Here is a 118,318-nt window from a genome sequence, read left to right as displayed (position 1 = left end):
CATTCAGACTTTCCAAATCCTTGCCGGTCCCCGTAATTCTATGGGCCTATATTAAATCTGCGTTCATACTGCTTACACCTAACAAGTGCTGAAATGGGACATAACCAGAGGTAGAAAGGTCTCGGAAGCACTTGGGAAGAGGCTTCCCAAGACCTATCCAGTTCTGAACGGAGAGACCTAAGTAGAATTTGTCAGGTCCAATTATTCGACTCGGGTGAAGGGTTGGCATCTACTTACGCCTGAAGTAGGTGCCAACTAGTCAATTAAGAGACTATTAAATAATACGTAAATCGAAGTAAAAATCGAGATCCGTCAATTCTTGTGTTGATAGTCTCGATAATTTATTCAAATAGTTTAGCAGTATAGATAATGATTTTTCTAATTTCTTTTCGATTAACACACTCAACGACTCAAGCTGTCGGGCTGGAGTTACTTTAATTGAGTGTGTGGATACCGCAAGGATTCGCAGTAGTATCGATTTAAGGTGTAATAAAATCCAGGAGTCCGGCGTCTTGTGGAATTGGATTCAGATTCTTCAGTAATTGGGGACAATTGATGAGTATAAATCGAATTATTCGAGAAATTTAATTGAAAAAATTATATTAGTGTATTTATTTGCTATGTCATATTCATGAAGATCAATTTGATAATACGAAAATAATACCATTTTCTTGGATTGATAAATAATTGGAACAATTCTCCTTTATCCCCGTAAAATGTATTTCTCAATTCTTCAGAAGTTACTCTCACATAATGTGTCAATACCATAAAAATTCGTCGTATTATCTGCTTGAGGTGAATAATGAAATTCATTTGAAATCGGCCATAGACGCTTTGCTACATTGGACTCAGATTCTTTTATGATTGGGGACAATGAAAGTGTAATGAGTGTGAATCAAATTATTCAAGAAGCTTCAACCTTTTTGGCCTCACGTTTTTTCTTATATCGCGACTGAAATTATAGGAAAATTACATGAATGGAGTTTTCATTTGCTGTTCAACATTCTTGAGGATCAATTTGATATATTAAAATCGTTATGATCTCGAATAGATGAACAATTTAAACTGAATGAACATTATACAATTTCCGAAAAATGTCTTCGGGAATTTTAAATTAGGTCAGTTCCTGAATAGACTAATTGATTACCTTTACGATACGAATATTAAAGTTAAGATTTTAACTCGTGAGAGAAATTCTTTAGAGAAAATTGCCAGCGGCTGTATCTTCGGTAATTGGATACGTCCATGGTTTTTCCTTCTTTCTCGAATTTCCAAGAAACTCCTTGAATTCCTTCGAATTTTCTAGAAACTCCCTGAATTTCCTCGAAATTTCTAGAAACTTCTCGAATTACCCCGAAAAGTCTAGAATTTTCCAGAATTCCGATAGATGGCGCTGCACATAAGGACCGTTTCCTAAAATGACTCCCCATATTGAAATCACAGACGTATCCACGTCAAAAATTATAGGGCTGTAAAATTCCTAAGGATTTTTGATAAAATTGCCAGGGATTTCTGTGAAAATTTCATATAATAACGGGAAAAATTCAGGTGGCCGTCACTTTGCGCCCTTTTTCCTGTGTCAGCACTAGAATTTTTATACAGGATTTATCTCCGCGCCACTGAAATCACGATAAAAAACACTACTCGCGGTTCTATTAATTTTCCACACAGTTGGAAATAATTTTGATAGAGTGAAATGGAATAAAAAGAAATAGCAAGTCCATATGCAGCCGAGGGGTTGCTGGTGAGTCGGCGCCGTGCCGCGTGTCAGGGTTGTCTGCGTTGGCAGTTCAGAGGCGCCGACTCGTTGTTCCACGCGTTCCATCGGTATTTCATTAACACCTCCGCTAATTATTTTCATTTTCATTTTTTATTCCTATTTATTTATCCCCCTGAATCTATCGATACGTAAAACGGCGAAACACGTCTTTGGAGAAAGAAGTCAAGTAAGCGAATTCCTAATTTTAATTTTTTTTCTTTTCATCATTTACCGGTTTATTGACTCCAAGAAGATGTTCATGTGGCCCTCCCACTGCGATCAAGATGCGGACAGTATCGCGACACGATCAGGTGATGGGGCCCAATGGCAACGACTACCGTTGATTCCCAAGATTAAAATCAAAATTTCTTAAATTAACTTCGCATCCTAATTTGTCAAATTGAGATGAATTATTCAAGTCTCTTATTTATTCAGTTATTGTCTTCTTCGATACAATAATGTCTTCAAAACAAATTGAAATTCATTATTTATTACAATTAATTATCACCAATTCGGTGTTTCGATTGAATTAATGGGACAAATTGAGGGCAATTCCAATATTTGAGGTAAATGTTTTCCAAAATTAATTCTCCTCAAAGGAAGAAGTTCCAATTACAACTTTTCGTGATTAGGGGAGGTTGTGGTAAAATGAACATTTTTGACTTTTTTAAAAATATTAGTGACGGGTTGAAATGTTGATGAAATTTAATAATTTTTTTTTCAATACAAAGAACAATTCTTTCCCTTTGTGATGAGCCTAAACTGAGTTCTATTGTTACATTTGTCTCTGAGTTATGAATAATTTACCCTACCCTCCCCTACACTGATAGAACGGTTTAGTCGAACCAAACGGGACTTTTCAACCATTACCACGATTCGTTAACTATTAACGAATTGCGGTAACAGTTAAGAAGCCTCGTTTGGTGCAACTGAATCGTACCACCATTTCTATCAGTGTATGCACCATTTTTTCCCTAACAATCTCAAATACCTTCGACACAACGAATTTCAAAGTTCAAAAATCATCCCATAAACGTTGGGAAATAATCTATTCCTGCCTCCTAGGACCTAATCGACTCTCGTCGAAGAATAAAAAACGGCCTCATAGATAATGCCAGTGGACGAATCCGAGGGAGATTAAGAAAAAAACCAGAGGAAAATGTTTAAAGATTAAAGTCCCAGGGGCCAAACGAGGGCCTCATGTTCGAAAAAAAGAGTATATAACGCCCGGGAGAGGGGGGAGTGTTTCGAAAACTGCTTCGAAAAACTGACTCACGAATTAGAACCTGCTCTTTGGCGACGTCGGGGCGCCAGTTTCGACGCACAGGAATGCCGGCGTGCTGATAAAAGCCACCATCCAACACCTACATAAATTTTGTCCTCCAGAGGGATAACAGACGGATGAGGGAAAAGGAGGAGTTCATTTGGTCGCTCCTCTTCGTGATACACGTCCTAAACTTAGACATTCGGAGCTACTCTTTATTCATCATTTATTTTTGAAATCGGAGTTCGTCAGGGATTTCAATCACGCGTGTTATCGAGTGAGTCGACGAGTCGAGGGATAATTCGATGATATATCATCCCAACGGGCGAATAAACGACATCGTAAATGTTTTTTTTGCTCGTTTCATTGTAGTTTCGGCAACTTTTTTGCAAACACCGGAAACTTTATTTTTGAGTTAAAAAGGGCGACTTGAGTGCATTTTTTCTTCATTTTTGGGCTAAATTACTGTAATGTTTTTGGTAATTTGAATAGAGCTCTCGCTTTTAAGTAGTGTAAACATAACTTAAATTTTGAGGATTAAAATTTGAAAGAAATTCTAAACGAGAGTTAAGATGAATAGAAACATTCTGGTTTAGTATTCTTGATAATAATTAATCTTAAAGCGCCAAAATAACACATGAGAAGATTAAAATTTAGAACAAATCTTGAGATATCAGAGAAAATAAATGAAAATTCTATGCCTAATATGAAAATTATCGTGAGCGTTAAACGTTTCCAATAAATAATGTATGTTTATTCGAAATACCCTAATCACACGAACGTGTTTAAAAAAAAATTGAAGAATTTGATAGATTAATTTCTTGCACTCATCAAAGTTACAATTCACGGAGAAAATTAGCAATCGTAATTTTTTTAGGCTTTTTGAATGAATTTTTCCTCTGGAAATGATGTTGCGTTGAATGAATTTTCAAGACATTCAATAAAGCCTTTTCCTCTCTCATCAAGCCCCCAAGGAGAACAACAGACCCTAAAGCTGTCCCATTGCCAGAATCCCAAAGATCCCGTGCGCAACCAGACTGACCCAAACAGTCAATGAGTTCACCGCAGTAGAAAAAGAAAGATATCCCCCGGTTTATTGGGTCTCCATCAAAACGTAAGCCCAGAAATGTTGACGGAGGCCCCGTTCATCTGCATCCTTCCCTCGCCCCACTATTTCCTCCCGGAAAAAGTCCAGAAGGCGCCGAACCGGCTGTACCTCAGCTCGTAACACTCCGATTGTAAAACCCTAAGTATCTCGTGTCCTCGGAGGCCACTGGCGCCAGTCTTATTTCGACCATAGAAGTATCGACAAGACCAATGGGCCCACCCTCACCATATCTATAATCATTAGTGTCCATGTCCCGTTTGGATAAAAAAAGAGCCCTTCAAAAGGTATATGATACCTTAGATATTACTGATCGAGTCAGCTCGGGGGACATCGTAAAACGTTAAACAATAAATCTTCCGTTGGGTTTACCCAAGGAATTGCCATAAATAATTTTCCGCTTCCAAGTACTCACAACTGACACTGATTTCCGAGCAATTATAACATGCACCATGTGCATGGGTTTTTAACGCATGAATATTCATTCCGCATAATGTGATAGATTTTCATCTCATTATTTACTGCATGTGCCAAATGGAATGATGACAATTTATTCATGCGGGGAGAAATATTCAGCAAAAATTGCGGAACAATTCACGTAATTCGCAGTGGGGGATCGTTTTCCGGAAATTTTTATAGGAAGGGAAGAGAAAAAATCTGAAACGTTCAGTGAACTCTCAAGTTCATGACCGAACAAAGTACGAAATTGTCACGTAATTTCTCCTGAAGAAGTAAAATCTTACAGAAACTTTCCGACTTCTTGTGCCTTCAAAATCAAACATTCTTGAACGGTCAACAATTTTTATGCAGCTGCTGAGTTGATTCTACACTGATAGAAAAGATTTGTTGTTGTTAATGAATGGATTTGGTTGGAAGCTAGAGTCTATTTGGCCTCACCAAATGTTCATTCGTTAATAGTTAACAAATACATATTTGAGGAGCCTTGTTTGACTCGACTTTCATCTTTCAAGTGAACCATTCGTTAACTATTAACGAATATTTATTTGGTCATATTCAACTCTGCCATTCGTTAATAGTTAACGAATCTCGTTTGGAATAAATGAATCATTCTATCAGTGTACGTTCCGTTCCGTAAACTTTCTCAATCGTTGGGGAAAAATTACGCAACTATTAGTGAGTCATCAGGCGGGTGGTTAATTTTTGCGGGACAAATCGTATAATTTACGTGGCGATTCGTACAATTTCAGTTGCAACTCACAATTTTACACGGAGAGGAATATTCAATAAAAATTACCTATCTTTTCTTAGGGATGTTCGACCCCTTTTAGCCAAAATTGACGTTGTTTTCATTTTTCTGGCAAATTATCGATGGGAGTGACGTGAAAAAATATAACGATTTTGTGGTTTGTCATTCTTTAATGGCTCACGAAGTTGCGTAGTGGTGCGATAATTTTCATGCGTTTTTTCTACAGTTTTGTGATTCTTTTTAAAAGTTTAGAGAAAACACAGGAAAATGTTCGCACCACCTTAAAATTTCGTCAGTCATTAAATAATAACAAAACGCAAAAACGTTATATTTTTTCACGTCAATTCCATCATAAGTTTGCCAGAAAAATTAAAAAAACGTAAATTTTGGCAGAAAGGGTGTAGAACATCCTTAATTCCGGAGCGAAATGTGGTTGTAGGAAATTTTACGGAACTGTCACGAAATTTTTTCGGAGCGTTCCGTAATTTTCATCTGAATCTCCTGTGAAAAATTACAATACCGTCACTTAAATTTTCTGAGTCAATTCCGTAATCGGTGAGTGAATTGTGAGTTCCGTAATTTTCATCTGAATCTCCTGTGAAAAATTACAATACCGTCACTTAAATTTTCAGAGTCAATTCCGTAATCGGTGAGTGAATTGTGAGTTCCGTAATTTTTACTCAACATTTCTCTCCGTGTATTGAATTTTACTTCGCTCGCGGATTACGTTTTGAAACGTAATGTTTCCGTTTTTTTCTGGTAATTTTTATTGAATTTTGCTCTCCGTGTGCGAAAAATTTTTTTTAGTATCATTGACTGTTGTCTTTCGTGCAATAATGACCTCACGAAATGACGTTAACATCCCCGTGGACCTGGAAAACCGTAAGAAAATTGTATTTCGAGTCGGATGAAATTTAAGAGTATTTTCGGGGTGGGGGAAGATAACTTGTCTCCAGTGATGCGGATCTGGGGATGGGAAAAAGGAATGGCAGAAGCCGGAGTAGGCCTAATTCAATTGCAGGCCGCCGCTCCGCAAACACTCATGATAATTCAATCGAGGCTGTGCACCCCAACGTCCACACGGGGGGGAGTCTTTTTTCCTCGTCTACTGGCAGCCGCGCCGCCACTACATCCCCCCCCCGTCGCCCTTTCTCTCTCACTCTTTTTCATACATTATACGCTTGGATCATTGCCGACGGGTTTCAATGATGTTTGTGTGTGTATTTTGTGTGCCACAGTGAGGCATAAAGGGAAAGGGGGGATGCGTTAAAGTATCTCGTAATCCAGCGATGAGAACATCTGCAGTAATCGGGTAATGATGAGGATGGTACATCGGGGAAATAATGAAAAAATTGAGGATGATGATGTTTAATTTATTGAGCGTGAAGGGAAATTGGAGTTGATTATTTTTTTCTGCAGGGAAATCAGTGATTGATTGCTACGACCGATCAGTGGATCGATCGGTGGCTGGAACTTGTTCATTACTTTTCTTTCTTTGGTGGTAGCTGGTGGGAGATTAACTTCTTTAACCCTTTTGTTGTTTGGAGTTTTTTCTTTTTAATGTGGAGAAATTCCAATCTTTGCAAGTGGGTAAATGACGAAAAAATTGGGGATCATGATGTTTTCTTTAGTGAGCGTGAAGAGAAATTACAAATGATTCATTTTTTTTTGGTAATCAAATGTGTTGATTGAAACGAGGATAAAAATTCAATAAATTAAGCATTCATTCTGTTTTTTACATTTAATCAATTGATTAAATTATTGAAATAAATTTAAAAAATTAAGTGATAAGGGGATCAATCGCTACAATTTTTTCGTTTTCATGGTATCTGATGTGAGTTTAACCCTTTCAACCCTTCTCTTATTTGCATTTTTTCTACGTCTCATGTGGAGAAATTCTAATCGAGTCCAAGTGGGTAACGAATGGAGAAATGGATTTTTTTTAATGTGAAGAAATTCCAATCTTTGCAAATGTGTAAATCACGAAAAAATTGGGGATGATGATGTTTTCTTTAGTGAGCGTGAAGAGAAATTACAATTGATCCATTTTTTTTTGGTAATCAAATGTGTTAATTGAAACGAGGATAAAAATTAAATAAATTAAGCATTCATTCTATTTTTTACATTTAATCAATTGATCAAATTAGTTAAATAAATTTAAAAAATTAAGTAATCAGGGGGGCAATCGCTCCAATTTTTGCGTTTATTAGTATCTGATGTGAGTCTAACCCTTTTAACCCTTTTCTTATTTGCATTTTTTCTACGTTTCATGTGGAGAAATTCTAATCGAGTCGAAGTGGGTAACTAATGGAGAAATGCATTTTTTTTTTGTGAAGAAATTCCAATCTTTGCAAATGTGTAAATCACGAAAAAATTGGGGATGATGCTGTTTTCTTTAGTGAGCGTGAAGAGAAATTACAATTGATCCATTTTTTTTGGTAATCAAATGTGTTAATTGAAACGAGGATAAAAATTAAATAAATTAAGCATTCATTCTATTTTTTACATTTAATCAATTGATTAAATTATTTAAATAAATTTAAAAAATTAAGTAATCAGGGGGGCAATCGCTCCAATTTTTGCGTTTATTAGTATCTGATGTGAGTTTAACCCTTTCAACCCTTTTCTTATTTGCATTTTTTCTACGTCTCTTATGTGGAGAAATTCTAATCGAGTCCAAATGGGTGACTAATGGAGAAATGTAGGTGATGGTGTTATTCATTGAGTATGAACGGAAATTAATGATTATCAATTTCTTGTTGGAAATAAATGAATCATTGACTCGAACGATCAATTAGGAACTTGTTCATGATTATTTTCGTTCGAAGTTGACCGTGTCAGATCGTCTCCTGCAACCCTTCTCTTTTTTTCTCATCTTCAGTCGGAAATTTATGAATTCTCTTTCTTTGTTGATCGCGTGAGATTGTCTTTTCAACCCTTGACACTAAAAACGATAAGGGCAAATCAACCCCTACGTCATGTATTTCACCTTTTCTTGAGTATATTGCGGTCTTATCCGTCTAGGGGATGAAATGACTCAAAGATAGGGGTAATCCATCATTCTTTCGGTGTGAATACCTTTCGGTGATACCAAAAGGGGAAATTTTTTCCCTGTCTACGGGTGATTTATTATTTGTAAATCACCAAGAAAGAAAGGGGTGAAAGATCCTCAAGAAGGGGTAAAATGCCATAAACGCGGGTTAATTCACCCTTACCATTTTCTGTGTTTTGTTATTTTCGATTTCCTCATGTAACAGTTGCTCTCATAAATTTTTAGGCAATGAGAATGCTACATCGATGAAAAATTCAACGATGTTTAATTCGTAAACGTGAAAGGGAATTAAAATTGATAATTTTTTACGGGGAATTAATTATCGATTAAAATTATCAATCAGCGGATTAGGATCTCGATGGAACTTGTTCATGATCTGTTTTCTTTCTTTGCTCCAAGCAGTTGCTGCGTAAGATTAATTCCTACCGCTTTCGTGATTAGAAATTTGGTGATTATCACCAAAAGGGGAAATTTTTTCCCCTCCTACGGGTGATTTATCATTTATAAATCACCAAGAAAGAAAGGGTGAAATAGCCTCAAGGGGTAAAATGCCATAAACACGGGTTAATTCACCCTTACCATTTTCTGTTTTGTTACTTCAGATTTCCTCATGTTTCTATGCGAAGAAATTTCAATTCAGTCTTTGTCCCACTCTCTGCAGCTCTCTATAACAGTTGCTCTCATAAATTTTTGGGCAATGAGAATGCTACATCGATGAAAAAGTCAACGATGTTTAATTCGTAAACGTGAAAGGGAATTAAAATTGATATTTTTTTACGGGGAATTAATTATCGATTAAAATTATCAATCAACGGATTAGGATCTCGATGGAGCTTGTTCATGATTTGTTTTTTTTTTTCCTCCAAGCAGTTGCTGCGTAAGATTAATTCCCACCGCTTTCGTGATTAGAAATTTGCTTATCTCGTTCATTTCTATCGCGTACTTTCAGTGATTTGCAGAGTTGCCGCGATTTTTTAAATGATCGAACAGTAAGAGAAATTGGTGCGAGATATCTTCAACCACTCCAATTCTTCATGAGCTGTCAAAAAATATTATTTACGAATAGAACATTGGAGCACTCTTAATATGTCATAATTTACGGCTTTTAACAGCTCCATGAATAAATCACAGCAGATAACGTGATCTCTACTTCAATATTAGCCGTTAATTTATGTTACCTGTCCGAGAACAATTGTTCTCGTATCATATCAAGAAAGTGTGTCAGAAAATTTGAACGATTGACAATTACTCAATCTCCCCTGTCACATTTCACCAATTTCCATCACTGAACAATCATGAGATATCGACGCGAACGACATGTTATAAATTTTGACTTATGTATCAATTGCACAATTCGATTTCGACTTGCATTTCACTTCCAAATCAGATGACGGACTCGATAAACTGATAATCGGCTGAATTAAAGTTTTTCCTATGAGCAACAATCAGTCGATTAATTACACCGATGTACTTACTCTGTGAAATTGGGTCAACAGGTTCATCCTGCACCTTAATCGGTGATATTTTGACACTCCTGGGTGGGCCTTGAAGGCCAATGTGTCCGGGCCCTCCGATCGGACCCGCTCTCTGCATTACGCTGGAGCCCCCTATTTTGGGTTGTTGCAACGACGCAAAGCGTCGATCCCTCTTTCGTCTTATCGTCCGAGTGCTTGAATCCTCAGTGGCAAATATCACTTCATTTGAACTTGAAATGAAAGTGCCAGTTTCCCTCTCATTTCTTCATTTTAACCTCACAAATTCCGCGGTGAATATCTATGTACAGATTTTTAAAATCGAACCTCGTTCGATACGTTGTTCGTTATCGCAATGCGTCAAGCTTGCGCTCGATAAAATCATCGTTGGGTGAAATCATCCTCGTTGGATCGATCAATTATTCATCGATTTCGGCTTCCAGCTGTCATCCCCGGGCCATCATAATCCATCGAATCCTCATTGTTCACCGCCACATGATTTTCCACTTCAAGAGACACAACAACAATTTTTTTATTTCCAGTGACGAATCCTTAAGCGTCCGTTTTAATCCGTTTGTTTTGATCCAGTTGGATTCGTATTGCTTAGAGCAGCGAAGGGACAAGGGAGAGGTTTAAAAAGCCCACGGAACTCGGATTTTTTTAATGAAAATAAATAGACAACAATTGAAGGAGAATTTAGGGGTTGAAATAATATTGAAACCAGTGGTTGTGTATTATTTTATTGAGCAACCCCGACGATGTTGACGACGCGGGGCCCGGAGAGGCACTGACTATTGCTTGGTTTCTCCCCTCGAACAAGTCTCGTCTCTCTCACTCATGCGTTTTCCCCTCCACCTACGGCCGCCGCCGTGGGTCTCGTGCTTCTCTACCCTTCATAGTTATAACATTTAAGCCCCTCTCTCTCCGGGGGGAAGAAGAGATTTGGGTTTCCCCTCGACAGCCGACTACCTCCACGCCTCCTCTGTATCCCATTGGATCCTACGCCAGATACGCCAACAAAATGGCCGACACCCTAATCGATTCCCACCACCACCTTCACCCACCTCCACAGTTCACCTACAACTCTGTACGTTGGTAACGCACGGTTTTTTGCTCTCGTTACTTCAGTATCAATTTTTACCATTTTTTTTTTCACCGCGGAGATCGATTTCCGGATTTTCCTGGGGACCGTGTAGTTGGGGGGATGGTGCAGGAATTTTCGTGGGTTATCGGCGATCTCGGAAGGGGTTTAATAATTTGGTCAGACGAGGTTTCTCGTTCAGTGATGTTACACTTGGTTTTTCGGGATTTATTGTTCAGCGTGGGTTCTTTCGGTTTGAGATCATATTCGTTGATGTGGCTTCATTTAGTTATTCGAGGCAGACAAAATCGCGCCCGTTTGCTTACAATTATCAATTCTGGAAGAAAGGGAAGACAATAGACGCTTCTTTTCGTTTGGTAGAATATCTCTTCACCGGTCGATTTACGGGTTTTGGCAACTCCAGTAATTACTCCAGATTACTGGCCTGTTAAGAAATTATTGATAATTTGGGCAGAAAATTTTTTTAGATTATTGATACTCCAGCAGCTTTTTTGGGATTTATTATTGCGGTTTTCATTGCGTGATTTTTTTGGTTTCGACATCATATCGAGTGACATGTCTGACATATCAGAGGCAGACAAAATCAGACCCGTTTGCTTACAATTATCAATTCTGGAAGAAAGCGAAGACAACAGACGCTTCTTTTCGTTTGGTAAAATATCTCTCCACCGGTCAATTGACGGGTTTTAGTAACTCCAGTAATTACTCCAGATTACTGGCCTGTTAAGAAATTATTGATAATTTGGGGAGAAAATTTTTTTAGATTATTGATATTCCAGCAGCTTTTTTGGTATTTATTATTGCGTGATTTTTTTCGTTTCGAGATCATATCGATTGACATGTCTGACATATCAGAGGCAGACAAAATCAGACCCGTTTGCTTAAAATGATCAATTCTGCAAGAAAGCGAAGACAACAGCCGCTTCTTTTCGTTTGGTAAAATATCTCTTCACGGGTGGATTTACGAGTTTTAGTAACTCCAGTAAAAATTACTAGACTATTAATAAATTATTGATAATTTGGGCAGATAATTTTTTTTGAATATTCATATTCCAGTAGCCCGTTCGGTATTTATTATTGCGGTTTTCATTGCGTGATTTTTTTGGTTTCGAGATCATATCGATTGACATGTCTGACATATCAGAGGCAGACAAAATCAGACCCGTTTGCTTAAAATTATCAATTCTGCAAGAAAGCGAAGACAACAGACGCTTCTTTTCGTTTGGTAAAATATCTCTTCACGGGTGGATTTACGAGTTTTAGTAACTCCAGTAAAAATTACTAGACTATTAATAAATTATTGATAATTTGGGCAGATAATTTTTTTTGAATATTCATATTCCAGTAGCCCGTTCGGTATTTATTATTGCGGTTTTCATTGCGTGATTTTTTTGGTTTCGAGATCATATCGATTGACATGTCTGACATATCAGAGGCAGACAAAATCAGACCCGTTTGCTTAAAATTATCAATTCTGCAAGAAAGTGAAGACAACAGACGCTTCTTTTCGTTTGGTAAAATATCTCTTCACGGGTCGCTTTACGAGTTCTAGTAACTCCAGTAAAAATTACTAGACTATTAATAAATTATTGATAATTTGGGCAGATAATTTTTTTTGATTACTGATATTCCAGTAGCCTGTTCGGTATTTATTATTGCAGTTTTCATTGCGTGATTTTTTTGGCTTCGAGATCATATCGATTGACATGTCTGACGTATCAGAGGCAGACAAAATCAGACCCATTTGCTTTAAAAATTGTTCATTCTGCAAGAAAGCGAAGACAACAGACGTTCTTTTCATTTGACAAAATCTCTTCTCACAGATCGATTTACGAATTTTAGTAACTCGAATAGAAATAACAATATTTAGGCGAAGAATTTCGATATTCTTGGGTACTTTATGCTTGAAACATTGGACTTTTTACCAGATTTAAAAAACCATTCGTGTTTACAAGTCTTCAATTTTTATCCATTTTTTATCATATGTCAACACTAAATTTTTCTGTGCAGCTGCATCCAATTTTGAGATAAAATCGACTGACAGATTTAAAACGTTCGCAGAGGTAAGAAGAATCATGCACGGTTGACTAAAAAGTCCCTAATCCTGCGAGAAAGCGCACACCTTTTTTCACTAAACGTAATCGCTAACTAAAACGTGCCTCGACCAAACCGAGCGCACTAAAACCCCAGACTGCTCTTTTTTTCCCAAAATATTCACGCCTCAACTACACTACACTATTTTCTTGTCCTTTCCCAAATACAGTCCAGTCGTGTGACACTCCTCAGTGATTTTCAATGGGGATGCAAGGAATCTCGAAGTATTTAGGAACAAAAAAAAATTGGTGCAAGAAGTGAAGATGCTACCGGAGAAAGGCTCTCATGGGGAGAAAAACTCAGCCGACAAAGATATCAGGGGCTTCCAGATGCTCTCGATGAAGTGCCTCCGGATCCTAGTACTTGAGCTGCAGCGGAAAGAATCAATGACTGAAATTTCTGTCACAGTGAGAGGATTTTCATAGGGGAAAAAATTCGTGTTCCAAGTAAATTCAGGAAATGTAGCTGATTTTGGGGTTTTACGTGTGGATAATGATCCTGCAGGTTTTCTGTATACTTTGAAAGACGCCGGATTGGTGGGTTTTCGTCCTAATCCTAGGGGAATTTCCCAAACCCCGATTTTTCGCCCAATCCCCGCAAACAAGAAATTTTTGAATGGGGAAATTTGTTTTTTATTTGCGGATCCTAATCCCAAAAATCTACGAATTTGCATTTTGCCAAATACATGAGGGATTTTTCTTTCAAAAACGGTCGGTAAATTCTAGTGATTATGTAGCTCTCCGCGCGACTTTTACCGAACCCATTGAGAAATTGCAATATTTTTATGGAATTTTTACATAAAATACTGTTAAATATTGTTTTGTATGATGAAAATTAGTGATGCCGCGAGAGACTTTACGAGACATGACGAGACAATACTTTGAGGAGATTGTCTCGGTCTCAGTGAACGTGGAAATTTTTGGTCTAGTCTCAGTCTCGAAATACGCAGTATCGACTTCTGTCGTGATGACTCCGAATCAATTTACCTCACCTCGGTTTCCAGTTTTTCGTGTTTTTTATATGTAAAAAATTGAGACGACACAAAGCGCGACAAAAACCGAGATTTTACATTAAAAATACGAAAAACTTGCGACTGAGATGAGATAAATTGACTCGGAGATTTTGAGACAAGGACGAGATTAAAGATTTCCATGTTCATTGACATCGAGACCATCTCGCCAAAGTATTGTCTTTTGTTTATTTGTATAAACTCCTCAGTCACGAGTAAAACAGTAATGAGAAATTTTAAATATACCTGTTCTTTTAATTTTTAGAAAAACTATCATTTGGACATAAAAATACACTGATAGAACGGTTTAATCGAACCAAACGAGACTTTAACTATTGCTATGATTCGTTAACAATTAACGGATCGCGGTAACAGTTAAGCACCCTCGTTTGGTGCAACTGAATCGTTCCACCTTTTCTATCAGTGCATCGAGAGAAATTTTTGATACAAATTACGCTATCGTTCTATAAAAGAGTATCATGAGTCATTCTTTCCTCATTTCTATCTCGAAATTTAGTAAAAATTAATATATGATGATCAAATTTTATTCTACGTTAGAGAAATTTTATCCTGACGCATAATAAATTTTACCCTTCTAGTCCAATAATTTTTATATAGATAACAACGAAAATTCTAGAACAGTTGGTAAATTTTACCCTACCGGTACAGTAATTTATACTCTACCGGCACGGTAATTTTTATTTTTATGTCATAGGTGCCCAGAATCACGCGATTCTAACCTCGCTTCGCTCGGTAGAATCGCGGATTCTGGGCCCTATGACATAAAATAGTATACGAAACTCGTGCGTAATTGAGTTTTTTGACTCGTGGGATTGTAAAACTCGCCTTCGGCTCGTTTTACAACTTCCCACGAGCCAAAAAACCCATTACGCACTTGTTGCGTAATATAGGGGAGGGTGGGGCAAAACGGCCCCCCTTCAATTGTCAATAACTTGTGAATGACATTGTGAAAATTCCCAGTTTCAACTTCATTTTGAAGATAATTTTTCATTCTTCAAAACGAGCTCTAACTCATCCCAATCGGATTATTGAATCGGAAAATATTGACGATTGAAGGGGGGCCGTTTTGCCCCATCCTCCCTTACTATTATCAGGATAAAATTTCTCTAACGTAGAATAAAATTTGATCATCACATATCAATTTTTACTAAATTTCGGGATAGAAATGAGGAAACGATGACTCATGATACACTTTTACAGAACGGTAGGATAATTTTTATCAAAAATTTCTCTCCGTGTGTATAAATGTATACGACGTAGCCATATACGTCTTCTGTCAGATCGAAACCTCTCAAATCTCCCCCGTTATCTTGAATACCCATTGAACCATATTGAAAACTGCACGTACCTCGAAAAATATCAGCGGTTGATTCCAGGTAGACTTACCTCACCCCCCATCACCAAAGGTGAAACACAGGAGATAATCTCCAGAATATTACGTCAAGGTAGAGCGAAACGTCAAGGTATTCTCCCACTTCCCCTGTTTGTCAAGTTTTCTAGTGCCAGAAATGAGGTCGAAGGTAGGACTGAAGGATAATCCGTACACCTGTGTTATCCTAATCCAACAAGGCGTCTTCGACTTAGGCTTCCGCTCCGATTCGCCCACGAAGAAAATGATACGGATCTTCGAGGCGTTGGGTATGCACATATCTCAACGATAAGAATGACCTTCTCATTCCACACGGAGGGATCGAGGTCTACAACACTGATAACTTCCCCCTAATGATCCGTTTCTCCAATTTTTTTCGCTCCACCTTCCTCCCTCAGCTGACAATGTGACGGCCATTTCACGGTTTATACATGCGATTGAGGCAGGTAAGCCCATAAATTACCCATCCACCGCCAAAGGGACAACCGAACCCGCAATGTTTTGATCTGTCCAATCATCATTCAAAACTATCAAACATTGCAACAAAGATCGCGACTCAAAGAGCCTTTCAGCAAAAATTTTCGTTTTTTTGTTCACCCAAATATATGAGTTCCGTTTGAAGATGAAAAAGATGTAATGGATACTATGAGTTTTGATGGCGCCAGTCTTTACGATCTCAGAGTGTGGGTATCCGTCGGGGACAGTTCCTACCTAAGTACCTTCAAAAGAATTTTTACAGCGTTTCAACTTTTTCCTCTGGTGCATCACCATTTACGTAACGCGCAAGCTGACATTTTCCTAGCATTACTCATCAACCGGGCGAGGAGGGTCGTAAATAAAAGCTAAATATCATAGTGTCTTATATCAGAGAATCCTTCTGATTTCTCGCGTATCTGTTTCTGTTCACTCCGCGAGATTAAGGATGTACACGGATTCTGCTCGCATATGAGCCGATTCAGATATGATTATCGCCGGGGGAGACACGTTTCAGGGATCGAACAAATTGAACTTCAAAATCATCTCCATTGATTATTCCGGAGTGTCTATTATCCTGTGCTAAAGCCAAACAAGTAAATATATGATTTTTTCGGTGTCTGTCTGCGTCTTACTCCAACGAGGTATGGAGCCTCTGGGTGATGGTAACATTGGGTACGTGTGTGGAATACTAAAAGGGATATTCTCACGAAGGCATCCTTTGTGAGTCTGTTGAAAATCGGTCCAATGTGTATTAAAAGCGACCAAAGCGTGCGCGGCGTTGGCGGCGCACTCTGCACTCCGGTTGCGCCGTTATCTCGGCACCATCTCGCTGGGCTAAAAGCTTCTCCCCATCAACCTCCTCACAACGTTCTTCTCTCTTCCCCCCAGCCCTCTCCTCCTCCTTCTTGTCTCTCTTCCATTGCCCATTCTCTTCGGCTCTGTCTCGCGTTGTATTAGCGTCTCTCTCGGTCTCTTTGAGTTTCGTTTTTTCTACTTTTTTGTCTGTTCACGACCAAACGACACACCAACCTCTTTTACACTCATTTCTGGACGTTCTCGATATGAAATCCCTCGCCAACCCCCGGACACTCCATCTCGGGATATTCCAATTGTCTTTCCAGGGAAAAAGAACTGGTTTTGTGCGTCTGCAATGACAACGCTTAACATGATGTTTAGGTTGTTATTGATTCGGTTTAGTTTTTTTGTGATTTTTTACTACTCGGGGCTGAGTCTGATGGAGAGTGCAACGTTTGGGAATTTTATATTTGCGTTTTATTGAGATTTTTATTTTTTTGTTCAATTTAAAGCTTTGAGTTTGGTGATTGTCATGATTTTGGAACCCCTGCGCCTACATGAAATTTTAGAATTGTGTTTTCTTCAACAATTATCAATTTTTATCTACGAAACTAGTTGATCGATTCGATCATTGCATTCTTGAATCCATGACGTAGTTTCGTAAATAAAAAGTAGTAATTGCTGGAGAAAACACAATTCTAAAAGTTCATATAAACACAGGGGTTGCGTTTCACTTTGAACTCATTTCTGGAAGTTCTCGATATGAAATTCCTGCGATTTCACCTTGAGATATTCCAATTATCTGTTCAGTGAAAAAGAACTGGTTTTGTGCGTCTGCAATGACAACGCTTAACATGATGTTTAGGTTGTTACTGATTCGGTTTAGTTTTTTTGTGATTTTTTACTACTCGGGGCTGAGTCTGATAGAGAGTGCAACGTTTGGGAATTTTATATTTGCGTTTTATTGAGATTTTTATTTTTTTGATCAATTTAAAGTTTTGAGTTTGGTGATTGAGATATTCCAATTGTCTTTTCAGGGATAAAGAACTGGTGCAATGATAACACTTAACATGATGTTTAGGGTGTTACTGATTCGGTTATGTTTTTTAATGATTTTTTATTGCTGGGGGTTGAGTCCGATAGAGAGTGCAACGTTTTGGGAATTTTTTATTTGTTTTTTATTGAGATTTTCATTTTTACGCTTTATTTTAGTGAAGAAGAGATTTTATTGAGATTTTCATTTTTACGCTTCATTTTTTTAGGGAAGATTGTGGATGGAGAATTGGTTGGGATGATCATCATGATTTTTTCTGTCATATTTATTTTCAAGGGGTGTCAGCCAAGCCCGGGAAAGGCCCCGAGGATCGATACCGCACGTCCGCGCAAGTCTACGAGACAGGCATTGGTCTCCATTTCCACGTGTTCTGGAAAATAAAAAAAGAATTTCATTATGTTTCTCTTTTGTTGAAGAAAAATGGAATTATCGGTGAAAGTGCGAGTAGAAGGGAGGGTAATTCTATCTCCGAAGAGGGGAAGGTGAATTTTCGCTTCTGCCTGATGCAGTTAAACTTTTTTAGACAGCGATAAAATTATTGTTGCCATAAAAGCTTTGACTTTGTTGACAGGTGGTGTGTTCAACAGGATTGCTACAATTCAGTAGCGAAGCGGTAAACCGGGCTAAGTCGATTTTGACTATTGGCCAGTTTTTGACGAATATCTGGGAATCTAAAAGAGATAGAAAAATTTTTGTCATGACCTTTTTTGTAGAGCCAACTGAGGGTTATAAAAAAGGTAATGAGCAAAATTTTGCTATCTCTCTTAGATTCCGAGATATTTGTCAAATAATGGCCAAAAGTCAAAATCGACTTAACCCGGTTTACCGCTTCACTACTGAATTATTCATAATTAATAATTCTTTCATAATTGATTATTTTAATGATTGACAGGTAATCAAGTGCTGAAATTCTCCAATAATAACTGACTCTGAATGCAAAATCCGTCACAATATCTTTCATTTTTCTCACTCCCGAGAATACCGATGAACAAATATAAAAAGTCGGCGATCTTTTGATCCTTGAGGAGGTGGCTCTGGACCCACGAGCCACAAGACACACCTGCATTCTCAGGCATCCGCCAGAGGGATGTGTCAGGAGTTACAACGTGTCTATTTACAATGGGCCTGGGGTGGGCTCTCCTTCAAAAGATGTATCAAACTGCCCCGTGAATGAATTCTTCAGTCAAAGATGTACAGATTATAACCTGCGGAATTTCTTTTCATCCACAGTCTTAACGTGACGTTTTCCGTTTGATATTCCGAGTAATCCCTTCACTGATATCAACTTAAATTTTTTCCTTTGTGATGGAGGAGATAATAGAATTGCATAGATTAAATTGTGACAATGGGGCAAATTCTAATTTCATTGAGAGCATTAATAATGCCAGTCGGAAATAATTTTCATGAATTTAGAATGAAACCTCCATTATCCTAGACTAATGGAAACTTGAAGTTTGATAATGGCTCATTCTAGCAATTTCCGTTCGTTTGATTTCCGATGGAGATATTTTAGGGGTTTCAATTGAAATATCCGATCGCTGAAAATTTTATGCGATAAATGAGAATAAAGTCTAAGCTTGTGGATTATCATCATTGATTGAGAGTTTTAAATGCACGAGGGGAAATACCAGTTGAAATAGTAATAAAAAGTTTATTGAAGTGCATTTCACATTTGAAAAAATCAATTTTTCTTACCAAGAACAGTCGTGGAATTTCTCGTTTTTAATTTTTTTATTTTTTGGTCTCAATGTTTTATTGATCTCGAAGTGTAAAAAATTCCTCGCGTCATTGGAGTGCCAGGTTGAGAATGGAAAACAAAAGGTAAAAGAGTGGTCTCCTTTAGATCCGGTAGCTGATTTGGACACGCATTGAGTCGCTCAACCCAGCAGGCCCTGTCATTATGAGAAAGCCGATTGAGGCCATTTAAGTAACTATCCAGCGTGGTGTGTCATCGCTGCAGGGCCAGGATTTGATTGGGTGCTATTAAATAATATGACGGGTTAATAGTTTCACTGTTTTATATGGCGGAGAGAAGAAATTATTGAATTAAGACAGCTGCTTTCGAGTTTCAACAGAATGGCTTTCTTTCTGTGAATAATTATTTCAACCGTTCCCTTTTAGGAGCGGGGTGAACGATACAAATCGTACTTTCTTAATTTAACATTAAATCTCGGCCTTGTCAATGACGCCACTCAGACCTTTCAATCGTACAAGATTCTAGAATCAAAAAAATTATTTTATACCGAATCTAGAACGCTGGTTCCAATTTAAGAGTTCAATTGGAATCCGAAAGATTTTTTTAATGCAGGAAATAAATGAATAAAATTTCGCAGAGAATCAATTCATATATTTCCTAATTCAAAAAATATAATAATAAAGAAAGAAAAATTAAAGAACATTTATGAAAAGAAAAGGAAAAAAGTAAAGAAAAAGGTAATTGCATGTTGAAGAAATAATTTTTTTAATACAGCGAGAACTCAAAATATTGCGCACCCCCAGTGAACGTCTCCCAACACCCTCGCACTAAAAAAATAACGCACGGATGTGTCGGTTAATTTAAATAAACGGGGAAATGAATGGATTCGCAGGGAGAATCAATTCATATATTTTCTAATTTCAAAACAAAATAAAAAAGGAAACAGCGAAGGAACATTCTGAACAATTCATTGGCATTTTGAGAGCAATATTCATAACCAAAAAAATCATTGCATGATGAAGACATGAATTTTTAATTACGGAAGAGCCCAAAATATTGCGCACCCCCAGTAAATGTCTCCCAACACCCTCAGCCTAAAAAAATAACGCACGGATGCGTCGGATAATTTAAATAAACGGAGAAATGAATGGGTGAAAACTTCATATATTTTCTAATTAACACTTCATATATTTTCTAATTTTCAAACAAAATAAAAAAGGAAACAGAGAAGCAACATTCTAAACAATTCATTGGCATTTTGAGAGTAATATTCATAACCAAAAAAATCATTGCATGATGATGAAATAAATTTTTAATTCCGGAAGAGCCCAAAATATTGCGCACCCCCAGTAAATGTCTCCCAACACCCTCAGCCTAAAAAAATAACGCACGGATCCGTCGGATAATTTAAATAAACGGAGAAATGAATGGATGAAAACTTCATATATTTTCTAATTTCCAAACAAAATAAAAAATGAAACAGAGAAGCAACATTCTAAACAATTCATTGGCATTTTGAGAGTAATATCCATAACCAAAAAATCATTGCATGAGGAAGAAATAAATTTTTAATTCCGGAAGAACCCAAAATATTTCGCACCCCCCTGTAAACGTCCCCCACACCCTCGCACTAAAAAAAATAACGCACGGATGCGTCGGATAATTTAAATAAATGGGTAAAAGTGGCGTGGCTGAAGTCAATGCGTACATCGCGTGCAACAGTGACTAATTGACCGCAGAGCTATAGCAGACGATATAACGTAACGTAGAAAATAAGGGAGAGAGAGGATGACCAGTGGGCACGGAAAGGGGATGGCCTAGTTGATGGCCGATATATCTGGAACGTGCCAGGGACACGCGAATCCCAGTAATCACCCAAATCGCTCTGAATTTTTACCTTTTTACCTCTCACTCTGCTCTCTCATTATTCCCTGATTATTTACGAATAAATTTGCATTACCCATATCTCTGTTTTTCTTGCCTTATTAGTTATGGGATGGGGAGCAAGTTTATTATCAGTAGCGTTACTGTTTTTATTTTTAAAACGGCACGTGCCAGCAGTAGTTTATCTCGTATCGCTGTACCAACTGTTAATATTTATGGACTACACTGTTTGTTGTGTATTAGCGAATGAGTGGAGGAAAGGGAGATAAGTAGGCTCACGATATTCTCGTCATAGTATATCAAACACTTCATGAATGGCCACTAGAAGTGTAACACAAAAATCATTAGAATAGAATTCTAATGAAAATAAAAAATAATAATTTAATACATTTCATTTTTTTTTTTCTTAAAAATAACTTGCATTCAGGAATACTTATTGATAGATTCTCACAACTAGTGAGAATATATTTCATTCCGAATTTCAATTCAATTGAAATGTGAAACAATTTTTTTAATACAGTGGATAAACGAATGGAAATTCAGTGTAAATCGATTCATATATTTCTTAATTTCAAAACAAAATAAAAAAGGAAAGGGATATAAATATGTTCACAATATTCTCGTCGTAATATATCAAACACTCCAATAGATTTTTAAAAAAATGTTACATTCGATTTTTTTAAATAAAAAAAAATAATTTCAGGAAAACTTGTTGATAGATTCCCACCACAAGTTTGTTGTTATTTCGGGTAACTCTGTTACTCATAAAGCTATCAATGGAGCATCTCCATAACCCCAGACCCAGAGTAGAAACATCGTAAAAGTGTGACGGGCACATAAAAAACAAGAGAAAAAATAATTTAGTGGCACAGAGGGCACGTGAGTTGTTCAACAGCTGGCCACCTCGACCATATGGCCCTCGGGCTCAGTCTCCTCGGGCTCTTTCACCCCCTGCGCCTCTCGCAAACCACCCCCGCGTGTGTGCATCCGATAAGAGATTGTGACAGCGATAAGTGTGAGTCTCCTCATTCCAGTTTCTATTCACAAATTTCCCCAGTGTTTGGGTGCTTCCTGGTCTCTGTCAATACTCACCAAACAAATCTTCGGCCTTTTTTTTCCCCTTTCAATGAATTCAGACAACTAATTTCACAGTACAAATGAGGTGGTGGTACCTATTTGAAAGTTATCAGGCGGAATCGCTGATTTTCTTATCGAGGCAATACTATTCTTCTAGAATATTTGTTTTCGTGTTAGTTTTTCGGCTAAAATTTCTAAATTGAAAATTTTCATTTGTCTCTTTGCGAAGACAGTGGAAAAACTCTCATGGAACAACTATATCAATAGTTTCACCTCGGAAAAGTGTTGCAATTATCAAATATCAGCGAAATGTCAAAAAGAAGTATTAAAAAAATCATTTACCCAGGAAATAATTCAGTAGTGAAGTGGTAACCCGGTTTAAGTCGATTCTGACTATTGACCAGTTTTTAGTGAATATCACGGAATCGAAGGGAGATGGCTAGATTTTTGTTAAAACCTTTTTTGTAGCACTCAATTTGCTCTAGAAAAACGGTTATTACGAAAATTTCATTATCTCTCTTAAATTCGGAGATATTCTTCAAAAACTCAACTAAGAGGTAAGTCGACTTAAACCGTTTTACCACTTCACTGCTGAATTCATCATAAAATTTCAAATTTCACCGGTTTTTCGTTGCAAGGGTTAACTTGCCAACGCGGCCATCGCCCGAGGGCCTTCAGCCAGGGAATGTTGAATGTGGAGTGGGTTTTTTTCACTTGAGAAATCTGTGGAATATTCGGCTTGAAAATTGTGTTAAATTTTCAGATCATTATTTTTCCAACCCAAATATCGGGCAAAATAATTGGCCCATTCGACATCACGTGGTACAAGCTACAGGGTTTTCAACTGATAATTTTTTGATAATTTTCTCTGGTGGTTGCTATATAAAAAACAAAACATCATGCAGTCGAATTAACCCCTCATCAAACTGACAGATTGAGTTCAATTGTGGTAATCCGAGGATTTTTATTCGAAAGAAGTGTTAATTATACAATTTTCTTTTATCAATTGTGAGTTTCATCTCATGGTCCAATTATATTGACCGACATTTGGATTGGAAAAATAATCCCCCGGATACCACACGAACTTCAAAATTAATCGGGCATTTTCCTCAAGGTTCCCTGCATACAAACGAAGTCGTCAAGTACTTCAGGAAAAATCACTCGTGCTTTGCACTCGTGATTTTTTAGCCTGAAAAACTTGACTCCTTCGTTTGTTTGCAACGAACCTATCGGAAAATACCCGATAATTTTGAAGCTCTTGTGGTATTACAAGTGAATATTATGTGAAAATTTGTGATGAAAAATTGGTGTGGAATTTTGGCCCGGCCGGGGCTCAATAATTTATCATTAATCACAAATTTTCATAATTTAAATGTACAAAATGAACAAATTCCCTCATGTGCATTCGATTAAAATTGACGGCTCTGATAAATGGAAGTAATAAATAACGGAATGAACTGGCCGATGAGTTTTAATCACAATCGGAAGGTCCACTTGAATTTACAGATACGGCTTTTGTATGTTCGGGGAACATAAATATTTTCCAGTACAATGGTTAAAATAGACTTGAGATCTCTCCCCTTTGCTCTTTTCGCCGAGTGGTCACGTGAGACCCCAAGTGACCGCTCTTTTCTTCTTCGGTACACACGGCAGAACAGTTCCGGAAGCTGATTTTAGTCTTTTCCGGGCACGCGGCGTAGTACGGCAATTAATTCACTTATGGGAATTCCCCCGTTTCGTCTCATTTTCGGCGAAAAAAATAAGTTGCAGCCTTTTATCGAGTGAAGGTGGTTGTGATCACTTGTTTGGAGGAGTTTGGAGCCCGAATAGCCCCCGTGGGGGTCTCAGTGCACCGTACATCAAACGCGGCACTGAAGAAATGGGGGGTTTTGACGTACTAGAGGGGGCCGGACAAAACAACGCACTCTTATATTTCGCGGAGACGCCGCGGTCACGTGACCCCCTACGCACCGTAGAAATTCATTGTCACTGGCACGTGACATCCAATCAACTCGACATTGTTGGGCTACTGACTTTGTGCGGATTCCGTGTAGAGTGTCAAGCGAATATAAATGGCTGAACAATTTTAAAACTGCAATCAAGTGTTTTTCATGCGCCTTATTCCACGAGTTATGGAAAAGAAATTCATATTCATTCTTATGAATGCAAGTAATTAGAGTTCAATTAGTGTTGCTACGTATCATGGTATCGTGCGGAGGGCAATGTAACCGAAATTCAATCGATTACAACTGTATAAGAACCAAAGAAATGATTCTGGATAATACGATATTCAGTAAATGACCTACACTGTTGGAAATTTTTTGAAATTTCATGGAACATATGATAGTAATTCTCATGAGAGTGACATTGAATCGCATTTAAGGGAAAAATGATCGCGAAATTTCAAGTTTTAGGGAGAATTGAAAGAAATTCATGAGTTTTCAGTAGGAGTGAGATGGAAATTTCACAATTTCATTGAATTTTCAATGGAACATGAATATTCAGAAACAAGTTGACATACATTTTCAATTTTTCCCTGCATTTTTCTGATTTTTCGGAATTTTCACGGAATAATTTAACTGAAAAATCAAGTATTTTATTGATTTTCAGATCATTTGAACCAAAAATGAATGGACTATTTGATTTTTCGATGTCAATATTTCCTGAAATTTTAGTGGAAATTAAACACGATAAAAATTTCCGGGATTTAGCACGGAAAATTCAGACAAAAATTTTTAATAGTGTAGAGAGAAAAGTTTGATAAAAATTAGATAGAAAATCGTGGCGAATTTTACTGTATGACAGGTAATCGTGGAGCGAAATGTAACACTTATTCATCAACAACCCAATCGAAAGAATAATCGCGTATTCATCTCTGCTCTGCGTCGTCCTCAGGAAAAAAAACGTTAGAAAGATTTGAAAAACAATTCAACAATTTTTTTCTCACTCGGCCGATCCGCGGTTGAGTAACTCCCGAGATAGGGAGGTAACTGTCAAATGACGCGTGGCGATTACAGTGCAAGCCACGCGTTGTCTAATTGACGGTACCATGACGTCACGTGTCGCCACACGGATACGGATGTAACCCCGTCGATAAAGCCCCGATGGAAGCCTAGGCAAGTTCCTCAATCCAGCCTATAAACACATCCCACTTTTTCCACACTCTTGTACTAACATATTTTCGTGGTCGCACAATGTTTTTCAATAGAATAACTTATCGCACACACACAATCTGCGCTTGCCTTTTTTTTGTTCATTTTTTTTCTCCGTCATATTTGGGTAGATGTTACGGGGCTATTTCCGGCGGCGCGCGTGCATTGTGAATAATTAGGCGATTGTTCCCTTTTACCGCGAAAACCGGAACTCTAGTATCAATATTTTTATCCAACGCCCATCCCCCCTGGTGCGCGTGCGGTGGTTTTTTTATGCGTTTTTCCTTCCGGTTTTCTGATTTTCGGTCTGCTGGGATTCATGACAGACTCATTTGTCCATTTCGTCAATATCGTTGAGGAAAATGAAGTGAAAATAATTGATGAAATGATTCTAATCATTTTCAGTTCTTTATTATTTTTTATATTTTTCTGCTAGAAAAACAATTGTCGTCAATTTAGAACATACAAACATTTTATGTGTGTTGATTATTTTTCAAGTCATTATATAATTATTTTTAATTGTTAAAATTTTTAGCTGAAATTGCAAAGATTTTCATCAGGAAAACTTTTTTTCAAAAACAGGAATTTAATTCAGCATGAAATTAAATTAATTGAAAATTCGAAAATATATTTACCCGAATTTTCTTGATTTCTGTCAATTCTCACAGCATAATTGAGCTTAAATTGACAGTCTCGATTGATTTTCCACAAAATTATGAATTTTATGCCACTCATGCCTGAAACCGGCTGAATTAGACACGAGACGCGAAGCGTCGAGTCAGGCTTCGTGACCTAAAATTTTGTTCAGTACTTGTGGGGAAATTTCGTCCTTAACGTGTGTGGTTACATCACTCGTCTTCGGCTCATGCTGTAAACCCCACACACGTTAAAGACGAAGTTGCCCCACACGTGCTGAAATATACTATTTAAATTGAGAAATTTCAAAATTTTCTGGAAAATCAAAGGAAATTGTAAATTTCAGTTCAATTATCTCATTGAATTCCAGAAGTGATTTCTATTTTTTTCTAACACTGTAATTCATCGAACATGTAGTAAAATCTCCCCAACAATCATGATCTTCGGTTGTTCATCTGTTTATTCACATTCTATTATATCTGGAATCTCCGAGGAAAAAATCCCACGCTATTATCCCGAAAACTTTTCACCCACGGAAATTGATACATCTTACCCATAACCGTTGCGCCACTATTATTAAACGTGCACTCATGACGCAGCCACCCCCGCACTCACTTTTCCCATCGGGTTCACCGCAACCCCCCACGAAAATTGAGACTATTGTCATTGATATCTATACCGGACCACTGCGGGGTGATTCGTCGGGAGATATTGGGAAAAACAACACGGAGAGAAATTTTTTAGAAAAATTCTAGTGCTAGCACGGGAAAAGAGGCGCAAAGTGACGGCCGGGAAAAAATTCCAGTGCTGGCACTAGAAATTTTATTGGGGAAAACGTGAAATTTTCTCCGTATTTCTGTGAAAATTTCACAGAAATCCCCCGAAATTTTATCAGAAATACCAAGAAATTTGACCTTAACAGTACTAGAATTTTTCACAGCCGGTGGATTGTGATTTTTTCCAGTACTCGTACTAGAATTTTTCTCGAAAATTTCTCTCCGCGTGCACATGATGTTTCCGTTATTTTCTTGCATTCCCGGGAAAATCATTCAATGAGTGAATATGCGTCCGCGTCAATCACTCGTCACAACAACACGCAATTCCGAAACTATTTCTGTCCTTCTTTATCTCTCATCCCCCTCCGGGAGGGTCTCCCGAATTAGTAGCCGCGGCGTGTTCGAAAGTGATGCAAGATAATGAAGAAAACGGTGTGTAGCTGACGCTAGATGGCCAGATTGGCCCCTTCGGAAAGTGAATCGAAGGAGTGCAGGAAAAAAATAAAAACTATTGGATGACTAAGCAGACTTCCAGCATCGTCGATTCACAGACAAAAATAAATCTCGCATCGGGAGATTGTTCTCAATGCAGCAATTTTTATTTTGTCATTTGAAAAGTGGATAATCGACATTGAGAACATTGAAAAACATTCGATTTTATGCACTGATAAAAAGTGGGAGAGGCAAGGCAGACGAATGGGAAGCCCATAAGTGCCCGGCGCGTAACTGGGAGACCCGGGTTCGAATCCTGGCTGGGGCGATTGGGAATTTTTTCTCTCGAAATTTTAATTCTATTTGAATTTATTAGTTGCCTAATGGAGGTAGGCGGTGTTTGAGAGAGGAATTTCCGTGGTTCCCGGTAGCTTAGTTGGTAGAGTGCCCGGCGCGTAACTGGGAGACACGGGTTCGAATCCTGGCTGGGGCGATTGGGAATTTTTTCTCTCGAAATTCTAATTCTATTTGAATTTAAACCGTAATGGTAGTAGAAAAGAAATATGAATAAAAAAAAAAATCTAAAATCAACGCAACATGTCAAATCCCTCGTTCAACAAAAATCGTCAACTCTCCAGAATGAAATTAATATTTCAAAAGTCCTTTCTGTGGGAGCCAAAGTGCCTCCAGTCAGCTTTGATTAACGTCGAAAAGTGAATTCAGTTATTTCCCCGAAAGCTCTCACTCTCACTGTGTCCGAAGAGAGAATACGTACGTCACAGAGAGGGAGATATCAAAGTAAGGGTAAAGCCGAAGTGAGTAGCGCCCGATGAAAGTGAGAGAGGAAAGGGGAGACTGCTCGTGGTAATGAATTCGATTTGGGCGTTTCGCAAAAGCGCAACGAGATGCATCGCGGCGTTCACAGAACCCCAGCCCGATGGGCAGGGGCGGAGGGGGGGGGGATGGAGAGGAATAAAGGTGATGTTGAGGGTGGACCTCTGGTACACAGTGATACCGTAATGCCAAGCACTTAGTTGAGAGCAGCGGAGGAGTGGGTGAGACGGTGGTGCGCGCAGAGTCCCCTTTCATTATTATTCTTGGGCCTACATACGTAATGTAATAATCGGTCGTGTATACAGGCCATATGGCTCCTTGGATTCAATGTAACAAGTGTGTATAGAGGACTAAACTCAATGGGGGGGAGTTGGCTCATGGATTCTGATTAAATCAGCATTAGAGGTGAAAAGGGACACTGAGCACGTTTTCACGACAATGACACCAAATGTCGAGTTGAGAAAACTCGAGTGGATTTAATCATTCTAACTGGGACCTGATGCCAATGAATAGTACAAACAGAACGGAACAAGTGCTAGATCACTTGGCAGTTCTTTTTTGAGTTAATTCTTTCGATATAACACTGATGAAATTTTTTTTTGTCAATTTCATCGGTTTTGTTTTTTTCTAATTTAATTATTTTATTCGTATTATTATGATTTCGCATGGGACGGTGCGATGTATCGTGTTATTCCTGCTGACTAGTTTTGTGCATTTGCTCTTTCATCAATTCGTGGAACAGACATTGATGTGCAATTGCTTAGATGTAATCTATTTCATGTTGTTGGTCAAATTAACAACATTTTTGTGGGTTTTCCTTTGTTAGCTTCTGCTTAGACTCATTGAATGCAATATTTAATAGTTTCATTTATTATTCATGGTATTTGTTGGAATAGTTGAGGGTGGGGCAAAATGAACACTTTGAACTTTTTTTAATGTTCATAACTCAAAAATCAGTGGATCAATCGTGCTCAATCTGGATCCATCGCGAAGAGGAGGGTTTGTCCTTCACAAGGAAACAAATATATCCCGTTCAATGTATCATTAACATTTCGAGGGAGAAGGGAATAGAGCTAAATTTCCAGAGCTAAATTTCCCTCTAAATCTCCATTTGTTGAATCTTTTTAAATGAAACAGTCTGACGGCCTCGAATACAGCACTGATATACGAAAAAATAAATATTTAGGGGCAAATACGGATGAAAAGCCCTTCGCCATTGGGGCAAAACAAGTCGTTTTTAAAAATTCAGAATATTTGTGGACATGAAAAGGGACCACTTTGTCGATTCTAGTTTCCGAGATATTCACGTTTTTGTCTCAGCAACTCCCATTTACACTAATGTTAAAGTGTTTTTTTCATCTGCTCCGGCGACGTCATTTTTCACCCTATGAGGATCATTTTGGGCTCAAAATGTGCGGAATGTTATAAATATTATCAGAGTATACCTAACTCCATATCGACAAAGTGGTCCCTTTTCATGCGGACGTCCATATTTACAGTTTAAGGGAATTTTTCCCTCTGATTTGCATGTGTGGCTCCACTCTTGAAAAAATAAACTCACCCGTAAATGCTAATCAGGCAAATATTTGTTCTAAACTCCGTGTACCAATGCAACAACCCACCAATTTTCGAGACAGTTATCTCTCTAACCCCCCCCCCCCTTCCTCCCCTTCTCGATTAAATCATAAATATTGATTGAGATTCCCAGCGCGTTTATTCGAACGTCAAGGAGAAGCCAGAGTTGAGTGAGTGTAATGCGCCGCGTGCCAAGCGGATCGCCGTTCTCGTCCCGTGGGAGTGTCTGGCCACCCCACAGCTAACCCAACTGGGCTAGGACTCACGCGCGGGTTCGTGTATTTGCCCACGATGATTGCGGTTAATTACGACGCCCAAACGTGGAAGAGGAAACAAACGCATAAATCCTCGGGGATATCATGTCGGATATGTAAATATAAAAATTTTAAACTGACAATCTATTGAAAAATCGTCCCCTTGAGCAATGATTTTCTCAATGGAAAAAAATCCGACGACTCCAAATACAAGATTTGGTTCCTGCTTGTTGCGGCCATAATCATCGTGCATTATCACTATTGTTCAAGTATTATATTTCATTTCAATTTTCTTTTCAACTCCATAGAGTGAGTTTTATCGGTGCCCTTTCATTTTCCAAATTTAATTATTGATAACGACTTGACCCTTTAATTGATCGAAGCTATTGCTCTCCTGTAACTAAAATGAATACAAACCGAGGGGCTGGTCACTTACACGGAGAGAAATTTTTGATAAAAATTACCCTACCGTTCTATAAAAGTGTATCATAAGTCATCGTTTCCTCATTTCTATCCCGAAATTTAGTAAAAATTAATATATGATGATCAAATTTTATTCTAGGTTCGAGAAATTTTATCCTGACGCATAATAAATTTTACCCTTCCAGTCCAGTAATTTTTATGTAGATAACAACAAAAATTCTAGAACGGTTGGTAAATTTTACCGTAGCGGTACAGTAATTTTTACTCTACCGGCACGGTAATTTTTATTTTTATGAGGATAAAATTTCTCTAACGTAGAATAAAATTTGATCATCACACATTAATTTTTACTAAATTTCGGGATAGAAATGTGGAAACGATGACTCATAATACACTTTTACGGAACGGTAGGATAATTTTTATCAAAAATTTGTCTCCGTGTAGGAAATCACTGGACCACTCGACTGAAAATCAAGGAAGAAATCACCAGAAATCAATGGAAATCAAGTGATTTTCATTTTCGAGAGTGATTTCTAAAGATTTCTGGAAATCATCGGAGATCAATAGAAATCCTAAAGAAATGAGGTGATTTCCGAAATCATTAGAAATCATCGATAAGTGTCAAATCGAAATTGATTTTGCAGTTTCAACTCTACAATTTTTGTCATGGTATCGGTGCGTTCGAAATCACCCAATCCCGAAATGTGACGCTATGAAGTTTTTAACATCTTTACGTATTGTAACGTCATCTAGAAAACTACGATTATCGAGATGCCCCAATCTGGTCACGAAATCATTGGAATCTACTAGAAATCATGGAAATCACAAGAAATCGAAAGAAATTATGATTTCCAATGCTGATTGAGAAATCACAAAAATCATTCGAGAAATCGCAGAAATCAACAGGAAATCACAGGAAATCATCTGATTCTGGAAATCACTGAGTCACTCGGTTAAGGAGTGCCCAGCCCCTCGCTAAAAACACGAGAAGAGGCTTGGGGCGGAGGAAAGGGGCGAGACGGCAGTTTTTTACTTTTGCAATTGTTTGATAAAACGACGTGTGCCAATGCCAATGATGCCTCTAAATAGACGACCCCCCGCAGAAGAGACAATCAGTCAGCTGATCACTGGGCCCTGACTGTGTCCACATTGCACGCTCGGGTGGGGCGGAGGGGCCAAGGGGATGAGTGAAACGTATATAATACACTAACTTACGAATCGTCCTTGCTGTCAGAAGACCACCACACATATTCCCATCCTTTGTTTTTTTTGCTCTGTTCTGGGGGGCTCTGAGGGCGCGAGAGCTATGAAATAAAATAACAAGTACTCCTATGTGCACAGCCCCCCTTTTTCCACCAGTGTCCATCGAGCGCAACGCTATACATCTGTTGAGTCTCTGCCCATAAGGATTATTTTCCCTCAATTTTCGGATGCTCACTTATTCTCTTTTGATTTAAAAAATTCAGGATGAAAAAAAAATGGGGAAAATCAGATCATATTTTTTGCACGGCTTTTTATTTTTCTCTCGAGGTGACGTGGATGTATTCCCTTTTGGCTGTACGATGAGTGTATGTACGATTGAGGGAAAAAATGGGAATAAAGGAAGGAGAGTAGCGAGAGCGAGAGGATGATATTTCTCTCCCCCTCAGCGTTGGTGAAACCCTCCTCCCGTGACCGGCGCGACACAGATATGCTTTTAGTGGCGTAAGGTGGGGATCTATTGCGAAAATGGGGGATGGAAAGTAGAAATATATTCGGAGAGAGGGAGAGAACGGAATTTTCCCGCGTGTCCGTAAATGCTTGTGTGGAGCACTCACCATCTTTTAGGGGAGGGAAGAGGATATTTTTTATCCTCCACATATCCCCTTTGAAGAACTAAGAAGAAAGTATTCGGAGATTTCTCATCCTGATCTGAGGAGTACTTACCTCACACTGTCTCCTGCAATTTCATTCACACTGTTGGGAGTTGTATGAAAATTAAGTAATAGCTGCGTTGGAATTCTAGTGTTGGGAATTTCAAGTCAATTTGAGATGGAATTGTTCGTGAAATCTCTTCAGCAAAATCGGATTTTCAATGTCAGTCGATCATTCATTTTTCAATCACAGCGAGAATTTTTAAACTCATTGTGAAAATTAAACATTTCATTCAATTATTTGTCATTTCATTGAACACCTCTAAATTTAACTGATTTCCAGTAACAAAATATGAGCAAATTTCTAGTAAATGAGTCATTGTTAACTCTATTCTGTTCAACATACACGATTTGCCACCTCCGCAGAGATTCGCCGCCGCGTTATTTCGGCTCCAGCGTTGCCGAATTCACTCTACACTGTCCGGGCGCGTCTAGCGAGTTTCTGGCAACATCGCGTAACGGGCGATTTCATTGAAAGTGAGAAAACATAATTCATCTGCTGGAAATAACTTCTTTTCTTCATGAATTTCGGGAATTATGTTGTTTTCAAAGCTACAAGAATTTTTTTAAAAATTTTCTGGTTAGCCAATCAATGGCAATTAAGGATGTTTACACCCTTTTCGCCAAAATTCATGTTTTTTAAATTTTTCTGGTAAATTATTGATCGGATTGATGCGAAATAATATACCGTTTTTGCGTTTTATCATTACTTAATGACTCTCGAAATTGCATGACCGTGCAATCATTTTCCTGCGTTTTTTCTACAACTTTTCGGAAATTTACAAAACTTTAGAAAAAATTCAGGACGATGATTGCACTGTCGTAAAACTTCGTGAGTCAGTCAATAATGATAAAAAGTAGAAACGGTATATTATTTCGCGTCAATCCGATCAATAATTTGCCAGAAAAATGAAAAAAGCGTGAATTTTGGGCGAAAAGCTGTACATCCTTAAAGAAAAACTACTCGCTGCGGCGTTTCCCTCATATGGTGACCATTTAGGGCTGAAAATTTCAACTTGTTCTACTTGAAATTACCCAACGATGCACATCATTCTGAAATTGTGAAATATATTTCCTTAAATACTTCCGAGTTGTTTCTGAACGACAAAGGGCACTCGCGTGACCATCAAAATCTGTAATCGATGTCATTTCAAATGATAAGGAGAAAAATTGAGTAGACTTCCTCCTGAATCGGGGAGGGAAATCGCTCAAGTTTAAACCCAAACCGCCGGATATGTATTCCGAAGACCCCCACGATAATGGTGATGGGTCGTCTGGGTGAAAAAGGGAGAAACAGGAGAGGGAATGAGAGGGACTCCCTTCGACAAATTAACACGACACGGGGTGGCTCTAGCATCTATTGTCCCGTGCACTCATGTTCCTTTTCCATTTCGCTTCTTCACGATTTAGAGAATAAAAAAAAATAAGGGGTGGAGGGAAATTCTTCGATGTAAAAATTGTCATTTGCCTGCGTTGCGATTCATCGATTTGGAAAAAACGGTTCCGGTTTGCATAGGGGGAGCTGGTATTTAGCCTCTAGACAATCCGAACTATCTCTTGCTCACATTGTGATGCATGAGACATGTTTAAAGACGAAAGATGGAGCTCCATTCGGTCGTAGATAAATTTTTTTGACCAAAGTTACTAGTAAAATCAATTATAAAGTGCATTTAAAAAATATTTTTTTGTCAAATCGCTGTCACAAATTGTTGGGAAGCGATTTAGCCAAAAAAAAGCATTGTCGCTACAATTTGGGGGTAAGTTTCAATAGAACTTTCTCTCCATGCAGATATGAAAAGCAAAAAAAACCTGCGACTAAAACTCAATGTTACCGGTTCAGGAAACAGTGTGGGGGGATGGTAGAATCCAACCGGAAGCTTTTATTGTTTTACAAGTTTACTGCAAGGAGGACAGCGAAGAGGAGATGGGAGAAAAACGACCTCCCGGGCCTCTCTCCGTCGGTGATTCGATTGCGTTCGCCGTTGGCCAACCGCACCAATGTGACTCCTCTCCTTTCCCGTCTTTACGAGGTCGACCCTCGTTACTCGCCGGCAGATGCCTTCCGGAAGCCCGCGGAATACTTGGTCACGTTTTTTTCTAACGTGACATTTCCTGATGGAGAGCATTCGGAATTTAGGATAGATAAGGATGACTTCAGCGCCGAGGAATTTGGGACCACATACCGAAAAATAAATCGGAGAGGTAGAAATCGGGATGGAGAATGTAATTCGGAAATTTTTATGGTTTTATTCCAGTGGAAAAAAATGATGTCCAAAAAATTAATGTCGAGTTGTCAGCGGTCACAGGAAGAATCTGTGGGAGTCAATTGATTTCTGAAAATGAAAAAACGGAGGAGAATAATGTGTCGGTGGGATTTTTCTCGTAAAAAAGTAATTCAAGAGTAGGGGGCGTATTTAATATTTTCTCTCTTTATCATTGTCAATGGACGCTTGACCCTTTGTCTCTGGCATTTAATTTCACTCGTAGAGTATTCCCCGTCCTCCCCGGGTACCTCCCACGTAATTCACGGGTGCAGAGACGCTCTCTATTGCCATCGAGTCTTTTCATAAGCCTCCTTCTTTCTTCAATGGTGACAATGCTTAGACATTGGAATAGAGTTCAAGAGAGAGAGAGAGAGAGAGAGAGAGAGAGAGAGCGTGTTGGCGCAGAGAAAACCATGGATGCCCAACAATGCGACAGCAATCATGCGCCGCGCCCCTGTCAGCGGGACACGCACTGTGTTTTCTTTTTTTCACCCATGTATACGTGAACGCTTTCTTCCACCTCTTGACTCCATTTTTTTCCTTCTTCATTATTACTTTCTATTCAGTAGATTTTTTTCCCGGGATTGGGAGATATTACGTTGGTATTGAAATGTTACGGGTGGGAGAAATGGGATGATAAAATTTTTTGGCGCAATCAGTTTTCGTTGGAATGGAACTACAATGGGATATGAAACACTACATCAGTAGCGAAGTGGTCAAACGGTTTTTAAGGTACTTCCTCAGTGAGTTATACTTGGTGAAAATTTCGCAATGAACTGAAGACCTAAAATTTGGATCATATGTTGTTGAGGACGTGTAAAAACGACTCCCAAAATTTCAAGTATTTTTGCCACGCGAATTTTTGAGATATCCATCGTCAAACATTTAATTTTTGGCTTTTTAAGCTTTTGTCGATGCATATCTCAAAAATTCGCGTGGAAAAAATTCTTGAAATTTTGGGAATCGTTTGCACATGTGATCAACAACATATGATCCAAATTTTAGGTCTTCAGTTCATTGCGAAATTTTCATCAAGTATAACTCACTGAGGAAGTACCTTAAGTCGATTTTGGCTGTTGGCCGGTTTTCAATGAATATCTCGAAAGCTAAGGGAGATAGTGAAATTTTCCTCATAACCTTTTTACTAGCACTCAATTCGTTCTACAAAAAAGGTTATTATGAAAATTTCGCTATCTCCCTTCAATTCGGAATTTTTTTTTGAAAACTCACCTAAAGACTAAATTGACTTAAACCGTTTGACCACTTCGCTACTGATATAATAATTATTGGTTAAATATTTTCAATTTTAGTAATTTGTTTGTACCTTCCTCTGTTCTTTCATCAACGATGTCCAAGTACTTGATTCTTTTTTTATTGTTATCTTTTTGAAGGAAGAATGGGAAAGTTCACAAAATTTTGGTAAAATGTTTGCAATATTTTTAAAAATCTACGCATTGATAATGTGGAAAATGTATGAAACGCTTGGATATCCTCAGGGGGGCAAAATGGAATAACTTTTCATTTATCCCTGAGATATGAACGTTGACAAACAGTCAAAAGTGTCTACTTTGCCCCAGCCTCCCCTAATTCTCAACTTTCGGCTCCAAAATTTATTTTATTTTTGGAGAATCATAATAAAAACAAAAAAGGGCGAGGGTCACAAGTCTCCAACTCCCATGAGACACGATCTCAGCAATTAACTCACGAATATTATTCAACTCAACGCAAGAAAAAGTCAAAATGAGATGTAAACATTGTGCATCTGCACAAAATGACATATCCAAGAGTTGATGCATTCTCCCATTAATTCACAAGGGACCTTCAGCGTGGGGGGGAGATGAGGAGGGAATGATGTTTGCCTGAGGATAGATGCTTCGGTTACGCGGGGGATGAACTGCAAACAACGATCGGGTTTCGGTGGCTGGCGCGGGGGCCTCGAGTGTGTTCTCGGAGGCCCTTTAGCCCCAGCGGTCTGGGTATACGCCAAATGGCGTAGATGTGTTTTGAGTAAGAGGAGTCACGAGGAGAGAAACCATCGGGGCCCTTTTTGAGGATACTCCCGACGGGGTAAAGGGTACAGAGAGTTGAAGAAACAGATCCTATTTCACGTTCATGAAAGTACACCCCATGTTTCACAGTCGTCGGTTGAATTTTAAAAAACTATTGATAAGACAAAGTTGGATATATTTCGGGTTGGAAATTGCGGATTTTCCCCATTAAGGGGAGACTACTGTGGGTTTTAAAAGTCGTGGGTTATTGGAGTGAGACTTTTCATACGTTGAAGATCGATTATAGAGATCTGAAAACGAATAATTAGTGCAAAAAAATTTTTTTTTATTGTTCGATTGCCCGAAAACGCTTAAAATCCCAAAAACAGTCCAGGGCCTCCAATTTTTGAGCTACGAATGATTTTTTTAAATCAAAATTTTCGGAAAAATATGTGGAATAACAATTACGAGCTTGTTTTTTTTAATTCACCTCTTTCATGACTAAATTTGTTTTTTTTGTACTTTTTTACACAAATAGTGATTTTTTTTATATGAAAAAAACCGAAATCAGCTGTGTAGGAGTCGAATTCCAAAAAACTGGCTCGTAATTGTTGTTCTAGACATTTTTCAGAAAATTTTGAAAAAAAAAAAAATCTTTTTTAGCTCAAAAATTGGAGGCCCTGGACTCTTGTTAGCATTTTAAGCGTTTTCGGGCAAACGAACAATAAAAAAATTTTTTTTTGCACTAATTACTCGTTTTCAGATCTATATAATCGATCTTCAACGTATGAAAAGTCTCATTCCAATAACTCACGACTTTTAAAACTCACAGTAGTCTCCCCTTAAATCGATTATTCCCTGTCATTATTCTTGCAAAAAATTGCACAAAACACTTCTCGCCAGGTGCATTTATTCAGATCTATAATCGAAACAAAATTATGATAAAATATTTTTCATCACGCTGTGACGAAAAGTGAACTTTTCGGCACGCTCCGCGTGCCTACAAGTCCAATTTCCGCCACATTGTGATGAAAAATATTGTTCATAACTCGTGAAAAAATGTTTTTTAGCTCGTGGGATTATATCACTCGCCTTCGGCTCGTGACATAAACCTCCCACTCGCCAAAAAACACTTTTTTGCACTCGTTACGAAATATACTATTATGATTACAGTCGATTGCAACAGAAAATATTTGACAATAGATACCTCATCGATTTTTTCCCACATTTCACATATTTTCAAAAATAACGAAAGTTTCTAAAATTCGTCTCTCCAATTTTATTAGTAATTGCATTAATTCCTATCTTTCTTATTTGTCTTCTGCAAAAAAATGGTAATTCCATTTCAGCAGTTTCTCATTTGTCACCTCGCATAATAAACATTTTTCATACTCCCGTGATTGATATGAATACGATAATTGGCCAATGAAAGATTGACAAAAAATCTCAAAACATAAATTCATCCAAAACTAATCGACTAAATGAACGCGCTGACGTGTGGACGGCTCCTCTCCGTAACTGAGTAGTCGAGTGAGAAGATGTACCCCCAAAAAAAAAAGATGAGAGAAAAGACAAACGTGAATGTACATACACGCGCCGCAAACATTTCGGATGACGTACGAGGCACAACGGAGATATTTTTTTTATATTCTCTGAACGTTTTAGCCAGTCCTCGCGCACACTTTTCCAGGGTATGTTATCTATGGACGCACTTAATACAGCTGCTCCACAGTCTCTCTCTCTCTGTCTTTAGTACCTAAAGCTCCTTCCCTTTCCTCGAAAATGCCACTTAGAGTGACTGCATAATATATGTCACGAGCTCACCTAACGTATCCATATACCTACCGACCTCTCGTCTTATACTCCCTCAGGCTTGTTCGACTGTTAAACTCAACGAAGATTCATTTTTGTCAGGCCATTGCCACTTAGAGTATATCTTCATAAATTCTTATTTTCTCAACAGATGAAAGGAATTATGTGAAGCTTTGTTTTTGTTCTGAGGGCAATACATAATGACGTAAAATTGGGAACAAAAGAAATAACGATTTTTTTTTTAATTTAAAAATAAGGCACAGAAATGTTCAATTCCCTCAACTGCTGGATATTTTTCCCCCCAATTGCAGCAGTAAATTGTGACAGTTAAAGTTCTAGTATTTTTTTATCATTCACAGAAAATAATAATCATTCTTTCAAACAAAGTGTTCCGATTTTGATAGCATCAAATCAGTAATAGGCATATTAATCAATCATAATTACCGTAAAATTGTGAAGTTGTCAATTTTTAACATAAATCTTAAAATTTTAAATATTAAAGTAACCATCAATCTGTACATTTAATATTCAAAATATTCTATCAACCAATAATTTAGGTAGGAAGATTGACGATTATTTGGATAATCGAAAATCAAGTACCTAAATTTAGAATTAGCTTGTTAACTAAAAAATTACATTTCAATATCATCAAATATTTTATTCACCATCAGTAGAAAAATTTTGCTAATAAATTCTATAATATTTAAACATTGTTAAATATAGTTAAACTTTGAACAATATAAGGAGATAATCCTTGTTTAATATTTTCAAAATCTAATATATTGCCCATCCCTGCATCAAAATATATTTTACTCAACGAGTGTAATAAAAACAACGCTCCGACTCCGAATTCCCTTAATCCATCATTGAGTAAATTCATTAATTATGCAGTTGAACATCATGAAATTTTGTTGTGTATCCAATGTCCAATGACAGAAAGAATAATTACTCAGTTCTCCCACTCAAAAACCAATCCCAACTCTTCCATTCTCTCAAGAATAAGAGATGTTTAATTTTCCTTCATTTCCCTCTATTTTCTCGACTCATTACAGCTGTAAATTGTGACGATTGAAGTAGCGATATAAAACTCATCGTGACGACTCGACTTGCAAAGTCTTTTTTTATGTCAGTAGGCATGCCAATGGGGGTGCCATATCCATTACGCTTATTACAGAGCACGCCGACTGGTTATCCCTCCCATTCCCTCTNATGTGCAAGCCCCCCCCCCCCCCGCGTTCTCCGCGCGTTCAACTCTCCACCCACCCTTTTACGTGGATGAACATCGATCGACGGACTCCAGTGGACTGCCGATAATGCCCACTGTTCTCCCAATTTTTTTTTTCGCCAGGTAACCCAATATCGGATTTTTAGCAAACAAAAATTGCGCAAATTGAGGCAAACTTTTTTTTTCGTCATTCGGGACTCATATTTCTCTGAATCGAGGAAATATAATTTGCAAAAAGCTCTGGAATAATATGTGTGGACGTTAGTCTAATGGAAGGGTAAAATAATACGTCAGTTTTAGCGAAAAAGCACATTTATTTGTTTTCCTCGCTGACTAGTCTCTCCAATTTCCCTGAAAACCCCTGTGTTTACAGAAAAAGAGGGATAAACAGTATTTATTAATGTTTCTATCTTGTATACATTATTGTTAAGTCACCGTTGCGACAGAGAATTTTATTCTGATAAGAATCCTGAATAGAGTACGTTTTAGCTGCTGTGGAGGAAAATTACAACTTCCAGAGGAAATTGAATTCTTTATAAAGCTGTGAAGTACTTAGACGAAAACAAAATATCTTTCGTATACAAATCACCACCGTTGAGAAGTAACACCAATCATTCCAAAAATATATAAAATTAAATGCGTGAATTCCAAGAAATCACTGATTACCTAATTAATTGATTACTTATTCATACAAAAATATGATTTTATGATTGAAATGGACATTCAATGGACTCGACAAGATTTGTCATTTATAGAATGGGATATTTCTAATTTCTTATTCCGGACTATTCGTTCAATTTCCCAAAGTGCATCCACAAACGGACAAATATCTAACAATGAGCAGATCGATGATTTCTAATACCTAAATGACATTATTTCATCAGAAAAGAGCAGGTCAACTAATAACCTCAGAGTTATCAAAATGAAAACGACGAATAATTGGGCCAAGTAAGACATTTATGACTCCCACCGTGGCCTCACGTCGTTATTATTATCATGAGTTTTATTGAGTGTATGTATGATTAAATAATACCACGAGTACAAATTGCATTGGCAGGACATTGCACTATTTGCAGCAACTCTTGTTGCACCCAAAATTATTAATGCTATCAACTGCATTAAATTCTTAATAAATTATGATATGATAAACCTTCGCAATTCTGCGAGTTCACCGAGGTAATTGCGATTTTAAAAATCGTCTCGTATCTCAAACAAAGAAAAAACAAAATGTAAAACAGAACAGAACAGAAAATAAGTTAAATATAAATCACATTCAGACGGTAACTCATATCAATTACAAGAAACAATGATGAAGAAATATCTTGAGAAATTACATGTGCATTATTTGGCAAGCTCGCTCCTGGTCTGGAGACGCATTGGAATTTATTTACACGATGAGTCCTTCAGAAGACGGATTAGAGGATGCTGCTGGCCTTCTTCTGACTTTTTGTATTCTTCCAGAAGCTGAATATATTTTTAATAAAACACATTAAACAAACAATGGGCGTGGGAATGTCTCCACTGGGCCATTCAAACATGATGTCACACGTTCTTTGGAATTTTTAGACACAAAATTTCTTCACAGCATTGAATTTGAAAAAAATAATAATAAAAGGGGACAATGATTGGGTGAACAATGAACCATTTGCTCCAGCCAAAAGACTGAGAACGAAATTCCATTTACGATTTCGTCGATTAAAAATGGAAAAAAATATGGAGTGACATCACAAACGTGTGACATAAGATTTGAATGCCCTATACTAAACTATTGCTCTCTGTACTCACTTGATACGACATTTCGCATGACAAAACAGCAGTGGCATCGGGATTTTCGTGCGTAGCAGCAAGAAGTGTTGGAAGGGTAAACGGTGCTAGTTTCGGATCACCATAAAAAGGAAATGGCAATGTACAGAGATGCTGAAGTACACTTGGGCCAGCGCCCGCAGTTTGTAGAACCAACTGCAACGAATAGCATAAAGAGAATTACCATATACCTCAATAAGATCGTGGGAATTGCTCATGGACCCAGGTGTCACGGAAATGTTCTCGATGCATAATACACGGCCACAAAGTCACATCACCTGCTGTGAACAAGTGTTTCGAACGAAGTTACTGACTATTTTTTCCCTTGCTATCCACCTGCACCTCGATGCCCGTATAGTCTGGCGCCATTGACTGATGATAATGGGAATAAACGAACAAGATTCCCTGACAACTACAAACAAACACCCGAAAATATAAAAGAATGAAGCCTCTCTTTTTCACGCTGAAAAGTTTTTCAACTCCTTCTGTATAAAAAAGGGGAGTACCAACCGAGAACAGTGTTGACTTCAGCCCAGATCTTTGTTTATCCAATCCACAAAAACTCGTCTGTATGCTAATGCCAATCGGATTTGCGAAAACTACACGTGTATAATTTATCAAAACAATTCTCAATGGTTTAACATCTGGGAAAGAATAATCGTAACCGAGAAAATAATGGACTGTTCACGTGAGCTCAAAAAAATCCCGTGGATCTCTATTTATCTCGCACGACATGAAAAAGTTTGAAGTGAAGGAGGACGACGATGAGGCGCCAAAAGGAGCCCTTCAGAGATCTCTCAAACTCACTGGTGTGGGCAAACGGACAAAATTGAGAGAGAAAATAAAAAAAAAATCCAAGTGAGCATAAAGGAGAAGAGAATGAACAAGCTGTTAGACACAACACACTCAGACACTTGGACCTCCCATCAATATGCTTTCCAGCGGCCGAAAAACTACCGTTAAGATATATATTTCATTCATTTCCAGCGTGCTTTTCCATCCACGCCACTTACCGAGATCTCTCTCATACTCCTAGCCCTCTTTCTCTCACCAATACTCTTCTGTGAGAAGTCCAATGGTGGCACGCGCCGAAATATACACGCTGAGTGCATCACATGACGTCCAACACATTCGTCACTTCTCGTTTGAACCTACCCGAGATACCGCACTTTATATCCCAGTATTTCAACTTTTTCTTCTCTCAGTTATTTACGACCTGATTGCTTCATGAATTTGTCTCAATTCCTAAATGGAACTATTGGTATTCGTCACGTTAAAAACCTCTCGTCAACCCCAATGCATTACCTACATTTTTCCACCACCATAATGCCCGGTTTTATTTTCGAGAGCTGATAATAACGAGTGAAAAATATTCTACAACCATTAGCTAAGTTTTTTCGTGACATTCCAGCGATATCAAGACGACTCAAGGGGGGGAGAGAGACTTTTAAAATAATCTGGAGAACTCTCTGGTATGAGCATACCTGATTGTCGATGTTATTGACGGCGAAGTAGCCAAGGACACTGAAGAGCTCGGAGAGTATCGTAATAGCTGTTGGTGATGTCTGGGTGGATTGACTGTCCGTGGAATCGGCTAGAGGCTCTCTTTGGAATCTTGTGATCAAATGACTTGCTATTAATCTCCACTGTAGATTGGTGCCTTCTGCGCCTAATAAATTCTGGATGGAGGAAAATCAAGAGAGAAGTTGTTAAGATTGAATATCCAAGTGATTCCATTCTTGGAAGAGGGTGTTTGCACGACTTGTTCAATATTTTTCCACTTCGAGGTCATGAACTCGGGGAGATTTTTGTCATTGTACATTCACTGATAAATTCTGATGAAGAATGCCTTAAATCGTTAGATAATGGCATTAGTTATAATAACTATTGCTAGCTGATGTTAAAAATTTGCAAGTGTCGTGCCATCTCTAAAGTGTTCTTTTGACATGATTCGGGCCTTAGGTACGCTGTTAAGAATTTTTGTTTGAATTTTCCGGTACACTTGTTGGAAATTTTTATTGAATTTAATTATCACTGACATTTCAAGGGATTTCATAATTGAAAATTCAGAATTTTGTGGAAAAATCAAAGAGAACTGTAAATTTTTTGTTCCATTTTTCCCTGAAAATGAATGGAAAACCAGAAAATTCCGGTAAATATATTCTTGAATTTTCAGGACGGTGATACTGAATGCGATTTAGGGGGAAAGAATCATGAATATTCATATTAGATTGGAAATTCAAATAAATTAAGGAATTCTCGTCTTTATGCTGCTTAAAATTCTGGAATTTTACTGAAATTTCATAATTTTTTCCTCTAACTCGCATTTACAGTCACTGTTCTGAAAATTCATCATTTTCCAACAATGAATGAGTCATTTCACGCATTTTATTATAAAAATTACGCAAAAATCGATTACTCAGCTCTTTGAAACGAAAAGTAAATGAAATCGAACGAAAAAATCGTGACATCTCCGTGGAAAGATCACACAAATCAATTGCTGTGAAATATAATGTTCTCCACATGCCGCAATATGTGAGTTCTCCAGCAAAGAGAATAGCTAATGAATTCCTCGGTCTCCATCGCAAAAATATTTCGGGTGTCTTTTATCCTGCGGATATATCTCCGAGTACCTCAACGAGGGATAATCGAGTGATCTCCCGCGGGATTCTCCATGGGAGGCAGTTTGGATCCCGTCGGGAAACATGGGGGCCCGCAAAATCCACTCCCCCGGTTCACTTATGTTACTTTGGGCTACCGTGGATACGCTGAAGGTGCCGGTTTCGATTCAATTCGTGGTCTGATCGCCGCAACCGCCTGTCAGATCTCACTCCCTTTTCCCTGCCCCCCCCCCAAGCCCTTCTCTCTTTACATCTCCAGCTGGGTTTATGTCTCTATCGAGTGCTCAAAAAACCCCCGTGGGTTAATGGATAAAAAAAAATTCGAGGAGGCGCGTCCCAATATGGTGGAGACGATTATATTGATAGATGATTTCTTCTTTATCGTTGAAAACAATCTGTTTGTTTTTGCTTCCGAATGGAAGCCTTGTTTTCAACCGATTTTTCGACTTTCTAATTTTGATTCCAAATGGTCCAGAATGTTATGAAACGTGAAGAAATTATGTTTTTACACAGCAAAAATGAATGTCTGAATTTCACACAACTTTTGTAGACATTTTTCAGACACTAACAAATGTATGAATAAAATGAAAATTTGCCTGAATTTCAAACATAAATTAAGATGTTGGGCACCTGTTCGTCTGAATTTCAGACACATTTTCATTTTATTCAAACGTTTTTGACGATGATACGTCTATGGTTTCAATATGGGGGGTAATTTTGGGAAACGGTCCTTATGGGCAGCGCCATCTATCGGAATTCTAGAAAATTCTAGACATTTCGAGGTAATTTGAGAAGTTTTTTGAAATTGCGAGGAAATTCAGGGAGTTTTTAGGAAATTCGAGAGAATTCAAGGAGTTTCTAGAAAATTCGAGAGAATTCAAAGAGTTTCCAGAAAATTCGAGGGAATGCAAGGAGTTTCTAGGAAATTCAAGAAAAAAGGAAAGGAAATCTTCGATACAGCTGCCTGCAATTTTTAGTGTTTAAAAAATGTCGACAAAAGGTGCGTGAAATTCAGACATTGTTTTTTGCTGTGTAGGGTCATGTCATCTCAATGAGAGTTTTTCCACTCTGTTTTCCCTCATGCAATGATTCTGGAGGAAGTCGTACGGAGAAACGAAAATGAGAGACTCGATGAAACAAGAAGTCAATTAGACTGCCCCGATAGAAAAAAGGGTTGATTTTCTTCATCACTCCAATTGAGTTATCCCTTTCCGCCCGTAATTCAATCGAAAGTCTGTCGAACGCAATTATTACCTGCAGTGTTTGTAGATCAACTTGGCCTACAGTTCTCAGCAGTTTGAGTCCCCGCAAAGCGAGTAGTCTCCCATAAGATGTAAAGTGACTCTGCCCCGGGGTGGGTGAAGAGCACTTCTGATGCGCCAGTGCAAATGTTGCATAGAGACAGCCAACGCTACCAGCAGCTTCGCTCGACTGCAGACAGCCCAGTAAGTGGGAATCTACTGTTATCTGCTCGGTATCATGAGTGGAATTGGAATTCTCGTGGGTACGTTTGGAATGGATACACAGGCGGTGCAAAAGGTCATAGGATGCTAGGAGAAGTTGAGACTCGTGGTCCTGGTCTAGGAAGAAATCTGTCTCGATGAGGGCACGATTGTGACGGGATATTCGGTCGATTAATCCTCCAGTCACTAGAAATCTGCAAACAAAAATTGTATTCCAGTCTAATAATTTCTATCAAGAAATTTTGACGGAAATTTCCGGTACAGTTCTTGGGAAGTTTATGACGTTATAATTCCACTGAAATTTCGTCATTGAAAATTCACAATTTGATCAAAAAATTCATGAAAGCTGTAAATTTCAGTTCAATTATTCCACGAAAGTTTACAGAAATCAGGGAAATTCAGGTAAAGATATTGTTTAATGGTTGTTTAATTGTAATTTCATGAAATTAAAATTTGTCCTTGAAAATGTAAATCACTAGATTAATTTATACTGTTTTATTTTATTTTCACTCCATTTCCGTCTTCACAATCCGACGAATTTAATTTTATCCTCTTTTCTGATCCTTATTATTTATATTTTTCCCTTCACAAGTTACAACATTGAATGAAGAGCAATCATTTTAAAGATCAATAAAAAGTGTTTTTTTATGATAAAAACAATCACAAAACAAGAGGCATTCGAAATCTCACTCAATGCAATAAACCGTAGACGGTAAAAAATTGTTAAAAAAAATTTTCAATGTCTCCGGAAAGTCTTAAAATCGATATATTTTTTCAAATAATAGAAGACAACCCATAAATTCGATTTCTATCCTTGTATTTTGATAGAATGAATGTAATAAATGACAGAAATTGAGAATTGGAGACTGAAAATTTTATCGGATAATTATTATGTAATATTACCTATTATCCCACCAGAATATTAAACTCTGGAGATAGCTTGTAACTTATTTCATCGTATTAACCCCTCCGCCACGCATTCCCATTAAAAACTAAAAACAATTGCTGATGAAATATCAATCAATATCGTGGGATAGTTTACGCTGGTCCTCGTCTGGGAGATGATTAGACGCGACAGTTGGTCGCGTCATTGCACTTGCGTTGTCCCCGATAGGGTGTATTATATATTCCTCNTTGTTAATAGTTGACACAAGATGTGTATAAAAGACAGCCCCCCCCCCCGCCCCACAAACAGAAAAGGAAGGCGAGACAGTATATACAGTATAAACCGAGAGAGCGTTGATGTCACAGTTGAAAGAGGGAGACGAGAATCGAAAGAGAGAGATGAGGGGGTGCTGCGATAATACGCACTGACAGTGCGCCCATCGTTCCCCTCGGGGGTTCTCCAGTGGGGTCGCTCGACCCTGGACCTCTCTTGAGCCGATGCCCCGAGTCACTGGATACCAGTTGCTGTTGGTTGAACTGAGATGGCAAATGTCCTGGGCCGAGTGAAATAAGGGGGTAAAGCAGGAGAGAAGGGGAGTTGGAAAAAGAAAACATATACAATCCAGTGGAATGAGCATCCAAGGGTGGAGGATCTACTGCTGCTGAGGGGGGTTGGAAGCTCTCTACACAGAATTACCCACTGATGTTATAATCCTCTCGTGTTACGCCGTCACACATGCTCTGTTGTAAGCAATAGGTCTTTTTTCTTTCTCTTTTGTCTCGTCAATACTTGACAACTACTCCTTTACCTATCGCATGTTGGCGGAGTCGACGACACTGGCCCGTTTCACTTTCAATCAGCCTCCGGGGGGTTCGTAACCCTTTTAATTTCAATTTGGGCGGGGGTTGACATTAACGATGATTAACTGAATTAGGGAATGATTTTGAGGCGGGGGGAGAGGAATGAGGTTGATAGCGAAGATTGAGAAAATAGTTGAACATTGGTTTAAAGGAGCTCTACCCGTACGGTAAATTCAAAGATTATTGAAAACTGCAAAGAAATTGCAGAAAACTCGATTAGATTCGGAATTCTAATTTTTTTCTCAATTTAATTATCGTTTTGGTTTTTCAAAGAAGAAATGTTTAAAAATCGGGATTTATCCCTGTGTCTTATGTGAAAATCAACATTTCCATTGTAATCAAAGATTAAAATCTGATTTTTTTTTCATTAGATGTGAAAAAATCAAGAATTTTTTTGACACCTCATAAAAAATAATCCACTGTTTTGCAAACAAGTTTTATTATTTATTTATAAGAGGGAAATGTTTGAAAGAATATCAATATTTTGCGAAATTTAATTTATATAATGCTGACTGGGTACAAATTTTTTCACATTTTTTACATGTAATTTAGTTGAAAAATTAAAAAACTAAAAATATTCAAAAGTACAGCATAGCCCGGCCGACGGGTAGAGCTAGTTTAAATAGAATTCATTCCGTTAGTAGTAATTGGGTTTTTAGTTTCCGCGTGACAGTAATTAGCACAAGTTATAGGCGAATTTCGACATTTCTGTGAATTCGTCTCGGGAACTTTTGGCTTTCGAAGATAATGGCAATGATTTTTTTTGCAGGATAAGTTTCGAAACGAGAAATGTCTGTCAAAAACACTTATAGAGAGATCGAATATTCATAATAATCAACGTCTCTCACGTTTACTGTCTCATCACGGAATTATTATTCTCAGGTTCATCTCTGGAAAAAATGAATTAATCCATCCTGAGTTTATCAATCGTATAGATTTTCCAATTCTATCCGCCAACCTCGTCAATTATTCAGAGAACCAAAATTTCTCCTCCGAAATTGATACCATAAATCCACCCAGAGAGAAAAAAGTTTTGATTTCCAGGGATATGTCGCTGTTTTTTTTAAGGAATCACTGGATTGTAGTAACAGATTACTAAAAATTAGAGATGGGTCCCTGAAAATCAGTGGCATTTTCCTAAAAATCAAAACTTTTTGACGAAAGAGTTGCGATTAGTTCAGCTCAGAATAAGAAATATTGAAAGAAATCACTGATGGAATTATTTACCATGCGAGTGGGGGTCACTTGATGACCCCACCCCAACTGAAACGAATCGGTTCGACCGGCTGGAATATTACAACGTACGACATGACACGCACATATACATCCGCATCCCAACCCCAATATATTTCTGAATATTATTCATGTTATTGTACGACTCAAAGAAGGGAAAAACAGCTAATCTCGTACTCTAGGTTTTTCGGTCTGTACGTGTACCCAGAGTTTATTGGCAAGGGTGAGGCTAAAAATGAATGATAATCCGGCTGAATTCACCGAGGTGCATTTTATTAGAGAATTTGCTCGGGAGGAGAAGCAATTGTCGTGAGTAGTGTCAATGGTAATCTTATTCTGGGGGATTAGGTGGAATTATGACGATTAAATCTTGGTACACTCTGTCTCGTAAAAAAATTTCAATAATTATGATGGATGGGACAACTGCGGAAGACAAACGAGAATTTCTAAATCTAAAAATTCCCGGGAACTTCAACCCGATTGTCTCGGGTCTGATAGAATGATTTGTGTACGTCCACGTGAAAAGGGCCCACTTTGTCGCATCTAGTTTCCGAGATATTCACGTTTTTCTCTCCACATCTCCCATTTAAACCTGTTGGAGTTCACATTCCATGATTACAAAAATTAATTCTATATTTCATAGTATGTTTATATTATTATAAGAGAACATTTTTCTGATCTGAAATTGTGAGAAGAGCGTGGACGAATGTTTGGGCATTTGGTTTTTCAGTCTAAACATCTGTAAATGAATAGAGACCTTTGTGGGTCTATGTCGCCAGGGTTTCAGACCTCTGGGATCTTTGTTTCTTTAGTTAGTCCATCTGAGGAGCTCAAAGCGTGTGGATGTGTCTTCCTCGTATATAATTGTAAATAAAGAAAAGTTTCAACTCAACCGGATTGATTTTTATTCAAAATCACCCATTTCCAATAAAACCAATGTTAAATTATTTTTTTGATCGTCCATACTGACGTCAGTTTTCATTCTATCGGGTTGATTTGGGCTCAGAATGTGAAAAATCTGATCAAGATTATTGGAACATACATAACTCCAATGCTGTCAAAGTGGGCCCTTTTCATGTGGACGCCCACATTTATCTATTGCTAGGTAAGGTGTGTCAACTATTAACAAATAGTAGAGTTGATTGCGACCAAAAAATATTTCTTGATAGTTAACAAATGATTTAGTTGACAGAAAGAAGTTGAAACAAATACAAAATGTTTGAATTAACGAATTACAAAAAAAACGTTTCTTCAATGTTCGTTTCTTTAAAACGGCCATGAACTATTCTATTTTAATACAAATGGACTCCGACATACTGAAGGGAATCGATTTGTTAGCCACAAATGAATCCTTCTATGTCTGCAGACTATCTCTTTTGCATGAGAAATTTTGGATCTAAAATTTCACTATTTTCAACAATTTTAAAAATTATTTTCCAACTGGCCACATGAGGCATGCGCTTCATCGATCGGCTAGTTGGCACGCTTCGCGTGCCTAAAACGTCTCTTTTCCACACATTGTGATGAAAAATATCGTTCGATACTCGTGGGAAAAGTGTTTTTCGCACTCGTAACGGAATATACTATTATGATAAGTAAAAGTCAATGAAGAAAAAGTTGAAATTTCTCGAGTTTCCCAAAAAACTTGAGAAGTTTTTTGAATTCACTTGAAAACTCAACAACTTTCTTGGACTCTTTAAAAAAAACTTGAAAATTTTCTCGAATTTTCTAGAAAACTCGAGAAATTTCTCGATTTTTCTAGAAAATGTGAGATGACGCCTTGAAAACTGCCTGACAACGAGTCAGGCATTTTCTATTTCAATTCTGTTTTCAAAGGAAAAGTGCCAAACCTAAACATTAGCAATTTTTTATTGACTTTTCATCACGCTGTGACTAAAAGTCGAATTTCCGCCACATTGTGATGAAAAATATTGTTTGTAACTCGTGAAAAAATGTTTTTTAGCTCGTGGGATTATATCACTCGCCTTCGGCTCGTGATATAAACCTCCCACTCGCCAAAAAACACTTTTTTGCACTCGTTACGAAATATACTATTATGAGTCCACGTTGTTCCTCCACTCCTACGACATTCATTGGCCACAAAAAAAATCTAAACCACCCCAGATATTCATCTTACACTCAATCCACTAATGAAAGGTTTTTTATTAGTTTTTCATCAATCAGAACGTCGGAAATCCGTGACGGTAGTGACAGGTTCTCCCACACCCGTCGTTTGTCCTACGATACCCCTGCCTAAGTTTTGCCCGAATCATTCTGGTGGAAGGCCAGAGTCACCGTTGAGAATGAATAAAAAGAGGGAGAAAAAAAGAGAATTATTGGAGACGGAAAAGTGGAAGAGAGAGAGCGAGTGATTTCGGCCCGTGAAGCGAAAAGATATGCACCCCAGCTCTCTGCTGGGACCGTAGGGGCGCTATGAAATAATCATATGGTTAGCTAATGGCGAAGTATGATGGGGGGGAGGATTGCTAGACCGGGCGTGTACACCCTTCGATCAGATGTAATAAATAAATCCAATGTATTTGGGGAACCCCACAAAACATTCAATGATCGATCGTAATCTTCGTGAAGATAAGAAGAAAGTTCCACGAGTAGTGATGGCGCGAGAGAGCGCCTAGTCGGGAGATGAGAGGAAAAAATAGATCTCTCATATTGTTTAGAATATTCCTCTTGATATTTGTTCATCTTGAATATTTCTCTTGATATTTCACAACAATTGATTAATTAGCTTTGTCAAGCTTCCGGAATACCGTTTGAAATTCTCGAAAAAAATACTGACTTTTTTTTTCTGTGAAATTCCGCTGGAAAATTGCACGAAAATCCATTGACTATCCTACATTCAAACCGACTGTGACAGCCACTCAAGCTTTAGAAGCCGACCGAGGGCCCAATTAATTCAGTAGCGAAGTGTTCAAACGGTTTAAGTCAATTTAGACTTTAGGTGAGTTTTCCAAAAATATTTCCGAATTGAAGGGAGATAGCGAAATTTTCATAACAACCTTTTTTTTAGAGCGTATTGAGTGCTACTAAAAAGGTTATGAGAAAAATTTTGCTATTTCCTTTAGATTTCGAGGTATTCATTGAAAACTGGTCAATAGCCACAATCGACTTAAACCGTTTGACCACTTCGCTACTAAATTCTATTCTTTTCAGTCGGTGAGCCAAATAATTATGGAAATGACGGTTGAAGCTCATCAGTACCAAAATGGGCGTTTTAGTTAGCTCTAGCCGATATCGATTGTTCCAAGGGAAATACGAGAGTTCTCGCAGTGCCATGGCTCTCCTCCCCAATCCATGACACACTTGTTACAATATTTACAGAGTCTCCTCTTACTGTCTTCCTCCACCTCTCATCCCTTCGCTCCAACCCCAGTGACAAGTGTCCTTTCCCCGGCGTCATCCGCAGACTTTTTTTTATTCATTTTCTTTCCACTCGAAGGAAAACAATTTTTTTTCGTCCAATTCAGCATCAATATTGTTCCGAATTCATTGATCGAATCGTTGCCTCATTTCGCCGATGAATATCCGATTTTCTAACGCACTGTTAGAAAATTACTCTTGAAATTTCAAGTGAAAAAGCTTGAAATTTTTAACAACGACAAAGTTACATGAAATTTATGTATATTTGTGGACGTCCGCATGAGAAGCGACCACTTTGTCGATTCTAGTTTTCAAGATATTCACGTTTTTGTCTCAGCAATTCCCATTTACACTCATGTTAAAGTGTTTTTTTCATCTGCTCCGGCGACGACATTTTTGACCCTATGAGGATCATTTTGGGCTCAAAATGTGCGGAATGTTATAAATATTATCAGAGTATACATAACTCCATATCGACAAAGTGGTCCCTTTTCATGCGGACGTCCACATTTATTCATTGATGAATTAATCAATTTCTTGAATATTCAAGTTATTCTCGATTCTCAGGTCCATATGGCACTGAAAAACCTTGAAAATTTTGAAAATTCAGACAATAACTTGTATTGAAAATTGAATTGTAAGTGATGTTCAATTTTCACGATGATTTTGGAAATTCAAGCTTTCATTGAAAAATCAATGATTCTTTGACATGAAAAACCTGATTTTCTTGAATTTTCAAGATGAATGAGAAATTTAGTAAACGTTTTCATTTGAAGTTGCATTCAAACTCACAACATTGAAAATTCAGATAACATTATGACTGAAATTTCAAGAAATTTCTAACAGTGCGATTCCCTCGAGGAATACAAATAAAACCTGAATGAGAGACTGAACAGGACAAAAAAACCTCCTAAAACAGCCTAACGGATATTCGAAAGGTGTCTGGGTAGCTCGTCGAATTGGTAATGTATTATAATCCCTTCGGTACTCGTTCACTCTCTCTCTCCAATCGCACTTCATCCAGCATTGGAGATTCAACCGGGGGCACGAGCAGCGACGACGCTCCAGGATATTGCTACTCCGCACTCGTTGACGCGTAATGCATTTGCGCCGGGATTTTCGTAGGAGTGGTGAGGGGGCATGGCATTGCCCCCCCCCCCCCCAAGACATATTCACATACACATACACATAGGGCTTCGGATTTGCAGAGGGTGAGGAGGGGGTGATGACTATATACCATAAACGCGAGTTTGCACTCTCGGATTGTAAATAACAGCGAATCGATTAACTCCAGATGAATGAATCAAGCTTTTGTGGGCCTATAGGTTTATTCGTTATGATTTTACACCAGATTTTTGCTTATCACAATTTTTTTACGTTGAATTCAGCAGGAAATTATTTTTTTCGAAGACTTTCATCTCATGAATAAATGATTTAATTTAATTTAATAAAGATTTATTGATAAATTTATATATAGAAGATATATTTTTAACAAAATATAACAACAGCTTATGATACCTTAGTAACTACGTCCTCAGCCTTTGGCTTTTAACTTTTTTTAATCTGAATTGGTGTCGCGAGAAAAATTAACTGACATAATGAGCTCACGTTACCTCTTTCATACATTTAATAGAGTAAGGTGTGTCTAGAGAAAAATTTCAACTTCTAAAAAAACCCTAAGTCTTTCAGGGGTTGCTTAGGTCGGAGAAGGGGGGGGGGAGGAAATGAATAAATAATGAAAGTTGGCTAAATCGATTAAATGGACTTCCGGTAAAATCATGAGAACAAATGCATTTATTGCGATGCATAAAATTATTGCAAACTATTGTTAAAAATTAATCTTAAAATTGTCCGGTAACCCAGACTGAAATGCAACCCCTGATACTCAACTACAACTGTTGGAGATTTCAAAAAAAAATCCAAAGTACTTGAATATCCTTAAATAGTGTAGAGAGTGTCAAATGCAGGGTTTGATTCCCGTGTGGGTGAGGAATACTGGGAACTTTTGCAGCCCGATTGTATTCTTCGTATCCCCGTTTTCAATGAGCAACGCCTGATCAAACACTCGGCAGTGGTGCACAGCTTTACTTGCCGGAGAAATTTCTCAACAAAAGTTGTAGGAAAGGGGAAGGTCTTGGTTGAACGGATTTGTTGTGCGAAGAAGAACAAATATGTTCTGAATTATCTCTATTACTGAAAATATTCCGAAGGCTATTGTTTTTTTTGGCTATTGAAATATCAAATCCCGTGATTCTTTGATAATTTTTTTTTTATGTACGGAGAGAAATTTTTGATAAAAATTATCTTACCGTTATAAAAGTGTATCATGAGTCATCGTTTCCTCATTTCTATCCCGAAATTTAGTAAAAACTATTGTAATATATGATGATCAAATTTGAGAGAAATTTAATCCTGATAAAAATAAAAATTACCGTGCCAGTAGAGTAAAAATTACGGTACCGCTACGGTAAAATTTACCAATCGTTCTAGAATTTTCGTTGTTATCTACATAAAAATTATTGGACTGGAAGCATAAAATTTATTATGCGTCAGGATAAAATTTCTCCAACGTAGAATAAAATTTGATCATCATATATTAATGTTTACTATATGTAAAAGGCCGAGAGGTCATACATGCCTGAATAAAAAAATATAAAAAAAATTATTAATGTTTACTAAATTTCTGGATAGAAATGACGAAACGATGACTCATGACACACTTTTATAGAACGGTAGGATAATTTTTATCAAAAATTTCTCTCCGTGTAGCAATATGAAAACTAAAAAAAGTCATCAACTAAAACAATACTTTCGCGACAATTCAATGAAAAACAACTGCACTTCGTAACTGGAATCATTCTAAACTTAATTAAACATCACGAGAAATAGTATATTTCAGGGCGAGTGCCGTGGGGTTTTTTACTCGCGTGGAGTTGGCGTTCGAGCCGAAGGCGGGGACTGACAAACCACGCGTTTAAAAAAACCCCATGGCGCTAGGCGTGAACGATATTATTCCGTAGTGATTTTCAGTTTTACGAGTTTGGGGAAGGGTCAATACCACTCCCCGGACGAGTTAAGTGAAGATCAGTACGGAAAAATGATTCACAGTCTTCACCATCATCACCTCCACCAAACAAAGACGCCGATTAATACCGGATCAACTAGGCTCTCCATCTCATTACTCTTCCCTCCATCAAGTAAGAAATGCGACACGCAAATATCGCGACTCCCCCGGATCCTCAACATTTTAATTTCCGAAATTTACGACGAACTTAATGACACGTGTTTCCCCGGAGTTTCCAAATCCCGAGCAGAAATAAATAAAAGCAAAAGGTAGAGAAACCCGAAGACGCGCGTGGAAGAAAGGGGGCGACTAAAAAAAAACACACACATCTCGACGGGGGTGAATGAGCGAGGCGGGTTGGGTACGTAATCTGCTAATGGACTCTCGCTCCATCCCGAATTCACCCTCACTTCGGAACTACTCTCCCCTGACCCTCCTCCATATCGTCCAATAACTTCCTTCTCTCTTCGTACTCTACCATCGTCGCATTTTCTAAACAAAAACTCTCGATCCACTAGTGACGCCGCGAAACATTTCACGAGGCATCACGAGACAAAACTCTGGAGAGACGATTTCGATCTCAATGAACATGGAAATCTTTGCTCTCGTTTCACTCTCAAAATACGCAATATCGATTCCTTTCGTGATGACTCCGAGTCAATTTATTTCATCTCGGTTTCCAGTCTTTCACACTTTTTATATGTAGAAACCGGAGACGAGCCAAGCCGAGACAAAGTCAGAGATTTTATATTAAAAAACACAAAAAACTTGAGACCGAGATGAGATAATTTGCCTCAGAGTCATCACGAGAGGAGTGTGACTCTACGTATTTCGAGACTGAGACGAGAGCAATGATTTCCGTGTTCATTGAGCGTGAGATCATCTCTCCAAAGTTTTGTCTCGTAAAGTGTCTCGCGGCATCACTACAATCCACGGATTAAAATGTAATCGTCAAACTGTAATAGGAAGGAATGCACAGAAAAAAGGTGACGACATGTGCATATAAGTAATTAGTTATGGTTGTTGTATTTTTTTTTCTCATTAAATTCTCATCATCAGTGACGCATCATACAGCGGCTGTAATTTGCCCCGTAATGCTTGTCTAACCCACGATCACGTCATAGAGACCTCGGGGGTCTACTCAATGAGGGCAGATGCTCTTTGAACATCAGCTGGCCCCTTTTAATGTCTAACTGGTGCTGTTCGGGTGTCGGAACAGTGATTCAGTCCTTCAAGTGTATTTTTTGTCTATTAGGAGGACAAAGGGTGGAGGAGAAAAATCAATCATTCATGTATGAAGTAAAAATGAAACTAATCCGCAATTGAGGATACTTCTTATAGAACTTCACGAGGATACTTGAGGTTTAAAAAAAGCGCTGTCTAGTAAACGTAAGATTGTCTAGAGGGGAGTGTGATTGCATAAGAGAGCCCCGTTGATCCGATATTAATCGAAATCTTCGTCCCTTGATGAAGAAAACGTACTGTAAGACACAGTTGACATGAATAATCAGTTGATACTTTCCACCCCAAGCGCGAAAGATGTATTCGATGGTGGATTAAGGGCCGGCACGTTTTCATCAAGCTTTTTTAAATACTGGAAAATTACTCTTTGTCAGAGTTACACGGAGAGAAAAATTCAATAACAATTACCAGAAAACAACGTATAAATTACGTTTCAAAACGTAATCCGCGAGCGATGTAAAAATTCAATAAAAAGTGTGAGTCGGAACTGAAATTGTACGAATCGCCACGTAAATTCTACGATTTGTTCCGTAAAAATTAACCAGCCGTCTGATGACTCACCGCTGTGGGGACAACAAGTCGTTCCGTAATTTTTCCCCAACGATTGAGAAATTTTACGGAACGGAACGTAAAAATAACTCATCAGCTTTTGGAGGCATAATAAGTCGGCAAGTTTTTGTAAGATTTTACTTCATCGGGAAAAATTACGTGACAATTTCGTACTCTGTTCGGTGATGAGCCTGAAAATTCACTGAACGTTTCAGATTTCTTCTCTTCCGTTCCTATAAAAATTGCCGGAAAACGATTCCCCATTGCGGATTACGTGAATTATTCCGCAATTTTTACTGAATATTTCTCTCCGTGTATCACAGAATTGAGAGGGAAAAATAATCACGCGGTTGGAGAGTTAGTCCTTAAATTTCAAATGGAATATCTCGAAATTGTCAAACCGTTTAAATTCCCAAGCAGCTATTAATTCTTCAAATCAGTTAATTTCCGGAATATTCAATCAACTTTCTATTTCCAGATTGATGTGATGATGAAAGTTATTGAAAATTTTGTAAACTCGTGCGAGTATTGTTCTGCATTCTCGATCTATTGAAAATTCAATTGAATGTGATCTTTAATTTCCACAATGAGCTTCGGAGTTCAATCTAACATTGAAATATCAATGATCGCATAACATAAAAAACCCACTTTTGTTCATATTTCGAGATTGATAAGTAATTTCGAATTGAATTCAAATTCATCCCATTAAAATTGTAATGCAACAGTTTCCTAAATCCTTAACGCGTCCATTTCCTTTGTGAAATCAATCAAGAAATCACACCACTGCTTAATCGAAACCACCCTCTCGAGTGTGTTCACTCGAGCAGTTGACTTCGATGCGTTCATTATCTTTCCTTATCGCCTTCACCAACGCATATGGTATTTTATGAACTGAATAGAGTGCCACTCTACGCCAAATGCACTCCAATGGTCTGTCGTTGTCCAGATTATCTTTGTGGCAGTGTAAAATCAAGTAAAAATTGCATCGAATAGAAACTTCAAATGTTCTCTCGTTTCCCCCGATATTTTTTCGAGCTGGTACACAACGTTACGAAGCGTAACGCAATCGATGCTAAGTAAAAGCCGTGACTGGTCGCTTTGCATCGATCAGGAAATTAATCATAATACATCAGCCCCTGGACGTGATATCGTCAGCAGAATAAAAAAGAATGAATGAAAATGGGAATGGGGGACGAAAAAATGGAGTGAGACTGCAGGAAATGACGAGAAAAACTGAGAAATGTATAAAATAGAACCCGGAAAATCTCGCAAGGGTTTCAACGACTGGTAGATCTTGGGAGGAAGTTGACCCAGGTGTATCTCGTTCTGATGGAAGAATCAACTTCTGCCAGTTACAAGCAGATTGGGACGCGTCAAAATTTGGGACACGACCAGTCAGAGTATTATGTTACTGACGGGTCACCTCTTGGTGGTCTTTCAGCCACCTTGGTGGTCCTCAGACAGCTCTGAGTGACGGTTTCGCGTCAAAATAATTGGACGAAAATAGAATTCTAATTGAAGGTGGCGAAAGTCTGGGATCGCTCGCTGGAAAAAAATTACAATTTCAATTTTGCACACTTACCCTATGATGTCGTTGATACGGGACTGCAGAGCAGCTTTATCGAAAGGCACTTCTGGGATTAGACTGCAGAGCAATTGCAGCACTGCTGTGGTTACGCTACCATTACCGTTTGTTGTGGCTGATGTCTCTTGGGCTTGGGATGAGTCTTCCAAAATTGCTACCGCCTGGAAGAAAAAACGTGGAGGTTTTTTCTCTGGCAATCCAAGTTATCTACCAAGGGGGGAACACCGAGGTAGTACAGTCGAGTACTAAAGTTCATGAACAAAACACATAGGATGCAAGTGCAGGCTGTTCACGAACTTAAGTCCGCGACTGTACACTGAGAGGAAAATCAACGAAAAGGTTTTAAATATGCGAAAATTCGATGGCATTGTCCGCAGTACAATCAGCGGAGAACTAAATTTGAAGAAAAACTTGGAGTAAAAAATTATTCCCCCCCCCCTCCCCCCCACGATACAAAAAAAATTGCAGAGGCAACTGACTTTAAATATGCAGAACAGATTCGTAATTTCCTGAAAGAATGTAATGTTAAAATTTAGAACTAAAAAAAAGTAATAATAATTATAAAAAATAATGAAACTGTTAACATACTGTATGTCGACAAATCAAAATGAAAAAAATCTTAACCGGTAATTCAATTGTGCGAGGTTAAATGCCAAATATTGTTGGGACTAACGACAGTGTAAATAATTCAAATTCAGAATGGAGTATTTTAAACAATAAAAAAAAATATGCGAAAGAATCCGCATTATGAAGATATTGAATCTTTCCAAGCGTGACGATTCTTCATCGGGAATCATCAACTGATTCACTCGGCAAGAATGAAATGAAACTGGAATCAATCAATCGTAAAAACCCCAAAGAAAACTGTACTTTACGTAAAATCAGAAATAACCGAAGGGTCAGAGCTGAAGAATGGAAGCCCTTCGCAGTATAATCGTAGCCAATGGCCCATAAAAATTCATTGCAATCTCAACTCTACGGCGCCTAAATCTTTTTCCAGATGGACAAAAAAATTCAATGACAAAATTGACTCAGTAAATTGTCACCGTATAGTGCGACGCAACAATGCCTGACGGATAATAGAACGAGTCACATGCTTCGAACAGGCACCGCGTAGTCTCCATTTGTCTCAACTCTTCAAGTACTAGTGCATGAGGAGTGTGATCACGTAGTTAGCGAGTTGGAGTGCGCGAATAGGTTTCGGTGAGAGCCGCGAGACAAAAGATCAGGTCGATAGTTGTGGTGGTACTCGTAGTTGAAAGACCAATGGGAAAAGAAATCTATATGCGACGAACAGAACAGAACAGAACAGAACGAGGAAGAAAAAATATGAAAGTACATCGACGAGACTTTGAGTCTCTATTCCCCGTATCCGAGTACTATCCGAGGAGTGAAATGCCTGTGTGCGTTTCGATGCCAGCTAAAAGCTCCTCTCTTGTCGCTAATGCATTTGCGGGGTGGGGTACCGAGGGAGGGAAAGGGAAAAAAAAATTTGGGGACAGAGTGTGGAGAAAGGAGAGAAAAAAGCACCCCCCCCCCCACGAATGAGTAATTGTTGTCTCGCTTTTTGTCACGATCTGACTGATTTGTGAATGTACTTGGAGATTAATTGTTCGATTGAGTACGAGGAAACAATAAATAGGAAATGGATCGCGGAGTGGAGAGGGGGAGGACATCCGAGGTACATCATAAATAGATTTTTTTTAGCGATAAAATCAAGTTTGTCCGCTTAGAGCTCTTAATCCGTATTTTGACAGAGTGACACGAATGTCAGACGTCGCGTCTTATGCAGATGGGGATTGGAAATGAACGACAGGGTAATCTCTTTGTCTATCTTGGGTATTAGCCCGGCGAGATATACTTCGCTACTTTTCTCTGCATTTTTTTTTGGCTTTATTATGTGGAGTTGATCCTGGAGGGGTGATTACACCTCGAGGAAGCCCGGGGTTTCCCTCTAATGGGCTACTGGCGCCATCTAGACGGCGATTGAGGGGTTCCAAGGTGTTCAGTGGATAAATCATTCACTGGTGATAATCCTCGCTGATAACCGGGGATAAACTTTTTCACATTCGAAATTTTTCAAGCAACGAGAGCCTTTTTCAAGTCGTCCTCGGATTTTAAAATAATAACAGCAGTGATTAATTAATTGTATTTGTCATAAAAGTCATGTTTCGCTAACTATACTAGCTTCTTCAGTAAATTCTACCCTCATTAAATAGAAATACATAACTTGCAGTTAAGTAGAAATGAATAACGAAAAAGAGGTCGTGGAAATCTCTGACGTTTGAGGCGGACTTGTAATCCTAAGTGATAAAGTCCTCAAAGAACACTTATCTGATCTAATTATCTCTGATAGACAACCATTTGCCTCATTCTTCAGCTCTTCAACTTCAGAGAAATGTCTCGGAAATGAAACTCGGGATTACTATTCACTATTTCAATACCGATGATCCTATCGCTCTCCCTTTCGCCCTCATTAATTTCCATTTCCAATTTTGGAATATCAAGGGCAATGGCCCCATCAATGTGATCCCTATCATGTTGAAAATAAAAAAAAAACATCGACTCACCTCAAACCTCTGCAGAAGGAGATCAAGTATCTCCAGAATTTTATTGCTAAGTACAACGGCCTCGATACTTTCCACATGATCACTAATAGCAATTTTGTAGACTCTACAAATCGAGACAATGCTCCTGGAACAAAAAAACCATGAATCACCTCGTAAACAAAAAAAATCCGTAATTAATAATTCAAATAGCTCACTTATTGGGCAAACCCTGGGAATTGCTCTGCACACTGACCCCCAGTTGCAGTAGATTCGTTAAAGTCTCAAAACCCCCAAGTGACTTAAAAACCTCGGGATCCTGAGGGCAGGCCTTATTGAAGGCCCTCCCAATTTCCCCGAGACAGCGTTCAAGCCCCGCCACCGCAACATTAGCCCAACTGTTCTTCGAGTGACTGCAGGACAGCCTGTCCAACTCCTTCAAGTTCCTCCTGAACTTGGCTTTATTGCTCGACTCAACTTGGCCGCAATCTCCCTGCGAATTCTCCCACTCCTGTCCCCTAGCCGTCATCTTCTGCTTGAGTTTCCTGGAGCGTCTCTTGAGAGCCTTCTGCTTCTCCTTAGTAGCTTTGTCATCCCCTCCAGAGACTCCCACAGCCACATCCCTGATCTGAGTGATATTAAATCTCTGCAGGTCGTCCCTGGAAGCCTCCCTCCCATCATGCATCTTCCTCACCAGCTCCAGATGACCCTTTCCCTTCAAATGGCTCAGAAGACTCAGTTCATTCGGTATCTGGGTCCCACAAAGCGAGCACTGCTTGGGTGCAGGGTAGGATTTCAATGTTGGAGGGATCTCCTCATTCCTCAGAATCGAGGACTCCACAGCCCTCTGCCTAATGTGCTCGATATTCTCGACATGCCTCCTAGCGGATTCCTGCTGCTTCTGAGCGATCTTCTTCTGCAATTCCTCTTGATTAGCCAGCTGGGCAGCATGAAGAGCACTCAGCCTCTCCTCCCTGTCCCTCGCCTTCTCCCTCGCCAACTCCTGACGCTCCTTCTCCCTCTCCAGCTGCATCTTCCCCACCCTCTCCTCCCTTTCCCTCCTCGCTTGTCTCATCTTCTGAATCCTCAGCTGTCTTTCGGCCTCCAACGCCCTCCTCCGCTCCTCAGCTGCAGCTTCCTTCGCCGCCTTCTCCTCCTGCCGCCTCTGACGCTCCTCCTGTATCCCCTGAAGACGCTCCTCCTGCTCCTGACACAGAGCCATGAAATCGTGACGCTTGTTCTGGGCTTCTAGCTCATTTATGAAAGCTATCTCCTTCAATTTGGAATCCTCATCGTGAGCCTTCCTCACCACTTCCAATAAATGCTGACTTCTGTTCTCCTCAGCTCGCTTTAGTTTCATCTCCATTCGAACTCGTTTATCCTCTGTTAACTGGTTCTTCGCTCTCTTCACATCCTCAACCTTGTTTAAAAGTTCTCGAAGCCGTTGCGATTTCTCCAGCAGTAACTTCTGTCGCTTGTGCTCAGCACACGCCTGCTTCGCTTGGTATCTTCTCAATGCCTCTGGCAACGATCGTTTCCGGGAGGGTGACGACAATTTTTGGTGGAGTTCCAGGGCTCTCCCAGGATGTCGAGCGACCAGAGCCTTCAATTGCGCAAGGGTATCCACGCGTTCTGCCCAGGACATACCCTCCAGCATGTTCTCGTAACGATCCTCAAGGCTGATGTCATCGATGGCTTCGTCCTGGAGGATTTCCTCCCGCTCCTCAATCTCAAGTACCATTTCACCGTCCGTCTCGTCAGTCTCTGTATCGATGTCGATTTCAGTCGATTCCAGCTCCTGTATTTGACGCTGTAACGAGGCTTCCTCGTCCGAAAGCTGTTGAGATCTCTGTGAGTCCGCTTCCTCTGTCTTGCGCTCCTCCTCGAGGATTATTCTCTCCCTCTCTGCCTGCGCTGCCATGAACAGCTGGATTTTCTTCTCCAGGAGATCAGCTTCGTTCTTGAATACTGCTGCAATCATCGACGTGGAGTTTGTATCGCAGACGATTGGAGCTAGATTCTCCTTCCTCAATTCATCCTCCTGGGGATTTGTCTGGCTCTTGCACTTGTTCTCTGATTTTTCCACTTGGATATTCATTGTCACAGTGTCTCCATGCTCTGACTTATTATCGGGTGTGATTTCACATGAATTCTTCTTGTGTCCATCGCTGGAACTCTCGATGGACAGGGCAGGGAGGGAAGTGGCTGTCGTTGGCCGATGAAACCTCGTGGACATGTTTAAACTGTGGGAACTGCCTCGTCGACACCTGGACCGCACCGTCTGCCAGCCGTCGGGGTCTTCGGAGGGCCTCCTCGACTTTGCTGAGCCCTTGGTGAGTACCTCAACGGACCCTCTGATGTCACTGGGCTCTTGAGGTTGCACATTCGTCCTGAATTCTGGCTGGCGTCTTCTCACCATCACCGATGAGCCAGGACGTGCCTTGTTGACACTCGAGACCTCCCTGGCGCTCAGGGTCGTTTTACTACGGACCATCCTGGGAGTCTCTGACGTTTGCGATGGATTCGTGGCCCTTGGGGTTCTAGTCAGGGTCGAATAACTGGGACGAGCTGACGACGATGGGGTCCTCGATGCTCTCGACGCAGTCTTCGAGGGATACTTATTCGATTGCTCGTTATTGTCTGGTCTAAGTATCTCGGATAAAGTGCCATTCGCCTTGTTCTTCAGCCTTTCCATCTCAGAGATGTTGGAGGAACGTCTCAGGTCCATATTACTGTTCTTCATTTCTGCACTCTCCCTGTTCTCCTTGTTAATACTACTATTTTTGGCATCACGCTGATTAATCTCACTCAAACTCTTTCGAGTTATCGAGACACTGGTGTTTGCTCTGGGGGTAGAGGCCTTCGCTGGAGGCCTCCCCGATATTTTCGAGAGTGTTGATTTCTCTCTGGCGGTTAATTTTTCAGGTTCTTTGCTCGAGTTGCCGGTTTTATCTTTCATGTGCTTGTTGGGGTCCTTCTTCGAGACGTTTCTATTGTCCTTCATTCGTTTGTGCTCCGAAGGATTCAACACTTCTCTCTTCGGCTCCATTCCAGTCATTCTATTCTCGATTATCGTGTCGTCTGGGCTTCTGCATGTAGGGCTCATCCACTGGGATGGACTCGAGCACTTGGGGTTCCACATTCTGCAGGGGGAGGTTTTACGCACCTCCCAGGCTAGGGGGGTTCTCCTCAAGGGGGGAGGGGAATTCTCGTATGCCCATTTTACTTTGAACCATTCTATGAGGTTGTGGAAGTCTCTCGTGTAGTTTTCGAGGACCAAAATCACTTCTTTGCATTCTGAGATGTTCTCGTCTTCCTCGCATGTCTGGTAAATACCGTCGACTGCGCGCTGGAGGTTGCCGAAGAGGAAGGCCCAGTAGCGGGCCTGGAGCTCGGATTTTTTGTCACGTCCTGTGGAGGCTGATCGAACTCGAGTCGTACTCTTTATGTTCCTTTTTATTGAGGAACTTGGCACGCGGGGGATGCTCGGGGGCTTTCGAGTCACTCTCTCGGGGGTTGTCGTGCCCATTGGAACGTTGAAGGCTACCAAGTTTCGTGCTGCTCTACCCTCTTCCTGGATTAGTAGTCGAACGTCAGCCATTGTTTATTTATTCCTGGAAATTATGGAGATTATTGTGATGTTGAAATTTTTATATCAATGGAAGTTAGAGAAATTCAGACAGACCCTAAAGGGGAGATTAAGAATGTTCGACACCCTTTTAGCCAAAATTGACGTTGTTTTCATTTTTCTGGCAAATTATCGATGGGAGTGACGTGAAAAAATATAACGATTTTGTGGTTTGTCATTCTTTAATGGCTCACGAAGTTGCGTAGTGGTGCGATAATTTTCATGCGTTTTTTCTACAGTTTTGTGATTCTTTTTAAAAGTTTAGAGAAAACGCAGGAAAATGTTCGCACCACCTTAAAATTTCGTCAGTCATTAAATAATGACAAAACGCAAAAACGTTATATTTTTTCACGTCAATTCCATCATAAGTTTGCCAGAACAATTAAAAAAACGTGAATTTTGGTAGAAAGGGTGTAGAACATCCTTAAGTAGAGATCTCTGTAGGTACGTCAAAGAATTCGAAAGATTGGCAAATAGCGATCCAGCACCGAAATAGCCCGAGTGGCAATGAGTGTGAAAAGAAAGTTATGAGCGGAAGATGTATAGGATATTAAAAATAATAAAAATGCATAGATAGCTATTGAAGTAGGCATGACTGGAACTAAGAGTGTGAGCGGAAGAAGAAGAATAATAAGAACAGAATATTGATATGATGAGTATGATTTTGAAGATGAATATAAGTCTCAATGTGATAATAAGAACGGGTAGATTGTTAGAATCTAAGTTTAGTTTTAATCACTCTGTAACCGGTGGGAATGTAAAAGGCTATACAGTTTATGAAATAAAAAAATCTATCTATCAATGGAAATTAACACAAAGAATAACAAAATGAATTAAATTAGCTCTACGGGGCTACACTGAGACAAAAAATCTCTAATATCTGAAAAATATTTTCTTGAGACAAGTAATTTTTCTTCAATTGTTAGATTTTCTCAGACATCTCAAGGGGCCAGAGAAAGGTCTCATGCTTTAAAATATTCTTGTACTCAAGTATGATTTTGTCGCAAATGAACTCACTCAAATCGCGTAGATGAATCGTCAGTCTTCATAATTTTTTTGTTATGCAGTTCCAATATTTCGATATCTAATATATTCATGATATTATGCGCAACGATAGTGATAAATGAGAATTCCTTCGAGTTCCGTGAGCCAAACATTCTGAGAAACATTCTGAGATTTAAACTATTGAAAACAATTTTCTTCTCTCAAGTAAATATGGTCTACGTATTAACAAATTTTTCTCTCAGTGTAGTGCACTGCGGTGGTGGGTAGGCTTAGCTTTGGGAAGCTAAGCAGCGCAGAGCGTGATCACTAGATGGATGGGTGGCCGGACGGGAACACTTCAGGAAAGAAACATTGTTCGGAAAAACTGGAAATAGCATTGGGAAAAACAAATATGCGGCAAAAGCGCAATGAAGAAATGAGAATCCGTAAGAACCGACAGGTATACGGTGAAATGGAATAGAAAAACAAAATGAATTAAATTAATGTGAGTTTAGAAACAAAAATGACAAAGAAAAATTAAAACTCCATTAACTTTATGTCCACATTTTGACCAGTGGCAAGTGGCATTGACAGCCCACGCAAAATCACGAATAAATTTGCGCACAAAAATCAACATTTCTCATTAACTGCAGAATCTTTTCCAAGGGTTACGTACGTGAAGCATAATTCGATGTTGAGTCACGTGGATCGAATAAATAACTCCACTGGGACGACAACAATCTCGTTGCACGCCTGTTGTGATCGATCGCGTGACATCTCAAACAGAACAGAACAAGAGAAGAACAAAACTCAACCTGACATTTCTCCTCAGCTTCTTTATTTCGGGGAGTGGAAATGAGGAGATGGAAAAACAATTATTCCCGGTTGTTGGCAGCACTGGGAATCTCTCCCTCTCGCTCTCTCCACACTTCTTCACACAAAAAAATAGGGAATAAAAAAAATACGCAAAGGTGTTGGTAAAACCGAGAGTTAAAGGAGCGAAGATCTTGCCCATCGGCTCTCAAAATCAACAGAATGATCATTAATCGAGAAAATGAATTAAAATTGTCAGCCAGAGAGAGACAGATGATTTCGCAGCGCCACCCAGAGGATGAGTCGTGCGGCGATTCGGTTTCGACGTTCACATTTCTCACATCAAAATTAGATTATACGATTTATCGAAAAAATATTTCTCCAACTGCTGTAAGGCTGCCCTACAGAGAGAAAAATCAATTGCATTTTCTGGGTCTCGAGGTAGTCCCAGTGGCCGCAACATCGTGGTTGAAGAATTATTTATTTTTATTTGTGGTAATCAATCGTTCGTTGGGGACGCATCAGAGCCCTGAAAACCGTCGACTTGGAGGTTTCTAGAAGTGAGAGGGAAGACGAGCAACGACACAATACTCTCGGAGTACGCGATAGTGCCGTGCCAAGACGTTACCCGGGTTCCCTCGACGCGGGGCATTTATTTGTCGGTTATATAGACACGTACGTACAGCATTTAACCACTTTATAATTTTAATCATCAACACTTGTGTGGTAACTGCAATTGAATTGCACAAAATTTTCTTCAACTAATTATTTTCCCGGCTACGAACGAGGGACTTTTGGGTGCACAACTGTTCGGCGTTCTCGATCATCCCAGTAATAGTCTTTTTTTTTCCTCTTTGTTTGTCAAAGATTGGAGAAATACGACAAATAATGTTGTTTCGCTGTTTTTTTTCGAAGTGTGATGGTATGTTGGGCATTCGGGGGCTTCACGAGGGCATAAGTTTTTATTGATTGATTTAATTTTTAAAAAACACGTACGAGAAATTAGAGCTTATTTTTCTCCTTCTTTCCTGGTAAGGTCATGCCCCCACTTCATTGTTCCTTGGATGATTTATTTTTCTCGAGTTGAATTTTCACTTTTTTTTCATCGGTTGCTCACGTTTTTTGCCCCATTTTTTTTTTCTCTTTGTTCTGCTCGGCCTGTCAATGTCAGTGGTTGAATGAACGGCGAAGTGGCCGTCAGGATAGTGGTTAAGTTTTCGGGTTGGGATTATTCGCATACTGCAGCAATCAGTTGAAACATTTGCAGTGTAATTGGGTTTTCTACGCTTGCTGAATGGTTTTTGGTGAATTCATCTGGGCCATTTCGTTTTGTAGAATATTCAATGAAATAATGGCTGCGTTGCCAAGGCGGATTATCAAAGAAACACAGAGACTGATGCAAGAGCCTGTACCTGGTATCAGTGCTGTGCCAGATGACACGAATGCTAGATATTTTCACGTTATTGTGACTGGACCCGAGGACTCGCCATTCGAGGGTGGATTGTTTAAGCTCGAATTGTTCCTACCTGAAGATTATCCAATGTCAGCACCAAAAGTTAGATTTATCACCAAGATCTATCATCCTAATATTGACAGGTAATTCATGTACATGGAGAAGAGATGACTCTTCATTTGTAATTCCATCTGTGATTTTGGTCTCAGTGATGAAGTTGTCGAATGGTTTGAGTTAATTCTATTTTCGAGCTGGCTTTTGACACTTCACTGCTGCATTGCCTTGTTAATTAATTAACGGAGGGGGAAAACGGCTTGAATAATTTACACTTCATCATCAGTATCTGCGGGATATCTCGTCAACTGAAAGAAAGCTAAATTATTCTCAAGACATTTTTGGAGGAAAGAACGAGAACTTCGAAAAAGACTTTTACAAAAATCAGCATTTCCTATTAAATTCACAAATATTCTCTGAGACGTAGGGGAGGGTGGGGTAAAATGGACAGACTAGACTTTTTTTTAATTATTCATAACTCAGAAACAAATTTATCAATTGAGCTCAATTTAGGCTCGTCTCAAAGGGAAATAGTTGTTCTGTGTATTGAAATTCATCAACATTTCATCCCCTCATTAACATTTTAAAAAAAGTCAAAAGTGTCCGTTTTACCCCAACCTCCCCTAATAATATAAGCCAAGACGACTTGAGAATGTTGGAGTGATTCTCATAGTTTTATTTAAATTCCATTCCGCAAAGAGAAACTCTCTGAAAATGGCTATTTTCCCAAATGTTTTCTCAAAATTGAAACAAGATAATGGCAAAAGGCTCAGTAACCTAGTGTTAAATAAACACTTAATTAAAATCCCCAATGTTTAAATAAACCTGTTGAAATGGGTTGAAAAAAAAATGGCCAAAACATCTCGGTATTCTCAAACCATTTTACCTCTTCACAGGAGACTTACTCCATTTTCCTTTCACCTTGCTGATGCATAAATATTATTCAATGTTTAGACTCGGAAGAATCTGTCTGGACATTCTTAAAGATAAATGGAGTCCAGCACTTCAAATAAGAACGGTATTGCTATCAATACAGGCACTCCTGAGTGCCCCAAATCCGGACGATCCATTGGCGAACGATGTCGCTGAATTATGGAAAGTCAATGAGAGCGAGGCGATACGTAATGCCAAAGAATGGACTCGCAGATACGCTATGGACAACTGATCTCAGCCGAGTTTCATAAGTCAGCTAATGCGTTGCCCAGTCCACTCAGACACTTCGAATTATAATCCTCCTGGCACACTGGCGACGTTTCGTACACCCGTGTCCACAATTTTGCTATGCAAATAATAAAAATAACAAGAATAATAATGAAACACCGTTTTTTGTAAAGAATTTAAAGAGAAAAAAAACAAAAATTGATAATATTTGGGTCTGTATTTTTTACGTGTGCCTGGGAGTTTAAAAATATTTCGCACCGTTTAAAAATGGAAGATAAATGCTAAAAAAATTAATCTGTTCAGTAAAATCATAGTCTTGGTAATGAGACTGCTGATTATCTTGTGGATAAAATTTAAGAGTGAAAATTCATTGAATTTATTTACCTAGTTCCATTGAAAATACGTGTCTATCGAAGACACGTGCAGTTGACTCGAAGTGATTTCATGGAATGAATTTAGATTTATGAGACGAAGGTAATTCGGAGAATTTAACTGAAATAATTTCGTTCAATTTTGTTCTCTCCCATTGAATTCTGAAAAATGTAGATAATTAATCAGGTGGTGATGAGCGAATTGACCCTAATGTGCTGTGCAATGAGGTGTCTATTTCGCCCCACGAATAACTGAAACATCGTACGAACAAAATTTCGGATTATTGTCATAACTCAACGCATTTGGTCCATTGGAAACTGATTCCATGTGGTGTACAGTATTAAGGATATTAAGTGAAACAGAAAACATTCAAATGTGCTTATCAATGTACCCAAAAAATTACAAAGAAAAAAAAACAAAAGCGGAATTCAATACTAATGTGACTGTCTGTTTAATTTCCTTTTTATTCTTCTCATTGATTTTCCTTCAGTTCAATTGGGATTTGCCCTCCAAAGCCCAACACTCAATTCATCTTCATTTACTCTTTGGATTGTACATAGATGATAAATATAGCCTAGCAGCTTTTGATAGATATATATATTTTTTAATTATTATTTTAAAAGTAAAGTTCAAATATCTCAGATCGATGGTGAAGTATCAATTCGATAGTTACCGCAATGGATTGTAATTCAAAGGATGAGGTTTTTTTTGAGACTAGCACTTATGAAAACGCCCGACACGACGTTGTATTTATACAGATATGAAAAAAATTGAAAAACTATAAAAAAAAATAAATGTCATTTGTACTAGATAAATTTGTATTAGAGTAAATTATGGTGGCTTTTCCTTCGCAAATACCGTACGAACCATCTCAGATGGATGATCCTTCCGTTTACTCAATCTAATATCAACAAAACGAGGAAAAAAATAAAAAATACCGTTGACTGAAGAAAAAAGTGGGATTTTTTGAATTCAAAATTACAGTTTATTGTTATCTTTGTGTGGACTAGTATAATAGTTATTACCATATACACATTCAATAGCTCACTGATAATTTAACTTACATTATATACCACTCACAAACATTGATAAAGATAGTCGTGATGATTTTTTTAAATATATTTTTTTTGTCAATTATATTTCACTTTTTTTTCAGCGTGCCTCTTCACGACTCCCAAGCTACAGCGCGCAAGCTCTAGCATCATAATAGGATTAATTTCTTAATTTATATCGTCTTTTGTCCCTTTCAATTATTTATAACGTTCAATTTATTTCAAGTCACTCCTCGAGTCACCGCCAGACATCCTTTACTCGCAATTCCCATTAGCTTTTTGGAAAAAGAAAAATTTCAACAAAACATGTTGCCTCTAAACACATTTTACATATAATTAGTTCAAATACAATACAAGTTCAGTTTCTTGTCAGTTATTTCTTCCATATTACATCCCCCATGTCTTAATCTCTGTCCCTAGCAATTATTAACAGCCGACAATTATTTATTTATTTTTCTTCTCCTAAGATGGAGTGATGAATATCAGGGCAGACCATTGGCTCAGAACTCCGATATTCATCCGCCACCATATCAACATGCTGTCGTAAAAAAATGATTTACTCTTTCTTCTAGACATATATATTCGCTTCATTATTATTTTCTCATCTTAATCATTATTTCAAAAAAGAGAAGAATTATTCCGAAACAAATTGAAAAAGAGAAGGTACTCGTTATCTACATGTTTAATTTTTCTGACATTGAAGACGAAAATAGGATGATAGTGACTTGGCTCTCACAATTTTAGGGATTCGAGAGGATGATTTAAGCGATGAAATCATAATATCGTGACATTGAGGAGAGTGAATATCATAGATCGGCTAAGGTTTAATTGTTCAAGCAGGTCTCGATGCACTCAATAATACAGCGAAGCATCATCATTTATCATTTCTACTCCCTCTCATGGCATCGTGGATTCAATGTTAACAACAAAAGCTCATAAATCATTCTCAGAAGTTCAGTCGGGGTGGCTAAAGCAGTCGAGTATTCTCATTTTTCCATTTCCCCTCATCTCTTACTTTAAACTGAAAACTATAATATACTTTTCTCTTACGCTTTAATGACTAGATAAGTTTTTTGAACTTGTTAGCCACCCACCTACATAACATCTTGTTTGATCCCATATTACATAATCTGATCTATTCCAATTCTCATCGAGGATATGAATTAAAAATGGCTACATTATTCCCCCCATTATTCCTCTCAACCAACAATCCTTGCTATATTTGCTGAGAATAATTTGTTGAAATGAAGATTTGATATTCCCTTTTCAAATTCCATGATCGATTTCATTCTACATGAGCGTTATTTATCGAAATGAGCACCACCAGACGCAGAGGAATACTATTATCCCATCGAATCCAATTTGAATGACTCTGCTCGATATTTCAGTCTGTCGAGTACTAATCAGATGCAAAGAAAAAAAAATGCATTTTGCCAATTTATGACTCTCCCTACAGTTGATAAGTATTCCGTGATGATTAAATGTTACGAGCTTTCGAGTGAAATGGAAGCTCAATGGCAATAAAATGAAGAGAAGGAAAGAACACATTCGTAGGATAGAGATGTACGTCTTCGTCTTAATATTCTTGTGGTTTATCATCATTTATGGCATGCTCCTCTAAATATCACGTTATTTGTCATGAGGCATACAAATTCAAAATTACATATTAGATACACAATATGTCTTTTAATACGAATTCATCTGTTTTTTCAGTAAAAATCAACAGACTTGGGCACCACAATTTTCTCCTTTTTATCTTCAAGCAAACTTTCTTAGCTTATGTAGAAGGTAAAGGAATGTATAGATTCATCTTGTTTTTTTTATCGAGTTTTCGAGGACTGGGAATAGAGTCATTTTGTTTAGAAATACTTGGACTACATAATTTGTCATTAAATACGTAATATACAAGATTTCATTTGTTATATTATCTTTTAGCCCTGCTCAAGAACTTGAAATGAGCTTTTTTGTGCTATTTATAATAGTGTGCATTGAATTTATCTATCATCTTCCTTGGCGTATTGATTTTTTATCCATCAATGTGAATTCCTACAGCAGTTTTAGTGTTTCAAATCTTTCAATCGGACTCTCCTTTGCAGTTTAATAATAAATATCTTTGCAAAGCATTCTTTCTTAATTGATGAATTGAGCCAAACTGAGCATTAACCCTAATTTACATTTAAAAACTAGCGTCACAAGCCTATCGATCCAACACAAAAAATGTTCATTCTCCAGATATTCCAAAAAACTGCCATAGAAAATCCCATTTACGTCCTGATAAAATGTATTTATATTTTATTTATATTTCATATTTATATATTTATAGATAGACTTTTTCTATGATAATCATTATATAAATTATGCTTCAGATTAAATACTTAGTTAACGTCATTTCATCGTCATCTCTTTTTGTATTATTTCGTACGTTTTAGGGTCTTAGGATCACGCGAATATCTATCATTTGGAACAAACCTTTCTTCCTTGGGGAGAGGAGTGGATATAGTAGTGGATGGCGGATTGTATTGTCTGTTCACTACGTTTAAATCGCCCGGTTACTGACTATTTACTCCGTTAACACGTTTGTTTTGGTTTTTATTCTATTTTTCCTCCTTTTCTTTGTTTTATATGTACACTGGGGATTCTTGTCCTGTCAGTAACCTGAACATTGACGTGGGCATTGTCTTCATGAGGATCTGAAATCAGAATATCACCAAAATATTATGAATCATCACATTGAAATGGGGTTGAAATTTTCATTTTAATTTCGTGCAAATTATTTTCTCCAAAACATTCGCAAAATTTTCACTTAAAACTTGAAGTGAAGCCCTCGTAATAATCCCTTCCCCTCCATAATGACCGAAATTATCGATTTCTCACCTCGCCAACTGACGTAGCCAAAAGATTAACAATCTTCTCATGGGGCACCGCCACGACACTCTGATTGTTGATCTCGATAATCCTATGACCAACTCGTACACCACCCCTCTCAGCAATTCCTCCCCTCAACAAACTACATATAACACCATTCTGTACACTAAAACCAAGCTGATACTTGGTGTCGGGCCTCTTTATTTTGACCTCAACCACTGGTGCACACGGTACAACAGTGAGTTTAACAACTGTCTGATTCTTAGAGTTTTTGATATAAGTTTGACACGTGGACAGTGGAAGGCCAACCAGTGATACACCATTAATAGCTATTATCTGATCACCAATGTTCAATTGTCCGCATCGTGCAGCAGCTCCAGCAGGTGCCAAATTGGCGATAACAACTGTTGGTAGCATTGAACCCCAGCCAGACTCGACAATGACAACTCCCAGTATTTCTCCCTTGGCTTTGGGCACCACAACTTCCTTCTGCATCTCCTTCTTGGCGAACATCTGCAGCTCATCGCCAAATATCTCCTGCGAGTTGAGCACCTCCTGGTAGTCCATTTCCTTCACAAAACTGTGATCCTCTATTCCGTTGGCTTTGAGAAACTCCATATAGGCTACTTGAAATGCCTGGCCAATGCTCTGCGCAATAAACTGTGCCTCTTCACTCTCAAATACATGGCATATCATCTTTGGTGTTCGATTTATCTTGGGTGCTTCTTCCATTTCATGGGGGACAAATCGTCTGCGCGCCATGAGAACAACGAGATCACCTATATCAGCTATGTATGATATTGTTCTCAATGCATGGTCCATCATAATTTCCTTGAGATCGGTGTTCAGGACCATAATTTTTTCAGTTGATATGAAGAGATCCACCTCGGTGCTGGGCTGGGTCTCACCGTCTGGTGCCTGCAATTTTATTTTCCGTCAAGAAAATTCATTTTTTTTCACGCCACAGGGCACGCGATAAAGTTAATCAATTTACTCACCAATGCCTAAATCAATAGAAGCAGCATGTAAGCGAGTTATGAGTTAGTACGGAGCTTCAATGAGTTTATTAGATGTACCTTTTTATCAACTAGTTAACTTATCAGATCAGAGGAATTATGAGTTAATGGTGAAATCATTCGTAAATTAATCAACTAAATGATAATTAACGTAACTAAACTTATGAATAGTGCGTGGTGGTGACTGATGATCGTCGAGGAAAAATTATGATCATTTTTTTCATAATTTTTGAAATGGTCATTTGTACCTCCAATTGGTCAATCTTCGTTCGTAATTCCATTAAACGAGTATAATTTTTTCTCCGCGCTGCAAACCGTTTTCTATCGGTGTATACAGATCCTCGATGTTTGTCGGTGTTGGAAAAAATATATGTAACAACTCAACAATTCACGTGGCGGCTTGACTGAAGCAGCTCTATCATAAATTCATAATAATCCGTAATGCAGAAACCTTTGGTCAATCGAATTAATTATGGAACAGCATTCAGTTACAACACCAAAGCGTAACGAGGGTGCAGTCATAAAAATTCATCATCAAACCGGGGTAAATAATCAGATAACTCTAAATATATCAATGTAAAATCAGCACAGGGGTCATTGTATAGCGATTGAATTCGGTTTGCAGCATAATAAAACATAACGAAATGGGCATAAAACGATAAATCATCGATAGAATAATTGAAATGCATGCTAAAACCAAAGAATAACGATTCAAACAAGCAGTTGGGGGGGGGGGGAGAAGGAGAGAAAAAGACGAGACTCGAAGCCACGACAGTGTAAAATAAATATCAATTATTGGAAGGTAATTGAAAAATTTTCCTGTCTTTGAAAAAATTCATCAATTCTCTCAAACATTCTGATTTTTTTTTTGTTTTTAAAAGGGGAGTGAGGGGCGGACCTTGATTTTAGTGACAGCCTCCTCGACCATGTGCTTCTTAAGGCGTTTACGCCGTTTTCTTCCCCCTTCCTCTTCCACCTCGACCGAACCGAGAAAATGTAGCCTGAAAACGGTGGTAGGACCAAGCTGTTGGCCGCCGATTGGGACAGCCAGTTTATTTCTCTCCTTTTGGTTGTCCAACGTATGTTGTTGTTCTGGCTGTACCCCACCGGCGACACTTCCTATGAGCTCCTCACTCGAGTCACAATCTTCATCTTCAATGCTTCCTTGTGATGCAACACTGCAGCGTCCATAGCCATGCTGGCCTGGACCATAGTTTAATAGAGTTGACTGCATTTGAACTGGCTCATCCTTCATCGGTTATTGTCAATCGTCAATTGTTGATGTATGGGTCGTTGATATCACGCGAAGGGCCAAACAGAACAAACAAACAGAAAGGCTCGGCTAGTTGTCAACAATGCCAATAGCAAACCACCAAAGGGAGCCAATTAGCTAATGCTCTTGTCATCATTTCCCATGGATTTTTCATTTACTTTGGGAATCTGAGTCACTCTTTCATGAAGTGAATTTATAAATTATTCATTCCGAATTCTTTTCGGACTCAACTACTGGATGAGGGAAATAAATTCAAGCAAGCTGCCATTGTTACTCAGATTTCCTGATTTAATTTCCAAACGTTATTCAAAGGGGATGAAAAAAAGTCTTTGATTGCCACTGGAGCTCAACGAGAAGCAATCAAAGACACATTCACGGACAACTGGGTTTTTTTTTCAGGGAGGTGACACACATTTCGAGATTTACAAACTTTCATGGTACGGGGTACGGGGAGGGCAGAGTGCAAGCTTGGACGTTATATTCTCACAATCGAAACTTTTCCAATTATTGATTTTAGTCAGAAGTTAAAAGAAGAAAAGGGAGCAAAAAAGTTCTCAATTTGTTTAGCTCACATTCATCGTTATGATTTTAAAAATAAGTTGAATGAGATTTTTTTTCCTCGCAATTATTTCCGTTACTCCACGTTCGCATTACATTTGAAAATTGTGGTTTTCTCAAACAATATTTGATGATTAATATTAAACAGCTCCTGGCATAATGCAAATCAAATTGAAATCCGAAATTCAACGATAATGCTGTTGCACAAAAGCTATCAATCACTTTTCAAATTTACTGCATCATCCAAAGCAAGATAAAAAATCAATGTCAACATTCAGACTTGGCTTCTGTCTCTCATGCCTATCTAATTTCTCTCAAATTCAAAATAACAAAGTCACAAAAAAAGTGTATGTGTGCGTATTCGAATGCTTGGTGGTAACTTTCAATGATGTCAAATAAACTACGAGAAGAAGCCCAACTTATAAACTGACAAGCAGACGATTTTTCAACAGCAATTAACAGTTATCAAGTCAAACGAGCGAAACATCCAACAGACACATAACTCAAATGACATTAAAATGATTAAATAACAAAGTTACACTGAGAAGATGACAGTGTTCGGTGGTCGGGTGGTGTTTTTAATATATATTTTTTTTCGTGATGTGAGGAAGGGGGTCGCTACACTGAAACATTCAGGCCTTTTTGCATAACGGCCATCGCACAATTAATTATCATATATCCGTTGACGAAATAACTCCATAATAGTCACAAATGAGCCAGCGATTTAGACTTCAAATCTGTTAATTATTCACTCAGCGTGGCTCCGCATTGTCTCATTGTTCATAAACTTCAGCTAATGCACTAATTAACGAAACTAATCGAGTCAATCTTAATCTAAGAAAAATTATCAAGGAGCTTTCAATTAATGAACTATAACACTGAGATGATGCATCTCCTCTAAACACTGTCCAAATCACTTTAATTTCAATTAAAAAGTTCTTCCCATCTGGGCGCAATGCCCTCCCCCCACCGAAGAACTTTATAATTGCTACAGTAAAAATAAATATCGATGAGATTCATTTTCGAAAACATTATTCACTTCATATGATCTTCCATCAACAAACCTCTATAATCTCAAACTAGTAAATACTTCATCATGATTAAAACATAAATATGTAAATAGTTATAGAAGCATTCGTAGCATGCCACGGTTTATGCTCTCTCCCGCAATACCAATTTCACCCCATTGTAAATAATCATTCGCGAAAACAAAAATAATATTCATAATATGTACATCAATAATTGTTTAATATTCAGCGAGTTTATCCTGACTGAATGTGTTATCCATGAAATGAACATAAAATTAATAATACGGAGATACAAACTACATTTTTATCCATCGACTGTGAATTTTGCCTCTTGATTCATATCAACTACAGATATCCCACTGAGAGTCATTAGAAATGATTAAAAATGATTATACATTTTCCCCATCGAGATTGAATACATTATTCTGTCATAAAGTTGATGTTCAGGGTCATACCTTTATCCTGGAGACAGCCTCCTCTGCCTGGCACATCCTGGTGGATTTGGTGGGCTGTCCTTCGCAGACGAGTTGCGTTGACCCGAGGTACCTCGCACGAAAGAGAACACCCTCGATCAGCACTGACGGATCATCCAGGAGTCCTGCAAGTGGCACGGACACACGTGTTTTACTCTCAATCTCACTGACATTTTTAATAAGTGTTCCAAATGTTATAACGTAGTCAGTGGATGCGCGAAAGAGTTTAATCGCGCTTTCCGAATCTTGAATAGCAATGGGACACTCCACGTCATTCATTACGAAATGCTTCCAATAGACTCGAGAAACACATTGAATGGAAAATTCGGCTTATCGATGGTATGTGGAAGATACTATTTATTAACTATCTCAACTTTCATATCTGTGTCGAAACTAATCGCTTTATGATGAGTTGATAAAATTGTCAATTCGTCGCTTCACGGCTATTGAGACTGTTGACATAACACAGCGAAAGAGCTATTGTAATCAATTCATCGAGTTAGAAGCCAAATAAAAGCAGGAATTACGTTGCTCGAGTGGGAGACGAGTTTTCAGCGCATTCCGGCTTAACGAGTTGTATTAATTTAGGCATGAATGTGGTATCATGTCAGTGGGATTTTTTTCTTCTACAACGCGTGATTTGTGACGTCAGGAATGAGGATAAGTGAACGTTATTACACAGGGAAAAATTGGTGTCTGCCTTCCCTAGAGAGCATTGGGGAGATGTTTTTCCGATGATTCTGAATCCGTTTGCAGAATTTCGATAGGCCATCTTGTTTCAGAGGAAATAAATGTTTAAGTTACAAAATAACGCGCGCACCAATCGGTCTGAAATAAAAGTTAATACCTTCCCTTATCGGGAAGCTAAAAAGTGAGGAAATTAAAAAGTGTGAATGGACTTGGGTTTTCGTGATCGACGCACCGAACAATTCTAAATAAAGCCAGGAATTCGGTATTAAAAGTTACATTAACACTCAAAAAGGGGTGATTAGTCGAGTTGTTTAATTTTTTGTTCTGCTTTGAATATTGCGGAGGAAATCGGAAAATGGTGTGAGACGTCAGGGCATAACAACAATAAAATATATAAAAAAACAATGAGTAAACAATGAGTTTTTTATTTAATATGAATCTAAGAGGTAAAAGAACCTCTAGTAATTGTCTCAAATCAGATAATTTTAGAGGTGAATTATAGTTGTTATTGAGGGGAAAATCTTCCCACTCTTGAGAATAAAAGTTTTTCACACAGTCAACATCAGAGTCTTGAAGATCGGTCACCTTTTTTTGGGACAAATCGATGTAGATGTTTAAGAAAGATATCTCTATCCACATACGGTAATGTATACATGTGATATTTTTATAAGGCAGAGTAAACCTGTAGGTTTAAATGTTTAAAAGAGAATTATAAGTCTGAGTAAATACTCACCAATTGTTAGAGGCGATTCAGATAAAACATCCAAAGGCGTAGGCATTATTTTCGAGAATGAAAAACGGAAAAAATTAGCTTGTGTTATGGATCGAAGTTGGATCGATAGGGAAACGTCATGCATTTCTGGAGACATTGAAATAGAAATTGAGAAATTACCTTCTTTGTTCCTACTCTTTTTCTTCCCATCTTTGTCCTGGAATAAACATGAAATTCATTGACAATTTTTCATTATTCGTTTTCTAACGGCTACAGTTGGTAATTCTTAGGAATGAAAATTATGCCACGTGCAGATATTGTAAAATTATTCGTAGAAGAGGAAACAGAGTCTCATGCAGAGGATTGTGCACCGCACTGTTAAGCAGATATGTGATATCAAGGGTGGAATTAGTACAGAGAATAGAATACTCGTCTTTAGTTTTAATGGACGTTAGGTAATCATCACTCTCTGGAGGTATTTGAGTTGCATGAGCCCATTCAGACTCGAAGCAGTGAATTATGGTGAAGTAAATCGATGTGTCTCAATGAGAAATACGTGGTTCGAAAGGATATTCTGAAAAAAATTATCTAAAAAAAGTGTAACATTTTTTATGATTTTGACTTTTGTCAAAAAGAAATTTCTGATACACTTCTTGGATATTTTTATCATACTACAGTTCCCCTGAAATTTTGAGGAATTTCCAATACGTTGAAGATCGATTATATAGATATGAAAACGAATAATTAGCGCAAAAAAAATTTTTTTTATTGTTCGTTTGCCCAAAAACGCTTAAAATGCTAAAAACAGTTCAGGGCCTCTAATTTTTGAGCTACAAAAGATTTTTTTTCTCAAAATTTTCGGAAAAACGTGTGGAACAACAATTACGAGCCATTTTTTTGGAATTCGACTCCTACACAGCTGATTTTGTTTTTTTTCATGTAAAAAAATTCACTATTTGTGTAAAAAAAATACAAAAAAAGCAAATTTAGCCATGTAAGAGACGAATTAAAAAAAACAGCTCGTAATTGTTATTCCACATATTTTTCCGAAAATTTTGAGAAAAAAAATCCTTCGTAGCTGAAAAACTGGAGGTGTTTTTGGCATTTCAAGCGTTTTCGGGCAAAAAAGCAATAAAAAAATTTTTTTTTGCACTAATTATTCGTTTTTAGATCTATATAATCGATCTTCAACGTATAAAAAGTCTCACTCCAATAACCCACGATTTTTAAAACTCACAGTAGTCTCCCCTTACACTATGAAATTCTGATTCCCAAAAAATCACCTTTCATAAGTTACACCGAGATTGGACAGTACGTGTTCCTCACTAAGACATGCCAAAATATAAGCCGAAGTCGAAACTAAACTAATTGACAAATAATTTACCAGTGGAATGAAAAAAGAATCGTATAAACATCGATGGAGAAGGTAGAAAGAACAAAAAATCTAATGAAAATTGGAAAGTGCAAACGTTCTGGGCACCTTTTTCACCTTTCCGCTGGACTCCTTGAGGCTCTGGGTGGGCGAGGGAGAATTTTTAACCGGGGTCTTCTGGGGACTCGTCGTTATTTTCGTGGGTGATGTTGTGTCACGCTCATTCGAGGGCGATTGAATAACCGTTACAATAGGTGGTGGAGACATTGAGGATGAGGTTGAGGGTAGGGGTTCAGGTGGAGTTAAAGCCTCTAATGGAGCTACACTCAAGGTTTTTGGTGGGGTTTGCTTTGGTGTTACGACTTTCGTACTCATTGATGGTAGCATTGTCCTAGTTTTAGGCTTCCGCCACCCCTGCATCAACATCAAATGACCATAAAAATTATTAATTCCGTGTTAAACAGCGAATTCACTGGCACGAAACTACGTGCGTGTTACGAGGGAAAGTATGTGCACCCAATCACCAAAAGAACTTTAGTCAGAAAAGAGTAATGAGTCATCAGTTGTCACCTCTATTTTTATCCAACATACCTTGTCATCGTAAAATCCCTGATCATCAGTTCTCTGTTGCCCCAGGAGTCTATCAGTCTCGAGATCAGTATCGGCCTCTTCCTCATCGACAACCTCCTCCACCTCAACCTCATTCTCATCCTCACCTCTTCGAGCCTCAGAGTCCTCACTATTACTCTCTGTGCACATCCTCCGCCTGCCATCCAACATACTAAAATTTAGTTAGATATTTGAGGATTGAATCTCGTAGTCAAGTGGAATAAGTGCAAAAGTAGATGTTCAATGGGTTAACACCGGAGAACTATCGATGGAACAAAGGTATTCTCAATGATTGAAACAGTGAAAAAGAGGAGAAATAAAAGTAACTTCATATCCCACTCAACGAGTCTCATAAAAAAGAAAATAAAAAAACCCATGATTTAAAATCATTACCTTGGAATCCAGATAGGCGAGACATTGGGCTCAGGTGGTTCCTCCGAGGGTGATTTAACCGGTAATGTCTTGGTCTTTTGCAGAGCCATTCTAATATCCTTGATGGCAGCCTCCACTTCGCCCCCAATTTCAAGGTTCATTGTCTGCCTGCCCTGTGGTGCCGGTGGTGGTGGTGTCCCTAATGGATCCAGACCGTCAAGATGGAGTTCATTCGTCTCGTAAGAATTTTCTTTCTGTGCTATAAATAAATCTGGTGACGTTGCTTTAAGTGTCTGAAGTATATCTTTCGTAACATTGAGACTACTGTCCTTTCCAGTCTCCATATCACCCCCCATAATATCATTTCTCGTTCTCTGAATAATTTCCTTCTCAATTTCATTGATCTGTCTCTTCATAAGCATAACAGTGGGATTATTATTATCAGTATCACTGGCATGTCCACTCGACAGGCCATCCTCGAGTACTGGCATACTGGTATATATTCTTAATGAATCCGAGTTGTTACCGAGATCACCAACAGAGCCCAGCAGACCACTCGCTGGTAATAATTCATTATCCATCATCATGAGGGACATTTCACTGTCTAAATCCCCACAATTGCTGTCGCAGTCTGTTGTCTCTGGGCTTAGGGTAAAATTGCGTGAATGGCCAACTTGAAGGCCAACTTCAGTTTCACCGAGGTCTCCACTGCTACCTGTACCCACTGAGAGGTCTAAAAAATTGTTCTCGTGCTCTGTTGTCTGAAAGGGAAAAACAATTCGCAATTATCCCGGTGCTTAAACTCGTCTCTTTGTGAAAGTTTCTCGACTAATGGAGGATAACTTACAGATTGTGGATAATCAGATCGCTGCTTCTTGGGTGATTCATGCACCATAACCTCCTCAGTACTCGGTAATCCACTGGCTAGACGTTGTCCAACATAAGAACTTCCCCCCTGTCGTCGAAGTTCATAGTCCAGATCCTTGAGAACAAAAGAGTAATAATGTAGTTTCGTAAAAATTTAACAACTCAACAACTCAATCAGTGAAGTTAAAGACTGGAATCCACCAACTCCAGGGATTCTAATTGAATTTACCTGGAAGGGGAATGTCTCTCCATTGTTTTCCTTCTCCTCGTTGGGTGGTGGGCACTTGAAGAATTCCTCCAGGACTTTACGTGTCTCCGAAAATTCGTAGAGATAATCGAATGTACTGCCACCAGGTGTTACGAGACTGGATAGATTGTCAGAGCTGAGAAATGATGGCTTGAGGAAGTCCTCCTCCTCCTCCTCCTCCTCTTCTGGCTCTGGTGTCTGCGATTGTGGCTCAGGTTGTGGTGTCTCTTCTACCGTTGGCGATACCACTAGAGTACTACTTATCTCATTCGGGGGACTCGAAGTTTCAACTAATATTTCAGTCGTGTCCTCTTTCGAATTTGAAAGATAATCAGTCTCCTTGTCCTTCTGATTTGGCGTTGTTGGTAATATTCTCTGGGGAAAGCCTGGCCTAGGTGTCATGTACATTGATGGAGATGATAATAAACTCGGTAATCGTGAATTTTCACGTACACCATAACGACGCGGACTACCGGAATACTGGGCTATCGGTAATTCACCAATTACTCTTGCAACTTTGTGATTACGCTCTGGTGATGGTGAATTTGCTTCACAGTCACTTGCTGGTGTTATTACCTGGCAAAGTGGGTGGATATATTAGAGAATATAACTGGAGTATAATGCAAGTGAGTTTCATTTTTGCATACATTAAGTTTAAAGGCTATGTTTTTGAATTTAAATGAGGGTGCTAACGAGTGTCGTATGCATTTGCTGGCAGCTGCAACAGTTATGTAAAGTCTAGAATCGTGCAGATGTTTACTGGTGTAAATAAAAGAGGAGTGAAGCCATTTTACATGAGAAGAATGAGAAGAGGGAAGAGTATCTCAGTAAATGGCCGGAAAACTTTGTGAAAATTTCAATATTTCTTGGGAGTGGAGAGACACAGAGAGTTTCCTAATTTTTCAAGCTGGGTAGAGAAATATTACTGGGTGTCTGCATTTTTCAGGGCTGCGGAGAGCTCACAAACTAGTCTCAACTTATTTTCGAGGAAAAAGAAAACTCTTTGAAGTTGCGAATGTCCTCGAGAGGATGGAGAACGATCTTGATCGTCTCTTACCTTAAAAAAGTCTGAAGTATTTCTAGGATAAGTTGATGTGGGACTTGGAGTGCTCCCAACACTGGATTCCAAGGGCTCCGACGGAATCCTCCGACCATCATCTTGCTCCGAATTCAAGCAGGTATTGTTAACCTGCTGGGTATTTGTCGTTCCCAAATCCAGTCTCAAGCCCTGCCAATTGTCGTCGATATCGTCGAATACAACGACCTCACCGTCACTGACAATGGCCATACTTCTGGCTGGTGTCGTATGATTCGACTGATAATCTACACAATTCTTGGGCAAGCCATAATCCAAATCGGTAATACTTTTCGGCACAGTGTACTCTACATTATTACTATTTAGAACCGAGTCATAGTTTATAATACGATTGCTTCGCGCAGCCTTTGGTGAATCATAATCGAGAATGGATTTTGTTGCGTTACGTCGTACTGAATGCACTTCGGATGAGAATACTGTCTCTGTTACTTCACGATTTGAACGTTGTCTTCGTGCCTCGCCACACCTTTAAATTAAAATTCATGGGATATTTATGGGTACGAGGAAATGTGAATATTAGATTAGATCGGGTACATTGAAGTTTATGCATTAAATTCGGGAAGTAACAGAGAATGCGATTTATTTAATGCGGTGCTCTCAGTGCACTTTCAACTCATGGTCTGATGGACACGGAGAATAATTTTATTTTTTAGGGATATATAGTAAATTCTACGAATTGATCCTTTATTTTTAGAAATGTATCTTTAATTTAGAGAGACTCTTGTCACTGAAATTCAGAGTAACAATTGCCATGATTTAGTATTATTTCATTGGACGTTAGTGACAAAATCACTTGGCTCTAGGATTTCTCACTCATTGAAATGTAGAATAGCGCAGATCCATAAAAACTTGTTTTCTCTGGGCAAGTGCTCTTCATACACTATTAATTTTTTCAATATTCGTACACTGTTAAATTGCAGGCGTATTTTCATTAGTTTTGAAAGGGGTCTTTTCATCTCTTACATCGCGCTCCGGAGAAATGGGAGAATTGAATGTAAAAATTCCATTAAACACATTCAATGAGTTGAATTGACTGTATTATATTTAATGCATTGAATGCGTGGCACTGCGTTTTTAATTATTTGACCGCAACATTTTCTGTTAATGAAAGAGATCTTTTCATGCTAAATTGTCACTGCAGACTGTTAGGAGAAAATTAAAATTCCATTTAATTTCATTCAGAGGGACAAACGTGGAATTTAACATTCCTTTGAAAAAATCAATGGAAAATCAACATAAATATCAATTTCCAAATTACGATGAATTTTCTGGATTTTTATCAACTTTTAATGAATAATCGAACTGTAGGAGAGGGTGGGGTAAAACGGACACTAGACTTTTTAAAAATTATTCATAACTCAGAAACAAATTGATCAATTGAGCTCAGTTCGGGCTCGTCACAAAGGGAAAAAATTGTTCTTTGTATTAAAAAAAAATTATTAAATTTTATCAACATTTCAACCCCTCATTAACATTTTAAAGAAAGTCAAAAGTGTCCGTTTTACCCCAACCTCCCCTAATAATAAGCCAAGACGACTTGAGAATGTTGGAGTGATTCTCATAATTTTATCTAAATTCCATTCTGCAAAAAAAACTCTCTGAAAATGGCTATTTTCCCAAATGCTTTCTCAAAATTGAAACATAAGATAATGGCAAAAGGCTCAGTAACCTAGTGTTAAATAAAGATTTAATTAAAATCCCCAATGTTTAAATAAAACTGTTGAAATGAGTTGAAAAAAAAAACATGGCCAAAACTGCCTCNCCCCCCCCCCTTTTCAACCTCCCCTAATTAAAAGTTGGCATTGATTTTTTCGTCCAATTGAGAATTTTCAATGACAAATCAATTTTCTGAAATTCCAAGCGAATTGTGATTTGATAAAAAATATGATAAACATTTTTAACAGTGACACTGCTATTGACATTACCTGCTTCTAAGTTCCCAAACACTCTGCCTGTTGGGTGATTTACTATTCTTCTTGACAGTCAACTTATTATCTGTCTGCGAATCATCATTAGGCACGGACTTTGATGAGGTCAAAAAACGAGGCTTCCTAGCAGCAACTTTACCTCTACTCTGGGAAAATACTTCCCTTCCACCAGCAATTTCGATGATCCTATTACCACAGAACAAAGTCGTTGATTATCTCATCACAGAAGTATCCGGTTGAAAGTATTATCCTGACACAACGGATATAGTATTCAAATGACTCGGTACGTTTGAGTTGGCATTCGTTTTTTTGTCAATCTCCTTTTTGCTTTGTTTTTAACCACTTGCCAACCACTTGTTAATGATCGTGATAAACGATAATTCCGGGACTAACCTTCAAAATATTGAGGTTTTCCAGCAAATACCACCAATTTTGGTGGTAAAACTCAATTTTTAAGTAATGTTTACGTTCAAAAAGGAGCGAAAATGACGTATTTTGGTTAAGATTAAATCACAGATTGTTGATATGGCTGCGCTCGCTCTTCATTCAGGCAGGACTAGAGAGAGAAAGGGGAAAATTCGAGTCTATTCAGCCGCTTGATTGCGCTGCAATCGACTTCCGTTTCAGTCTCACTTCACTCTCAATTTGAAATTTATGTATTTCTCGTATTCAACTCGAGAAAAAAAAATCCCTCTTGGAAACGAGGGGAAGATACCTTGAAATTATGGATCAGTTTTGCATGCAAGAATTGTTCTAACACGAGATTTATTCCTCATTTTTACCTCGCAGCGCTGTTTTGTGCACAGCTATTTGCACACATTTTTCTGTCAATTTCTCGCCTATTAAATAGTGGAATAACCACTGCCACTGGGCGAATATTTTGATAGATATGTATTAATTTATTTATTCTATCGAAAGACAAAGAATTCAATTGTTTCCATTTTCTGGCCGATTATTCCTTTTTAAAAATTTTCTGTTTCCAATTTCTGATTTTCGAAAAGAGTTTTTTGACTCGTGGGAGGTTTATAGCACGAGCCGAAGGCGAGTGATATAATCCCACGAGCCAAAAAACACTTTTCCCACGAGTATCGAACGATATTTTTTATCACAATGTGTGGAAAAGGAACGTTACTTTTTCGCACAGCGTGATGAAAATATATAAGAAGATTCATACAACAATATTCGAAGTAACTTAATCTACCCCTGAAGACGGAAAAGGCGGAAGAAATAAAATAAAATAATACAGTATAAACTAATCTAGTGAATCATTAACATGAGAAAATCTGCTGTCTATTTTACCCAACTCCTCTAGGAGATTAACAAAATTCAACAATTTTTCTCACCGAGAATCGCGTAGTTTGTAACTCCTGTCGCCCTTGGCCGACGTGAGAATGTAAACGGGCCCCTCTTCCGGTCCACTGTCATCATCCTGCTGTGACTGTCCCTGATGATCACTTCCCCCGATACTTCCATAATTCTGTGCATCCTCACTCCTACCAGACGCTGACGACGAGGAACTGGAAGACGTTTGCTTGGCAGACGTAACAGTTTGCTGATTGACCTGTAACTGCTGATTCTGACCCGTCTGACCCTCGAAACCGGGCATCACGCCAGCCGTCCTACGGGACAGCGAACCTGTTTTTTTCCTTCGACTCGTCGCTCGCTTTCTACACCTACGGACGCAACTTGGTATACTATACTAAAAGACTCAAAATAAACTGAGGAGTAGTTACAAATCAAATAAATAAATGAAAATTCATTCAATTGTAATTATTGCAAGGAGGTCCTCTCTTCGGAGAGTTAGATTTATCAAAGAAAGCAATTATATCAGTCTAGATGTCAACAGGATCTCCCTGCGGGTTGAAAATCTATGTATATTTTTCTTTAGCGAGGGTAACACCATGCAACAGGAGCTCCAAATGAAACCTCTTTTTCCTTCGTGTATATTTTCCTTCTCCACAGCAAAATGGGAACGAGGAAGCTAGGGCAGATGTGGATCGATGTTGGTGCTCCAATTTTCCAACAGAGGGTGGAGGAATTTGCGGAAATTAACGTGCGTCCATAAACACAAGCCTTGGATGAACGAAAGTAGAAAAACTCAAACTTTCAGAATCAACTGAGACAAATAATTGGAAAAAAAATAAGCACACATTTCTCTTGCCCAAGTTGCATCCTCCGATTACATCTGAATATTTTAGCATTTCAATTGTTCTGCAATCCTTCGTTCAATTAAACTCAATCATTCACTAGTGCTGGAGCAATGATTTTGTAACTTGCCTGTCGGTGGTGTCGTGCTCCAGATCTATCATGTCGTCAGCTGGAAATCCACCGCTAGCAGTGGTGATACTTGCTGGCGACGACGTGGAGGACGACAGCGTGCACGTATACGTTGCTGACTCCTGTTTCTGCACGTTATTACGACGTTCATGCGGCTGATGCTGATTCAACTGATGCTGCGTATCTGTTGTCCCCAACTGCTGGGGATTACCAGCTCTAGGCCGGCATTTTGGAAACAAACGATTCAAATCAGCGTTCTCCAATATCAGACTTGTCATCGCCAACTCGTTGACATTTTCTCTGACTCGGTTTCCATTATCTGGAAATTTTTTTTTCAACATTTTTTCAAGGATTTTACGGCATTCGCGAATAATTAGCGTCATTCTAACTGTATTTTCGCATAGAATTACTTTTTTAGTATCTTTTGAATGGATAAATAATGTTAATAATTTATTTTTAGTAAAACTTTCAATTAAATCATCTTGACGAGAGGAAAATAATTCCACTCTGAATAAAAAACATTGATTTTATCATGTGGGTGAAACTCTCTTCTCCAAATTTTGAGAGAGTCGTTAACGAAAAGCGTTAACTAGCTATTCAACTTTAGCTCAATCATCACTACCTATTGTCATAGATCCACTAGTTATAGAACTTTGTTATCTAGAGTTGGGAAATTTGGGAACGAATTATAGGGGTGGGAATCAATTCATCTGTTGATATAATCATCGGAGGGGATTGTTAAGCCTCGGATTTGCCGAAAACATGCCTGCATAACGGGATTGTCACCAGGTCGACTCATTCGTGTGGAAATTTTCACTTCTGGGTTACCTAAGCTCGAATCAAAGCCCTCGAACTCGGCTCACTCATTCCTGATGAAAAAAACATGTAGGGAACTCTTTCATTTACACTAATTGGAGGTAAGAAAAAGAGAAAAATATCGGGGTTTCCAATTTTCGGGAGAGCTTTAACAGCTCAAGTGTCCTGATAAACGTCTCGCCGATACTAACTCGATAAACTATCGGCGATACCGCCAATTATCCCATCAGGATTGACTCTAATTGCCATGAGCATAATCGAGAAAGTAATCAAGGAACCTCTCAGTTTCCCTCGGACTTTTGCCACGCGAAAACTTGGGTGAATGCTGGGGAAAGTCCGTGAATGTTTTTCCTCACTATCAGATACACGAGTTTAGACAATATGACGACAACTTGGTGGCAATATTCTCGCCGACAGTTCTCTCATTCCCCCCAACTTCGAGTTTCAAGCGTCTACTTTAAGGAAACTGGGAAGTTTCGGCGGAGCCAGGGCACTAGACTCCTTGAAGCCCTGTATTTCACGCGTCGAGACGTCAACACAGTCTCCACTTGGATTTGTGAAAATGAAATTAGTAATTGCTGGGGTTCTGGGGGAAACAGATGAGCCGTGAAACGAAAGCCATCGAGGGGTGAGAATTCTTGAATCGAGACTTGTTTCAAGAGCTTTTTGATCGTTGAGAGAAGTATAAAATTAGAATTCTGTGAATAATTGTTATCAATATAATAAACTTGATTGTTATTAATGGGCCCGATTATTAATCTGCAGATAAAACAGAAATGTTGAATTATTTCTTTTACTCGCGAGTAGTTTCGAAGAATCACGTATATGAAAAAAGCGTATAGAAATTTTCTATACGGATTGCGTATAGAAATTCTATAGGATTTCCGTATACGATATTCGGATATTTCTTTACCAATATTTTCTATACGAGTTATTTCTATACATAGATTATTACATAAATTTTTGTTTTTATACGAAAGATGTCTAAACACTCCAGAGGAAAACGTAGAGAAATGTCGCAACTCCATACGAAATGTTTCTATACATGTGCCAGTGGGTCGTACAGGATCAAACCTATCGTATATACCTTTTCATCACGCTGTGACGAAAAGTGAACTTTTCGGCACGCTCCGCGTGCCTAAAAGTCCACTTTCCGGCACATTGTGATGAAAAATATTGTTCGTAACTCGTGAAAAAATGTTTTTTGGCTCGTACGAAATATACTATTTCGTAACGAGTGCAAAAAAGTGTTTTTTTGGCGAGTGGGAGGTTTATATCACGAGCCGAAGGCGAGTGATATAATCCCACGAGCTAAAAAACATTTTTTCACGAGTTACGAACAATATTTTTCATCACAATGTGCCGAAAAGTTCACTTTTCGTCACAGCGTTCTGAAATATACTAATACCTAATCCTATACCTAAATCGTATAGAAATAATTTGTATAAAAAATATCCGTATAGATATATCCGAATATCATATACGAAAATCTTATAGAAATTCTATACGCAATCCATATGCAAAATTTCTATACGATTTTTTCATACGTGATTGAGCGATAAAAAAGCTTGAAAAATGGGGTTTAAGTCTCAGGAAGCAAGAAAAATAACGTCTCAAGTCTCGTGTGATCCAAAAAATTCCGGCATTCACATTTTCTCGCACTCAACTCAAATTTCGTTGATAAAAAATTAGAATGAGAGAGGATCGGAGGATTCCACTGATGCTGATTGACATTTGAGTGGATTTCGCCCAAGGGACACGCGATTGCATCACCGAACCACTCTGGGATTGCTGGTGTGTCAACCCATTCCCGACGTACCGGCGATTTTCAAATTGAATGATTGCCCCGGCCACTGGCAAATCTACACCCAAATGTTCTTTTTTTCCCCTCCATTCTTTTATATTGATCATTAGCTCGTAATGAGTCCGCTGAAATGCGAACCGGCAGTTGTCTCCCATTTCCATTCAACATTATCAGAATGCAAGCAGTGAATTAATGATGAGCATTGGGAATCGAAGTCCGTCAGGCTCCCATTTGGGAAATCTTGTCGTTTTAACAGTGAGGAGCAATCGTTATGTGTAAAAGGGAAAAGGCAGTTGATCGATCTCTCGAGGAGTTCCTTAGGAGTCCAAGACTGAAAACCAAGTGGGGGCGTCAGGTGGCCAGCAAAACCACGCCATTTCGTCTGCAACCGAAGTTGATACACTCTCACACTGTCTCGGGGTATTCAATTTCCAATCTCATACATTCCATCTATCCTACCTCAGACGCATGAGCATTTCCTTCCCTCCGGATTGAGAACAAAGGGTATAACTTTAATCATAAACACGTGGAAAACAAAATTCCGAAATTCTGAACATTTCCAAACACGAATGAGAAAGACTTTACAAAGGAATGGGGCAAAACGAAGTTTTCAGTAGTAATAACACTAGTGCTTTAAAATTATCGGATATTTTCCGATAGCTTCGTTGCCTAGGAACGAGTGTGTCAAATTTTGCAGGTTTTATGCAAAATTTGACACAATCGTTCCTAGGCAGGGAAGCTTGATGAAAATATCCGATTAATTTTGAAGCACGAGCGGTATTTGACGGATTATTTTTCCACTCGGATTTCGGTCAAGCAGAGTGCAGCGAACAGCATCCGGATACATTTACACACCCATACATTTACAACCCACTTTTTTGTTTATCTGTCACACAGAATATTAAACATGAAATGCGTTGAAAGATGAGAAACATTTGAAAAGCTACCGGTGAATTTCCGTCGGAAATTTTTTAGAAATTTCCGAAATAAAAATTTTGACAGCCTCAAATACTGCGCTCTGATTGGGTGAAATCCGACTGAGAAAAATAATCAGCAGAAAATCATTCTCACAATTTGGAAAAATCTTGAATGATGCGCCAACGAATAGGTCCCGTTACCCCGGCAAATAAACCCACTCAAGTCAGCTAAATGCCAATTTTTATCGTCCGAAGGACATCCCCACAAAGGCTGAAGCCGGTGTGAGCAAAAGACCGTTATAAAAGAGAATGAAAAAAGAATGCATTGGGGGTTGGCCAGGCGGCACGCCAACGTGGTGTGGTTGGTGATAGGGCGGTGGGTGGTGGGTACAGTAGGTTGATAACGCAGGGGTGGCTTTATACGTAGAGAGAAACGGAATCAATAGGGGGTCACTGGCATCAACAGATACAATCGGCACATTTCGAGTGGCGCACGAGGGCCTCAAGTGCCCCCCTTCTCTCTGTACCCACTCCACTTATCCAGAAACACACGAAGGACGCATATTCAATTGTACTCGAGTGGACTTGGTTGCCTTCCCTAGCCCACTCGACAATACCCTCTCCTCGATTTCTCCATTTTTTTTTCTCCTCTGATTTTCTCACCTCCCGCGATCCTTAAAGGCCGCAGTTGCGAAGCTCTCGGTGGGCAAAAGGACTGGCGCCGGCGCGAAAAACCAACTCGTTAATTTCTCACCCACTTGAGTCGAGCAGTTTTCCACTCACGTGTTTTTTCAACAAATTTTTTTGGCCCTTTTTCATGCCTTTGTGTTCCCTGCGTGTTGACCGAGTAAATGCTTTCTAGCAGCTTTCAGTGGATTTAGAGAGTATCAAGCCCTTTTTTTGTTTTTCGAGATCTTTTTCCACCGCATTGTATTGAGAATTTATCTGGAACCACGAGACCGGTAAATCCTCTCTCATTTCACTTCAATTACTCAAAGTGACAAGAATGTGTTTGTTCATCCTATTCTAAAAAGAACATTCAGTGAAAAAAGCCGGACCGGTGGCATATGGCGCACTCAATCTCCTGATCCAGATTATGCGCGTGGATTTTTTTTCTCGGGAATGATTGAGCCATTGTCACATATTTTCCGCTTTATCCCGAGTGTCCAGCATCTCAAGCGCTTGAACGCGTGCCAGGAGCAAAGTGTCAGTGGAAAATGTGGCTACACAATACATTTGCCGACAGAGATACTCGAGTGGTAGTTGAGAGAGAGAGATAGAGAATTCGAAGCACCCTCTTTACACCCTTCTCCCCCCATTCCAATTCTGCGTGTGTGTTTGTTGGAAGCACCATCCATGCCATTCGAAAAAGCCCATAGAAGTACGAGGGAGAAACACCCGAGACTCACACCTATCCACCCCTCTCCACTCTTCCGTCTTTATCACTCTTTATGCCTCCACCGTTCGCTATCTCCCCCGGAAATGTACGCAGTGGAATTCGCCGTCGAACTAAGGGCGAAGCCAGACGGTTTAAAGAGAAAAAAAAGGGAAAATGAAAGTTTAGAAAAAAAAGAGAGGGAAAAAATAGAGGGAATAAGGTGTCTCATGTGGCCACGGGACGCGAGACACTACTCGATCGATCGGTTCTCTTCCATCGCCTGTCTGCCTGTCGCTGCTTTTATTATATGTGCCACCACATATATATCCATTTCTCTGCATACAGTTTGACCATTTTGAGAGGAATGAAATTGTGTTACAGTATCCACATATATCGCAGCCACATAATTCATTCATTTTTTTGTGAAATAATTATTGCACCTCGAGACGGGGACAAAAAACGTTTGAATAAAAAATATCCCGAGCTCGTCAAGCAGATGACTGCGAGCTGACTCGAGCATTTAACCCCCCGGATTTCCAATAATTTCTGAGGTATTTCTAGTTTAATCGATAGAGCTTCATTTCACTGTAGCATTTATAAATGGATGTGGGGGGAATTTTCATTCGCGCATAGGAATAAAGAGACGATATTTACGAATCGGCGAAAAAAGTTATCAACATTCGTTTCATTACTTTCTATCTCGCCAATTTATCGGATCCCCTCGGCATTGAGGGCATCTCATTTCCAATTAAGATTTAACGAAGCTCGTGCATGCAATCGTGGATTGAATTTACTCCTTTTTCTATAATTTTTCTATTTTTACCTCAACCCCTGAGTGGGCACTTTAGGTTTTTTTTTATGTATAAAGGGGGGACCCCGGTGAAATTTGAAAGTCTTCGGTGGATCTGGGGACTTATTGAGCGACTTTAGTTACATGATGGGATATGTTAAAAAGTGAGAACACTCCCGGACACAATCGGTTTTGCCCCGTACTTCCACGGAAAACGTCGTTTTTCGTGGTTCTACCTTTAAAACGTTCCTCGTTCCCCAATTTTGATCCGATTTGATTTTTTTTTTCAAAATATTCGTGAGACTCCAAAGAACAAAGTTAAGCTTCCGTTTTACGATCTATTATATACACGGAGAGAAATTTTCTAGAAAAATTTTAGTACGAGTACTGGAAAAAATACAATCCACCGGCTGTGAAAAATTCTAGTACTGTTAAGGTCAAATTTATTGGTATTTCTGGTCAAATTTCTGGGGATCTCCGTGAAATTTTCACAGAAATACGGGAAAAAATTCGCGTTTCCCCAATAAAATTTCTAGTGCCGGCACTGGAATTTTTTCCTGGCCGTCACTTTGCGCCTCTTTTCCCGTGCTAGCACTAGAATTTTTCTAAAAAATTTCTCTCCGTGTAGATAATGAAAAAATTTTAAAAAAATAAAAAAATTTTAAAGAGGGGGTTTTCTGTCTGATCGTCAACTATTCAAAATAAAGACTTTTCAGGCATAATGCAAACACAATCAGAAGGGAAAACCCTTTTTTTCGGTTTTTTCGTATTTTTCCGGTTTTTTCGATTTTCTCATGATCTATGTAATGGATCGTAAAACGGAAGTTTAACAGAGCTTAACTTTGTTCTTTGGAGTCTCACGAACATTTTGAAAGAAAAAAATATCAAATCGGATCAAAATTGGGGAACGAGGAACGTTTTAAAGGTAAAACCGATTGGGTCCGGGATTTTTTCCACTTTTTAACATATCCCATCATATAACTAAAGTCGCTCAATGAGTCCCTAGATCCACCGAAGACTTTCAAATTTCACCGGGGTCCCCCCTTAAAACCTCACTCAATTGTTGATGAAATTGAATAATTTCTTCAATAACTTCTCAATCGATTAATTTATTCCTGAGTTATGGGGATAAAAAAATGCGTGAGGTGTCCATTTTGCCCCGACATAACGCCCAATCGACCTCGATTCATCTCCAACGTCATCGAAAATGTTCGTGAACATACCTCGGACGAAAGCGCTTCGGAATTTTCCCAGACCCTCTGTGTCTTCCACCCCTATGAGAATTTCTGTCTTCTGTGCCATCAAGGTTTATATCGTCATGCTCTTCTCCGAGAGGAGAGGGTACGTTACAGAGAGGTCTAGGAGGTCTTACCAAGCGACTCTCTGCCCATTGTCCACAGTGCAACCAACAACGAAACGAATTAATAAATAAGTTGAGTGCCAAAAATCGCGCCCCTCCGTATAACACTGAAAAATTTACAGAAGCAACTGATTTCGAATATATATGGAATAAATCTGTAACTGCTTGGAGGAATGTAACATAAAAGTGTACTCAGTGAATAAAAAATTTTGATTTCCAGGGACATGTCACGACATTAATGAGACATTGATCTGGAAATTTGAGATGAGTTCATAAAAATCAGTGACATTACTCTAAAAATCAGTGATAATGCCGCTGAAAATTGGCGACAAAATCATTAAATTTCAGAATTTTGCACTCGTTGAATTTCAAAATTACGAACCCCCAATATTTGAGGATAAATTCCTGAAGACCAATGGCATGCCGCTAAAAATCTAAACTTTTTTTCTCTATGTAGGGGAGGGTGGGGCAAAACGGCCCCCCTTCAATTGTCAATAACTTGTGAATGACATTGTGAAAATTCCCAGTTTAAACTTCATTTTGAAGATAATTTTTCATTCTTCAAAACGAGCTCTAACTCATCCCAATCGGATTATTGAATCGGAAAATATTGACGATTGAAGGGGGGCCGTTTTGCCCCATCCTCCCCTAGTTGAAACAGAAACCAACGCTGAAGTCCAAATTGAAAGGCTTCATATCAATAATGTAAAATACAAAAAAAAATGTAGAACATTGCATGATTCCAACAGCAACTGAGCACTTTAAACAATTAGAAAGAGAAGAGAAAAACCTGAATGAGGCACACAATGGCCGATCGACCTGGATACACCCCCACGTCATCGAAAATTTTAGTAAAAATACCTCGAACGAAAGCATTTCGGAATTTTCCCAGACCCTCTGAGTCTTCCACCCCTATGAGAATGTCTGTCCTCTGTGCCATCAAGGTTTATATATACGTGGCGCTCTCCTCCGAGGGGGGAAGGTACGTTACAGAGAGGTCGGGGAGGTCTTACCAAGCCACTCTCTGATATTGCATTTGCAAAGCGTTCATCGCGTCGACGCGCATTAGATAGGACCGCATTTCATGGAGACGTTGATCGGACGAAGTAGAACAAGGAATTGAGAGACAAGAGGATATAGGAAGGCAATGACTGCCCAAGGGATATCGACTTTGGATTGCTCGACCCGTAACATATTCTCCCATCATTTTTCTCCATTTTTGTCCTGCGGGATTTACGTGTCAAGGATGAGCAAAAAAAAAATACTGGCGCATGGGATTCCACAAGCAGAGAGAAAATACTATCACGTTTTCCGCCTATTTTTTACACATGCAGAACTGGAAAAAAATTGTTTTATCCCCCTTTCACACATGAGAAATCACGGTGAATATATATTCCTCCGTGTGATTTTTTTTACCTCATAAAAAAAACTTAGAAAGCCTCTCACACACCTCTCATGTGCAATTAAAATGAAAACGTTTGGCATTTGCTCATGATAGATGTGAATAAACACGTTATTGTAGTATAACTGAAGATATTATTTGTAATAGCCCGGGGGCTTTCGAAACGGAGAAAAAACCACTCATTTATATTGATGAAGTCAAATGGGTTGGGGAATGAGTTTGAAACACCTAAAAACAGTATCTCGTGGTTGGCATGCACATAGAAACGTGAGGGTAATACATATATAAAACCGTATACACTCTGGGGCTTGCTTTTTATATCGATTTTCTTCGGGGTAAGCGAAATGCCTGTTCCTCTGCGGCAGGTGCGATGAGAACACAAGTGAGACGGAGAACAACCGAAGAAGGCTTATGGTGTTTACAGGGGTAAGAGAGAGAGAGAGAGAGAGATAGAAAGAGAGAGAGAGTGAGAGGGGAGCAAAACCCGGGGGGAGGACTTATCATATGAAAACCAAAGTCTCCCCTAACTAATAGTAGAAGAAGAAGGATAATGGTAGCTGATGGGGGAGGAACATGAGTCACATGAAGAAATGGTAGACAGGAAGAGGACGAGATGGAGAAGGCTAAGCGGATTTTCCCGTGGATGGACACGTCATCATGATTATTCGATAATCTTATCGTGAATTGAATGACTACAAAACGAAAGACATAATTTTTGTCGTCATTTGTTGAATGGAATGGCGAAGTAATTGGCGGAGACGGTTTTTTCATTTGGAAAAACGCAAAATGAGGGTTCGTGCGGGCGACGATACGACTCGGTGACGTCAGAGTACTTGAATAAGGCTGAATTACACGTACTTATTATTCACAAAAACGTGGTAGAATGGGGTTGATATGGAGGCAGGGTTATTTCATCGACGGGGCGGCGTAGTGCCAGTACGTCGGCCTCAAGCAAAACGCCACCGAATCGATCCAACACATAACAATTTTCTTTTTTCTTTAGCGAATGGATTTCACGATCGGATTTATAAAGCCAGTGTGCAGTGAAAAAGTCACTCATTGGTGCAACTATTTCGTTGTCTGACCCCGTGCAATGAACACCCCCCGTCCGCACGAGCCCACGAAATCCTCCCGAGAAAGGAGCAAAAAAATATGGAGTGGATAAAAAAATGTGAAACTAGTACGGTTCCTCCTCACCTTTTTCAACTCCTCGAGTGGATTTAATAGATTCACACAAGACTTTTTTCGCACTCTTTCACTCACTGAACACTCGGGACTTTGTTAATTAATGATTGTCGTTTCTTTTTTTTCGGTGAGTTTATTAGGAAATCTCTCAGTACTACGGTTCACTGACAAGGGAGAGAATACGACCAACTCGTTTCCGCGATTGTAACACGGGTGGTGGTAGCAGAGGGTGGCCCCCTGACCGGTCTGCACAGATGGCGCTCGTGCTTAGGGATGAAAAACACCCCCTCTTTTTAATTATTTCAGTGGTTTTTCATTTTTTTGCGGTTTTACGAGACGAAGTAATTAAACAAATGTTTCTCTCTTTCGTCTTATCGAATAATGTTTCTACTACTTTCATGTGATCATTTCGTAGTTTTTATTTTTATTCATTTCATTTTTTTGAATGTTGTTTATTTAAATGAAAATTTATAGAATAGTTAATCGAATAAATGTTGTTTTCATTGGCTTGATCAAGTCATGTTTTTACTACTTTCATGTGATTATTTCGTGTTTTTTATTTTTCTACATTTCACTTTTTTAAATGTTGTTTATTTAAATGACAATTTATAGAATAGTTAGTCGAATAAATGTTGTTTTCATTGGTTTGATCAAGTCATGTTTTTACTACTTTCATGTGATGATTCAAGTTCATCAAGTTAATTAATCAAGTTAATTAAGTGTTTCTTTTTTCCCTTTGAGGATGAAATGCAAAGTGACGAATTTCGTTGAAAAATTAAATAAAAAGCATCCCACATAGAATTAATCTCTTTGCAATAAATCGGCAATTAAATGCGCAACAGAGCGAATGATGAGTCAAATATGATTCCAAAAGAAAATGAAAACAGGCAATGAGCGTGAAAGATTCATCTCGAGAATCAGGAGATAGAGCCCATGTTCGTCCGCCCAAATTTGAATTCCCAGCATCCGGAAGTCGACGTCCCCGAAGCGGGAATTTCGACTGAATAAAACACGATATTAAATTGAATAATTATGATTTTTATTACTTCTTCATCATTTATAAAAAACCTATTGCCTGTAACAAATATTTATTGTGATTCCCTGGTGTTCATTCTATCGACGATCCACGATTTATTTACTTTTTAACAACTTGAATGACGTCCTCGTCGTGCATGGTGTGCTGGATGCCCACCCTCTGAGGTGAATATTTCGTACTTGTTCCCTGTATTTTCCCAAGTAAATGGATTAATTAGAATGATCATGAGGAAATTAAACGTTAATACTTGTTATCGGAGAGAAGGAAAATTACCCAGACAAGTGCGTATTTGAATTGAGCAGCGAGTGTTCGATGTATCGTGTGACAAACGTGTTCCACAGTGACTCCTCTCCTCAGGATCAAGCCATCGTCAAAGTCTGGGGGCTGTCCAGGCTTCTTCGTGTACACTCTGATGAGGGAGAGGTACTCCCACAGAGTTTCCAACAAAAAGTCCAAATTCAATTTCATATTACAACTGAAACATTAAAAAAAACAATAATTAATTGATCAAAACAATTGACCAGTCGAATTGCTCACCTAACTACAACACTGCTAGGCTGCCTGGCAATCCTGTCCACCTCTTCAATAGAAATCTGATCGATTTTATTGTAAACATAGAGACAAGGCAGATAAACTCTATTAGCATTAATGACATCTATCAATTCGTCAGCAGTGCAGTCCTCCCTGAACAAAACCTCGGCGTTAAAAATTTTGTACTCATGCAAAATCATCTGCACCATTTTCTCGTCGATTTTGGTGAGTGGACATGTTGAGTTGAATGACAGTCCACCCCCCTTCTTTATCTTAAAATAAATGTTTGGCTTTTGTTTATTGAGCCTGATCCCCACAGACTCGAGCTCCTTCTCCAGTAGTTGCCTCTGGACGTCTTGCTTAGTTGCATCCAGCATCATGAGGACCAGATCTGCTGTTCTGGCTACAGCAATCACCTGTCTACCACGACCTTTGCCCTGGAAGAAAAACATTTCAGCTTCAAAGGGGATTTTTCTCGATTTACATGAAAGGGGGTAAATGAACCATTTGCAATCATAAATTGAGGGCATTTTTTCAGAGCTTAAAATGGCTTTTGATTCATTCAAATCGTATCATTGTACCTGTGCAGCTCCCTCGATAATTCCAGGCAAATCCAGCAGCTGGATATTAGCCCCCTTATACTCAATGACTCCAGGGATGCATGTCAACGTCGTAAACTCGTAAGAAGCAGCCTCAGATTCTGTATGAGTTAGTGTTGACAGCAAAGTGGATTTTCCCACTGATGGAAATCCAATTAATGCTACTCTAGCATCCCCCGACTTCAGCACATCAAATCCCTCACCCTTTTCCGATTTCTTGGAGGGCTCAAGAAGCTGTGACCTGTACTTGGCTAATTTGGCTTTGAGCAGCCCCAAATGATATTCTGTAGCTGCAAAAAGAGAATTATCATGTTTTGGAGCAGATGTAGACTGATAAATTAACCTATAAATCCACAAACCTTTATTTTTCTGTGTCCTCGCGATCTCCTTCTCGATCTCCGATATTTTCTCTAAAATTCCCATGGCTAATCCTCTAACAATTTAATCTAATCCCACGAAACCCGTTTATAAAACAATAAATTATCGAGTTTTTGTCGCATGAAATGTGTACAACGACTTGAAGGTTGTTCCCTGGGGTAAAAGTTAAATGCCGGGTGGCTCCCTGATTCCTAGTCTAGGGGATTTTTGCCTGGAAGGTTCTCTACACTGCACATATTGTTGACGACTCACAAGCACGACTGCATCACAACTCCATGTACCATCCACGCACACATTTACAACTCTAAAAAAAGTTTTTTCGGGCCACATCTCTCAGTTTTCACTGTTTACAAACAGTTTTGGAGCAGCCAGAGTAGCCAGAGTCTCTCAAGGTACGTCCACGTGATATATCCACTCCAAAACTCCCCCAAAATTAATCAACAATCGAGCAAAATTATTGTTGTTTCAATTGTTGCTGACAAACAAGACATCCCCAACAAATGTATTTTTAGCCAATGTCATAACGTCGAATTACAGGTGAACTAATGTGAAGGTGTAACCCAGAAAATGGCATCGAATGATCAATGGCCCCCAGTGGCCCCAGCAGGCAAAAATTCAGGTAAAAATCGTTCCAACATAAACACGAAAAAACCAACAAAGGAGGATCAGCAACAGGTGCTATCAGGTCTAACCGAAATGTTCCAAAATACCTTAGAATCAGAGGTGATTCTCTCAGTGGCCAGTAGTTGTGACTGGGAGCTCCAATCCTGCATCGATGCACTCATAGCCCTCTCCTCCACAGTTGAATCCCAGAACAAAGCGTCCCAGGACCGAGGGCTATTCGTCCTAGTCTCTCGTGATCCAGGGAATCACACAGAGCCATATGTCCAAGAAATCGACACAGATTACTTGAAAATGGATAAAACTGAGTTGCAGAAACAGAAGCAAGAACTCAAGAAATTTGAGAAAATCAAAAAAACATCATCTAAAAATCGAATGGGCTCGTTCAGAGGCAACATATCTAAACTGGACTTCAACTACAGAGAGAAGCAGGCGTTAGGGACTTTCGATTCAATCTGGAATCCACCGATGCCCCAGAGCAAAGCAGACGAGAAGAACTGGAACGATCATTCTGATCTAGTGAAGAACGCCCTCTGTGTCCTCCCCACAATGACACAGTCGTCAAATCCATGGACCGAGGGCCTCAAGCAGGCCCCCACCACCCCCCTCAGCCAGAACACTTCACATCACACGTCATCTGCACTCTGTGGGCTGAAGGTGCAGTATCGAACAGCAGGCATGGAGAGTTCTTCAGACGACGATGATGCTGATGTTGTCATCGAGAAGGAACTCAACTGCATCATCCCCACGTCAGTGCCAGTCAATGTCTCCCAACTGTTGTCATCGTCGATTCAGACTCCACCCCAGGTAGCCTGCAGCTACAAAACGCAGATCATCACGACTCCATCACCACCGATGACTCCTAAAAGGTCGATTCACCAGACAACAGTGGATAGAATAAAAACGGCCATAATGAGTGGAGACAAAATCGTGATCCTGATAAGAGGCCTGCCAGGCAGTGGAAAGTCCTTCCTAGCTAGGAGTCTAGTGTCAACAACCATCGGAGGCAATCCCTCAAACTACATCTTCAGTACTGATGACTACTTCGTCGCCCTGGGACGTGGAATCTACATGTACGACCCGAGAAAGCTGAGTGACGCCCATACTGTGACTCAGAAGAGGGTTTACAAAGCCCTGAGCATGGGGAAAACTCCAGTGATTATTGATAATACGAATACTCAGGCTTGGGAGATGCGTCCTTATGCAGCTATGGCTGTGAAATTCGGGTACATCATTGAGGTGCTGGAGCCTGACACTCCCTGGGCCAATAAAATCGGTGAATTGGCGAAGAGAAATAGTCATGGGGTGCCGAAGGATAAGATTGAACGAATGCTCATGGGGTTTGAGCCTGGAATCACTGGGAAAAAGCTGCTGCCGATGTATTCGTTGCGGTATGAACCTGGGACCGACCCTCGAACGGCGAAAATCCCAGAGAGGAGTCCAAGTGAAGCTGAAGAGTTGTCTGTTAACTTGGAGCACTCAACAGGAACAACTCCCATCATTACCAGTCATCTAGGAGAATCCGGAGACTACGAAGATCCAGAAGAACAGATCAAAATGATGGAGAGGAAGGACCTCGAAGAATCCCCTGAGAACGAACAATACAAACCTTCGCCGGAAGAAAAACACTTTCTACAAGTGTTTGGAGCCATTGGATCCGAGAGGAAAAACAGCGTGGTATCAACGGACGTCACTGTTATTCCAGATCCTGTGAATGAAGAAGTGGGTCATAACGACGAAAATATTGCGTCCCACTGTTCAGAGATGCAGGAACAGGATGAAGAGTTTGGTAAGAAAAGAAAGCGAAATGGAGATAGTCCTGGGGAGGAGCCGAAGGAGGAGGATGATGGGGTGAAATCAGCAGTTCAAAATTTCCTGAGTGAATTGACGCAGGGCTATAACAGCACCTCTGGGGGGTTCCCACGAACTGAGCAGAGACAATCGACTGTGATCATTACCGAGTTCTTTGAGGAACAGGAGATAGACAATGTCGCGGATATTGCTGCTAGTCTTCTTGAGGGTCCCACCATAGATGACATTAATTTATGTAAACACGATGAAAATCTCGAGGGAGAGCATCCTGAATTTATTAAAGAAGACGTTCACTCGCGGCGACATGAAGAATTGCATGGACATGAAAATGAAACACTAATAGAGGACGAAAAAATAGAAAATAGCTCGGGTGAGGATAAAGATATGAGTTTCATAGACGCAGAGAATCTGTCGGACGTTGAGACTGCGGAAGAATCAAGAGAGCCTCAGGCTCAATCCACTCTAGGCACGATCTTCAACATCATAAAGACCTCAATCTTAGGGAACACTCACGATGAAGAGGAGTTAACGAACGCAGAAATAGAGCAGGGAAAAGATTTGAAAGAATTTTCAGTCTTGGAGGATCCGAAATTGGAAACGCGCACTGAACCGAACAAAAAATCCGAATCAATATCCATAGATGATGTGAATGTTTTCAAAAGTCCTATAGCTGAGATAAGAGCTGCGATTAACAGTACAGATAACGACGTCTTGACGGAGAGGATAAAGCGCAGTGATAAGAATGATGACACAGAATTCTACTCACTCGAGAATGAATCGTCCGAGGCAAATGCTTTTTCTACTGCACTCGAGAGTTCAGAGAAACTTGACGAAAAAGTAGAGAAAGAAGAACTCACATCGGCTGCAGATGAACCTGTTGATAATCCTGAGTTTGTACAGTCAGGAGAAATCAGCGAAGAGTCTGAAATACTCGATAACATAAACAGAATCACGTGGAAAGAGTCTCCATTTCCAGTGGACGACCTGTTACTTCCTAAAGTGAGTCCAGTGGACGAGACAATAAACCAAAATGTCCAGAAACAGGATGCCTCAACCATGACGACATACTACGATTTCAATGTCTCGTATTTCGGAGTAACATCCGAACCGATGTACAGACTAATTCCAGCCTTTAATAGACTGATAAACGAAGGTGTACCCAATCCAAAGCCCGAGAGACCACCGCTCAAATTAATGCTGGATAAAAGCTCAATGACTGGAGACATATTCTCCAGAGAAGGCAATCCAGAAGTTAAAGATCCAGAGGAGAGAGACGGGTTTCGCCAGCTCATGGAGCTGTTTCCATACATCCCGAGGGCCTACCTGATGGAGATCTATGAAAAAGTTGATGAGGAACTGGACTGGGCAGTGGAATTACTCCTCGAAGGTGGAACTGAGAATATTATTCTCAAAACGGCTGAGGAAAACCCGGGGTTATCAGAAGAATCTTCAACAGTTGAGAATGAGGAGGCTAATTTTAACTCAACTATTCCCGAACCTGTTCAATCCTCGCCAGATCTTCCAAGTTCTTCACAATGCCCAGATGATTTCATAGATGAGGAGGAACCTGAAGACGAACAAGAAGAGCAAGAAAAGGAAAAATATGTGGAGGAAATGACAAGAAATGAAGCGTTGAATACTCCCGAAATGATGAAAGAACCAACGACAGACGTGTCTGACGATACAGCATCAACATCAACAGCTTCAGTAAGTCGTATGGAATCCATAGAGGACGACAAAAGTCCTGAAAGCGACGATCCAGTAGAATTGTACCTCGGATTTGATTGCATAAGAGGTCTTGAACAGACACTGGGAATTCCAAATTTTCACATCCCCGAGAGTTTCTCCCCAGTGATTCAGATAAAGAAATCAATAGCCGAGGAGTTGTACGCCAGTTGGATCCAGAGCCTCTACCAACAAACAAACGCAAGGCACGAACAGTTGGACCAAATGATGGCAAAAGATGCTGAACTGGCGAGATCGTTAGAACGTAATATGGAACTTGTAGGGGCAACTGCTTCCGATGTTTCTTCCGAGCCCAATTTAGAACAGATAATGGACATGGAGTTGGCTCTAGCTAAATACAAGAATGAATTGAAATCAATTATATCCCGAGAAACACCTGATGATTTGGCAGCTAGACTGTCTCGTCAGATGCTCAACGAAGCAATACCGGATATTGATCCAGACGCTTTCAATGAGATTTTAAAAGCTCACAATGGAAATTTCAAGGAGGCTTTCGAGGTCATTGAGATGAACACTGGAAAAGTCATTGTTCCATGTGATACACTCAAGAAGCAGAAGATTCTGATGGATAAAGTGAAGGAGGAGGATAGAAATCTGAGGGAAAAAGAACCACCTATTATTGTTGTCAGAACTGGGGGTAAAGATGATAGACTTGGGTATAACACTGCTCTGGCACATGCCAGGGACTCCAGGGAGGAAGCCCAAAGGCAATTATCCCTGAAGATTCAGAATTACAACAAAGCTGCTGAGGCTTACAGGAAGGGCTGCCCTGGAGTGGCTGCTTACTACTCTCAAGTGGTAAGTTCATCTCTCTCCAATCGTTTTTTCTCATTCCATCATTTCCTGAGAGGAATGCGTCATGATGATTTGTTTTGTGATGATTTCAGGCTCGATTGCATAGTAAGAATATTGATGCTGCGAACGCAGCAGCAGCCAGTGCTTTCGTCGAGGCTCAGTCTTGGGACGCCCAGGAAATCCTCGATCTGCATAATTTATTCGTCTGGGAGGCACTCACAGCCTTGGACGAATTCCTGGAGTATCATTTGGATAAGCTCATGAAGAGCAATAAACGGTCTTCGAAGATATATATTATAACGGGTAGAGGGGCCAGGAGCAATAATGGAACTAGTAAAATAAAACCTGCTGTTTTGCAGAAGCTCAATAGTAGAAATATCAAGTAAGATCATCGATAATTTCAGCTTCAAGTTTGATGTATTATTTTTTTCATCTCACGTCCATTCTGTCTTCACAATTGATTCCAGATTTTCTGAAGCTAATCCAGGCTGCCTAAAGGTCACATTATATAGGAAAAATGGTACAACTGATTTAAAAAATTGAAGAGAAAGAACGCACAACTTGTAGATCACAGGGTCTGGTCAATATTTCAACTGTAAGTAAATCGTGTGCAAAGTATGACGATATTTTTCATATATTTTGGAGTATATGATTAAGAAAATGCAATACGCAACGACGTCGCTTAGACAGATAAGTTTTTCCTTATGAATTTAGATTTACAAATACAGATGGAATATATTTTACTAACATCGTAACATAAAATATACATAATGATTACTTTTCTTAGATTATTTAGAAGACACTGTAAGTCTATGGGTTCTCTTTTTTTATACTTTTCACGTGAATTTCGTATTCCACAAGATATGATTATTATATGAATGAGACGTAACAATTGTTTTCCTTTATCACCGTGAAAAGAATTAACTTTGTGTTCATTACGTTTGCTATCCAAAATCATGATTATTTTATTGTTGTTAATTACAGAATAGGAAGTGATTATTTGTTATGTATACCTGAAAATTTTCCAAAAGCCACAGTCGATATTGTGTGCCATATTACTAAAAATCGTACGAAAAATTGAAAAATTATTACTTGTGTTCGTTTTTGCTTTATAAATTTCTCAGTTCCAAAAATATAGAATTAATGTAAACGAAAATTTCACGTTATAGATTCGATTATTTACCCCTTACACGTTTGTCTGCAGTTGTCTTATTGTTTGAGTCGAGTCTCTCAGCTGGCGTTTCGTGTTTAGGTATTTTTTTGGCTGGGCTCTTGATGTTTGGGGATCTGATGTGAACAAGGGGTAGGTTAGCTTCTGTTATCGTCGTCAAACGCGTATTTCTTTTTCCTCCTCCACTTTTAACTTCTTGTGTTGTTGTCACAGAGGAATTTGAGAGTCTACGTTTGACCACTGGCTTCTGTACAATTTCAGGGAGGAACCTGTGGCCAAAGACATTTTTTTCAATTAAAAATCGTCCTTTAACTATTTATTTTACATGTTTATTCGGAAAAAAAATCGTCATGGGAACCTGTTGATCTCCTTCGAAGGTTTCTGTTCAACATTTGTATTGAGAGTACTTCCCCTGAGATTATAATGAGAGGAAACCAGTGATTGATTGCTTCTCGCTGCAACCTTCCTGACCGAATCCCCAGTCCCCTCCAACCTCGTACTGTTGTATTTGATAACTGGCAATCTGGTGCTGAAGGTTGATCTCGGGGAGTCACTGCTCCTCTCTGTCCTAGTGGAGTAGACATTCCTCCTCCACAAGTTATTTCTCTGTCTGTTCCTATCGGTTATGGAGACAGTGCTGTCGCCTCTTTCGGAGACTGCTATTTTCGAAATATTTGATTTACTAGAGACATTTGGCCTGGCGTTTGGACTGGAGGCTACTATTCTCGGGGCCTTGGAGTTTGCTTCCTCGAGAAATTTCGGTCGTCGTGTACTCAGGGGCTGCAATATATCAGTTGGTAAACATAATTCATCATTGGGTTTTGCATAAATTTTTTTATTGAATAATCATGAAATCTGAAAATTGAATAAAACATCTTGAATTCTCATTTACTTATTTCGAAAAATTATGAAAAAGTCTGCTGTATGATGTCATAATACTTTGCATCAATTTCCGAAATAAAAAGGGCAATGTTTTGTATTCAATTTTCATATCCAGCAATAAAAAAAATAATGTAAAGCCGAAGTCAATGAGAAACACTACTTTGCATTTCCGACGTTTCTCAGAAGTAATGTAGCTCAAAAGCATTGGATTCCTCCACTGAGTGCCTTCTGGAGAGCTACTGGGGTATGCGAAGGAGATTGCCTGTCTCGGAAACTCGTGTTCTCTGAATAAAACAAATAAATGATCATTTTCAATCGATTCGTAGGCTTTTGATAAATCACCTCAAGTCATTGAAGTAACGATTCTCCAGCAATCTTTTGACATTACTCCTGTTCTCCGGGTCATAGATCAACATCATCTTCATCAATTCTCTCCCGGAGTCACTCACGTGAGGAATGAGAGTGGAGAAACCAGTTCCAGCTTTGTTGGGGAAGAGATACTCGCAATTCTTCGATTTACTGAGGGGAATATTCTCAGTTGGATTGCGCATTCAGAGAAGAATAAATAAAATTCATACTGTCATGAATATTTTATCCTTACTTTCTGCCTAGGGGATGAAACAACCATTCTACACTGAGAGAAAAGAAATATTTTTTCAAACAACAATTCAGTTATTTCATACTCTAGACGAAAAGTGGATTTGTTCTTTTTGTTTTCGTGGTGAACGATGGAGTAGGAACTTACTGGCGACGAAATTTCGCCACTACTCGTGCATGTGGTGTTCCCAAGACCCCGTGAATCTTAGCAATTTGATCGATCTCGTTGGAGCCTGGGAATAGAGGCTTCAATGTTAAGAGCTCGTAGTACACGCATCCCAGAGCCCAGACATCCATTTTGGGGCCGTAAAAACCGGTCGTTAACAGACATTCTGGGGACCTGTACCACCTGGTGGATATGTACTCGGTGTAGGGGGGTCTACTGTAGATTCCACGGACTGACCCGAGATCAGCGAGTTTCACTGTCTCTCCCTATCATCAAAGTTGATGAATGTAATTTTGATTTTTTTGTGGACCTACAGTAGTTGCTAAAACTCGATTTCCATTATTTTTTTTCTCGATGCATTTGCGTTGCATTAGAAATTTCTATAAAATTAATAATTTGCTATCTTCATAAAATGATGGACATTGCTGAAGAGCAAATCATCATTGAAGAAATATAATGTAACTAAAAACAATTGCAAATAAGTGCAATTTCGTCCCTTGATTTGATTTTTTCTTTTCTGATTTAAGAAATAGGATATTTCGGAACAAGTGCGGAAAAGTGTTTTTGTGGGATTATATCACTCGCCTTCGGCTCGTGCTATAAATTTCCCACGAGCCCAAAAACACTTTTCCCACGAGTATCGAACGATTTTTTTCATCACAATGCGTGGAAAAGTATGTTTTAGGCACGCGAAGCGTACGCCGTGTGGCAACTATAAAATACTGTATGCCACACGGCGATAAAAGCATTATCTGGCGAATGTGGATTATAATCCGAGCCGAAGGCGAATACTTTTATCGCCTGGTGGCATAATATACTATTTCACACAGCGTGATGAAAAAAAAAATATCGCCGTGTGTATAGGGAAAATAGACCCTTCTGTCTTTTTCCAATGCTCTATTTCTTCCCGTAATTCAAAGTGCACCAATTCCCCTTTCTCACGAGTTATAAAAATTTCGAAGAAAGTCAAAAGCGTCCGTTTCCCTCGACTTCAGAAAATACTCAGACCTTCACAAGAATATTTTCGGGTTTGATGTCTCTGTGGAAGATGCCGTACTTATGCAGGTGATCCAAACCCTTCAATAGCTGATAGATATAGGATTTAACTTTTGACTCCGTCATGACTCTCCTGTAATTATTTCAATGCTGTTTGAATATGAAACGGGCAAAGGACCTGCGGATTTTACCCTTTTCGAGATTTAATCAGGTCGTACAGACTCATGTCCATGAGTTCGAAGATCAGAGTGACTTTTCCAGGTAATGGATCACTAAATAAACCAAGAGAACGATAATCGCTTTAGCTATGGGATCTTGGAAATTTGATTGGGCTGGTCTTACTAGTGAGACTCAATCATGTAAAGTATATTTGGATGCCGACTGATCTTCCTCATGGCAATCACCTCGGGGCTGTCCGTGATCTCGTTGAGGCTAGAGTCAAGAAGATTAATTTAAGAGTCAATTTACGGGAGAATGGATTGATGCTCACGACTGATAAATCCTCTTCAGTCTCTTGCCAGCGTAAAATATTCCAGTGACTTTATCCTGGCATTTTAGAACCTCTGAGAACGACCCTTCACCGATTTTTTGAACAACTTTGTACTCTATAATTAGAATATTATTAAAATAAGAATTTTAAACATTCTCTAACAGATCTTAGATGATTGAAAATGTGACAAACTTTTTAGAAATGTCGTTGACATGATGTTTTTATTACAAAAGATTATCTGAAAGTTTGAAGGTTTAATGTCGGCGGATGCTTCGAGGGACAACGATACTTCTGCAGCCCATCGAAATCATTTTCGGACAGTACTTCAGATTAGTTAGAGTGAAACATTAACAGTAAAAATCGAAAATATTACGAAATATCGAATTCTACTGTTTTATACAGACATATTCATGCACAAGAATAAGAACAGCGAAAGAAGAGAAATAATAATTCTCCATCGATTGTAATTCACCAATCATCAATCACCTTATGCAATGTTCTACATATTTATTCTCGTCATTAAATGGTTACAGTATCTATCATCTTTCTTATAATAAATGTTATTAGAATAATAGCGTCAAAGTACTTTTTTCTTAAAAACAATTCCCGAATATTCAATGAAACTTGTTTTTTTTTCTCTCTCTTTACCAAAAACACCCTTTAATGCTTTTTATCTCAACACTATTTATCATTCAGCCACTCTTCTCTAAACAACAACAACACTCGAGTGTTAATGACTTGAAAATTATCAAACGAAGAATATCTATAACTCGACAAATTGATTAATCAATACAAATGTTTTTATTTCAATCGTTTGAAAATATTCGAGGAAACATGTGAAATGACAAGTTCACCAGTGGCAAAAAGGCAGTTGCAGGGTAAACAATTCTGGCCTTTTCTCCCCTCAACTTCTTCGTATCTCTCTCTTTCTTAAACTCAACAAAAAGTGGGATTTCTCACGAGATATTGTGCTAGGAATGTTACACTAAGGAGAAAGTAATCATAATCCAGATGTGCTTCACACGAAAATTACCAGCACCAGACAAAAATCATTGATACAAATTTTTCTTCATCAACAATTGAGGGCCACGTACCACCCCACAGTACATTCAAACGTCAATGATTGTTTTCCTCGATTATTCCTAGTCCTGCAAAGAAGTCGAACTCAACTCTCAAAATCTGGAAATAAAACTTACATTACATTCTTTCCCTCCAGCAAGATTAACGAATCATAACATCGTTGAATTATCTAATTTTAATACAAATCGTTATAGATATAAATTCGGTGATCATTTATTGAGGTACTTTGGACCCTGGAGTGGTGTGACATGGTCTCCGTGGCTCTCAATTGAAGGGAAAAAAAACTATTAAATTTCCTACTATCTCTCAATGTTCTCTCATCTCGGTTGATAAATGTAATTTGTGATTGAACAGTACCTTGCACTTGTCACTCAGTTTGAGCGCAAGCGCGTGTTTTCCAACGCTGCTGCGAGACGTGCAAGTCAACGTGCGTGCGTGAACACAGGAACCAGAGTTGCTATTCGAATCTTCCACCATCTACTTATTTTTCCATTCAATAATCTTATATTTTCCTCAATAATTCGATAATTTGCTTCACCTGAATACTAATTTCTTTTTTCAACTATTCTACCTCAAACTCTGCAATGAATATTGAAAAATAAACGGTAGGGTAAATCGGTTCCACGTGAAATTTGTTTTATCGTTATAAAAAAAAACTGGAATGACAACGCCATTTACTTTTGGTGAAAAACAATACGTAGAAAATATTTATTTTTCGGTATTGGTTTTTTTTTTCATAGAAATTGAGCAATGATCTGCACAATATCAATTCATTCGTTTGTATCTGTTTTTTTTTCCATTTCTAGAAAAATATAAAATTATGTACAATTCAATAAATTATCAGAGAATCATTCCCTTTATCATTTTTGTTCTCGAGGTACAATACACTCGCCGTATCATACCCTTCGCAGCATTCTGATAGCAAATTAACGTTGTCAAAATAATCATTCGAATATTTAAATAAATTGATCCAATTTAAAAAATATATATCTATATATATTTACATGTTTCATCTGAGGAAACAATAATTCCGATCAACCAATTATCTCTGAGCCAAAAATTACGGTTGTCCTTCCATGGTTTTTCATTGTCAAATATATCGAAAACTATGGCATATCCCTCAGTTCAATCTACAATAGAGAACCAATCTACGTTCTGTTATAAATACCCTATGTACATTAAATGGAAATTAGGTCCTGTGTTCACTATCACAGCAATGTTTTGTTTCTTTTAAGCAGCAATAGTTATTACCAAGTTTTATCAAAAATTTTGACTCTCCACAATTGCGGACTACTCAAGAAAGAGTAAACAAAAAAAATCCAAGAGACAGATAGAAGAAGAATATTCTAATTGAGACTCACTGGACTCACAGTATCCCCACCACTCCGAAAAAGGCCAGCACAAGTCTTCAAAGAGCAAAAAAAAACCTTTTTTTCACTTTGTTCCTTAGTTACCTAGCCTTTTCAATATCCTGTATGTACACCTCAATTAATGCCTCCGTATATTTAATTTACATATTCAGGGGTTTGAGAGATCCCCAGAGAAAGTCTCAATACTTTGGTCACTCTCATCCTTGAATTATCTCATCAATCGGGGAATAGAAAGGTCTCTTAGAGCCGTTACAAAGCCTCTGCGCTTGTTGGCTCCTCAGTGACATTATTTTGCTCACAATTATCAGTGGATTCAAGTGGTCCAGATGCCTGCACATTGTCAGTAATGATTGTTGGCTCTTCACTTAACTTATTTTCACAAAATTCCTGGACATGAACGGTCTCTGTCACCTCATTAACACGTTCGTCGTATTGTTGTGGAATATTTTCGTTGATTGGTACATGATTATCCCCATAAAAAGGCTCATGACGATCCTGACTGGGCCTGACAATGTCCTCCTTAACCACATTTTCATGTACCATGGGATTATTTGATTGTTCGTTGGACTCTGGTAGTGCTCGCTCATCAGCTGAAGCTCTTGGAGCAGCTGGCTCCTCCCAACTCTCCCCAGGTTCATTGCTATGTTTTCTGTTGTCTCGAGGCTCACATTCACCTGGTGGCCCATCAGGCTGCTCCTGAGATGGACTGGCATTGCCCCACCTGGACTTTCTGTCCCTGGATTTTCTCTCCCTGTCTCTGTTGTCCCTGTCCTGGTGCTTGTGGCCCTTTGGAGTGTCTCTGTTGGGATGATTATCTCGTGGTATATCGTCTCCCTCAATACCATTGTTACCATCCATCCAGGGACCATTCTCGCCTCTCCAGGGGCCACCTTCTGGCATGTGAGGACCTCTGAAGGGGGGTGGGGGACCTATGGGACCACGACCCTCGTCAAATGGTCTGAAGAAGGCTTCACCTTCTCTGGGATCAAATGGAGGTCCTCTGGGGCCGAACTGACGCATCCCTGGTCGTATGGGTCCTCGAGGGCCCATGCCACGGGGATGGAACATTGGGGGACCTAGACAGAAAGATAATTATTTCAGATAACTAATTTCTAATTAAATCAAGTTATCTCATTGTAACTCTCAACTACTTGATTATTCCCCCATTTAGTTGTTCTCATTAATCATAAATATTACAGAACATCTTACCATGTGGACCCCCTCTATTTCCCATTCCCGGCCTCGGTCCAAAAGGCTCAGCAACCATAGGCCCCCTAGGTCCCCTAGAATTCATCATAGGGCCGAATGCAGGCTCCATATGTCCAAAGAATTCTCGCCTCCTCATGTCGAAATCGGGATGATCAGGATGCAATCGAGGATCGAATCCATCAGCCATCCTGGGGTCGAAGCCCTCCCTCTGACGTCTTTCAAACTCAAATCTCTCCGCCTCGTACTCGTCCACCGGCATGCGTCGCATCTCAGGCCTCTCAAACTCCTCCCTCGGATGTAATCGATGATCAAAGTCATCAGGACGAGGTCCATTGTGTCCGAGACGTCCATCAAAGTCCTCTGGGAATCTTCCAGGCATCATTCTAGGATCTGGAAAATCATCCAGTGGGCCTCTGCCACCTCGAGGTGGAAAGACTCGATCACGATCGTTTCTTGGGAATTCGCGAATGTCCTGGGGACCCCTGAACTCAGCCCTAGGTACGAATTCTCGATCTCCCGGGGTTGGAGGGAATTTGGGTAGATCCAGGAGTGATGGAGGACCATCTACAGGCCTGCGGACATTCAGAGGCTCCTCAAAGGGTGGAGGACGTTCCATGCTTCGATCATTTCTCTCCATACTCCGATCATTCCTCTCTCTACCTCGATCCATTCTGTCGTCCATTGGGAGAGTTCCATCAGCCAATTGTCTGAGTCTATCAGCAAGACTGAGTTTATCCTTCTTGACCCCCATATCTGGCTCCTGCAGGAGTCCTGGCATTGGCCCATCGTGAGGTCTCAATGCATCACGATCTCTCCTCTCATCCCTCCTGTCATCTCTGTCTCTCTCCCTTCGACGATCCCTTCCTCTATCTCTACCTCTCCCTCTGTCTCTCCCACCATCCCTGTCTCTATCACGATCACTCCTGTCTCGTCTCTCCCTGTCTCTCTCTCGATCGCGATCTCTGAAGTCTCTGTCACTATTCTCAGCATTTCTGTCACCAAGAGGACCCTTTGCCATCACTGCCAGCAACTGATCACTCAGATTGGGCTTGTCCTTCGGTGGATTGGCATTTTGGGGCATTACGTCCTCCATCTCAACATCCATGTCGTCAGAATGCTGTGCCTGCATCGGCATTTGCAGAGGAGGTGGTGGGGGACCAACTCCGAACGCTTGGCGAAGCATTGGAAGATTTGGGAGATTTGTGTCACCTGGGGTTGATGCAGGCATCCCTGAAGATCATGTACATTATTATCATGGCGAGGGGAAAGGGATGTAAGAGGTAAAAATTCACTACTGGAATAATTCATATGCGAAGTGGTAAAAGAAGATAAGTCAGTTTTGACTATTGACCAGTTTTCAATCAATATCTCGGAATCTAGGGAAGATAGCAAAATTTTTGTTATAACCTTTTTTGTAGAGCCGATTGAGTGCTACAACAAATGTCATTACAAAAATTTCGCCATCTCCCTTAGATTCGGAAATATTCCTCAAAAACTCAACTGGGAGATAAGTCGACTTATCTCCGTTTACCACTTTATTACTGAATTAATATCGAAATTACCTGTGGAGCTTGATTTGTCTGATGGAGCAGCAGGTGCTGCAGGTGCTGGCAATGGAATTTGGGTGAGGAGACCAACGCCCACACCAGTACCAAATGGTGAATTCACTGGAGGTGTCAACATCGATTGCATGATTCCAGGGGGTCCCAGTAGACCTTGCATGTTGGGTGGTGGCACCCCTATTGGAACATTCGGCATCAGTCCATGGGCCATTGATAGTCCCATAGGTCCCAGCATACCTGTGTCATATATTTAGCATAATGCAATACAAAATGTCTCATAATGCTTTTGTTTCAGGAAGAAAGATAGGTGTTTCTCCAGAAAAAAAAGCTGCAATGAAATTTTTATTAGAAAACTTACGTGGTACACCCGTTATGGGGAAACCAGGAGGCATCATAGACATCTGGGCACTTGTTGGAGGCAAAAGTCCAGTGGAGGGAGTTGTTCTGATTGGAGGTGGCTGACTGGTATCAACGATAGTCGGTTGGGAACTCGAAGAAGTAGCCGGCAAAACGTTGACAATTCCATCAGTCAAGGTTGGAATTGGTGCACCACTCATTGGGATCGGTATACTCTGGCTCCCTTCATTAGCTGCAGAGTGTTTCAATTTTCCTGAAGGAAAAAGAAACAAAATCATTCGACAAATTTCACGAAATATTCTACAAGTCATCTGTTCTAGATTTGCTTGACCAAAAGCAACAGTTTGACGTTATCAATTGGCTCAAAAATCTGAATTTACTCTCGCAAGTTGGTTCCAGCCACAATTACGTAACAAATTGCGGTTAAATTGAACTTGCCAAGAGAGCAATAAAAGCCAATTATTACCAATTAATCTAGCTGGCAAAGTATCCTCATCAATCATTCCCCCTTCCTCCAGCAGCTCAAGATCATGTTCATTGACATTGTTGAGTTTATTCCAGGGTATGTAGCTGACTCCCAGCTCCACTTCCCAGTAGTCCTTCCACTCCTTCCCCTTGACACCTTTTCCAGGTGCCCAGGCCAACTGAAACATAAACCCAATTATAATTCCAAATAAAACATCAAATAATCACCGACTAATTAAAGAAATTATTCCAACTCACAGTGATAGCTTTCCCCTGCATCTTATGATTCTTCAGCTTAGTCAGGGCTCGATAAGCATCCTGTCTTCGATTCATGCAGATGAAAGCACAGCCCCGAGGCGAAATGAGGTCAATACTGACGATATCCCCGAGCTCCCCAAAAGTATCAGACAGCTCTTCCTGATGTACGAGCTTCGATAAATGCCCAACCCACAAAGTTGTGCTGCAAACACTCATCTTCTCCCTAACAATCGGAGGGAGTCCCCTCTTCCTCCGTTCCCTCTGCTTCTCCCTCTCCTCCTCGGTCACCTTCTCCCTGCTCTCGTCCCTCTTTCGTTCCCTGGACCTCGATCTCCTGCGTCTCGATCTGCTCCTAGACCTGGATTTCCTGTCCCTATCCCTGTCCCTATCCCTTCCCCGATCACTCCGATGCCTCGGAGATCTCGATCTACTGTGCCTGCGAAATCTATCAGGAGATCTGCTCTGGGACCTCACAGAATCCAGATTAACAATCTCAACGCTGCTAGAGTCACGCCTGGTGGTAGAGCCCTGGTAGTCCTGCGAGTCCGGACGTTCGTCCAACAGAGGACTTTTCTGATGAATCGATTGTCTCATGCCCCCAGCTGGCTGGGACATAAATGCTGGAGGATAGCCTGGTGGAGGCTGGCTCATATCCTGTTGCATAACTCCAGGTGGATTATAAACGTGTGCACTTGGCTTGATGACATCAGACGGTTTCAGCTCACATTCAGAAGCAAATGGCAGATTGGGAACAGTCTGGGCCAGGTGCTTATCGAACTCATCCTCCTGCTGCTTCATCTGCTGAAGTTTCCTCATTTTTTCCTCCATCTCATGCTGAGTTGAGGACGCACCTCCCTGCATCGTCTGCTGAAGGGTCTGCAACTGTCGAAGCACCTCAGGATTCGTCAGCAATAGTCCCAGACTCTCCAAGCTACCACTGCCACCAGTAGTGTGCTGTCCTGCCGTTGCTGCAGCTGCTGGTGAACTAGCCACCATTACGTCATCGTCCTCCTCCTCACCATAGTCAAAATCCAGAAGTTTCTTGTCGAATTTAACTGAACTCTGGGCCTCGCTCGTGGCTTCCTGCTTCTTGAGGAGTAGCTGTTGAAGATGTTGGAGTTGATCGAGGAATGATGCGTCGACCTGGTTTCCACCAGCTTGTCCAAGCATCTGTTTGGCGTTGACCATGTTAGCAGCTTCCAGTTTCGTCTGAGCCAGCCAGGCTGGGTCTATCGTTTGCTTGGTCTTGGTTCCTGGAGAACTTCTGGAGATCATGCCAAAGCTGCCGAGGTTGTTCGATTGATTCAAGGCTCCATTCGAGCTGATGGATTGTTCTTTGTGGATCGGGTGATTGGGGTCTGCCAGGTCGAAGAGGGGCTGAATAACCTCAGGGGGAAAGACTGCGTTCTTCTGCCAGAGATTGAGGACTCGAATCACCTTGCTCTTGTCCTCTGGGGGACACTTGAGCAGATTCAGGAATGTTGTCTGCATGTTCTTGGCGAAACGAGGGGCAAACACGTCCTTCTCAACTCCGAATTGATGTCTCGACTGCCGAACGATGGAGTCTATCACGTAGAGACCAGGAACTTTGTACTCTGGCTTACACTGAGGAACAAAAAATACAATTATCGAGGTTTATAAAGGTAACATCCCATCTTGCTTTATTGATCAAACAATTGTTAACTCACCTTTTGGATGAACTTCTCGACACTCTGAACGACGTGCTTGTAGAATTTGATGGCTTTTATAGCACCTCTGGTCAGAGAATTCATTTTAGCTTTTGATATCGGTGGCTTCACTTCGTAAAGAGCCGAGAGCTGAAACAAAACAATTTTCATCGTTATAACAGGATGGTGGACATAATATTGATCGAATTTCGGGATTTTCCTGGGGGGTACGATGCGAAATTGTTTTTCAATTGAATCAAGCTCAATTAGGGGAGTCCAAGCTGAGTGTTGGTAAACATTTTTCAGTGGTTTACGAAAATTTTTCTCATCCTTGGGAGGATTATTATGCCTCTAGAGGGAATTTCCAGGCATTCAATGATGATTAATCAGTAAATGATACTTTGGAGTGAAAAGGGAGGGTTTACCCTAACACAGTGACCTCCAAAATAATCACGTATCTCTGGGGAACAGGTAAATAACTACATACCTCAGCATTGAATGCCTTAACAGCGTCCATTGTTGCTTGTATTATCAAACAGTACAGTGCACTAATATTCAATTCAATTCCTACAAGTTTTTGAAGACTATTCCACTATTATGTTCACGAATAATCGCCATTTCTTATCGTCAACGCAACTACCGCAGCCAAAAAGGACCATGCCATTCAAGATGGCAGACACCATTTCCCAGTGTGCATCGCGGACACACAGCGTTATGACGTCACGCGTAGTTGTACAACTTCAACTATTGACTTCACAAATAGTGCTAATTATCGAGGAAATAAATCGATGATTTTTTAAATGTATTTCGTAATAACTGCACTCGTTGGGGATGAAGATTTTCCACGAGAAATTTATTTTTTCCTCGTGAGAAATAGCTAGTGGAGGAGGTTGCCACGCAACTGGCGCCACGAGTCGGCACCGGTTGGAACTCCATCTCCAGATCATTTTCAATTTTTTTTTATCTGACTGGAAATTATCTTAACCTGATTTCTTCAATTTTTCTAATTGTTGTTGGGGGGGGGGGG

At 39.2% G+C, this 118,318-nt stretch overlaps 8 protein-coding genes across 16 annotated transcripts in view; 2 read left to right on the top strand and 6 right to left on the bottom strand.

Annotated features, from left to right (window-relative positions):
* Nucleotides 1-10,635, bottom strand: part of LOC107039266 (insulin gene enhancer protein ISL-1) — a 24,696-nt gene extending 14,061 nt beyond the window's left edge. Inside the window, exon 1 of the mRNA XM_015258834.1 lies at nucleotides 9,863-10,635. Within this exon, the coding sequence (XP_015114320.1) occupies nucleotides 9,863-9,980 (118 nt within the window). The 5' untranslated portion in view covers nucleotides 9,981-10,635. The remainder of the gene's footprint in view (nucleotides 1-9,862) is intronic.
* A 29,380-nt stretch (nucleotides 10,636-40,015) lies between these two features.
* LOC107036787 (S phase cyclin A-associated protein in the endoplasmic reticulum) lies at nucleotides 40,016-66,401 on the bottom strand. The gene is made up of 8 exons (XM_015254964.1): nucleotides 66,240-66,401; nucleotides 61,170-64,565; nucleotides 60,976-61,099; nucleotides 58,403-58,566; nucleotides 45,400-45,802; nucleotides 43,009-43,203; nucleotides 41,507-41,680; nucleotides 40,016-41,185 (listed from the first exon to the last, which is right to left on the bottom strand). The coding sequence occupies exons 2-8, from the start codon at nucleotides 64,550-64,552 to the stop codon at nucleotides 41,105-41,107; spliced, it is 4,524 nt and encodes a 1,507-aa protein (XP_015110450.1). The 5' UTR covers nucleotides 64,553-64,565; nucleotides 66,240-66,401; the 3' UTR covers nucleotides 40,016-41,104.
* Nucleotides 66,402-66,886: 485 nt separating this feature from the next.
* Nucleotides 66,887-70,231, top strand: LOC107048444 (ubiquitin-conjugating enzyme E2 N). The gene is made up of 3 exons (XM_015271612.2): nucleotides 66,887-67,051; nucleotides 67,712-67,972; nucleotides 68,838-70,231. The coding sequence occupies exons 2-3, from the start codon at nucleotides 67,728-67,730 to the stop codon at nucleotides 69,046-69,048; spliced, it is 456 nt and encodes a 151-aa protein (XP_015127098.1). The 5' UTR covers nucleotides 66,887-67,051; nucleotides 67,712-67,727; the 3' UTR covers nucleotides 69,049-70,231.
* A 134-nt stretch (nucleotides 70,232-70,365) lies between these two features.
* LOC107048400 lies at nucleotides 70,366-87,254 on the bottom strand. Of its 7 annotated transcripts, none has more exons than XM_015271553.2 (14): nucleotides 86,918-87,254; nucleotides 85,572-85,760; nucleotides 83,608-84,112; nucleotides 82,533-83,126; nucleotides 82,284-82,418; nucleotides 81,458-82,197; nucleotides 81,047-81,236; nucleotides 80,564-80,869; nucleotides 79,264-79,300; nucleotides 77,664-77,806; nucleotides 75,248-75,598; nucleotides 74,332-74,337; nucleotides 73,343-74,251; nucleotides 70,366-73,158 (listed from the first exon to the last, which is right to left on the bottom strand). In XM_015271553.2, the coding sequence occupies exons 1-14, from the start codon at nucleotides 87,178-87,180 to the stop codon at nucleotides 73,087-73,089; spliced, it is 4,440 nt and encodes a 1,479-aa protein (XP_015127039.1). In that variant the 5' UTR covers nucleotides 87,181-87,254; the 3' UTR covers nucleotides 70,366-73,086. The 7 variants fall into 7 exon arrangements, with proteins under 7 accessions (XP_015127039.1, XP_015127055.1, XP_015127048.1 ...); XM_015271569.2 differs by having other exon boundaries at nucleotides 77,664-77,785; XM_015271562.2 differs by having other exon boundaries at nucleotides 81,047-81,221.
* Nucleotides 87,255-98,520: 11,266 nt separating this feature from the next.
* Nucleotides 98,521-100,527, bottom strand: LOC107048828 (developmentally-regulated GTP-binding protein 2). Its single transcript, XM_015272257.2, has 5 exons — nucleotides 100,029-100,527; nucleotides 99,652-99,959; nucleotides 99,077-99,507; nucleotides 98,813-99,014; nucleotides 98,521-98,725 (listed from the first exon to the last, which is right to left on the bottom strand). The coding sequence occupies exons 1-5, from the start codon at nucleotides 100,090-100,092 to the stop codon at nucleotides 98,639-98,641; spliced, it is 1,092 nt and encodes a 363-aa protein (XP_015127743.1). The 5' UTR covers nucleotides 100,093-100,527; the 3' UTR covers nucleotides 98,521-98,638.
* Nucleotides 100,253-106,177, top strand: LOC107048797. Its single transcript, XM_015272205.2, has 4 exons — nucleotides 100,253-100,439; nucleotides 100,585-105,024; nucleotides 105,114-105,403; nucleotides 105,489-106,177. The coding sequence occupies exons 2-4, from the start codon at nucleotides 100,615-100,617 to the stop codon at nucleotides 105,562-105,564; spliced, it is 4,776 nt and encodes a 1,591-aa protein (XP_015127691.1). The 5' UTR covers nucleotides 100,253-100,439; nucleotides 100,585-100,614; the 3' UTR covers nucleotides 105,565-106,177.
* Nucleotides 106,035-109,537, bottom strand: LOC107048820 (MAPK/MAK/MRK overlapping kinase). The gene is made up of 10 exons (XM_015272247.2): nucleotides 109,516-109,537; nucleotides 109,324-109,438; nucleotides 109,176-109,265; nucleotides 109,025-109,105; nucleotides 108,846-108,966; nucleotides 107,820-108,103; nucleotides 107,417-107,593; nucleotides 107,235-107,358; nucleotides 106,551-106,972; nucleotides 106,035-106,461 (listed from the first exon to the last, which is right to left on the bottom strand). Exons 1-10 carry the CDS (start codon nucleotides 109,535-109,537, stop codon nucleotides 106,197-106,199), a joined length of 1,701 nt encoding a protein of 566 aa, XP_015127733.1. The 3' UTR covers nucleotides 106,035-106,196.
* A 564-nt stretch (nucleotides 109,538-110,101) lies between these two features.
* On the bottom strand, nucleotides 110,102-118,174 carry LOC107048803 (splicing factor, arginine/serine-rich 15). 3 transcript variants are annotated; one of them, XM_015272226.2, is made up of 9 exons: nucleotides 117,779-118,174; nucleotides 117,313-117,441; nucleotides 115,625-117,229; nucleotides 115,368-115,545; nucleotides 114,903-115,154; nucleotides 114,545-114,781; nucleotides 112,983-114,212; nucleotides 112,073-112,849; nucleotides 110,102-110,502 (listed from the first exon to the last, which is right to left on the bottom strand). In XM_015272226.2, exons 1-9 carry the CDS (start codon nucleotides 117,806-117,808, stop codon nucleotides 110,489-110,491), a joined length of 4,452 nt encoding a protein of 1,483 aa, XP_015127712.1. In that variant the 5' UTR covers nucleotides 117,809-118,174; the 3' UTR covers nucleotides 110,102-110,488. The 3 variants fall into 3 exon arrangements, with proteins under 3 accessions (XP_015127712.1, XP_015127720.1, XP_015127705.1); XM_015272234.2 differs by having other exon boundaries at nucleotides 112,143-112,849; XM_015272219.2 differs by having other exon boundaries at nucleotides 110,102-112,849.
* Nucleotides 118,175-118,318: the final 144 nt, after the last annotated feature.

Source organism: Diachasma alloeum, unplaced genomic scaffold, assembly GCF_001412515.2.
Source record: "Diachasma alloeum isolate Michigan unplaced genomic scaffold, Dall2.0 Dall_scaffold_00176, whole genome shotgun sequence".
Classification (NCBI taxonomy): Eukaryota; Metazoa; Arthropoda; class Insecta; order Hymenoptera; family Braconidae; genus Diachasma; species Diachasma alloeum.
Note: the sequence above shows the minus strand (reverse complement) of the source record. Positions and strands in the feature narration are given on the sequence as shown.

Bases quoted from the DNA above. Each gene is read 5' to 3' on its own strand.
- LOC107048797 (XM_015272205.2), top strand. From the start codon at position 100,615: ATGGCATCGAATGATCAATGGCCCCCAGTGGCCCCAGCAGGCAAAAAT. The intron at 105,025-105,113 runs GTAAGTTCATCT...TGATGATTTCAG, and splicing joins CTGCTTACTACTCTCAAGTG to GCTCGATTGCATAGTAAGAA. The intron at 105,404-105,488 runs GTAAGATCATCG...AATTGATTCCAG, and splicing joins CTCAATAGTAGAAATATCAA to ATTTTCTGAAGCTAATCCAG.
- LOC107048820 (XM_015272247.2), bottom strand. From the start codon at position 109,537: ATGTCAACGACATTTCTAAAAA. The intron at 107,359-107,416 runs GTGATTTATCAA...TGTTTTATTCAG, and splicing joins CGTTACTTCAATGACTTGAG to AGAACACGAGTTTCCGAGAC. The intron at 106,973-107,234 runs GTAGTGTTTCTC...GATATATTGCAG, and splicing joins AGAAACGTCGGAAATGCAAA to CCCCTGAGTACACGACGACC.
- LOC107048828 (XM_015272257.2), bottom strand. From the start codon at position 100,092: ATGGGAATTTTAGAGAAAATATCGGAGATCGAGAAGGAGATCGCGAGG. The intron at 99,508-99,651 runs GTACAATGATAC...TTTTTCTTCCAG, and splicing joins TTATCGAGGGAGCTGCACAG to GGCAAAGGTCGTGGTAGACA. The intron at 99,015-99,076 runs GTGAGCAATTCG...TTAATGTTTCAG, and splicing joins CCTAGCAGTGTTGTAGTTAG to TTGTAATATGAAATTGAATT.
- LOC107048803 (XM_015272219.2), bottom strand. From the start codon at position 117,808: ATGGACGCTGTTAAGGCATTCAATGCTGAG. The intron at 117,230-117,312 runs GTGAGTTAACAA...TTTGTTCCTCAG, and splicing joins TCGAGAAGTTCATCCAAAAG to TGTAAGCCAGAGTACAAAGT. The intron at 114,782-114,902 runs GTAAGTTTTCTA...TATATGACACAG, and splicing joins CCCCATAACGGGTGTACCAC to GTATGCTGGGACCTATGGGA.
- LOC107048444 (XM_015271612.2), top strand. From the start codon at position 67,728: ATGGCTGCGTTGCCAAGGCGGATTATCAAAGAAACACAGAGACTGATG. The intron at 67,973-68,837 runs GTAATTCATGTA...TTCAATGTTTAG, and splicing joins TATCATCCTAATATTGACAG to ACTCGGAAGAATCTGTCTGG.
- LOC107036787 (XM_015254964.1), bottom strand. From the start codon at position 64,552: ATGGCTGACGTTCGACTACTAATCCAGGAAGAGGGTAGAGCAGCACGA. The intron at 61,100-61,169 runs GTGAGCTATTTG...TTTTTGTTCCAG, and splicing joins TCCCAGGGTTTGCCCAATAA to GAGCATTGTCTCGATTTGTA. The intron at 58,567-60,975 runs GTGAGTCGATGT...TTTTTCTTCCAG, and splicing joins TCCTTCTGCAGAGGTTTGAG to GCGGTAGCAATTTTGGAAGA.
- LOC107048400 (XM_015271553.2), bottom strand. From the start codon at position 87,180: ATGCCCGGTTTCGAGGGTCAGACGGGTCAGAATCAGCAGTTACAGGTC. The intron at 82,419-82,532 runs GTAAATTCAATT...TTTGTTCTCAAG, and splicing joins GAGAGACATTCCCCTTCCAG to GATCTGGACTATGAACTTCG. The intron at 77,807-79,263 runs GTAATTTCTCAA...TGCCACTTGCAG, and splicing joins AAAGAGTAGGAACAAAGAAG to GACTCCTGGATGATCCGTCA.